This window comes from Xiphophorus couchianus, chromosome 22, assembly GCF_001444195.1.
Source record: "Xiphophorus couchianus chromosome 22, X_couchianus-1.0, whole genome shotgun sequence".
Classification (NCBI taxonomy): domain Eukaryota; kingdom Metazoa; phylum Chordata; class Actinopteri; order Cyprinodontiformes; family Poeciliidae; genus Xiphophorus; species Xiphophorus couchianus.
Genome location: NC_040249.1, coordinates 20,474,454 through 20,618,632, shown reverse-complemented (window position 1 = coordinate 20,618,632; position 144,179 = coordinate 20,474,454). Strand labels below are relative to the sequence as shown.

At 38.6% G+C, this 144,179-nt stretch overlaps 6 protein-coding genes, 1 long non-coding RNA gene and 1 other non-coding gene across 9 annotated transcripts; 4 read left to right on the top strand and 4 right to left on the bottom strand.

The window, feature by feature from the left end:
• Positions 1 to 29,975: 29,975 nt before the first annotated feature.
• On the bottom strand, positions 29,976 to 30,374 carry LOC114137396 (uncharacterized). Its single transcript, XR_003593969.1, has 2 exons — positions 30,243 to 30,374; positions 29,976 to 30,036 (listed from the first exon to the last, which is right to left on the bottom strand). It is a non-coding gene; the product is annotated as an uncharacterized LOC114137396 (long non-coding RNA).
• Positions 30,375 to 41,001: 10,627 nt separating this feature from the next.
• trnai-uau (transfer RNA isoleucine (anticodon UAU)) lies at positions 41,002 to 41,095 on the bottom strand. Its single transcript has 2 exons — positions 41,058 to 41,095; positions 41,002 to 41,037 (listed from the first exon to the last, which is right to left on the bottom strand). It is a non-coding gene; the product is annotated as a tRNA-Ile (tRNA).
• Positions 41,096 to 43,208: 2,113 nt separating this feature from the next.
• On the bottom strand, positions 43,209 to 52,825 carry hcar1-3 (hydroxycarboxylic acid receptor 1-3). Its single transcript, XM_028005934.1, has 3 exons — positions 52,723 to 52,825; positions 46,558 to 47,575; positions 43,209 to 45,097 (listed from the first exon to the last, which is right to left on the bottom strand). Exon 2 carries the CDS (start codon positions 47,510 to 47,512, stop codon positions 46,568 to 46,570), a length of 945 nt encoding a protein of 314 aa, XP_027861735.1. The 5' UTR covers positions 47,513 to 47,575; positions 52,723 to 52,825; the 3' UTR covers positions 43,209 to 45,097; positions 46,558 to 46,567.
• A 4,853-nt stretch (positions 52,826 to 57,678) lies between these two features.
• LOC114137394 (transmembrane protein 229b-like) lies at positions 57,679 to 81,726 on the top strand. The gene is made up of 2 exons (XM_028005942.1): positions 57,679 to 57,779; positions 79,668 to 81,726. Exons 1-2 carry the CDS (start codon positions 57,737 to 57,739, stop codon positions 80,153 to 80,155), a joined length of 531 nt encoding a protein of 176 aa, XP_027861743.1. The 5' UTR covers positions 57,679 to 57,736; the 3' UTR covers positions 80,156 to 81,726.
• Positions 81,131 to 88,898, bottom strand: haao (3-hydroxyanthranilate 3,4-dioxygenase). The gene is made up of 10 exons (XM_028005938.1): positions 88,677 to 88,898; positions 88,451 to 88,529; positions 87,098 to 87,181; positions 86,870 to 86,976; positions 86,247 to 86,336; positions 86,129 to 86,172; positions 85,888 to 86,033; positions 84,504 to 84,572; positions 84,327 to 84,409; positions 81,131 to 82,272 (listed from the first exon to the last, which is right to left on the bottom strand). Exons 1-10 carry the CDS (start codon positions 88,763 to 88,765, stop codon positions 82,200 to 82,202), a joined length of 864 nt encoding a protein of 287 aa, XP_027861739.1. The 5' UTR covers positions 88,766 to 88,898; the 3' UTR covers positions 81,131 to 82,199.
• Positions 88,899 to 90,097: 1,199 nt separating this feature from the next.
• LOC114137387 (poly(A) polymerase gamma-like) lies at positions 90,098 to 103,011 on the top strand. 2 transcript variants are annotated; one of them, XM_028005932.1, is made up of 11 exons: positions 90,099 to 90,448; positions 92,472 to 92,630; positions 95,541 to 95,607; positions 95,690 to 95,771; positions 98,383 to 98,492; positions 98,575 to 98,628; positions 98,730 to 98,841; positions 98,919 to 99,008; positions 99,900 to 100,038; positions 100,124 to 100,196; positions 101,635 to 103,011. In XM_028005932.1, the coding sequence occupies exons 1-11, from the start codon at positions 90,432 to 90,434 to the stop codon at positions 101,785 to 101,787; spliced, it is 1,056 nt and encodes a 351-aa protein (XP_027861733.1). In that variant the 5' UTR covers positions 90,099 to 90,431; the 3' UTR covers positions 101,788 to 103,011. The 2 variants fall into 2 exon arrangements, with proteins under 2 accessions (XP_027861734.1, XP_027861733.1); XM_028005933.1 differs by lacking the exons at positions 100,124 to 100,196; positions 101,635 to 103,011 and having other exon boundaries at positions 90,098 to 90,448; positions 99,900 to 100,042.
• Positions 103,000 to 110,830, top strand: LOC114137389 (poly(A) polymerase gamma-like). The gene is made up of 13 exons (XM_028005935.1): positions 103,000 to 103,087; positions 103,350 to 103,403; positions 104,681 to 104,800; positions 104,874 to 104,983; positions 105,539 to 105,660; positions 105,740 to 105,897; positions 106,856 to 107,010; positions 107,336 to 107,526; positions 107,601 to 107,684; positions 108,412 to 108,471; positions 108,543 to 108,646; positions 108,722 to 108,822; positions 109,645 to 110,830. Exons 4-13 carry the CDS (start codon positions 104,890 to 104,892, stop codon positions 109,818 to 109,820), a joined length of 1,245 nt encoding a protein of 414 aa, XP_027861736.1. The 5' UTR covers positions 103,000 to 103,087; positions 103,350 to 103,403; positions 104,681 to 104,800; positions 104,874 to 104,889; the 3' UTR covers positions 109,821 to 110,830.
• Positions 110,831 to 113,961: 3,131 nt separating this feature from the next.
• rel (v-rel avian reticuloendotheliosis viral oncogene homolog) lies at positions 113,962 to 134,592 on the top strand. The gene is made up of 11 exons (XM_028005917.1): positions 113,962 to 114,190; positions 114,512 to 114,550; positions 116,775 to 116,914; positions 117,001 to 117,149; positions 117,868 to 117,959; positions 128,990 to 129,130; positions 129,671 to 129,775; positions 131,095 to 131,313; positions 131,391 to 131,456; positions 131,557 to 131,631; positions 132,569 to 134,592. The coding sequence occupies exons 1-11, from the start codon at positions 114,184 to 114,186 to the stop codon at positions 133,450 to 133,452; spliced, it is 1,917 nt and encodes a 638-aa protein (XP_027861718.1). The 5' UTR covers positions 113,962 to 114,183; the 3' UTR covers positions 133,453 to 134,592.
• The last annotated feature ends 9,587 nt before the right edge of the window (positions 134,593 to 144,179 follow it).

The following is a 144,179-nucleotide window of genomic DNA, read 5'->3' as shown; positions in this document are numbered from 1 at the left end:
GACTAAGGCTGAGCTGTTTCCCACCCAAAGAAGAAAGAATCATCAAATATTTGTAGCTGCAGTAGTAGCAAAAGGTTCTTCTTCAAGAGACTGACTCAGGGGGAGTGAAATCAACTCAGCTAAACTTTCAAATCCAAGGATCCTTTTAGTTCAACTGGTAGCTGCAGTTGTAAAAAATGTGAAAAGGTTCAAAGGGTTCTTTTCCAGAGCTGGTTTCCCCATTCAAGACTGGGTCCAACGTTTACTGATGGTATCTGGTGCTGGGTTTGGAAACCTCTGACAGATCCTGTCACCACTGGCAAAGTAACTCCCCACATGCACATACACAACAAGTCCGTTGCGTTTTTCAACACAAATTCAGTCGCCAAAAGCTGTTTGTGAATACGACATGAAACATGAGCCACTAAGGAAGACCTGAAAGACTAACCCATTCCAGCATGAGCGAAGCCAGACGAGACCTGGCCTGCTCCAGGCATGAACAATCAATACATGACTGGATTTGTTCTTGTTTAATTAGGCAATCTGAGCAAGTTTATTTTAGATCATGTGGCTAGCATTTCTTTGTTATTTTTTTGGTGGGAAAGATTACTGCGAAGTAAAACAATAAATCAGTATAAATATCTTAGTTTTATCTGAGTAACCTTAACCAAAACCTCTCTGGAGCTTTAAGTGGTTACTTTCTGTGGGAACCCCGGACAATATGAATCCCCTCGTAAATTTGAAGCCTTCTGGACTTTTTTGAGCTCCGGTGATTGACTGCCACTCCAAGACTCATTATTTTCAGGGTGACTGGCTACGTCTTAGGGCAGACAGCAAGTAAGTCATGCCTGCAGGTCCAGGGCTATAAATTCGCGAGCGCCTTTTGTACGTGTGTGTGTGTGTGTGTGGGTGTGGGTGTGTGTGAGTCGGCATTCTGCCTCAGGGTTCACTTGAAGCTGATGCGGAGCTCACTCCTCCTGGCCCATCAATCATCAGTTCTCGGTTTATAACCGCTGGGACCCGTCGTGCGGAGAGAAACAGCAGGTCGACTGAGTTACTTCAGACCTTAAACGATTGGTTACTGCAAGAAGATAAACGTGTGAATCATTCCGACGTTTTTGGTTTTCAGTTGTTCCTATAAGACATTAATTAAAGCTTAAAAGTACAGAAGGAAGTTTGGATGTACTAACGTTTAGGCATTTATCTGAGCCGTTTAAACTCTCTGATCCTCTCAGAGTCAAAATGGTGCATACTGTCTGTAAATACATGCATTCACCTGAATCAGAAAGTGTCACTGAAGGGTTTAAAAGGTTCAGACCTGTTAACGTCTGGTTAGTGATCATGATTGACTGCAGCTGCTACGTCCCTCAACAGCAATTTAGGGAGGAATTTGTGTTTTTACTCAGAACAGTGGAGAAAACCCAAGCAACTAACGGGAGATTTACTGTAAGTAGGAAAATTGTAGATTTACGCGAGCAGGGAAAGTCATTTGGAGCCAGAAGTTTTTCAGGTGTTGCACAGATTTGTCAACTCCTGAAAGAAGAGTCAAGATTTTTCCACTCAGATGAACAGAAGATAAGTGAGGATGTTTAGGAATAGCCCAGGAAGCACCAAATTCAAGCCTGGAAACTGCTGGAAAAATACTAAAACACTTATTATACTCATCAGTTCCGCCAACATTAAGCAACATACCGACATGGTACTTAGCAGAAGCTAATGCTGAAGCTCTAACTTCCAATCAGAATATATCGTAATTAATTTCGACATAATTTACATGTTCTTTAATGTAATTCTGTAATTAGATCAGGGATGTCAATGTGTCAATGTAATTTTCCTTTTGGGTCAAATCAAGATCATGAATGTTCTTAAAGGGCCAGTTGTGCCAAAGTGTTTTGATGAAACCATTTAAACTGCTAAAATATAAGTAAATTCTTAAAATTAAATCATGTTAAACATCTTTTCAGTCCCTCCAGGACTTTGCGATTGTTTTTGTTGTGGTAGTAATTTAGAAATATTTGCACTTATGTATGATGGTAAATGCGACTTTTTGTTACTCGCCTTGTCATTATAGATATTTAGTAGAAGAAATACTGCCACCTACAGGTGGTAGCAAACCATCACTTAGATACAAAGTTTTTCACCTTTTTTGCAAAAAATCTGCAATAAACTCAAAATTATGCATTACTGTGAAAAAGTGCAGGGATGTTGATTTTTCCTTGAATTTAAACGATAATTCACAAGAAACTGGAGGGGCTAACTGATGTAATTTGACAGTAAAGAGATCAAAACTACATTGAATTAATTGATAAAAATAATATTTAAGCCCTCTGTTATCTTGATGGTTCTAATTATGTGTCCCTTTAGACCAGGGGTCCCCAAACTTTCTCCTGTGAGGGCCACATAACTTGTCCCTTCTCTGATGGGGGGCCGGGGTCAGTTTGTAACGGAAAAAGTGTGACGATTGTAAGAGTGCTAAACATAAAAATGTATTGTTTTTCAGAAAGCACAATCAAATAACCTTTTCTGGATTCTTCAGAGAACAAAAGTCAGGAAATAACACTATTTATGAAATAAATAATAACCAAATAACACTGGGTTCTCCACATAAAAAAAGGGTTATGGTCAATTATATGCATGTATAAAATAGTTACTAACTAATAGTTAATAATAAATAAAGTTCATTACTAAGGAACATTTTATTGCAAAAGTCCAACTTATCAAATAAAAATGCACATATATGAAAATACTCTGGTATTGTTCAGGGGGCCGGACCAAATGTGGAGGCGGGCCGCATCTGGCCCGCGGGCCGTAGTTTGGGGACCACTGCTTTAGAGTCTAGAGGGCCACATAAACAGCTATGGGGGGCCAGATTTGGCCCCTGGGCCTTGAGTTTGACACATGTGCATTAGATATTCCATGTGTGTTTATATCTTGTTCTCATTTACTACTTGAAGAATTTGATTAAAAAGAAACTTCAACCCAGATGTCAAATTTTATTCAACTGAAAGTTAAACAACCAAGTAAATTAGTTATTTAATTAGGGGAAGCTAAGTGCGCTAAATGTTTTCAGAGTTAGCAAAAGTGCTATTAGCGTATTAGCTGATTTTACATTGCTTCCTACAAGTTTGATGGTCAGATGTGGGTACAGTTAAGCACAAGACAATTATACAAAAACACACATTCAGAGGCAATAAAACAGGCTAACCTTAAGCTTCTGTAATGGCCTTCTCAAAGTCTTATTTTAACCTAAAGGAAAATGTATGAACTATGATTAAAAGTCAGGTCTGCGCCAGGAAAAACATCAATCCAAATAAACTACCAATTCCAGCAAGGGGAGTAGTCAAATATTTAGCCACAGTTACGGCAGAAGTTTGTGGAAATCTGCACAAAGTGTGTGGATGAGGTGAAACTTGCTAAAGGAAACCCAATTATTGTTTTGAATGTCATGTAAAAATAACTGAATCATCCCTCCTTGGAAAAAAAGAACTGTTCCAAGAATCCATTAAAAGCCCCAAATTAATCAGATTTATGCTTATGACGAGTGAATTTAATTTTCTACTTAACTTTAAAGTAAAAACTCTAAACAGACTAGACTCAGAGAGTTTCTTATTTTTTAACTTTTGAAGGCGATTCTACATTTTCTAGCTTTGAAGAGGTTAATTCACTCATTCTGTTGGGGTTTTTTCCCATACGGGATCTCCGTGTGGTTGTGCTTTTTTGCATGTTAAATGTTTTGCTCGGCTTGCTCTCGCTGTAAGTCAGCCCGCAAACATGTAAACAAGCAGCTCTGCAACGTCCAGTTCACCACATTTAAGACTTCAACGTCCACAGTCTGCTTCCAGCTTCGCTCTCACCTCTGGTTTACCCACACTGTTATTGTGTGTGTGTGTGTGTGTGTGTGTGTGTGTGTGTGTGTGTGTGTGAGTGTGCAGAACCGTCACATGATGGGAGCAAAACTGACTTTACTGGTTATGGTGGGAGACGTGAGCAGGCCTGCGGATGGAGGATGACTCAGCCATAATAACACCCTGTGCTCTTATTTGCCTTAAACAATCAAACCTCAAAAGCAGCCGTCAGCTTTCTACGACCTTTTAAAGCTCAGATTTGAACTTTGTCTTGCTCTTTTTTTTTTTTTTTTTGCAGAACCACCTTCCATCTTTTTATTTTATGCATCAGTACTGTTTGTTTTTCTGTCTAGTTCAGTTAAAACAATTAGAGTCAAAACCTTTGTCTGGCTTTCATTCATAAAAGGAGAAATACTCTACATATGAAATGTCTATCAATTGTCATGAACACATTTATTTTAGCATTTTGTACTCTTTATTGTCATGGAAAATTTCATTTAGAGCCTCATACCTCTGCAAAAACACAAAATCCTACCAAGTATTCTAGTGCAAATTTCTTAGTACATTTTAAAAAACAAAAAACTAACTTGCCAATGACTTTTCCGCACATGTAGGAACTTATTTTGAGTCAATAATTCCTTAATATTGATGGAAAAGTGCTAGTTATAAGTGAAATAATATGCCAATGGAGGAAGAAATTTTTATTTAGAAAAATTTCTTGTTCTACTGCCAGATTATTTCATTTAAAACTAGTTATTTTTCATCAATATTAAGGAATTATTTACTTAAAAAGCTCCTATTTCTTGAAAAAGTAAGTCAGTTTGTCTTATTTCATGTGTATAAAGAAATTTGCATTAGAAACTAGACCAAAAATACTTGGTGAGATTTTGTGTCCTTACAGTGCAGCTTCCAAAACAAACATTAATCACTTCCAGTTGACCTCTGACCCTAGAAATCTAATAAGACGGTTTCTGTAACTTGTTTTTAATGCTATTATTACAAGTTTGTGGCCTTAATTACGTTTCCTTTTGTGGTGTGGAGATATAGATTTCTATTGAAGAAGAAAAGTTTGCCAGTACAAATCATAAAAGTACAAATGCATAAAAATTTCATTGGGTCATTTATAGCTGTGGGATAAGAAAATATCCGTTCCGTCTTATTTACAAGCTTCCTCTCTTTGCTTCTCATTGATCCAGTCGGTATTCCAACAAATAGCCGGAAGAGCCCGAGTCATTGTGACGCAAGCAGAAAGCGAGGGCCCGCTGTGAATGGTTTGTTGAAAATCAGTGCCAACAAACTCTCTGTGAATATGACAGATCTGGAACGGAGAAAAACCATTGTGACAAACGCTTGTTGTTATTGTTGCAAAGCAGCAAAACAAAAGTAAACTATTTTTTGTCTCTGCGGTAGAAATCGACATTGCATGGTGTTCTCCAGCTGCTACGGTTTCCTCTTTTGTCCATTTCACACTGCAAGGCGTCTTTCATGCCATTGTGGAAGTGGCATGCTGGAAACACAATGAGCCTAAACTGCACTTCCCCTGGAACCTCCACTGTATCGTGGGACATTTCGGAGGAGATTAGAGGTCAAACTGGCTGTGGAGCAACATTTTACACACAGGTTTTAAAGGGGACGTATTACTCAAAATTCTTATTTTGCACATTTTTGTACTTCTATTTTGGTTTTCTAAAAACAGCCCAAGTGCTTAAAAAACACCCAGATGTTTATTGACAATAAATTAATGTTTCTTAGTGGCTGGAAAATTTGCCTTTTCAAAATTCTCCGGAATATCAGCCACATATCAGCAGGCACTGCCCGTTACCTAGCAACCCCCAGCAGAGTTCCGCCCGTTACCTAGCAACCGCACATTTGCAGCACATTTGCTCAGCTGTTTTTCAAATTCAAAAATACTTTATTGATCCCAAAGCTAATTTAATGTTGTTGTAGCTCATATTAATTCATATTCTTCAAATAGTTACTGTGGATGGTAGAGTTATTGTGGAAGGCTGTTGACAGAAATTATCTCTTGTAGCGGTCTGTATTACAGCGAACCTGAAAAAGCCTCTGACTGAAGACACTGTTTTCCCAAGACATTCTCAGGGAGAGACTCGTGGTAACAGTTGTCCATAACTTCCTTGATTTTACCACTGTACAATGGCTGCTGGAAGAAACACGTGTTTGTTGTTGACTTACCATCCCGAAACCACTTGCTGCATTCTTGTTGGTTGTGCTCAAGGCTCCACTTCTGCTTTTCAAAGAAGTTCAGTTGTATATTTGCAAATCTATTAGCAGCCATTTTCACCCTCTACTCAACAATAAACGATGAGTAGAGGGCGTGGCTAGCAGCAGCTTATTTGGACTTAAAGTAACAAGAGGCCCTAAAAGAGCTCAAAGGGAGAACCCAGCAGACTGAAATCTCATTATCCAGGAATGATTTTGTGAAAAAAATGTCCATACACCTATCCTAACCTGTTCAAGTCAGCCTAATAGGTCAGCTTTATACCAGAACACCAGTGTTTTGAATAGGCTTTATTGATGGCCCACATTTAAAACGATGAGAGATCGGGTCTAATTGGCGTGTGGATCAGACATCTTTGCGGGTTATGATACAATCTCAGTTGCATGATTGTGTGTGAATGTGTCTGAGGAATCTGACCCCCCATCTTCCAATCTGCCCGTCTGTCAGCCCTCCTGCAGAAAAAGATGTTGTACAAGAATCCCACCCGTCTGCAGCAGGAGATCACAGAACTGCTTCACTGTTTTATGGAAGCAGGCCTGTCACACCGGTATGTGGCTCATCTGTTAGCACTCAGCGTAAGAGTGACTAGGTATGCATCTTCCGTATGTAGGTAGTCACAGCTTCTGCTGGCTGCTCATTAATTCTCTTTAAAACAGAAAATACTATCAGATTTAATTTGTACTAAACTTTGAAATAAGGGGATACTTATAATTGATTTTGAAAGGACGATGATTATTTGAAACATTAGAAAGTTAGTAGCACTGTTAATACTACTTTGTCAAAGTGTCAGTTTCATCAAAATGAAAAGTCCTGACATAATAGTACACATAATAGTTTGACAATTTAATAAAATGGATTTGTCATGTTTTTAGCGCACTAAATCTTAATGTACGCCTGATATATAAAATAAAAAGGGACACGGTGCTTTAGTACTTCTTGTCAATGTTACAACTAAACAACAAGGTCAGGAAAAAATTTTAATTAAGAAAACCTTTTCTGTTTCTGTTTCTTTTATTAAACTTTTTCTCCCTCGTTAATGAACTACTTCCATTAGCGAGGGAAAGTAGCTCAGTTATGCTAGCTTGACTTTGACAACGGTAACATATACATGTGCTGTGGAATTTGGTGCGTTTAGGTTCAGTTCAAAGAATTAAAAAGAGATTACCTCCACACCAACTGTCGCAGATTATCAGTAGAGCAGGTGTTTAAATTAGCTAATCTACCACCGCCGTGTTAGATTAGCTAATAGCAGCAGCAATTAATCTACCATCACTTATGAATAATCACAAAATAAACAATAAGCCTAAAAACATAAAACTGTAACAGACAGAATGTTCAGTTTTTTGCTTGGGAAATGTTTGAATTTTTTTTTTTTGGTGTTGAATCCTGATACGTTAGTGCCGTTGTTCTCAGTTGCTATGGCAACGAGTCTGCATGTAGCGTAGCCGACACAAAGAGCGAGAAACAAAGAATGCGAGTGGTTTTGAGTTGTTCTGCAGAGATTTTTCTGCATTATTTTATCCTGTGCTGTGGCGCACTTCACTAAACTAATAATACTTACATCTCCATCCAGGTTTCATTTTGTTGACGGGATTGCTCCACCGCGAACAATTCTTTTACATGCTATCGGTGGCATGTAAAAGAATTGTCTTTTTGCCCTCCATTGTTGTGCACATACACACATTTTCCAGATCTGAACAATAATATCCAAGGGGTCTACAGGAAATGACAACTCAACATTCAGAAGTGTAGTTCGTTTTAGCTAACATGACATAAGCAAATAATAGGGTCATGAAATAGCAGATGACTATTGAAGCAATTGATGCATGTCTAAAAGCATTTGAAACTTGTTGCAAGGAATAAAATTGCTGCTATGATGTTGAGGTTGAATCAACAACTATGAGAATTATAACTCTGGTAAGAGAAATGCTAAAAAAATCTACTGCAGTTTTTAATATTTTTAGGCCAAAAATAAATGAACATCTTCAAAAAAATAGTGATTCTATTTTATTATCAGTGTTTATGGGTGAGTAGAAATCCCTTCCTTTGACGGTTTGTGGCTGTCACTGGAGCCAGCTATGCTTCTGGTTAAAAAACATAACTCCAACTTGCTTGTAAAAACAGACAGCTGTACATAACCACAGCAACACTTGAAGTGAAGCAAAAACCTGAAGAGACTCAGAGGAAAGTCTGATATGAATGACATCATCTTGAAATGTGAATCCCAGCCTCACTATTAAAGACTCAGAAGGTATAATTGTGAGTTTAGGTTTGTTTTGGAATAATAAAACCCCCATAATTGGCTGGCCGAATTGCCGGGATAGAATTGTGTGTATGTCACGGATGAACAGGCTGTGACCCAACAGATGATAGGGTTAAACAAACGGCTATAACTGCGTACACGACTGCAAATTGGCTTTGGCAGATGAGGAAAACAATACAGCCTGTAATCTAGACTAAAACACAAACAGGGAGATGAGTGTGTGGTGGTGTGTCACAGCCAGTAAAGCTGAATTGGAGTGTGTGTTGGGGTGGTGAACTTTCCAACCCACCACCTCACACCGACACACAAAGGTCTGCTCCAGAATCGATCCAAAGTGTTTCATGTTATCAGCCAGACCTGTAATCTTATCTGAGGGACTCTTGAGGAGCCTGAAGAGATACAGTGGATAGTGGGGTCAGGGTCAGGACAAAGGAGCTTAGATGTTGGTGTGTGTGTGTGGGGGGGGGGTGTGTGTGTGTGTGTGTGTGTGTGTGTGTGTGTGTCATTTACCTGGGTGGTGGCTGTAATTGTTACCTGTGAGCTCAGTGGACTTGAGGGCTTTTGGGTAAACGAACCAGTTCAGTGACCGCTAAACCTCTTGAGCTATAAAGAGGGGTATTATGTAAAGTTGACTTTTGTGAGTTTTATATCATGTTATTTTCTTGTGTTGTTTTGATTTGTTTATGCCTATTTGAGAAATCCTTTTCTACGTAGCTCCTCCGCCCCTCCAGACTAGCAGCAGCACTTAGCAAACAACTGGTGGAACTGCAGATCTGCTGAACTTATCATATGAGCAACTTCTCAGTGAAATGCTGGTAAAAACATTGGTGAAGGCTTAATGGAGGAACTAAGAGCAGGAGCTTCTTAAAGAGACAGAGACCCAGTTTCAAGTCAAATATCTGTTTTTCTTTTAAAGATCTGCTTAACTCTACTGGCCTTAATTTGAAAGTGAAATGACAGGAAAGTAAGTTTGAAGTCAAATCTCATACATCTTTGAACAGCAGAAGTGGAGCCTCCTGCACAATTAACAAGAATTCAGCAAGTGGTTTCTGAATGGTAAGTCAACAACAAAACACTTGTCTTTTCCAGCAGCCATTGTACAGAGCATTCAGCGGTAAAACCAACTCACTAAACACGCTGGGGCTCAGCTAGTTAACGAGCTGGTATTGTTGAGATTGCTAGGTAACAGGCAGTGCCTGCTGATTTGTGATGTTAGATTCTAGAGGTTTTTGAAATGGCTTGTTTTCCAGACACCAAGCAGCCTTAACGTATTGCCAGAAACCAACTGGGTGTTGTTTTTCTCTCATTTTTAAGCACTTTGGCTGTTTTTAGCAGCAATAGACAATAGACACCTGCTTTAACTTGGCTAAGTTGCTAAGTGTTATTTTTAGCTACAGAGGGAGATGGAAAAGAAGCGCCTATAAAATGACCTGGGCACCTTCCACTCATTGAGCTCAATTCGGTACCAACGTACTCTAGAATCAAACATGAGGCCATCTGAACAGCTGAAGTCCTGGTTCATCAGCAGCACAATGATCCCAAACAGAGCAGCTAATCTACAAAAGACAGTGCTGTAATTCAAATCTTGGCTACATAAAAAGAACACAAGACACCAGTCTATTGTATTTATTTTAAACTCAGAAGTACATTGATAATTTAATTACTTTTTAACAACATGTTATCTCAAATCACTTAAGTATTGAAAGCATTGATACTTGGATTTGAGAATCGATCTTATAGCATAAAGATCTGGTATCAGAAGAATAAAAATTTCAGTATCAATCCACACATTGCTCAAAAGAGGACTAGTCCAATACAACGATGTAGGAAAACAACTACGGCGAGTCAGTGCTGCTAAAGATGTTCAACAAGCTGCTAAATCATAACTGTTCTACATGCATGTTTTGTAGTTGGCTTCTTCTTTATTCAGTAAATAATATCAAACCTGTTCTTTGGTTTTGTAATTTGAGGTTAGATTAAGTTAATTTTAGAGCCTGATAATGATCCTATTATCTTTATTGCTTCCTGATACGTAAAACAATCTCCCTGCCATGGCTGTACGACTGAATGTTCCTGGGAGTCCTTCATTAGTAAATCTATTTTTAGGCCAGGTTCCGTCACATACTGCATACCTCCACGTTAACTAAAGGAGACGAGGTTCACAGAGTTCTTTTCAAGCCCTTCAAACTCCCATAAACACATCAGCACATGGAGTCTGGAGCAGGCATCCCCCTGTAGGCATTTTTGTGGGCAGCTGGGACTCTTAAGTGGTCAAGACAGACGCAGCACCAGTCAGAACGAAAGCTGGATGGAAATCTAAAGCCTTCATTAGCACAAATGATTCAGAGCCTTTCCACGGGGCCTTGCTGAGTTTGGAGGAATGACGGTAGACGGGAGTCGACACGGTACTGCCATCCACGCACGAGAAAGGTTGTGAACCCTGTTCAAAATAACAACGTACCGAGAGAAACCCATAAATTAACTTTATTCTGATGTTCTGTGTTTTTCTCTTCTGGGTATAAAAGTTGGAAGTAAACAAACTTGAACACAGGTTAAAACTTAAACTGTAAGGGCCAGATTCTGTGACAACAGAGTTGGGTTTTTACTGATTTCTGGTCGTTTTTTCTTATCATCATTTCATGTCTTTACATACTGGTAAAAAAACTCGGGTACAAAACGATTCTGTCTGTTGTGGGACATTTTGTTTTGACATGCTTGTGTATGGATCCCTTGCATGTTATTGTTTACATCCAGAAATTTAGCACATGCGCACAACGCTGGAGGGCAAAAAGACGATTCGTTTACATACTGTGGTAGAACAACTCTGTTAACTAAATGAAACTTGGATATGTAGCTGTTAATAATTTAGTGCAGTGCGCCACAGTATTAAACCATTAGAAAAACTCAAAACCGCTTTTTCCCCTCGCTTTCTGTGTCAGCTAAGCTACACGCAGACTCGTTGCCATAGAAACTGACAAAAACGCCACAAAATGTTTTAGGATTCAACACCAAAAACGCACTCTAACATTTCCCGCACAAAGAACAGAACATGCTTATTTTGCGATTATTAATAAATGATAGCTGTGGCAGATACTTACTGTTATAGTTTTGCTGTAACAGTAAGTAGTTTCTCCACCATTAGCACATTTAACAGCACATACACAAGCATAATTAACAGCACTAAATCCCTCCTCCAAGCTCTGATTGGTTGTTTTTGACCAGGAGCGGTGCATTTCTTCAGATGGCACTGGGAAGAAGTGGAGAAGTTAGATTTTTTTCACTTCATTATCTGTCTCATATTAAACTGTCACAACATGGAGACAGTGTAAACAAATATGTAAAAAACATTTTTTTTATGAAAGTTACATACTGCAGCTTTAAAATATACTTCTGAAAACTCTGATTATTGTTCCTTACATACTTTAACTTTATAAATACTGTAAAAAAAACATTTAAAGTAGTCTAAAGTGCTGGTGTCACTGGATAGGGCAGAAATACATAAGCTGGTATCAGTGGTTTCATCTTGCTTCAGTTCTGTCACTGGAATGAGTCTTAACTTTTTACACAAAAGCCTTTTAAATGATGCTGAGTGTAAAATAATTAAAAAGGACCTTGCCAGCTCAGGTAATCTGACTCTGCATCTCTTGTTCCCTTCCATCCAACCTTATTAAAAAGAGAAAAAAGAATCAGGCGGCTGGAGGAAACACCCACTTCCTTGACATTCCTGAAGGATTTTCCATACGGAGAATAGTAAACAACCTACGAACAAAGAGGGAGAGGTGGGCAGGGCGTGCGGACAAGTTAATGTTGTTTTCCTTGGAGTTGAAAATCAAAAAGCAGGTCAAAGAGAAGGAGAAGCCTTTTGGAGCTGTTTACCATCAGCAGCGACAGTGGCAGGAGTAAAATAAAGGAACAAAGGCCTGAATGAGACCCTTAACCTCCAGGTGCCTGATGGACACACACCGACACAAGCATTCGCTGCCTGGCACAGCATGGGGAGGAAACCGGAGCTGGTATGGGGGAGGAAGGCCTCCTTATCGGCCTGCAGTTTGGGAAACACTGCTTCATGCTCTGATTCATGTTAAAAGGCTGAACTTGAAGCAGGAGCTATGTTGCAGAAGATGTCAGACTAATTTTTATTTTGGGCCACATTAAGATCATGAATGTTTTTTAAGCTCAGTTTGGCCAAAATGTGTTGATTAAACTTACAGAAGTGAATTAAGTAAGCACGTTAGATAATTAAACAATATTGGCATATTAAGGCCATGGTAAGAAAATGAAAATAATGTAATTATGAGAATAAAGTCATAATATTACGAGAACAGTCGTTATCAGAATAGTCATATTATTGCGACTTTATTCTCTAATTATTATGACTTTTTTTATTTAAATATTGATTTTATTCTCATTTTGTTATTCTTTATTCTTGTATTATTTCAACTTTATTCTTGTTTGAGTTTGGTTTTGCAATATTATGACTTTATTCTTAAATTATTTTGACTTTATTCTCATAATATTACTACTTGTTTTGTTGTACAACTCCATTCAGAAAGTATTAGGACTCTTCTCATGATATAACTTTATTCTCATAATATATAGATTTCTTTACTTGTACGACTTAATTTTCAAAACATGACTTTATTTTCATATTATTAAGACTTTGTTCTTGTATTATTTTGACTTTATTCTCACAATTTTATGACTTTACTCTTGTAATTTCATTTATTTTATTTTTTTATTGTGTCTTGTTGCATCTTTTCTCATTGATTTTTTGTAATCTAAATCACAATTTTGTGCTAATTTTGAAATATTTGCAAGACATTTTGTAAATATTCCCACTAATGCATGGCAGTAACTGTGACTTCTTGTCACATCAATTAAGGACTACAAATGAATATCAAGTGAGGCAATTTTCGGATCATTTATTAGTTATTGTGAAAAATGTCTTATAAGAATTTTGACTTATTTTTGTCACAATAAATTTCAGTTAATGTAAAAAATATATAAATTTGTAACATTTTCCCCCCTGTTTATTCCACAACAGCATCAATAAATACCAGTAAATTTAAAAATAGCAATGTTTTGAATTGCAGTTACCTTAAAAAAAGAAGCAATAAATAGTTTTTAATTTCATTTTTATCATTATCACAATAGTACTAAATATTGTGATAAACTTCTAACTCCATACTGGCCACCCCAAGTCTAGAGGGCCACATAAAAAGTTGTGGTGGGCCGCATTTGGCCCTCGGGTCTAGAGTTTGACACATGTGCTTAACGCATGTAAAAGAAGGAGAGAGAAATCTGCAAATCTGGTGGGAAAGGAGGCAAACAATCTGACAAGTACAAACAACCAGTCAGACTTTTAACCCAAGAAACAGATGGCTCAAATGGAAAAAACCGATGTTTTCGACGCTTAAAGGTCTAATTTGTAAAGCAACTCCGAGCACCTGGTGGTGACATTTAGCATTTCCCCCAGAAGAGCAGGTGAGTCTGTGAATTTTCCAGAGCAGATGAGTCACACTGGCATACATCTGTTTGACTTTTGAAAGCGCTGATTTGTGAAGTTGTCTGACGTTTCCTGCTGGCACACTGGCACACACACACACGAGAACCCGTTCGCCTCTGAAAAAAATCAGCTTCCTTCTTTAGAGGTCACTCCGTTTAGTGTCGGCAGCTTCTGAGGGCATGTAAATCAGAGCAACAATAACGCCACCGCGCCAACCTTAGACCTCAGAGCTGCAGAAAATGACGGCTGCGCTCGTGTAACACAGGAGGCCCGTTAAAACCCTGCTTCGGTGTCACAGAGGCCAACGCAGGATGTGAGCGACTCATCTTCTGTCCTGCTATCTAGCAAGGGCCCAGTAAATCTGAGCTGCTAGTTCTGACGAGGCATTTTTCCTTTTGGTTTTTTTCTAACCCTCTGGCAGAAACCGGCCTGTAGTTGCAGATCCTGCCTCGGCTCGCACACAGGAATGTACTATTGAGAAAGCTGTGTACCACAAACCCTCCAGCCATTCCAACCCGTAATCAGATCCAGCCTGTCATCCCCCATCCCGTCTCCGATCTCTCTTTCTCTCCCTCTTTCTCTCTCGTCACTCCCATTTTCGACATGCACACACTGAACTGAAACACCCACACACACACAACGGGCCGTCAGACGCCCACACAGAATCACAGACACCAATTTGTAGACATGGTAGCTTGTGAAAATGCAACACTTAAGACACTGGAAGATGGAGATGTGTCGGCAAAATGTTTATCTGTTTTTTTATCTGCATTTTTGGGAAAAATACAGATTTCCATCTGGACTTGGTCCGACTGGGGACCAAAATTGCAACATTTGTTACATTTTCAGGTTCACTTTGCTTTCACACTGCACTTTGTCAAACTAATTGAACAATCTTTTCCCCTCCTCACATGTGGCGGCGCTGCACCAAGAACTATTGAAGGAAGCGACACAAAAACCTCAGAAGAAGACATGAGCGCAACTTCATTCTTCACGAAATATAAACAAAACGGAGTGGTGTCAGATTTTAGCAGCTGTAGTATTTCTTTGGTGAAAGACCACAAGGTATACAGAGCAATACAGCACTTGCATGAACAAATAACCAGACTTGGCAAATAAATGCAAAGATTCACATGTATGAATTGTTTTGCGTTTCCTTTTCCAGACAAATATCCTGAAGCTCCATGTGTTGCTTTGTTAAATATTTTAGCCAACAGATTCTATTTAAAGTAATTTGATTATACAGGACTGAGAGTAATCAGATCTGGTTGTTACTAATAAAAATTAACTGAACTTTACAAAAAATGTGGCTTAGGTGGGGTTTTTATTTCTTCTCTTAGACAAAATCATCATCTGAAAACTGAATTATGCGTTTACTGAGTTTATTTTTGTCTGATACTAACATCTGTTTGATGATCTGGAACATTTAGGTGCGACATAGAAAGTCAAAAACATAAAAAAGGGGCAAATACACTGCAAAAACACAAAATCTTACCAAGTACTTTGGTCTAGTTTCTAGTGGAAATATCTTAGTACACATGAAATAAGATCAAACTAACTCATCAATCAAATTTTATTTGTATAGCACATTTCAGCAGCAAGGCATTTCAAAGTGCTTTACATCATATCAAACACAGAAACACAATGCAACATAGAAACAACAATCAAAACACAACATTAAGTCAGGTTCCATCAATAAAATTGTAATTGATTACGTTTCAAATACAATTCCAAACAGGTGCGTTTTTAGTCTAGATTTAAAGGAAGTCAGTGTTGCAGCAGTTTTACAGTTTTCTGGAAGTTTGTTCCACATTTGTGGTGCATAGATGCTGAAAGCTGCTTCTCCTCGTTTGGTTCTGGTTAAGAGCAGGAAAAGTTACTCGTAAGTAACTTTTCAGCAAGATATAGCAGCTTGTTTTTAGTCAATAATTCCTTAATTTTGATGAAAAACTATTGGTTCCATTGGCAGATTATTTAACTTTTTACACAGGAAAAACATTTTGTTGTAAGTCAAATGCTCTGCCAATGAAAGAAGCACTTTCTCACCAATGTTAAGGAATTATTTACTCAAAACAAGCTCTTATAGGTGAAAAGTTACCTTTGAGCAAATTTTGCTTTATTTCAAGTATACTAAGATATTTGTAGAAATACTTGGTAAGTTTTTGTGATTTTGTAGTGTATTTTCTCACAGCTCAACGATGAGCAAATTCACCCTTCAAAATGGTTTGACAAGCTAATCTCTTCATTTCTTCCCATCTAATTGGATAAAATTGCTACTATCCCTTCCTTCCCTCTTTTCCCACTTTATGTCTTTTCACTGAGGTGGGATGGGGAATATTTTCTTTAAGCTCCCTTTTCTCTCTTCTTCTCTCAGGAAACTCTGACTGTGGGATCATTTTCTTGGCTTTCGATAAACTCTTGGATCCTGTGCCTCTTTGAGAAACCACAGCTTCGATTACACAAAACGAAGCAGCACACAAACCCCGGGCAACCGAAAGGTGTTTTCAATAATTACTTATTATGTGTGTTTGGCGAATCAGAAACATCTGCGGCAAAATCGACTGAAAGAGCCCCAAAACATTCCTAAAATAGGAGTGACGCACGCAGGCTCGGAGAGACACACAAACGCACTGGAGGGCTACACTGCACCATTGTCAGTATGGGTCTATTTGCGCGCTGTTTTTTTAGCTGGCCACAGCTACGGAAATGAATATCAAATGTGTTTCTGCTCCCATAAATCAAAACCGTTTGCCGTGTTCTGACTTTCTTTCCCCTGTTTAAAGTCGATTTGCAGGGGCAGTATGTGTTACACTTACACCCCCACGGTTTAACTCTTTCCTCTGAACTACTCACAGAAAAGAGCTCAGGAACTGGAGGTTAATGCGATGCAAGCAGCATGGGAGCATTTCAAGTTTTAAAAGAGCCAACAGAAAGTCTGAGAGATCTGAAACGCCAACAGGAACAGTTATAAACTCTGATATTTGAAACCTTTGCACCAAAAAGCACCATGATTAACAGATAATCTTGTAACCAGGTTGCTATGTATTGCAAAAGTTTTTTGCCCAAGTCCCTCTTGAAAATGAGATCTAGATCTCAACAGGGTTTACCTGGTTAAATAAAGGAAATATAAATATAAGATCACCAGGAAGACTATGTGAACACTTGCACAAACATTTTAAGTTGTTTTTGCCAAACTAGAGGCTTGCTGAAAGGTTCTGCAACCCTCAGCAGTTGCTATTATGTAAATCACTGATTTTATTGGGGGGGTTTCTTGTGGGCTCATGAGAATTAACATTAGCACATCACAGAGTGGGATACAAAAACGTACAAAGGGAGAATTTTTTTACCTTATGGCCCTTAAAAACCTCAACACTACCGGAATTGTTAATAACTGCTTCTGGGAACAGCAACAGCAGTCTTTAATTTACATCCATGGTTTTTAAACTGTGGTGGAGGTACCACTACTGATATTTGGGTTGCCATAGTGGGACTCAGGGAATGTTTTGGTGTTAATTATTTTCAAGGCAAAAACAAACAAATTAACTGCAATGAAGCACACCGTACATGTGAAAATTTTGACGGGATCTGATGCATGAGAAGAGCAAATAAAAAGTTTTTGCTCCAGCTATCACTCAGTTTTTTATGAAAAGCAGCCATATTGGATTTTGAGGCACACCGTACATGTGAAAATTTTGACGGGATCTGATGCATGAGAAGAGCAAATAAAAAGTTTTTGCTCCAGCTATCACTCAGTTTTTTATGAAAAGCAGCCATATTGGATTTTGAGGTTGGCTCCGTGACTCCTCTACTCCGGACTTTGCCAGCTTAAAGTAGTATACTGTCTCTCTAAACATTAATAACCAACAAATGGGTTTCAACAACCGCTTTCTTCTTCAGTGTCAAGGTTATCAAAAAAACTGTTTAAGAAGTTTGGTGAATGTTACTTTATCAAGTCTATGAGCAAAATTAATCTGCTTAGATTTGCTTTATACACATAAGAAGCTGAGATTGTGAATATCTGTAAATAAAGTGATTGGTGGGTAAGTTGGTCAGTTTGTTGGTTGTTTGGTCATTTTGTTGGTTGGTAGGTTGATGGGAAGTTGGTTGGTTGGTTTGTTGGTTGATTGGGAGGTTTGCTGGTTGGTTACTAGTAGGTTAGTTAGTTTATTGGCTGGTTGGTTAGTTGGTAGGTTGTTTGGCTCATTTAGAGGTTGGGTGGTTTGTTGGTTTGTTGGTTGGTTGGTTGGTTGCAAGGTTGGCTGGCTGGTTGGTTGGTTGGTTGGTTGGTTGGTTGGGTGGTTGGTTGGTTGGTTGGTTGGTTGCAAGGTTGGCTGGCTGGTTGGTTGGTTGGTTGGTTGGTTGGTTTGTTTGTTTGTTGGTCGGTATGTCGGTTGGCTGGTTGATTGGGAGGTTGGCTGGTTTGTTGGCTGGTTTGTTGACTGGTTGGTTGGTTGGTTGGTCGGTCAGTCGGTTGGCTGGTTGATTGGGAGGTTGGCTGGTTTGTTGGCTGGTGCCACATGGCTGTGCTACAGACAAGAAACTAGCTTGGCTCAATGTTCCCCCACTTCATCGCTTACTTTTATCTCTTGCAAGCTTGGAGGTGCATCTTGGGTAAACTGGTTTCAACCTTTCCAGTTTTCCTTGATCGTTTCAAACACTAAAGCAGAACAAAATCAAATGAAATCTTCTTTTATTCCTAGAGATTCAGATATTGGTATTTAATATCTTAAAATTTTGTGTTTTTCAGGAAATTGCTACTGCTTTTCCTGTCAGTTAGGTTGTAAGGAGGCTTGTCACTTTGGTAGGAAAAGACACTGCTGGCAATATCACGGAGCTCAAGTGCCAATCATAACAGTGTGCACAAAAGCAGGTGAAAGAGGGTGGACCGCTGAAGGTGCTCCTAGCATCGGCTTTACATCTGCTTTTCAGGGATTAGAGGGGATTTAGCAGCGCCAAAATCTTATCCCAACCTACCGTCCAGGCCAAACCAACATGCACACTCCAGCTCAAACTTCATGACAATAGACCTGGCTGTCTGTTGGTTTAGCATAACTGAATACTTGCTAGCAGGGATTGTGGAGGCCAGCTCTGATGTCCAAAGGCTCTGAGCAGAGAGAGAAGGATGAGAGAGGGAAGCAAAGCCAAATGGGAGAGTGCACAATTGCATATGCCTGTGTATTCAAGTTGGGTAGGATAGAGAAGGGTCAGATGAGGCTGCATATGTGAGTGTGTATGTTTGGGAGAGAGGAATGTGAAGAGGGACGAAGGGGGACAGTCAGCAAGTAGCATCCCATTAATACCAGCCCTAATCTCCACCCTAAGCAGAGTATGTACACACACATCCAGGGAGATGGCCAGACAGAAGGCGGAGGGGAGGGTGGGAAGTGTGAACTCTGTTTTCATTCCAGAGTGAAATGGAAAGGAAGAGGAAATGTTTTCATTCCACGTGAAACAACCAACACCTACACTAGACTCAACACTGACAGAAATAAATGGCACAAACAGCAATCAGCATACGTGGCGGCAGCTGCTAATGCAATGCAACACCATCAACCATCATTCTAGGAATATCTTTGCTTTCATGCCATGTAGCTTTCTGAGTGGCAGGGGATAGATTATTACCAAATATAATTTGAGACTCTTGACTTTCCAATCAAATGTGTAGAATGTTTCAGGTTGATTCTAGGGTGAAAGAAATCACGGCCCATTAAAAAAAACATTTGTCATCCATATTGTTTTCTGAAGTTTGGTAAAATCAACATTGACGATACATCACTGTGAGAGTAAGCATAAATTTTCAAGTTGGGTTATAAGTGGGTTAGCATCAGACCTTGATCTGAAAGATAACCTGATCTAAACAGTACCAGTGTTTACTCCTGATAGCAGAGAGTGACTGAAAGTTTTTAGTTCTTGGTACAGCAGAACATGCTGTATCAGCATCTTCCAGACAATTGTGTATTTCCCACAGTGAACAATATTACAGAAATGGGCCACCTCCATTTGTGGAAAAGTACAGCGGAAACCGCAGAGGAGTAAATTAAGATTGAGAGAGCGATGCAACGGCACCAAGTAATTAAACCAAAATGTTTTTTATTATTATTTCTCAGTTTATCAGTTCTCAGACACTTTTCTTTGTTTCTGCAAGTAACTTAAAAGTTACTTTAGAAAAGTACAGGTTTCTTTCTCAGAACTTACAAGTTGCTTACAAAGTATTTTGGGGAACATTGATGAATTATTAGGTGGAGAGGCTAGAAGAGAGCCACCCAATTACTTAGTTACTTTCTACAACTTTCATGCTACTCTCTAGAACTTACTTTCTAAAGGGTTACAGGTTATTTTCCAAAACCTTTGCAAACTATGTGAGTCCCAGACAGAACCCTGTAAATTTCAGGAAAGTAAGTTATTGGTTCGGAGAAGTAATCTGTAAGATCTAGGAAAGTAGACGCCATGCTCTGGAAAGTCACTTGTAGGTTCAGAGAGACGTGTCATGTTTGGTTCCAGTTTACGAACCCACATGCACGAACACAATCAGGAGACTCGTGTGCAAAACAATAATGAAGTTTATTTACAAGAGGGAATAGGGTTGGGGAGAAAACACGGAGAAGGAGTCTGGAAGGGGCAACCAGTTCAGCCACTGTCAACGAGGAGAAGCTGTTAGAATATACGAATTCAGGAAGGTGGATGAATATATATGTTGACGCAGGGAAAGGCTTACTAGGAGCGGATGGATGTTTCCTTTGGAGCAACAACGGACCCAGGGGCGGCGTGCAGAGGCAACGAACCGTTGGAGGGCGGACAGGTAAGTCAGACTGAGCGGAGGAGCGAACTGACGGCTGGTCGGAGTCCGGGACAAACGACCCACAGAACTCTCCTCTCGGAAAACTCCGGAGGAATCCAGGTAGACCTAACAGGGAAAAAACACAGGAGGCGATTATCTTAGGAAATGCTCAGAGGGCCAACTCAGGAACGATTTGTTACCAAGGTAAACAAACACTCAGGCAAGGAAGTGTCGCTCGCCGCTTCTTAAATACTCCCAGCCTCAGTCAGACAATGCGCCACAGGTGTGTCCCCGGGTTCGACCCCACGCCTCTCCAGGGGCTCTGCTCCTAGGCGGCATCTGGTGGAGGAAGTGGGAAGCAGCAGGCTTCCACAAAAAACAAAACAAAACAAAGATCCTGACAGTACCCCCCCCTCAACGGACGCCCCCTGGCGGCCGAGAAGAGGTGGACGGCAGAGAGGCGGCGTAGTCCCTTATCAAAGAGGGGTCAAGAATAAAAGAACGGGGAACCCAGGAACGGTCCTCCGGGCCGTAGCCCTCCCAGTCGATGAGGTACTGAAACCCACGACCTCGCCGACGGGAGTCCACAATCCGGCGGACGGAGTATGCCGGGTGACCGTCAACATCACGGGCGGGAGGAGGGGGTTCGGCCGGAGGGCAAAGGGGGCTCGACCGGACCGGTTTGACCTGGGAGACATGGAAGGTGGCGTGAATACGTAAGGAGGGGGGCAGACGAAGTCGTAGAGCCGTCGGACTGACAACCGACAAAATCTCAAACGGACCAATAAATTTAGGTGACAACTTCCTGGACAATGACTTTAGGGGAATATCCTTAGTGGACAGCCAAACCTTCTGACCAGCTGTATAGACTGGAGCCGGCGTCCTCCTGCGGTCGGCCAGACGTTTGTTTCGTGCGGCTGTGTGGTTGAGTGCGGTTACAGTCTCCCTCCATATCTTATTGCAACGGCGGATATGATGCTGAACTGAGGTTACCGAAATCTCGCCCTCGTCAACGGATAATAAAGGTGGTTGGTACCCCAGGGAGACCTCGAACGGAGACAACCCTGTAGCAGAAGAGATGTGGCTATTGTGGGCGTACTCGACCCAAGGGAGATGCTGAGCCCAGTCCTCGGGGTTGGAGGAGGAGATGCAGCGTAAGGTAGCCTCCATCTCCTGGTTCATCCTCTCGGTTTGCCCGTTGGTCTGGGGATGATAACCGGAAGAGAGAGCAGTTTTGGCACCTAATGCAGAACAGAACTGTTTCCAAACCTGTGATGTGAACTGGGGGCCCCGATCCGACAGGATCTCTTGAGGCATGCCATGCAGCTTGAAGACATGCTTAATCAATAACTGGGCGGTCTGAGCAGAGGTGGGAAGCTTGCGGAGAGGAATGAGATGGCAGGATTTCGAAAAGCGGTCAATGACAGTAAAAATGGTGGTCATACCTTTAGACGGGGGTAGTCCAGTAACGAAGTCTATGGCAATGTGCGACCAGGGTCTCTTGGGAATGGGAAGGGGCTGTAACAACCCTGCAGGAGGCTGGTGAGATGACTTGTTTCTCGAACAGACGGGGCAGGCGAGAACAAACTCCTTCACATCCTTGTGAACAGAGTCCCACCAAAACCTGCGATTAATTAACCCGACTGTGCGGCTCATACCTGGGTGTCCGGAGAATTTGGATGAATGTATCCACCGTAGGAAGCGGGGTCGGACGGAGGTGGGGACATAGATTCTCCCTTGGGGACAGGACTCGGGTGGGGGCTCCAGGCGTTGAGCCTGACGGATTATATCCTCTATTTCCCATGTCACCACCCCTACGGTGCAGCTAGGGGGCAACAAGGGTGCTGGACCCTCATCAGAATCATCAGGCGTATAGAGTCTGGAGAGGGCATCTGGCTTGACGTTTTTAGATCCTGGGCGGTAGGAAATGGACAGATTAAACCGGGAAAAGAATACTGACCAGCGGGACTGTCGGGGGTTGTTCTGTTTAGCGGATTGCAGGTATGAAAGATTCTTATGGTCAGTCCAGACAACTACAGGATGTTCAGCTCCCTCCAGCCAATGACGCCACTCCTCCAAGGCGAGCTTTATCGCCAACAACTCCCGATCTCCCACGTCATAGTTTCGTTCAGCCGGGGACAGTCTGCGGGAGAAAAAGGCACAAGGGTGAGTGTTGTGATCCTGCGAAGAAATTTGGGACAGGACGGCTCCTACTCCAGAGTCTGATGCATCGACCTCCAAAATAAACTGCTTGGTAGGGTCTGGCTGGATGAGGATGGGTGCATTAGCAAACAATGACTTCAAACGTGCAAAAGCATCCTCTGCCTCGGGCGTCCAGGTAAACGTTGTCTTGGTGGATGTAAGTGCCGTCAATGGAGCAGCCGTCCAGCTGTAGTCGCGTATAAAGCGGCGATAGAAATTGGCGAACCCTAGAAATCTTTGCAGTTGCTTCCGGGTTTCTGGTTTGGGCCACTCCAATACTGCTTTTATCTTATCCCCCGACGGTCTTACCTGTCCGCCCTCGAGCACATAGCCGAGGAAGGTGACTGAGGGTTGATGAAACTCACACTTTTCGGCTTTGACATATAGCCGGTTCTCAAGGAGGCGCTGGAGAACATGTCGGACGTGCCGTTTGTGTTCCTTCAGGGAGCTGGAATAAATCAGGATATCATCCAGATAGACAAATACAAAATCATTAATAAAGTCTCTTAACACGTCATTCACTAATGCTTGGAAGAAGGCGGGAGCATTTGACAGGCCAAAGGGCATGACTAAATACTCATAGTGACCCATAGGTGTTTTAAAAGCAGTCTTCCATTCATCCCCTTCGCGAATTCGAAGGAGGTGGTAGGCATTTCTTAGGTCTAGTTTGGTGAAAATGGTCGCTCCCTGAACAGGTTCGAAGGCAGAAGAGAGGAGTGGTAGCGGGTACTTGTTTTTAACTGTTATTTGGTTCAATCCTCTGTAATCAATGCATGGCCGTAGCGAGCCATCTTTTTTCCCCAACAAAGAAAAATCCAGCCCCTAGGGGTGAGGTGGATGTTCGAATGATACCTGCTGCTAGGGAATCATTAATGTACTTCTCCATGGTTTGGCGTTCGGGCCGGGAGATATTGTACAGACGACTGTTGGGTAGTGGGGCGCCAGGCAGAAGGTCGATGGCGCAGTCGTATGGACGATGAGGTGGAAGTGACAGGGCGTTATCTTTATTAAATACAGGCGCCAGATCATGGTATTCAACGGGTACAGAGGAAAGGTCGGGGGATTCACTCTCAGAAGGATCCTTAGTTGGGGAGCTCGAGGGAATAGCTGAACGGAGGCAAGTAGCATGACAGTTGGACGACCAGGACTCTATGTGAGCTTTAACCCAGTTAATGTGAGGGTTATGGGCAGATAACCAGTTAAATCCTAGAACAATGGGAGAACTGGCAGCACTGAACACAAAAAAGGATATTGATTCAGTATGGTTACCTGAAACGACAAGACAGACTGGCTTGGTTTTGTGTGTGATATGAGGTAATGCTTTACCGTTAAGGGCAGCAACATGGAGGGGAACCGGCAGTGGTTCTACCTCAATGGACATCTGCTTGGCCAGAGTCGAGTCGATTAGATTTTGTTCGCAGCCCGAGTCGATAAGTGCTGACAGGGGAAGAGACAAGTGATTATTTATGAGAGTTGCCGGTAGGATGAGACGAGATTGGGTTGTGGGTGTTGGCTCCAACAGTCTCCTCGTCGTTACTGTCGGATCTGGGGGTTTAAACGGACTTGACAGTTGGCAATGAAGTGGCCAGACTCACCACAGTACAGGCAAAGACGTGAATGTAACCTCCTACGTCTCTCCTCCGGGGTTAAGTGAGTTCGCCCCAGCTGCATGGGTTCAGGCTCGGGAAGAGGTGTCGATGCCGGGGATTCAGGACAAATAGCAGGTAGGTTCTGAAAATGGGATCTAAAAGGTGAGTCACGACGGTTTCGTTCTTTAGCACGTGATCTGATGCGGTTATCTATCTTTATGGTGAGTTTAATGAAATCTTCTAAAGTCTCTGGTTCATCTAAAGTGGCTAGTTCATCCTTTACCTGCTCACTCAGAGCGTGGAAATAAGCGCTCTTTAGCGCAGCTGCGTCCCAACCAGATGCTGCAGCTTTAATTCTAAAGTCAATAGCGAACTCAGAAACTGTTCTTTGACCCTGCTTGAGAGTCCACAGCTCTCGGGAAACTGAAGTCTTGTCGGTGTCACGACAAAAAACCTGCTTAAATTCCTTCACAAACTCAGAAAATGTGCACCCAAAATTGGTGGGGGAGGGAAACCTAGCCTCAGCCCACTCCAGAGCACGTCCAGTTAGCAAGGATAACATATAAGCTATTTTGGCATTATCATGGCAAAACCTCTGAGGTGAGTGGTTGAAAATGATTCCACATTGCAAAATAAAGCCTTTACACTTCCTCACCTCACCACAGAATTTCTCAGGTGCTGGCGGTCGTACCTCCGAAAACGTGGCGTGGCTAGATGGATCCGGAACTTGAGCTGCCGCTGGCGGTGCGCTCGGGTCCGGTTGGGCAGATCCCTGGAGGAAATTGGATATTTCGGCTAACCGGCGGTTAGTTTCTGCTTGCCGGCTACCTAGCTCTCGCAGGGCTGCGTCATGAGACTGAATAAGAGATTGTTGTTCAGCCAAGGCTCTCCTAATTGCGTCTGCAGGGGTAGACTGTTGGCCTGAGTGTTCTGTCATGTTTGGTTCCAGTTTACGAACCCACATGCACGAACACAATCAGGAGACTCGTGTGCAAAACAATAATGAAGTTTATTTACAAGAGGGAATAGGGTTGGGGAGAAAACACGGAGCAGTAGTCTGGAAGGGGCAACCAGTTCAGCCACTGTCAACGAGGAGAAGCTGTTAGAATATACGAATTCAGGAAGGTGGATGAATATATATGTTGACGCAGGGAAAGGCTTACTAGGAGCGGATGGATGTTTCCTTTGGAGCAACAACGGACCCAGGGGCGGCGTGGAGAGGCAACGAACCGTTGGAGGGCGGACAGGTAAGTCAGACTGAGCGGAGGAGCGAACTGACGGCTGGTCGGAGTCCGGGACAAACGACCCACAGAACTCTCCTCTCGGAAAACTCCGGAGGAATCCAGGTAGACCTGACAACAGGGAAAAAACACAGGAGGCGATTATCTTAGGAAATGCTCAGAGGGCCAACTCAGGAACGATTTGTTACCAAGGTAAACAAACACTCAGGCAAGGAAGTGTCGCTCGCCGCTTCTTAAATACTCCCAGCCTCAGTCAGACAATGCGCCACAGGTGTGTCCCCGGGTTCGACCCCACGCCTCTCCAGGGGCTCTGCTCCTAGGCGGCATCTGGTGGAGGAAGTGGGAAGCAGCAGGCTTCCACAAAAAACAAAACAAAACAAAGATCCTGACAAGACGAGCCTGAAAATTTTACAAAGTAGTCAGTCAGTCTCTAGTTTTAGTTTTTACTTTCAGTGAATTTATAGGATACTTTACCGAAACCTAATGGATATTTTCTGATTCTTCCTGAACTTATGATTTTTGGGAAGTACTAAGTAAATACTTTTACAGAGTAAAATTACTCTCTATGTTCAGGGAAAGTCACATGTAAGTTCTATAAGGTATCCAGTAAGTTTCGGAAAAGTATCCTGTAAGTTCACTGAAAGTAACCTGAAAGTACTGTTGGTTCCTCAAAGTGTGCGCCGAATTGTTGTTGCATTATTGTTCATAAATTTTACACTGATTCCACATGTAGAGGTTTATATTTCTGGATTTTATGCAACCAAAATTAATTCAAAAATAAGTTTGATTAATTGAAATTTTATATTTAAACCAATAAATATTCTCTTTTCTCATAGCATGAAGTTGTTTTGTATTGTTAAATTAAATGTATTTCCATAACCCCTTTGCTCCCTCCAATGAAAACTGTTCCAATGTCAGTAATTTAGTCAGGCCGAGTGTTTATATTAGGACCATGTAAGACTTTTTGGTTCTGTCTGTTCATCATTTCTGTTTGGTTTCATTCGTTGGATAAAGTCCTGAGGAATCCAAATTTCCCATCGGCTATTTTCCGAGCACCAAACGCTGAGACGCACATGTGAGTGCGGCCGTTCAAATAAATACCAGATTGCACCTCTCCAAACTTTGTTCGGTGAAAACCCTTCGCTCGCACGGCGCTGTCAGGCTCCATAAATTTCCCCTGAACGCATGTTCTTTTAGCATGCAGCCTGATGTGTTTAAAGCCCCGAACCTGGCATGCAATGCCTGCTTGTGCTGCACACACACACACACACACGCACACACACGCAATCATACCCCTCCAACTCACAGCATTATTTTATTAAGCTCGGCATATTTATAGCCGATGCATTGGTTGAAATCGGTGGCTTCGCAGTCCTTTGCTCAGTTATTAACCAGGAAAGGATCAGATGGTGCGTGTCGCGTTGATGTTCTTTCATAATTATGTACGTGTGAGAATCCTTCGCTGTGTCTGTACAGTAGGAAAGGAAAGAGCCTCTGTGAGTCAAAGCCCCTCGCCTGCCATAACCCTCGCTCCTTTAAGCTGAGAATGGCAACATTAACAACCCCCTCAGTGCTGGAAGAAGTGATGTCAGCCTTTCCTCTCGCTGAAACACCAGCACAAACAAATAACTGAAACCCCCTGGATCGCTAACATGAGACACTGGCGCGGAGTACCAGCCGAATCTAGCCAGCCCCTGCGAAACACACGCACACAGAGCCACCTTTGGCGTGCACTCCTACCCTTCCTTCGCTGAATGGCCACATTCATAGCCGCCTGCATCGAAACATAAACCGCTATTAATAAAACAGCAAGGGCCCGCTTAATGACACCTGCCTAGCCCTGCCAATGTATACCCCAACTCACTCCAGCAACAAGTGTTATCATAGTCTGCCCTATGAGCAGTGCAATAAAAAATATGATAGAAACATATGGGGAAAGTAAAAATCTTGGCGATTTACTGAGTGATGGGGGGCGGGTGGCTCTGTGCTGCAAGTAGAAGACTATTTACAGCCAGGTGTGAGCGCAGGAACACCAGGCTCTTTAAACACTCAGCTTTAAGAATCGGAGGTGATAGCCAGCCTGTTTATAAGGTAGAGAAAAGTGGTGCTACGTAAAGAGCCCTTGGTATAAAACCAGCCGGAGCACGTTGGAGAGCCAATGGAAAATGAAGCTGTGCCATGCTAAAGGATGTGCCAGAGTTTCAGGAAAGAAGGGGAAGAAGTTCATAAATGAAAAGATGATGACAAAAGTAGACTGTAGCTTGTAGAAAAGTGTGTGACATGTTATAAATGTTTCATAGTGAAGCAGATCAAAACCGTTCAAATGAGAATAGTAGAACCTAACTTAGCCCAGATGTTTGCAGAGGCTAGGCTTCAGAAAACAAACATTAGCCACTGAAAAAAATTCAAGATGGCTGCCACGGTCACCTAAAATTTGCAGGATTATCACAGATGGATACTTTTGGTGTCAAATCATAATTTTATTTACCCACTGAAGTCATATTTACTGATAAGTTTTGGATTTTCAAGTTGGCCACCATGGTTGTTGCTCTAAAATCAATGTGTTTAGTGTCAAATTATAACCTACATATTTTGAATTGTAAAAACCCTATATATTTTTATGATCCTGTATTTTTTATCCTTTATCTGGTGTAGATTTTTCAAAATGGCTGTCATGGTTGTAATGGAAAATATATGTGTGCACTAATATTGACAGTAGCTAAACAAAAGGTTAGGTCCTAGTTAGCTAAACTTGAATCTTAACTATACCAACGTTAAACTGCTAAACAAATTAAAACATTAGAATAAGCTTATGCTAAACCACTAAGCACATATAAAACTGAGAATCTAAAGCTAAATATTTAGACAACTATCTCAGTCAGCGTCACACATCATCAACTCTTTCCAATTGACAACTGGTGTGAGACTGGAAAACAGCAAGGTCCTCATTTTGCTGCATACTGTTACTTTAAAGTTGTATGAACTGGAAGACCAGAGTAGAAAACATATCATGTTACATGATTTTCATCCAAATCATGAAATTGGTTAACACTTTATGGCATTAATTGGTTTAAATGATACCAAACAGATTTATCTGATCGATTTTAGAGCAAAAGTTAATTTCCCACGACAACCATGGTGGCCATCTTGTAAAAATCAAAAACTTATCAGTAAATATGACTTCTATGGGTCAAAAAAATTTATGATTTGACACCAAAAGTATTCATTTGTAATAAATATTGGCGAATTTTAGATGACCATGGCGGCCATCTTGAATTCTTTCACTGATTGTTTTTGCTTCAGAAATCAAACCTCTGGGAACATCTGGGCCAAGTTAGGTTCTTCTATTCTCGTGTGAAAGGTTTTGCTGCATATTATTACTTTAAAAACATGATGTTTTTCATCTAAATCGTGAAATTATTTAACACTTTATGACATTAATTGGTTTAAATGGCTAAAAAACGGTGGCCATGTTGAAAAATGTCAGTTTTCCTAAAATTCAAGTGGCTAATGAGAAAAACTAAAACCATACAAGCTGAGGGGTAACCATGCATATTTTTATGCTTTTATCCACATTTGAAAGATTTTACAGTAACATACTGCACTGTAAACAGTAACTTGAGGAAGGAATTTGAGTGCAGAGATACATTAAGACACTTTATAACCTCCGTGGTTATGTCCAAATTTAATAAAATTAAAGTAGCACTTTGTTGGAAAAATTGTGACATGACAGCAGATTACTCAGACATCTTCTGGGAAGACCCTCTAATACAGAAATACTGGGAAAACATAAAAGTGGAAGCTCTACATTACGACGTCACCAGGTGACTCTGAACCCATCCAAGCATTGAACAGATGTGTGGCCTACGTGGATCTGGTGGCTTCTTGGTGCAGAAATGAACGACTAGGAGCTCAATCTGGCATTAGTTGTTTTCTTTATTTCATACCTGCATTTCACACATGGGCACCGAGGTAAAGTCAGTCTCTGGCATGAAAGAAACTCCTCGACAGTGATCCTCATGGCTCTGAGGATTACCCATAATACAGTAACCAAAATAAAATAATTGAAAATTACAGTGATCGTATAGTGGATTTGGTTTACATCAACGGAACAACCAGTGAGTGTCCTTTTTAAAGAAAGTAACACAATTAATTAAAATGCTCTGAAAAATAAAATAAAATGCTGACATTTAATTCACTAGATGCCATTTTTATATTTTAGCTTATACGAACTTGCATCTTGGAACAATGCAAAAACATTAACCATATCTACATAAAACTATTAATATAAAATTGCCTTATATAAGCCATCTGCTACAGAGATTTAGTAAAACATACCTGCATTTCACACATGGGCACCGAGGTAAAGTCAGTCTCTGGCATGAAAGAAACTCCTGCAAGGAGGAGCCATAATGTTAATGTGCGGGAAATTCCCGCCACACTTTCTCACGAACTAAACATTTCTATAACGCAACAAAAACAATATAATAGCAGAGCTAACATAACATGGATTAAACATATTTCAATAATATGCAAAAACGAAAACCATAAACATATTTTATAAATAATATTTCTTCATCACATCGCAGAGACACGTTACCTCGACAGTGATCCTCATGGCTCTGAGGATTACCCATAATACCCCGCTCTTTCTAGGGTGAATGCAATACCCCGTTTTACCAGCAGATGGTGCATTTTAGCAGGATTTAACCTGAACCATTTCAACTATGTTACAGATGCTTGGAACAAATCAATGCATGGAGGCGCCATAACTTTATCTGGCTGAACAAAAACAAAACTGAAGTTATTATCTTTGGGCCTAAGGAGGAATGATCCAGACTGAGCTACAGCTAGAAACCAAACACGGACTCAGACCTGAACCTTCAGAGCCACATAAAGACAGTTACAAAGTCGGCCTTCTGTCACCTGAAGAACATTTCCAGGATTAAAGGACTGATGTCCCATCAAGAAATAGAGAAACTCATCCATTTAGTCGCATTGATTATCACATCAAGTCTGGCTAAAATCAATCAGAAAGCTGTAACTAGTCCATAAATCAATGAACACATTAAAGATCTGCTGTTGTTGTACCAACTTTCCAGAAGTCTACTCTCTCCAGAACCAGAACCAAACATTCAGTTTTTATTCTCCACTAATCTGGAACAAACTTGCAAAACATCCAAAACACTGAGTTCCTTTAAATAAAATCCCACCTATTTAGAGTAATACCTGGAAAATTGATTTATATATTTGATGATTTAGATCATGGTATTTGATCATATTGCTTGTTTTATGACTGATTACTGTGTTTTGTTTTCCTCATGTAAAGCACTTTGCTGAATAAAGTCAAATAAACTTGACTTGACTTGTAAAGCTCTCTGGACTCCTCGTCAGAAAAAGGCCTTAATGTGGAAAAATAATCAAACCAGGCCTATTAAGTCTGAATAATACTTTCTTTGTGCTGCAGTAAGTTGCAATACTTTGCATTTTATTCACTGCATGAGTAAAGCCAAGAGGCTATATCTCCACATTATAACTTTTCTACTTGGGCACTAAAGGGAAAATCAGGATCACTTCTTAAAATATTTTTGTGGTTGGTTTGAGGTATTTTCACACACTACCCATCACTCTTTCCCATCTTTCAGCTCTTAGCGCTCATTGAATATTGTAAGTGGTTTTTTTCTCCACTTGTGGCAGACTGTGGCGTATCCAAAGCCTGAGGAGTGCTACGCAGCACCTGTAAGTCCACTTGCTTCCTTGTCTGTAACCACAGGCGAGGACAGGGGGGCGACGGGGCCGCAGAGTTTTCCCAGGCTCAGCCAAGGTGAGCATAATGGCTGCTGTGTTCCCCCTCTCACTGCATCTCCTGCGCGATCTCTTTGAACCGGGCGGCCATGTCAGCGACTCCCAGCCCCCAGCCGCCATGCCGACCTTCATGTGCCCACAGGGAGCGATAGGCTGGGCGCCGACAGATCCAAATAGCGTACAGCACGAACACACACACACAGGCGGGTGCGGGTTTTGGGCTTTTTGCCTGCAGAGGACGGGCGTATGAAATAAAGAGACGCTGCAGGAATATGAAGTTTTACAAGCTGCGAATGCAGCACTGCGCCATAAAAGATCTTTGCTGCCTTTTTGTTTTACAGGTGACTTATTATGCTTCCTTGAACAGGTTATTATAGCTCTATGGGCCATAAGAAACAAGTTCATTACATTTTTTTTACAAAATCATTCTGTGATAATGAGATTTTAGTCTGGTCAGTATTGTCTGCACTGCAAAAACACAAAATCTTAACAAGTATTTTTGGTTTAGTTTCCAGTGCAAATATCTTAGTATACTTGAAATAAGACAAATTAACTTAAAAGAAACTTTTCAGCAAGATATAAAGGCTTGTTTTAAGTAAATAATTCCTTAATATTGATGAAAAAGTTCTTGTTCCATTGGCAAATTATTTCACTCATAACATGGAAAAAATAGCTTTATCTGCCAATGGAGCAAGGATTTTTTTCATCAATATTAAGGAATTATTTACTGCTGCTGCTGACCACGCCCCCCAACTCAACGTTTACACTCAATGGCATGCGAAAATGGTGGCAAACAGATGCACCATTACTCAATCAAACATCTTTGAAAAGCAGAAGTAGAGCCTCCTGTACAACCTAAAAGAACACAGCAAGTGGCTTCTAGATGGTAAGTCAACAACAAAACACTTGTCTTTTCCAGCAGCCATTGTACAGCGCATAAAGCGGTAAAACCAGCTGAACAAAAGTGGTGGAGCTCAGCTTGGGTTGCTAGGTAACAGGCTGAGCCTGCTGATTTGTGACATTATATTCTGAAGGTTTTTGAAACCTTCAGATGACTGGGTCATTGTCCAGTCATCAAAAAACATTTAGGTTATTGCCAAAAATGGCTGAGTGTTTCTTTTAGAAGCAGTAGAAGCCCAAGTGGAAGTACAAAAACATGTGAAAAGTGAATTTTGCATAATACGTCCCTTTAATTAACATATTTCATGTCTGGATTTCTCAAATGTTGAATCGGGAGTTCTACTTTCACACTTTACTGTTTGAAGATAATCAAATGGGCACTAATATCTGAAACAATAGATAAAATCCTTGTCTAAACAGAACTGAGCCATTTTCAGGAATAATGAGGCTACTCAAAGTTGATGGGAAGATGTATTGAGATAAATTTAAGGAAATCCCAGAAGAAACTCTGTTACAAGTTGTATAAAACCAGAGACTCCACCAACAAATTACATAAACCCACAGCTACAATACAATGAGTTACAGTCAAAGTCCTGACCTGCGTCCAATTCAGAAAAATGAGTTTCACCAACCAGTATAACTAACCTTAAGCTACGTTGTAAAAAACAAAACAAAAAAACAGTTTCTAGATGCACAAAGCTGGTAGAAACATCCAGACCAGAAGTTTATTTTGAAAAGCATTGACCACTAATTAAATGAATTCTGCCTGGCTGGATTTTATTTACAAAAATGAGATGGAATATAAATGAATGTTACTAATTTCAGAACTGTTTTAGATCACTTTTCATTCAACAACATAGTTCTGGATTACTACATTAAAGTTTGTGGTAGTTAAGGAGGGTGAAAAGTTTTAAAAGATACTTCACGTTCAGTCAAACACCTTGCAGAGCAACGTGACTCTGGCTGCTCAGGTAAAGTACAGAGCTGTGGCGCTGGCGCACGATCAGACAACCTGCTTCCTCTATCAAAGGTCATCACGCTGCTATTTATAGTATTGCCATTTAAATCTGCGTTACAGTGACACACCAAAAGCAGACACAATGGATGGACATGAACCCCCGATGGGAGCTGATAAAACACTGGCGTCTCATGCCAAAATACAGAGAATGCCAAAAGTAATAACAATACTGTGGCTCTGTTTTTTTTTGTTTTTGTTTTTTCATTTTATTCACAGCAGGAAAAAACTTTATTCTACCAGGCACGACCACAGCGCAGTCTGGGCGCAGCTTGGAGGTGTGTGCGCAAATCTCAGTTGAAACTACTTCTCTACTGACCAGGAGAATATGATTTCTTTCCTTCATTTAATCTGCAGGAAAGAAATCATATTTCAGGAAACTGTATTTTGAAACTGCGTTTAAAAAACACAGTTTCCTTCATTGCCCCAGCAACCAGCACAGCTTAGTCTGGGCGCAGTTTGGAGTTGTGTGTGCGCCTCTCAGCTTGTACTCCTTCTCTCTTGACCAGAATAGATATATATAATATAATTAATTGTTTGGGGGGGTTTTTCATTTAAAATGCAACTCAAGAAACACTTTAGTCTCTCAGCAACCACTACAGCTGTGTCTGGGCGTAGTTTGGAGGTGTGTGCACACCTCTTAAATCAGACTCTATTCACCAGGAAATTGTGATTTTTTTTATTTTTATTTAAAAATATCAACTTAAAAGTACAGTTTTTTTCAGTCTCCCACCTTAGTTTATTCCCTGCATTTGGATGATAATAAATTAATTTTAAAAAGTGATTTAGGAGTGTGTATGTTCGTGTGTTCGCACATGGGAACTATTTCGAATTGAGACACCAAGAAAGAGTTGGAGGCGCGTATTTCTTTATGAATAAGTTCAGCCAGATCCATCTTGGCTCCTTCTCTCAGACAGCGTCTTTTATGGATCTTGGTCCTTCGTCTCTCCAGGAGCGTAAATTACTCTCCCAGGGCTCCGCGCGTTTTCCGTTATTCCTGACATTTATCTGGACGCAGCAGACGCACCGCGGCTCCCTAAGGGCCACGAGAAATGGAGGCTGTGATACAAACAAGATCACGAACCAGGATGATGATTCTCCTTGTGGATTTTTTATTTTTCCTGCTTGACAAATGAGAGCCTGAAGTCTCTGTGGAGAGACAAAAGAAGCTGCAGAACTTGAGGAGTTTCACGTTTCCTCAAAGTTATGGGACCCAGAATCACTTTTCTGGAAGCACTGATTCACAGGATACTCCACACATCCGACTGAGGAGTCATAAATGAAAAGCGGATGACTACAAATCCTCTGATTCTTCTGTAATTCTTCTGTGCGTTTGTGGTAAAATAGTCTGGCTGTTGAAGAGATTTTAAGTATATTTGGAAGGTAAAGCAAGCAAAATATCATGAGCAGTACTACTTCAACATTTTTACTGAAGTAAACGTAAAAAGTAGCCATCCAAGAAATTACCCAAGAGTAAAAAAGTAAAACGTCTACTCAAGCACTGAGTAAGTGATCAAGTTTTCAATCATTTAATATTTAAAAATTACATAACCACTGTGTCTGGTGAATCAATTTCCAACTCCCCAAAAAATCTGAAATCTCTGAGAAAGTTGTGTAAAAATGTAATTTCTCTTATGTTGCAGCTGAAAATTTAAAGAACTCCATCCTTTAATTTGAGTTTTTATTTATAAAATCACTTGTCAGTCCCACACTGGTTGGCATCTCTGCTTTTAAGTCTTTATTTAGAAATATTTTTAAAACAAAGAGTAAGGCAGAGATAGAGGACACTACAGCAAAGTGGTTTGTTTTGGTGGCTGATAGCCAGATAATTTTTTTCCATAACTGATTTGCAGTTGCATCTTTTTCTTCATAATAACTCTTAAAGACATGCCTCCAGCTCCATTTGTGCTGCTTGTGGTTGTATCTTTAATTGTATAAAGATTAAATTGTGGTTAAAACCAGCGTGTGTTGAACATGCACAAAAGTTTCCTTTAATTAAATATTTCCACTTATTTTAACAATGTTTTTGAAAGTGAACTCAGTGAAACTCTGCAATATTGATCAAGGGTGTCAAGTTTAAGTTGTGTTAAATGTTTAATTTAAAAACAACAGAAGATACAAACTGCAGATTAGTATAAACTGCAAATTATAAAAACAGTAGGAACTACAGAGCTCTTTCAAAAATCTCTGAATCAAGGTTGTTTTTTGGGAGGATTTCTCTCCGTTTTTGTCCGAGCAAGTCCAGAGAAAATAATCCATAAAAACTACCGTGGGTCCTTAAAAAGTCTCCAGAATAAAGAGGTTAAATAATATTTAAGTCAACTCCAGAAAACCCCAATAATTCAAACTGTTCCCTCTGAAAGAGGCACACAAGACATAAAACTACAAAATTTAAACTACCGGCGAGACACAAAGGTCATTAAATTAAAAATGCAAGAATTTGATATTTTTTAAACATTTTTTGTCTTTTTTAGCTTTACTTGCAAAACAAATGTGTTTTCTTAATTCAATATTTTTACACTGCAAAAACACAAAATTGTACCAAGTATTTTTGTAGTTTCTAATGCAAATATCTTCAATTCAAATTCAAAAATACTTTATTAATCCCAAAGGGAAATTAAATATTATTATGAAATAAGACAAAACTAACTCACAAATATTTTTTTATTTATAAAGGAGCCGTCCTGTGTTATTTCCATGGAACTGTAACCAAAGAATAGAATTTAGTTGTGTTCAGATAGCAGTTTACCATCAACCAGTTTTGTTTATTACAAATTTCTGGACTGAAATACGTCCAACTTCATCTCAACTCGATCATAGAGTCTACCTGAAAACAAAAAAACAAACAAGATTCACTCCAAACATGAGTGTAACAGGATCCTTGGTAGAGAGAAAAAAAAATAAAAGAAGCTGGCTAGCAAAAAAAAAAAAAAACAAGTTCATATAGAGCTCTATATTTGTACGTGTGTCTGGTGCGTACAAATGAAAAAGGCTGTGTTGACTGGGATAGGGACCCAGAATGATGATGGCAGCCGGTGTCCACAAACACGAAAAATCCAGCAGCCTCTCCTTCCTCCTCTGCAGGCACACGAAGGCCCAACGTTCCTCTCATCATATGGGCATAAAGGTCAGGCGATATGCAGAAGCCAGGCTGAGACTAGCATGTCTCTGCTCTGCAGCAGCTCTGAAACTCTACAGGCCGGGAATTCCCCTAGCAACTGCAGTCGGAACGCTGCCGTAAAGTAATTTCGTTCAGTTCTCTTAAAGGGACACTACCCATAAAGTAAAAGAATACAGAAAAGCAAATAACACAGAATATACAAATACAGCAGGGTTACAGAACCACTTCTGTATTCAGCCTGAAAGAGCGAGTGTATGGGAACGAGTAAGCAGAGCAGACCCAGACAGCCGAGCAACTGATCCGCCTGTACACACTGCTGTAAACACCGTCCTACTTGAGCTCTTCACAAGTTCTGTAATGCAAAAGTAAATAAAACTAAATAACACTGAGACCTTAAAGAACACGGCCATATTTTTTCTAAAAGCAACAACTTTGAACCTGGACAGTCAGCTGAACTAGAACTCCGACACCAGAGCTGCTCTACTGTTAAACTATGAGGCTTGTTGTGATTCCTCATGATTCGGAAGCAAAAAGCCTGAACCGTAAAATCCCCCGTTACTTGGTCTCTGTTTGGCACTAACGACAATAAACACATACAATATACTTGAGAACAAGTACAAAATAAGGTAAAAAACATCGTCCGTTAGAATGAATTAGCATGTTTAGGTACTTACCTAGCACATTTGTACAAGAAAAATGTCCTGGAAATATTGTCTACTAGCATAAGCTAAAGTTAATGTTAGCCACAAAGTTTAAAGAAAGTAAAACTCACCTTCGTATCCGTGAATGTGTAACAAGGCGTACATCTTTTCTCCAGCTTACTTGTTGGAGTAAGCTGGAGGATCGAGGAACTTCATTAATTGTTTCCTTGGGCTGAAAGCACGGAGTGTAAAATGCCATTTTCAACAGACCGGAAGCGAGCGAGCCGCTTTTCCCCGAACACGGAAGCTGACGTGCAAAGAGCCCATTTCATCCATTTTGAATATTAATTTTAAAAAAACTTTAAAAAACACACACACACAAACAAAAGACGACCTGAAAGAAAATTACGTCACTTCCTTTTGACGGCGAGTCGATCGACACTTAATCAGCGAAGTCGCTCTAGGCTTAAAAGGAGAAAAGAAAATACAAAAAAGAAAGAGATAAAAAACACTAATGATGATAATTATAGCCCACAGGCTGCCATACATAACAGCTGGGCCTGGAAGCCGTCACACAGCTAGATGGTGCATCTGCACTCAACACTAACCAAACACAGATGGGAGTTATTGGCACATAGCTCCATGGTTAGCAGCAGTAGGGGATCGGCCTTGGACCTAAAGATCCGAACTCACTGTTGCAAATCTCCTACAGCTTGAACACTTAAATAAACTGCTCCCATGACAAGTTTATTTTAATTAAATGGAAAATGAAAGGCTTGGTGGTAGATATGATGGCTCAATCTGAGAAGACCACACAGATCTGCATCACTGAATCAAGACAATTACTGCTGCAGGGGAGATCAGGGCAGAAACAAGTATGTTGAACAGGTCTTAGCATAACATCTACGCACTCCCAGACAAAGCTCCTTCAGCTTTGTTTACTTTCCTTTATCACACTCATCATCATCCTCTTCCATCTGATGGTGGTACCATCTGACTGCTACGTGTGGAAACCATAAGAGAGAACGCAAAAATGACGCCCAAACACGTGAAGAAGTTGACAACAAATGTACTTTAGATGGACAGAGTTGGTTGATGTGAACTCACAGTGGAACTAGTTGAACTCTATGACCTGTCATTTTCTTCCAGGAGTATGTTTTTTCAATGAGGAGTAATGATCTTATGACTTTAAGATGAAGAACTTTGCTTTTTGGGTCAGCAAGGATTTTGACAGAAAACCAGAGAAATTAGCAAACCGTTTCTGGATGGAGAACCTTCCACACAGCGGATGAAGCAAGTTTAAATGGCTTGTAACTTATTATTATTTCTTTATTATGTATATCTTATTAACAGACGCAGCTGAGTTTCCATTACAAATGTGCGCAAAACTTTGTCAATATCTTGCTAATGTTGAAAAAAACACAGTTTCACAGTTGCTGTGTTTCCATTAAAGAAAAAATGCTATTAAAATCACATTTGAAAGAGTTTGTTCATGCAATAAGTCATTAAAAAACAGGCTCCAACTACTTCCTGTTTTCTTCTTCATGGTTTCCGTCAGTAGTAACATCCTGTTGTTGATCGCGTGACTCCTGTAATGCTGAAAATAGTGTTTCCATTGCAATTTTGTGAAATAAACCAATTTTGATATGACCAAAAAACCACCGCATCCTAGCTCTAAATCTTTTTATCAAAACATTAGTGTCTTTTTGAAATTGCCATGTTTCCATTAAGCAATTTATTTTCAAAATATTAAACTGTGCAATTATATGATCAATAGAAACATGGCTATAAAAGGTAACATTTTCTGAAAATTGACAGACAAATCTTTTCTAACACAAGAAACAAGGATAAAAGTTGTAAACAAAAGAAAATCCCAAATGCATTAAAGTCACACAGTTTTAGGGAACAGGCATGTTAATTACCCAAAATTTACTACGTTTTCCTAATATTCCCTTTTTTGTCACCTATTTACAGTTATTTATAACTACAAAAATACGGGGTAAGAATAGTTTTAAAGGTGGATCTTGAGTATTTGCACAATTTAGATATTTGTGGATGGTTGTAGTCCTGCAATTACCAGAGATACGTAGTACAGACTAAAAGTGCGCCAAGAAAACTTCTCCTACACCATTAAACCACAACCACCAGCCTGAACCGGTTATGCAAGGAAGGGCGGATCCCTGCCTTCATTTTGTTTACGCCAAATCATAACATGTCTGTTTAAATGTGGCGGCTAAAACTGAGGCTCATCGGATGAGGCAGCTTTTTTCCAATCTGTTATTCTCCAATTTTGTCAAACCTACATGAACTCTTCATGTTTGTCCATTTCACAACTTCTAAATACCTAAAGGCATTGAGTTGCTCCCATGTTGATTCAACATTTGTGGTAATAAGAACAGAAATACCTAATAAATCTAATAAAGTATCGGGTTAGTGTTATACCTGGAATATAAAGGACAGATCTTGCATCCAAAATGTGATTTGGAAGAATGGAGAGGAAAATAAAACATGGACATGTTTAGACAAACAGGTACAGATTAGCAATCAAAGAGAAAGCAATGAAAGCATGAAAAACCTGTGTTTGTTCGACTGTTTTAAATGTCAAACTCATTTTTTTTGCATGAATGAATCTTGACGTTTTGAAAGTCATTTAAAAGATGCAATTCTTATGTTTTTATCCATTTTTATATTTGTTTTCTGCTTTGTGTATTAAGTAATTTATTGGATCATTTCATTTTTATACCCTGTGATATAACATTCACATAATACAAAACACTACATGTGAATGAGGGAACACATTTAACATACAGAGAACAGAAGATCAAAATTTTATCAGCATTTTTTTAAAACCATAAAACCATTGTTTGTGTGCTGCATCATAAAACTGGAATTCAGATGAGGATACAGAAAGCAGAAGTGGGTAAACCAAAAGAAGAAATCAACGTGACTGTTTTTATTCAAAAAGGACATCCAGCCAGTTAGATTCAAGAATGAGCGGGAAAAAATAAAAAGGAAGAAAAGAGGAATTTCCAAATGGTGGACAACAGTGGCTTCTGGCGGTGAAACGTGTAACTGCAAAGTCAATAATTATATTTGACAAATTAAACTATTTTCACTCTCACTTCTTACACGATTTTGATCACTTTCATAAAAAATGGTTATATTTTGCTTCCAGTTATTTTAAAACCAAACATTTTTTACAATATGTTTTAGTTGTAAGATCAAAAATAATGCCGGCCCAACAGGTTAAATCATATACAACAAAGGCCAATATTTAAATATCTGTTGCATGTCTTTATTGAAGTCATATTTCAAAACTAAAACTATTTTCCCCCTGGTTGTTGGTCTGCGCAGATGGAGCGCTACTGCCCCCTGCTGTTTGTGAAACTAAATCTACACTACTAGATAAAATACTGATTGAGAATACACACAGTAAACTGTGCGGGCATTTTTAAAATGCATCTATATTTAAATATTTCAAAATGAAACAGAAATTAAAGACTACCTACAAGTACAATAATTCTAAACTGAATGCTACTAAATGGCGTATATGCTAAAATAAATATAATAATAATAATAATAATAATAATAATAATAATAATAATAGTAGGATATAATTAAAATATTCAAACATTTGTAATAACTAAGGCAGAAAGACAATGCGAGGACATTGCTGTCCACACCTTGGGCAGATGGCCAGATCATCACAGGAAAACACTGAGACACGTTCAGCTTCCTTACAGTTTTTAGTTTCATTTTCAAAAGAGTATCTACAGACACAATCACAATATAGAAAAAGCGTGTAATAACTAGAGAAGATTACTGAACCGGACTAAGTTTTAGTGGCAGAACGTTCCAGAAGGAAGCACCAAAAGACTGCTCCAGGTGAGGCTCGAACTCACAACCTCGGCATTGCTCTGCAGTGTACTGACTTATAAGTACCGCGCGCTAACCGATTGCGCCACTGGAGCCTACAGTTAATGGTGGGCATTTGGGGATATAACCACGCTACCCCTGATGACGTGTAGCCGTGATGACACGTTTTTATGTAACACGTTTTCTTTTCTTATTATTCTACCAATTACATGTAGATAATACATTACACAAACGTTTAGAATCCGGAGGAATGCGTCAACGGAAGATTTTTTCCGTTTTATCTGCACATTATCTGTTCGGGGGACGACATAAACCCCCCCAAAATGGGTATTAATACAAGCAGAGCCGTGATTAAGCTTAATATAAAAGAAATAAAGATCGCAGTGGCTCTCGATGAACCTCTAGTGTGTCTTTTTAATGACGTGGAAGTTCCCTGCGTGTTCACCAGTGGTGTGTTTTCCAAAAAATGGACATCCACGCTATGAGAAGAATCCGTCGAGGGACGTAAACGTTGTACAACAAAACGTATTATTTCCTCACTAAACTCGTCTTTAAAGTGAGTGAAAGTTGGATTAAACTGTATTTTCAGTATGTTGTGGAACAAAAATATTTACGAATAATAATTACAAATGTACATTTTTACTAGATGTGCATATTCAGGCAAATCTCCCCAAACTATTAAAAAGTATATTTAATTCACCAAATCAGCTCAAAAAAGTTATATGAATTTCTTAAAAAAAAAATATATATGTATATATATTAGAATATAAATATTTACTTTAGAATCCATTTTATCTACTTAGATAATTTTATATTAGTTCACCTTTCATCCTGGAGTTAAATAATTAAGTGTATATTATTTTTGGAAGAATTCACAAGACTATTTGTTTCCATTTATTTAGACTCTGATCCCAGTTTTTACAAATTGTGAGCTGAGATCAAACCAAAATACCTCAATTTGATAACATAATTTGGAAAGACTTCTGTATTTTAATAAATTCTGACTTTTGGGAATAATATACTCACAGGCTGTCATTCACAGATTCAAATGGAAAGCTGGGAAACTTTCACTGTACTATTATTGGATAGCCGTATGTTTGACAGATAATATTTATATTTATTTATTTCCAAAGCAAGAATAGCAGGATTAATGGCTGTAATTATGTTCACCCTCTAGTGCAATACCAGTAGACCAGTAGAGGTCCTCATTTTCCAATGTTTTGATGTGATATTTCTCACCATGTACCAGTGAAACATCTCCAAATTCACAACAATTACCTAATCTAGTGTATGTACTGATGTAATAAACATAAATTTAGGAACTAGTTTTTGGTGTGTGCTGATAAAATAAAGCAGCCCTGGATGAGATTTCAGTGATCATGTTTATGTTGCAACATGTAACCATACAGAGGAATGGTGCATAAGAAAGAGATAAACATAATAATGCACAACAAGTCAGTTAAGAAACATTTATAGACTGTAGATGAATAAAAACATAAATGCACAGTTTTACTGCTAAAAAATATACAAAATTAGTCCTTAATATTCTTTCTCTTTTTCTAAAAACATTACATCCAAGAATAATTTCAGAGTTTCAGTGTTTATTTTCTTATTGCTCAGAGTTAGAACAAACAGCATATAAACAGTAAATAGACATGTACATTTTGATGCATTTATTCTTTAAAAACAATTTAAATCAAACACAACTGCAAGCAAATATTAAGTGCTGCAAGCCAAGTAAGTGCAAATTAAGGTTTTTTAAATTTATTTACCACTATTTTCTACGCTCTTGACCTCTTGTTTGACCTCTTCCCTGTTTAAAGGCACAGGCTGTTTTTGTGGAGTTTGCATGCTCTCCCTGTTCTTGCATACTTGTACTCTGGACGGAGATAAAACATTTCAACTCAACATGAGTTGTTTTGTTAGCGGTGGTGGATCAAACTATTTAACTGAGTGGTTTGTCAGGGATTTTCTGTAGAGAAAATGTATATATATTACAAGAATAAAGTCATAATGTCACAAGAATAAAGTTGCGTGGGAAGTAAGTCATAATATTATGAGAATAAAGTCGAAACATTAGAATAAAGTCATAATAATGCAACTTTATTTTCGTAATACTACAACTTTATTCTCACAACATTATGACTTTTTTCTTGTACAAGTTTATTTTAGTAATTTTATGACTTTATTCTTGTAATTATTATATTTTTTATTATTTGTATGGTCCTAATACTCTGTCATAGTTCTGTAATGTGATACTCTCTGAATATATATTTGTTTTATTTGAGATTAAAGACATTTTTAAAGAATTGTTCCACAAATTTCAGTCAACTAAAATAGTACAGTAAACTAACAAACAAAAGTAGAAAAACTAAAAGAAAAGAAAAGCAACTGGAAAAAAGTCTAGCTAGCATTAGCCAAGGAAAAGCTAGCATGTAGCTTTGCTATTCTGATCATCTTTGTAGGATCTTTGTTGTATTTTTTATTTTTAGACAGGCCATATAAAGAAGATTTATAGTTACTGATTAGTCAGAATATCACCTGTGCTAAACAACTCCTTTAACACACTTGGATACAGAGAAATAAGATCAGATTGTTCCGACAACCAGGATGGAGGCATCTTAAAAAGATTTTTTATTATCTTTATAAAGGTCTTAAAAAAACAAAAACTCCTCAATTTTCAGAAAAGTTTTCATAGTCAAGCTAGTTTGTCTCCCATAGCAATTCGCTCTTTACACAAACTAGAAATCTAGCAATAAAAAAATAGAGAATGCAGAAAAATTAATATACTTCTATTGTTATATATGTAATTACTATTGTATTAGCTGTCTGCTAAATATGGTTAGATGTTAACAAGTTGATTAGCACATGTAGCTTAGCATGTGTTTCAAATAAAAAAGACGTAAGGTGATTAAGATATTATGGCCTTCCTGTTTATAAGTATAGACATTTATTAAATACTGTAAATGTCATATAAAAATGTCCAATTCGGTCTTATCCAAATGTGTCAGCGGGTTAAAAGTTTATAAAAATAAAATTCTAGCTCAAAATTATAAAAGTAGTTTAATTTTAAAAGGTGTCTCGGAGTTGGCCTCACTTTGGCTAGCAGTTAGCAACATTCTCTTGAGTTGCATGTCTCATCAAATTGCTGTGGAAAACTTTCAAGGGAAAAGGAAATCATGTATTACAAAAAGTGCAGCATTTTGCAGTAATTGAGATCAACATCTTTTAATTTATTAACACAGTGTGACAAGCTGTGACACAAACCGTCTTAGTTCTGCAGTTTTTCAAACTTCAGCAAATGTACTTTTGTGGATCAGCCACCATTTTTATTGGTTAATTTCTTATTAAAATACGTTAGTCATTGACAGTAAGTCACTGGCTTCAAAATATGTAGAAACAGATAATTTGGTTATTTAGAAAAACATCAAGCATCAGACTAAAGTTTGAAGTCTTACAAATACAGAGTAAAAATAAAACAATATTGAATGGTTTACTGAGTATTTTTCCTTAGAATTACCAACAGAGATTCTCAGCATTAATAGTTTTTTTTTTGAGGAAATTGTCCAGCAAAAGGTGGGAAATACATAAATATATACTCTGCTAGATTAGCTCACCAGAACAATCAGAATTACTTTTAATTCATCCTGTCTTAGCAGGTTAAAGTAGTTACCTACTAATTATTCATCATTCCACCTTAAAAATACCAGCTATGCTTTTACTAAAATACCATTAATTACAAAAGTAAATGCAGATTTTATGCATTGTACTATTACAAGATCATCAGTTGAAAAACTGTCTGTACTGCTGATAACATCCTTTCCAAGAATTACAATAACTAACATGTTTTAGAGTGCATTAAGATGGTTGGAAGATGCTTCATTATACACCAATCAATGACGCACTGTAAAACATCAGCACTAAAGAAAAAGTTCTGGTCTGGCCTAGTAGAAATCTGTTGGATTTGTTTTGTTCTGTCATGTTAAATTAAGTATTTTTTATGGGTAAGTTGTGTGTAAAAGTGTCTCTTAGGTATCCGTGCTGCATGTAGTAATCCCACGAAGAAGAAGAAGAAGTGTTGTTTCCGTGGAATATGGCTGTGGAAAGAAATTAGGAAATCAGTAAATGAGTATTTTCTCTTTAGAAACACTTAACGTTAAAACCCATTGTCTGCACAAAGAAATATGCTTTTCCCTCTTTGTCTGGCATGAAATCAAGCAACTCATTTCCTGGTTTAGGCCAGTTTGGGCTTGTGAAAATAATGATAGAGAAACATTTTTTAAGGTCAGACGTTGGGCAACACTCCCTCTTAACAACTCTGGTGATGTAATTGTTGTGTAAGGCTCCAGATTTTTGTTAAGCTACAATATCTGAGTAACTGGGGTTATAATTGTGGGTATATTTTAAGACAACAACAGTTTGTTTCCTTGTATGACATCATGGGGAAAAACTGGTCAAGATCTCAGGAAGAGAACGGTGGACGACGGGTTCATCAGATGCATGAAAGTGCCAAGTTTCTCTTCTCACCATTCTGGAATGAAATTGTTCTGTGTCTTTGAGACATGCTATAGTCATGGGATATGCTTTGGTGAAACATGTGCGGATAAATCATAGAACAAAAAAGCAAAAGGCCCTTTGAAGGTTCTGGCTAAAGCTAGTCAGAGTGTACTAAATGACAGTGAAGCGAGACTAAAAATGAGTCTAAAAGCAGCATAAAAGTCAGATCGGAAACACGCTCAGGGACGAAACCTTAATTTTTAGACTTTCTGTTGTCTGGTGGCTCTGACATATAATTTTTTTTTTGTCCATAATGACCAACTTATTTAGCATTTAGCACTAAAAGAAGGAAGTCGGCAAGCCATGCTAATTGTGGTAATTGTGGCTATGCATGAATGCTAACTGCAGCATTCATGTGCAGGAAGAACTGGTCCACTTCACATGAAAGATATTGTCAAAAGGTGAGTTCCCATTACAAATGTACACAAAACATGTGTCAATATTCCACTAACGTCAAAAAAACTCAATTTCATAACAGTAATCTTTCCATTAAAAGAAACAACTAAAATCACATGTGAATAAGATTGTTCATTTAATAACTCAATTCAAACAGGCAGCACCATGATCCTCCAATTATTTCCTGTCTTCTTCTTCTTTGTCATTTCTGCCAGTAGTAAAATCCAGTTGTTGATCATGCGACTCGTGTGATGCAAAAAAAGTGTTTCCATTGCTGTTTTACAAAGTAAACCAATAAATCACCTCATCCCAGTATTAAAATCTTTTTTTTCAAAACCAAGGTTTTTCATAATTGGAAAATAAATAAGCTAATTTATAGTGAAAATGTCAAATTGAGCAATTATATCTTCAATAATATAAATGCAGCTTGTGACAGTAGTAGTCAGTATTATGTGGAAACACTGAAGCACTATCTCAAATATAAATACAATATATTTTTTAAACCTGTCTGAAAAACAGAAGACATTTTGTCTGATTTATTGCATGTAAAAATCTGTTTCCGCTCTTTTCAATCAAACAAAACCTCGATTGTTATCGTCTTTACCTGTCAGCGGTTATAGGGTGCTGTCTTCACTGATGCTTCTCTTGCATTTGAAGGAGTTCTTCAGAATGTCATGAAACACAGAGCTGGAGAAGAAATAGATGACGGGGTCCAAGGCGCTGTTGAGGTAGGTGAAGCCAATGCTCACCATGAAGAGATTGATCCATAACTTGTAGGTTTCACATGCTTCTGGGTAGAACATCCCTATGTAGAGCCCCACCAGGCCTGTGATGACGCCTGGCATGAAGCAGAGGATGAACACCATGTTGATGACCATTACAGCTCGGATGGCGCGCTGCACTCTCTCTTTCTCCATTTGAACCCTTTGTATTTGGCAGGCGATCTTGACGGAGCAGAAAATGAGCAAAAACAAAGGCAGGAAGAACTCTAGGACGTAGGCTACATAGTGCATTTTTATTGCCGGAGGGAGGACTTCATAGGAGTTGAAGCTGCGACACATTTTCTTCTTTCCCACCGGATGGAGGAGGTCGATCGTCAACAACGGAATACGATATAAAATCACGATGAGCCATATCATCGCTGACAGTTTGTACGCCTGAGTTGAGGTCAGTCGACTGATGGGGTGATGCGGATGGACCACCTTCAGGTAGCGGTCGATTGCCACGGCCGTCATGAACGAAATGCTGGCAGATCGATTGACGGACAGCATGTACAGGTTCATGCGGCACCAAATCGGCCCGAACTGCCAGTCGTCGCCTCGGAAGTGGGTGTCGATGCGGAAGGGCACGCTGAGGAAGAGCAGGAAGTCGGCCAGACAGAGGTTAAAGAGGAAGGTGACGTGGGATTTCCAGAACTTCATACGGCGACAGAAGATCCACAGCGCGAGGATGCTGCCTGGCAGCCCCACCAGAGTCTCGATAGTCAGGAAAATGATCACCAACACGTTCGCAACTTCACTGTTCCCAGGACGGCAGGTCATATTTCCCCCTGAATTCATTCTGGCAGAGTATCGTCGGATGTTTTCACTCGCTGAACAAGTATGTCAACAAGTTGGCTAACACTGCCAAGGAAAAGAATAAAAACTGATTACTGTTATATTGGAATGCGAAAGCAAATGATTTTGAGAATTGATGTTAAGGTTCAGATTATTTTAGGAATGACAAAAGACTTAAGAATAAACTTATATACAAACATGTAAGTGGGTAAATAATGTGGCAAAGAAACAACTTGACACAAAAACATAGAAAGGGTTGGCAAAGGCATTTAGAAGGTAAAAGAAATGCTTTTGTGTTTTCACACCAGATTGTCCAGTAGATTCGGTCCAATTGAGGAGATAAGTTGCAACATTTGTTGCATTTTCATCTGCTGCAGTTCGATTTCTCTCTGCACTGTGTCCAACCAACCAAATCATTTGAAAAACCAGTTCTCCTCCTCGCCTGTGGTGGCACTGCACCAAGAACCACTGAAGGAAACAACATGAAAACCTCTGAAGAAAACACTGAGCGCAACTTCCTTCTTTACAAAATGTAAACAAAAATGAAGTGGTGTCAGATTTTAGCGATTGAAGGATTTTTTGTTTGTCTTGGTAAAAAAAACGTTTTTTAAAAAAAAGAGCTAAATCTCTAGCAATAGACTTGTGCGCTTGCTTGTGTTTACCCAGAATGCCCTGGACTGTAGTCCACTTCCTGCTTTTGGAGCGGTTTCTGGTCCACTTGGTGTTCAAACTGCACCAAAGTTCACTTATACTGAACCAAGACTGAGGTTTTTAGACAAACCAGAGTCCGCATTAGAGTTTGATTACGCATTCACACCTCCCCAAACGAACCGGACTTTCTAGGCAAACAAACTGAAGTTTGATTAAAGCGCACCAAACATAGCTGATGTGAATGAAGGCCCATTACATGCTACAAACATTATGAATTTATTTGTATAAATCCTAATATTATCTGTTGCTCTATGAAAGAAACTCATAATTTATGACCTGAATCAGTTAATCTGTGATCGGCGTCATGGTCTGTCGAAGTGGGCAGAGGATGAACACTCACTGTGGCAGGATTACTTTAACCTGGCTTCACTTAGCTGCTCCTTCTAAACCTGGTATAATTAAACAACTGAAAGCTAGGTTAGATGATCCAACACGGCTTGGTTCAGATCAGGATTTCTCACCCATACCTGGATTTCTGATTTCTACTTTTATGCTTTAGTTCATGTTTTGTTTTACAGAACCAGAACCGGTTCCATTGTTTGCTTCAACCTGCTACCTTTTTCATAAATGTCACCTGATATTCAGTTCCCTTATTATGTGTTTTCTACCTGTTTTTCTTAGGTTTTTTTTGCTGATTCATTGAGTCAACAAAAACAAAATGAAGCATTTTTATTTACAATGGTTGGCGTTTTTGTTTTCTCCACCTGGTTTTAATTTTAAGGCACTAAGACGAGTGAAACAACCTTCTTTGGATCTAATCTTAACATTCAACCATCGAGAGCAGTGGTTCCCAAAGCGGAATCGATGAATGAAAAAAAACAGTTACACAAAAGTGTTTCACTGTAAAGATGGTTTGTAGTTTGTTTTGTTGCAACCTGAAGTGTGAAATAAACTTCAGTGGAGTTTGAAAACAAAATGTGTGTTTAGGTTTATGTCTGGTTGAATGATGTGTGTCCCCTGTTGATTTTTTTTTTCTTTTTTGGGGGCATTTTTTTGTAATCCATAGGGAGGCCCAGAAAATCTTTGGGAAAAACTGATCTAGACCATGTTAGAAAAAAGTTTAAGATGATAGAAAGCCAACCGGAGCTCTTATTACAGCCAAGGTATGAGACTATAATAGAAACATATTTTATTGTCCTTTATTGTGGGGAGATTTTAGCGCAACAGATTGTTGAGGAAAATGAGTTTTTTCTCAACAACCTGATAAAGAGAGCTCGTTCTGTTCTGGGGAATATTTTGGAGATGATGGTGCAAATAAGAATTCTTCATTAAATCAAAAATAATTACAACAGAGTGTCTTCAATCAGAGGCTTCTTCAGAATTGCTGTAATACTGACTGCTACAGGAGATCCTTCCTGCCCACAGCCATCCAAGAAACCTAATGGGTCTCGACGATATTTAATTTCATTTAAGGATTAATAAAGTTTTTTTTAACTGAATTTGAATTATTTGACCATCATGAAAGCAGAGTTTACTTCAATAACTTTTTTTAAATGTACCAAATGTCCACAAATTTTTATATCACTTGATGATGTAATTTTTAAATATTAAATGATTAACGTTTTAATTGGTTATTCGGTACTTGGGTAGACTTTTTTCCAGATTTTTTTTTACTCTTACTTGAATAGTTTCTTGTTTTATTTTTGGCATACACCTTTGCTTAAGTGTGACCAACTCTAAAAGCAAGCACAAATGCACATGTTGACACAATAACAAAAAACAAAGATGTCAGCACTAAACTTAGAAAGTTGAAAAGATTATTTATAAGTAGAAAACATTTTTAGGCAGTTGCCAATTTTCCCAAAAGTGCTCAGACTGACCGACGCTGAAAGAGATTGGATGAAAACCAAATGGCTTCTTCTCCGATTACACAGGATTCAGTTAAAATTTAAAGTTTGTGACATGAAAATTAGAAAAAAAAGAAAATATCTGGCTTGTTTAAGGGTCTTCACTAGAAAATAGTGAACACAAAAACAACATATCAGCTCAAAAACCTCATAAACTCTCAAAGCACTGTGGTGCGAGGTTAATTATTTGGGCTTGTTTTACAGCCAATGCGATCTAGAGTCAAATGTAAGATACTAGTTGGAGCAGCAGCTTATGCTAGTGTGTAATTATTTTCATAACAGTAACAGCCTGGAGCTGTTATTTCTATATTTATTGTTTCTCTTCGAAGGAGACAAACGTAATAAAGAAGATTAATGCAAAACAAAGGGGCTGCAGATGCCAAAAGTCTAAACAAAACACAAAAATATTTCCAGAAACCAGACATGCCCATAAACACGTACACAGAAAAGGAGGAAGATAGAGTGAAAGAAAGAGCTGCTAGCACAGATACTGAGGAAGATAATGACTCAGGGGGAAACAGGAGTCAGACAACCACATAAATAACTGAAAAAAAACAAAGCCAGAGCCAAGACGGTGGCAAATTCACAGCCGAACACAAAACCTGTCAAAGCAGGGGAGTTCAAGCTTTCTGTCATGGGGGACAAAATACAAGAAAATGTACAAAAAAAACTACAAATTTTTCTAGGAAAGGGAAATTAGTTATTGCAAATCCAAAACTTAAAACGGATTTTGCTGTGATAAAATAGAGGCATCTACTTTTTACGTTTTTGGGAGCTCAATTAATCAACTTTATTCTTGTTTATTAAACAGGATTTGGGTCCTTTTCTTTCAAAACAATTGCTATTTTTACCCAATTTCTCTTTTTCTGTTGTTGAATCATAAACTTTCACTGAGGAAAGTTGGACCTGCAGAACTCCGGCTGCTGCTTCCTGTGTTGATAATCCTGGGAAGGTTCACCACTTCCTCCAGCTTTCTCTGTTTATGGATATTGGCCTACTTTATGTTGTCAGTGAAATCAGTGAAACTGAATAAAAAACAATATGATTAATCACATTTAACTCATAATTGTGGCCATTTATGTTTTGTCCGGGCAGCTTAGATATCTTTCCTCTTTCAGGCAATAAAATTATAATTTAAAATCAGCTTTTCATATCTACTCAGATTCTTTCCAGAATACAGTAATCTATAAAGATGCCAATATTTTTTCACCCCGGTGGCTTTATGATGAATCTACACTGCAAAAACACAAAATCTTGCCAAGTGTTTGGTCTACTTTCTTGTGCAAATAACTTAGTTCACTTAAAATAAAACAAAACTACCTTACAAGTAACTTTACAGCAAGATATAGGAGCTTGTTTGAAGTCAATAATATCTTAATATTGATGAAAAAGCATTAGTTATAAGAGAAATAATCTGCTTTTAACAAGTTAAAAGTTAGTTTTCTTTTATTTCCAGTGTACTACAATATTTGCAATAAAAAAATAAATGCTAAGATTTTGTGGTTTTGCAGTGTATTTACAGAGAAGAGACAACATTTATCAGTTCAGAAATATATTATGCAAGTAAAGTAAAGTATGCATGTAAACTGCAGGTATTTGAGTGAATTTATGTTTTAGGAAGTGGGTTTAAACAAAACAGACAACTATGAGGAAATATTTGCACCGATTAAAAAGGGAAAACCCAAATCACAGAGGGCATGCCCAGAGCTGCAGCCTTTGTTTACATAAAACTCTGTTGCGCCAGATTTTTATTAGCAACTCCTTTATAAATAATATTTATGGTTCACTAACTTTAAATGCAATTAAGCACATTTAAAATTGAGTTGTTATATGGGTGAAGTTAGAAGATTATTGTGTTTGCAAGAGGAATTCCTGTAAGATCATGCAGAAAGGCTTTAACTGCACAGTAACGTTAAATTAAAACTATTTCAGTGCATACCAGTGCAAGTAAAAACCAAACTCAGCTTTAATAATCTGAATATTGCTAATTAGAATTCATGTTTTCTGAGAAATGTGCTTTTAAAAGTTGCACAACACATTATAAAACAAGTATCATGAGGGTAAAATTGCAATTTCCTGCATGTTCACTGCAAAAACACAAAATCTGACCAAGTAATTTTGGTTTAGTTTCTAGTGCAACATCTTAGTACTTTTGATATAAGTCAAAAACAACTTACAAGGAACTTTTCATCAATAAACAGTAGCTTATTTTAAGTCAACAATTCCTTAATATTGATGAAAATTGTTAGTTATAAGAGAAATAATTTGCCAGTATAACACAACATTTTTCCCTATTATAAGTTCAAATGTCTTTAATCATTACTTCACTTATAACTATAACCTTTTTATTCAAATTAAGGACGTATTGACTTAAAACAACCTCATATTTCTAGCTTAAAAGTTGTTTGTAACTTAGTTTAATCTTAATTCAAGTTTACTAAGATAGTAGATCAAAAATACTTGGTAAGATTTTGCAGTGTATCAACATCTTCATCTATTTTTCTGCCGAATATTTTAGAGTTCGCTTTAATTCAGCTTTTCCTCTTTTATTTATTTTTTTATATGAAATGAATGCAACACATCTAGTATACACTACAGAAAAAACCACATGCATCCATAAAAACTGGGTAAAAACGTAAAGTTTTTGGTACTCACTAGCAGTAATGCGTTCCGTTGGTGAAGACAATGAAGCGTGTGGCGAGAGTGAAAGTGCGCTACTGTGAGAAATGTGAGATCTCCTTCCAGAAGAAGCAGGTTGTGTGAGGGCTTGTCAAAACATGATGTTGGTAAAGATGTTTCCAGAGAAAACATTTGGCCACAAACTTGCATGTTAGCTCCAGAATTACTTATGACACACTGACTTTTCAGAATTTATACGGAAATAATGAAAAGAAAAAAAATACACCGTTTTGATGTTCTGAGGTACTTCACCAGGTGTCAAAATTATTTTTATCTATGATTAAGAACACAGAACATATTCTGCTTTGAGATTAGTTATTGTTGTAAAAGTGAAAATGGAAATTTGTGTTTTTGAAAAACTAAGTACACCCCATGACTGATTTTATGACCATCTGTCAAGTAGCATCAACTTTTTAAATGTTTTTTCCTCACTTTTACTCACAAGTCCTTATTTATTACGTTTGTTTAACTTAAATGATGCATCTCTTCTGATTTTAGTTGGACTAAAATCCAGCAGCAGTTTCCTTCACTTCTTGACTGCTGAACGCTTTCGTTGGTCTTTCCATTTTTTAAAATCTGTTCATTTCACACTTGCTATGCAGCTTCAGGAGCAAAGCAGCTTGATAAATTTAACGGGCAGCTAATCAGAAAGATGAGAATTTCAAATACTTTTTGAATTTTCAATAATATTTTATAGCAACGATTGAAAAACTTAAATTCTATAGTAAAAAAATATATTAAAAATTTGTGATTACAAAAATTAGATTAAATATTTTATTTTTCCTGCTTTCTTGGGCCCCTGATCCACTGCAATAACTTTTTTTCTTCTCTTTCAGGTGTTCTTTTTGTAGATTTGCCAGTTTTTGGTATCTGCCAAGCAGTTTGTCTTATTTGACTTCAGTAACTCGTGGTCATAACCTGCGTTACAAATACGCGCTAGTTGTGGTCGATATTCTGCTAATAGTTGAAAAAGCACCATTTCGCCATTTCCATTAAATAACAAATGAAATCAAAATCACACCTAAATAAGCTTGTCCACGCGGTAAGTCATTAAAAATTACGGCAGCAACAAATGTAAATAAGCAGTTACATGAAATATATTCGCTCATCGCTGACGTCAGAGGAGCCGTTAGCGTCTTATTCAGTCGTTGGACTGAAAAACGGCTACGTATGCGGCATTTATGGAAAATTATATTCGACGATTTTACAGAAGAGCGACTGATTCAACACGTTGGAATGATCCACAACCTTTTATGAACTGTGCGATTCTGTGAACCAGCTGTACATTGTACGAAAAAACACCAAAAAAACCCACCATCCTTCCTCTACTTTCTGATCTCTTCTTCGTTGGTTTCCACCAGTAGTAACGTTTGAGGGATCTGATTGGTGTTTTTGTACATTTAAGGGTATGTACATTTTTGTCTTTTGGTAAAAACCAGGATCTTTTTTTAAAAAAAACAAAACGTTGACATTTTGTGCCCTTTTTACCGTTATTCAAAGCAAACATTACTTCCCATTTTTCCTAATCACTGAGTCAGTTCCTCTCTGAATTATTTTATGTAATCACTTTTTACTTTTATGCACCAGCACCCCTCTAAGGGACAAGAGTGTACAGAAAATGGATGGATGGATGGATTTTTTACTTGTACTTTTATGGTATTAAAATGAAAAGGCTGCACTAAACAAACTCAAATCTCACCAATATTTATCACTTGTTGGTTCTTGCATGCAGCAGAACTAAACAACTCTACAAAGGTTATAAATCTTGAATTTCCCTAACTAATCTCTACAACAGGGTGTCTCACAACAGAACCTTGATAACTTTATGGTCACTGACTTCCTGACTGTGGGTTAAGCCCCGCCCACCGGCCTAGAGGTGTGTTTGCTAGAATCACTGGACTCTGATCCACAGGTCTACAACTCGACCGCCTGTTTTATGACTGTACTCGCAGAATAAACACACAAGACCCGACTCTGGCACCACCAGAAGTGACATCTGCTCTCAGGAAATTTATGGCCACTTGATGTGCAGCATGAGACCTGAACATACAGAACCACACAGTTGTTTTTATGGTGTATTTGTCTACATTCATCCATTGTCTATGCCAAGGTTATTATAGCTAACCAAAACAAACAACTGATATTGAGAAAACGGTAATTAATGGAGAAAAACTATAATTAACTGGAACTATATTGTAAGTTATAGAACTAAAACATACTGAAATCAGAGAAATGATACCCTCTGTTTTTGTGTTTATGGATCTGTTTATTACCCTTTCAAACACAAGCAGTTTACGTCATCTGTCGGCAAATTATGGCGCTCCATAATCCTCCTGGCTAGTCCGCAAAATGGCAACAGCAAAAATTTAAATTGGGATAAAACGCCAGAGTTATTTGGTTGTTTAACAATAATTGAACAATTGTTTTTTTAGACGGTATCTTCTGTTGAATATCCATCCATTTTCTAACACCCTTGTCCCTAGTGGGGTCGGGAGGGGTGCTGGTGCCTATTTCCAGCTAACTCCCGGAGACCCGGAATCTCCGGGTGAGACAGGTCGCCAGTTTGTCCAGGGCAACACAGAGAAAGGACAAACAACCAAGCACACACACACTCACACCTAGGGAGAATTTAGAGAGACCAATTAACCTAACAGTCATGTTTTTTGACTGTGGGAGGAAGCTGGAGTACCTGGAGATAACCCACGCATGCACAGGGAGAACATGTAAACTCCATGCAGAAAGACCCTGGGTCTTTCTGCACAGAGGAATCGAACCCAGGACCTTCTTGCTGCAAGGCAACAGTGCTACAACAACGCCACTGTGCAGCCCGTTTGAATATGCATTACCAAATAAATATATATTTAATCACTACATAACCTTTTTTGAATTCTACATGTAAAAATTAACCAATGTATGAAAAAAACTAAAGCTACTGTTATAAATAATAAAATACAAATAAACAATATTTAACTAATAAAAACCAGCAAGCACACTCTAAAAACTAACTAAAACTAACTGAATTAGACAAACAAAACATCACAGCAAAATAAAACTAAACTATAACAAAAAAATCTAAAACTATCTTTGTAGGGTTTGCTGTGACTCTCCAGGTCTTCACACGGAGACATAAAAAGAAAAACTGCTTGCATATTTACATTAACCAAATATTGCAACTAAAATTTAGTCTTTTCTCTTTCCCTGTTGGATGATGGGTGGGTGTACTTACTTATTTGCACACAGCTTCTATCTTTAAGCTTAATTTTTTTTAAATCTTGAGTTCTTGCGCTTTTAATTAGTTTTCAACCATTTAATGTATTTTGTACAATTTATAGTACAATAATTTTAATTTAATGCCATCAGGCAAATATGAGAGAAAAACGCATTGTTTCATTCTCTCAATAACAATAATTTAATAAAATTAAATTTAGCTATTTAATTTTAAATAAATAGTAAAATTATTATTAATTATTCATTAACTAAATAAATAAGAATTATTTAATTTTTATTTAAATAATTTAATTAACAATTAATATATTTAAAATGTTGTCAATATTAAATATATTAATTAAGTAACTAGCAATTATTTAATTATTGTTTAATAATTAATCATTAAATTAATTACTTAATTTTATAGTTAGTCAAACAATTTATTTAATTATAAATATACTAAATACATAAATGAATACAATTAACTTGAATAATAAAATGATCATGTTTAATCAATAAAAAATATTTTATTAATATGTGAATGATTTAATTTTATTAGATTATACAATATGGCAGAATATACATTTTTCAAAAGGATCTGTAAACGTTTTCAATATTTTTGATTAAAATAAAAATAAGGACGGATCCCACCCGCCCAAAAATCCAAGAAGAAGAAGAAGCTGACGTCATCGCATGCGACACTTCCACTCCGGTGAGTACAAACCTGAATCTGTCAAAATGCTTTTGTACTATAAAACAAGAAAATAAATAACTCCCAAGTGTTACGTTATAAGGTTGCTGACGGCAGTTTTAGGACTTAATGGTAGTAGGACTGTGCCGCAAATGGTTGAAGACATTTAGACATTTTTTTTGCTGGAAGAAATACGCGGGATGCTAGCTACATTAGCCTCTTGGAGCCAATAAGGTGCCATTGTATCTGTACTTAACACATTTAATTAGCCATGATAGAGTCACAGAAGTGTTACAAAAATAGAATAGACTCATCATAGAGCATTCAATGAGAAAACTCTTCTTGTGAATTATTGACGCGAAAGGGATACCTACCAACAGAGAACCTGTTCAAGCATCAACATATGACAAGTTGGGAGTGAGAAGTGAGAATATAAGAAATCAACAAGTTTAATCAGAACACATTCAGTAAAATAAGGAACGTTTTTTTTTATGTTATGTTTACAGAAACTCCGACCTTGCATTATGACTGCATGTTCTCTGAGTGACATACATCGGTAAGCATGTTTTCTATTGCTTCAGATAAGTGAATTTAATGTCAAGATGACCAGACAAACTAAAGAAAACTGGCACTTTATTCAACATCTAAAACATCAGCTAGTTCAAATTCAAACTGATCTATTTATTACGCCAGTTTCTCTGACACTCCCCTCCGCTTCAGCTCACTGATGACCCCTCTAGAGACGTTGAATTAAACAGAACTTTTTGTGATACAGACACTGCCAAGTTTGCCTTTGAGAAACCCATCAATAAACGTGTTTGCACTCTTCCTCTATAGCTAAAAGCGAGCATTCATTCAGCCGTCATCGGATCAATATTGACGTTAATGTGCCCTCCACGCAGCATTTTTCTCCTCAGGTTGGTCCGGGTTTCTCCTCCTCTCTTCACAACTGGACCTGGCCACAGAGACATCAGTGTCTGATAACATGGAGCGGCTTAATGTTTAGCCTAGAATCCACGCTCACACGCACGTGCACACACAAGGGGAAGCAGAGGGATTATAAAGGCACACAGATCTATACACCGGCCAGGGATGAAGGGCAGAAAAGTAGCAGTGGGAGGGAGAAGTGGTCGAGGTGAGAATTATTACTTTTAATTGCATTTAATTAGCTTCAAAAACTGAAAATTCAAGCCTCAAATAAAATTCCTCACCTTATTTTCACTTGAATTGATCTCAATAATGCGATTTTATTACTAATGTTTTAATTTATCAGAAATAATACACACTTGTACGTGCCGTCGTGTTGATAATTTAAAGAGTTTGTTCGCACAGAGTGAAAGCTTGTTGAAGATCAGCCGTGTCTTTAATTTGCTAAGCAGGACTATTAGCTTGTTAATCCACATTAGAGGTGTGTTTCCTGTAAGCGCAAAACGAAGGAGGAGCATTATGCATGGAACAAAGTGCAGCAAAAACGATATTATCAAAACCTTATCATGTTTCAGAGTGCAATTTGTTACACACCTTAATTTTTCTCACGATAACAGAGAAAGGTTTAAGTAAGGTAGTAATATTAGTCACCACATACCCTCAAAATGAGTCATTATTTTTCCAGGATGAAGTGAGTAGATGACAAACTACTTTATTAACAACAAACAAAAAATGGCGTACATACATTTAGTTAAATCTTTAAACAAGTTGCACCAATTTGTAAGCATTGCCAAGCGACTAGCATAAATCCTGTTGGATGTTTAGCATCTTTTCTGGGTAGAATTGGTGAAATTCAATTAGCTTGATGGCACAGACACAATTTTTAACCTTAACATAAACGTTTTCAACAGTTTTGTTGTCTGGGTTTCATGTTTTACTCCTTTATTTACTCCAGAATCAGTTTGGATATTTGTTTGGGATCATTGTCTAGCTAAAAAACGCAACTGTCTTGAAGTTTCAACCATTTAGCTGTTAATTTCAGCTCAAATTGAAGACATTTGAGGTTTTTATTCATTACTCCATCCACTGACAGCAAGTCAGACCCATGGAAAGATGCAGCCCCCACTTTGCGTGGCAGTTGGGATTATTCTTTGGCTTGACAGAATGACCATGACTTCTCCTCCAAATATCTATCTGGTAATCGTGAATAATTATTTAGTCCTTTTGACCAACTTGTCAACTTTTCTTAAGAAGGAATTGGCCTTACCCATGAAGGCAGCTTTTTTGGCATGTCACCTAGCAACACAAGCTGAGCTCCAGCATATTTGGTCAGCTGGTTTTACCGCTGTATTCACTGTACAATGGCTGCTGGAAAATCAAATGTTTTTTTTTTTTGTAGACTTACTGTTCTGAAACCACTTGCTGTATTCTTGTTGGTTGTGCAGGAGGCTCCACTTCTGCTTTTCAAAGATGTACAGTTGTATAATTGGGCATCTGTTTGCAGCCATTTTCATTTGCGAGTGTAAATGTTGAGTTTGGGGGCGTGGCTGGCAGCAGCTTATTCTGATTTAAAGTGACAAAAGGTCCCAAAACAGCTCATAGGCAGAACTGAGCAGACTGAAATCTCATCATCTAAGAATAATTTTGTGAAAATGTAATGAACCCGTTTTGTATAGGCCATAAACCTATTCTAACCTGATCAAGAAAGCATAATAGGCCACCTTGATGGAAATTTGCTAATTGGAGACAAATAATGAGCTATTTGTTCGCAATTATAAGCTGAATGTTTGGATTAGGAAATGAAATGGCTTTCAAGCCAAAAAAAAAAAGAAAAATTACAGTAACAGTCAGGTAAAGTGGTGGCTGCATCGTTCTGTGGGCCTGTCTTGCCAAAAAACAGGCAAGAACATGTTTTTTACAGCCATTGTAAAACCCTTTTGTGTCCAAGTTTTTACTTCCTTTAAGCATCTTTAGATGTTGCTTCAGTGTTTCCTCATAATGTTCTGTCCTCATGATGCTATCTATTGCCCCAAAACAACCCCAGAGCATAATGCTGCCATCTCCATGTTAAACAGTCAGAATGGTGTTCTATACATTTTTATTATTAATTAATTTCTTCGTCCCTGTGTGCATTTGCAAACATTAAACTGTTGTTTTTATGTTTCTTTTGATGTAACAGATTGGCCTTTCAGCTCATGCTGATATTTGTTTCACTGTAGATGATAACACAATTACCACGTTTTTGCTTTTGTTCCTGGGTTGATATTAACATTTTGAACCAGAACCCGTTTCCTGCCTGTGTGGAATGATGATCGTTGAACGTTCCCATCTTGTTTGTACTTGCGCATAATTATTTGTTTTGATTAGCGGCATCTGGAAATTGCGCCCAATTCGAACCAGACTTATGCAAGTCCACAATTCTCTTCCTGATATTTTGGCTGATTTATTTCCAATGATGTTGCACAAGGAAGCATTGTGTTTCAGGCGCGTCTCTGATTAACTCAGATGTTTTCAATAAACGTCCCAAATTGCTTAACGACATAATAATCTTAGTGTTTATTAACTTTAAGAGAGCCTTAAAAGATGATCTCTCATTATTCTGGCATTTAGCAAATGGGAAAATGTTGGAATTTTTTGTTTTAATTGGCATAAAATGGGAAATGTTTATTCTGATATCACGTCAGATAGTGTGAAAAAATGCTCTTTTCTTTTTGTTGTGTATGTAAACTTCTGGTTTCAACTACATAAAAAGCAGAAAAGTAATTTATAGGAATTTATAGACATCTGTTCAAGATATTTGGATGTGTTAAAGTCTAGATTAAGAAACAAAACGCTTAAAAATTGTTTAAAAACAGCAAAGGAGCCACCAAGACTGAAGTTTTCACCAGTGTCAATAGCTATAGTGCTAACCAAGAAAGATGCCCATACTTTCTTCTCGATTGGTTTATTATCAGCACATGAATACTGCTTTGCCTCTTGGATCCAAAGGTAACAGCAAAATGTCCTCCAGGGGTGTTCAAAGTGCGGTCCAGGGGCCATTTTTGGCTCTCAGGATGATTGATCGCAGTTCAAAAAGCCTAAATTTGGTTGTTCAGTTTAGGCAATTGGTGAAGATACAAATTTAAAAACAACATTGTGGTGAGATTTTATAAAAAATAGATACTCTTCAAATGTATTAAAATGGAAAATTTAAGGTGCAGCACAAAGTATCTATGAAGGTTTTTGCTTTTAATGTATTTTATTAGTAATAGGGACCAAAAGCATCCAGTTGCTTTTACTAAAACACACATTTGAGAACGCCTATTTAATTAACTTGGTAAAATAAAAAAATGTGATTAAAATCTTGTTCCTGTTGCTAAAAAAGATACAGAAAAATTCACAATTTTAAAATATGACTTGCTGTTTTTCTTTTTAAATCAGGTAAGCCTGATTCACGCAACGCTTGTCTACAAAAATCTGACTCCTTTGCTTATTTTACTAAAATATTGCGTGTTTAGTTTGTTGCTTATTTAATAGGTAAAAATAAAATATATATTAGTTTTTGTTATTATCATTAAGAATATTAACAATTTTGTGGCCTTTATGCCCAGATGTTTGGTCACCATTGGTTCACTTAGTTCCAATAAATTACGTCAATCTGTAAAATAAGAAAGTTTAGGTTGTTCCACTAGCTGAAAAAGTAGCGGTATTTTTCTTTTTACCATAACCTTATATTAAAATATGACTCAGCAGACTAGTCATATTGAGGGTTGGGAGTGAAACTGCAGCTTTTACCAGCACCCATCCGTCATCCCGGTTCAGACGTCATAGAAAAGCTGAATGTGTGTTTGCTTCATGCTACTCGCTCATTCAGAGTGCATGTTCACCTGATTGTTTTACCTGAAAATCTTCACATTGAGTCTGAAAAGCTTTGTCACTTCTCATAAGTTCAGTCAGTGGAAACTGGAGCTTCAGGCTAAAGTAAAAGTCTTTCAGATAAAATCCTCTTACGCTTCAGCTAATGTTGACTAATGTGATCTACAATTTACTCCTTACACTTATATATTTTTTAATGCTACATAGACGGATTTTTCTTTAATTAAGAAGTCAACTATTACCGTACTGCTATTAATAGCAGTACGGTAATACTTCTGCGATGTATTCAACCTGACTTTAACCAGATAAAATTAAAAGGCCATTTTATATCAATGTAATTCAAGAATTAAATCTTTTTTACATGAAATTACAAATAAAGAGTAAATCAACAGAGAAGATGCACATCAGTCTTTCATCTAGACAAACTTTTCAATAACTCTTTTGCCAAACTCTAATGAATGAACCCAAGAATTAATTCATTTGCTGTTTTACATTGTAAAATGTTTTGATCTTTCTCAGTGATGAAACATTCCTCTGTGACTCAGCTTATCGCTGATCCTTATCACTGATGTTGTGATAAGGATTTTGAGCAATTACAGTGTCCCGTAGCTCGTTGCCGTACATCTACAGTAGCAGAGGCCGGGTATTTCCTGCAGCTGTGAGAAACTGTACAGAGACATCAGTTCAGTTTCAAGATCAACCTTTAAATCAAATCAGGGTTTTTTTGTGTGGCACATTTCAGCAACAAGGCATTTCAAGGTGCTTTGTTTCATAAAAAACACAAAAATTAACATTTTTATTGGTGAAATAGTTATTTGCCAAACTGCATGCATGTTGGTTTCATCAAACGTAGCTTTTACAAACTAACACCCAGACTGGTGATCTAAATACCATTCACAAATGTTTTCCTTGGCAGAACACAGTCAACTGATTTAATCCCTTCAGGCGACTGCAAAACCCATCAGTCCTGTCTAGGTGCAGCTTTATTTTTAATAACTTTTACCTATTGCCTAATAGGAATGCATTTTAAGTATTTCATAACTTGTGATATTTACAAATAAATAATAAACAATTCTGTGTTCTTGACTTACATCCACTGACTGGCTCCATTTCTCAACTTGTAGCAGATATATTTATATCATTTGAGTAATTTCTTAGCAATTAACTTCATTCCTAAATCTGGTTATCCCCGCCTTCTCAATTTACCCCCAGCCAATCAAACTCCAGCCATCACTGCTCCCTCCATAAAAGAGCTGGGGTTTTTAGCAGGGTTCCAAGATGGCCACTACAAGGACACACCCAAAAGGTAGCAAGCATTTCACAAAGGATCATATACACCAGGGGTGCCCAAAGTCGGTCCTCGAGGGCCGGCATCCTGCAGGTTTTAGTTCGCTCCCTGGTAGTACCAACAACCTTTTCACCATGTCAATGTTCTTCTTAGGCCTTCTAACAACCCATCATTTAATCCAGGTGCGTTAAACCAGGGAGAGAACTTAAACATGCAGGATGCCGGCCCTTGAGGACCGACTTTGGGCACCCATGATATACACACATGCTAGAATTCAAACATTACAGAAAGCCTTACTGCTTCTTAACACACATTAAGCCACATTGAAATGACTATTGCTCTATTTTGATTTAAGAGAGCAGGTAGCTACCATTTACTTCTAATCACTTTCAGTTGATTAACTTATTATCATCAATTTGATAAATTTTATAACTGCAGGAGTTTTCTATTGGAGCGGAAAGGCATCAGCTTTTTGAAGAAGGAACTGTTCCTGCCTATCAGCCTTGGTTGAGTTAGAACACAATTTCCAAACAATTAGATATTTCTACAGTGATATCATTATTTATAAAATAATGTTTTAAGGTCAGATGTGACCTATTACGCTTTCTTGAACAGGTTAGGATAGGTCTAAATGTTCATTACATTTTTTGCACAAAATCATCCTTAGATAATGAGATTTTAGTCTGGTCTGTTCTGCCTATGAGCTCTTTTAGGACGTTTTGTCACTTTAAATCCAAATAAACTGCTGCTGGTCACTGTTTTGCGTATCGGTACATATAAATTACTGTATATGTATATACAATATGTGAATGGGTGTATGTATATATAAATGTATGAAGCCAGGTGGATTAACCGGCTCTTCTCCACTCAACCAGCTAAGGTGTACTCTCAATGGCAGATTAATAACAACAGAGTAGACCCACCAAGGCTGGACACTGAACAATACTGGAAAGGGAGGCGTCCCACAACAGCAATGCACAGTGGCTAATCTTTCTACGAGATGACCACAGCAACCTTCCTGAGCAAGCCCCGGTAACTATCACAATGGCAGATGTCCAAGAAAGAGTCTGTGGTATGAAAACCTGGGCAGCACCATGATCCATGCCTACTGGCTAAAGAAACTCGCAGCCCTCCATGAGCGACAGGCAGCTCAAATAAACCAGATGCTACAAAATGGGACTTACCCTGAATGGTTAACTGAAAGACGCACAATCCAGTTCCAGAAGGATCCCTCAAAGGGTTCAGTCCCATCCAACTATCAGCCAATAATCTGTCTCTCTACAACATGGAAGCTCATGTCAGGCATCATAGCGGCTAAGATAAGCGGGCACATGGATAAATACATGAGCACGCCACAGAAGGGCATTGGCATAAATAGCAGAGGAACCAAACACCAACTCTTTGTAGACCACACAGTCGCCCGAGACTGCAAAACCCGACACACCAACCTGTGCACGGCTTGGATTGATTACAAGAAAGCCTATGACTCAATGCCACTGTCGAGAAAACTGGTATGGGGTTTGAGATCTATCCAGGTACACGCAGAAAAAGGTGCATGAAGGCCTGAAAGAAATAAAGCAATCTTGTGTTTTGATCTATAATGATTAAGTTGGACATGTATGAGTACAATTGGTAAAATGACTGTGTATAAGTAGTCACTGAATGGTTCTGAAATGTATGAATAATGATCTGTAATGAGATAACAACAATGAAATGATTATGTTTGATGATTTATAATAAGTGAAAGAAATGATTAATGCTTAATGAAAATCTGCAAATAGTTTATAATATTTGACTGTGTTTAATAATTAATCAGAGAAAAGGGTGAGTGAAAAGAGAAGGGGAACTTGTGAGTTCCTGCTGTCGCAAGCAGTTCTGAACAGATGGCCAGACGCACAAGATGGGTGGGGCGGTATGGTTGGCTAAGATCAACACGCTAAGGGAAGGACGGGACTTTCCACCTCAGTCAGCAGACAGGAGGGGCCGACGGGGGTTTCTGCGAGGAAACCACGTAAACTAAACCTCCCCATACACATGCATGGCAGAGAAACGTATAAAAGCAGACGGAAAAGGAGAAGTTCTTGTTCTTTGTCCTCGGCGCTGAAGGAGTCGAAACGGAGAAGCAGAGGAAACAGCTACGGACCGCACCCTGGAACCACGGGAGACTTGATACTCAGCGCCGCCAAGGAGGGACAAGTTCCAGACGCCCAAGCCCGAGTTCCTGATTCGGCCATCGGTCTTGCCTCCACCCCGAATACATTGCAACAGACTTGGAGAAAAGACAAAGTTCCCGGAGGGATAAAGAGCTGGGTTTAAAGGATTTAAACCCGTTCTACTTTGCTACTATTCTAAGGAGGATTTTTCCGCACAAGGATAAAGACTCCGTCCAAGGAATCTGGACGTCTCTGCTGCCAAGATTCACCATCAACTGGGTGTGAGTTGCCTCTGCTCCATAAAATTCCATCTCAGAAACAGTGACATAGGTTAGGGAAAGGAGACAGCATGGTATAGTTATACATGTGGACCTTATTATACTGTTCTCAAATTTATATACAATTGATTATTGATTTGTATGTCACATATTCCTGCTTAAGCTTGCTTAATAAAATTCATACTCTAAAATTCTAATGAGGTTGGTGGACATTGGAATTAATCGAGTCAGGTAATCATTCTTCAGTCCTTCTAATAAAGGTAAAATTAATGTACAAGGTTCTAGTAAAGAGGAGGCTTCATAATTTCCTTTGGCGAGAGTAAAATAATGACCCAGGGACTTACATCCAAGTCACTAAATTTAGTCTAGCCGGTTCCAAGAGCGAGTTATATTTTAGAAAGCGAGCTACCGTTAACAGAAGTGGTTATTGGAATTATGCAGCTGTGAGGGCTACTCAGCTAATTGTTTCTTAACTGAAAAGGGTCGTAACTTCTGGATTGGAGGTAGTTAGAGCTAGACGAATCGCTTTCGACACCAGTTTGAATAGATTATCTCTTATAGATCTCATTTAGGGTAATACCCAGGTCTTAGAGATTTTCCGGACCTGTTAGACAGAGAACTGGTCAGTAGTCAGCCCCGGAGGGTTGTGATGAAGTGGGCGGGGCTAGCTATTGCAGGATAACGGACATGGCGCCCAACGTGGGGCGGAGCCAAGTAGGCGGGCCCTACACACCAAGTCAGTAAAAACAGATGTGTGACTCTGAATAGCTCACTTGGTTCGTTAACTCTTAGGGAGTAGAGTTAACAGTGACCGATAAGGCCGTCGGTCACAACCCTTGCAGTAACTGTATAGCATGCAGGTGAGGGAAAAGCTTCTACTGAGGATAAGTGATAGTATCCAGACAGTGAAGCCAGTAGCCAACACAGCCTGGACCCATCCCTACTCAAGAGCGCAAAGAGAGGCTTTGGGGGATAGGCAACTCGAAGACAAAGACAACTATGAATGAAGAAGAAAGAGGGGAACTGGATCCCCTGCCAAAGCCAATAATGGGACAAGAGGCGAGCAACATCAGCCGGGATGGGGAGAGTCATCAATCCCATCTTTCCCAATCCACATTAACACAATTGCCTATATCGTTGATATTACTCGGTGATGGATTGGATTCCTGGATTGAGGTAATTAGGAGGGCTTTCTTTGAATCTCACTACACCATCAAAGAGGACACGGCACGGGACTTAATGAAGTACCTGGTGCAGACTCGGATATACTTTTGCACCCAGCTTAAACATGGTCACCGACTGGGAGTCGTTAAATGCCCGGTAAAGATAACCAAGAAATCGGAGATCAAAGAATGGCTGGAATGGTTCGCTGAACTCCTTGAAGGATGGACGATTGGTGAGCTGCGGATGGTCTACAGCCCCTCCGAGAAATATGACAGCATAGTGAAGACAGCTACATTGGCAGCGGGCATCGAAGGGATCCTGGTGAACCCTCTCGTCAGCGGGGTGCGCAAATACAAAGAATATACCGAGGTCCTGCAGAGACTTTCGGCCTTCAAGGAGACCCGAGGAAAAGAGCAGGCCCCAGACAGGGCAGAATCGGAGGTGGCTGAAGCTCCATCCCGACTGCCCAGCAGGACCACAGGTCTCGGTGAGACCACAAGGGGTGTCGGCCCAACCACCAGCCACTACTACTGGACAAGATGCATACGCAGAACTAAAGAATCTAAGGCTGGTGATTCGGAGTAAAAACGCAGACGAGAATAATGAGGAGTATTTGAAAGATGTTTGGCCGACCGTGCTATCTACCACCAACCACGAAGGGGCCAAAAAGTTGTGGCTGACCAGCGTGACTGCGGACCCGATGGTTGGAACAGAGTCAGCACAGAGCAACTATGAGAGATTGGTGTTGGAGGACATGGACGACGAAGAGTCCCAGGTGAAGAGAGCTAGAGGACGGTTGGACAAAGGAAGCCGGTTGGAACCGCTTTGGCACACACTAAAGCAAACCGTTTCTCCCGCGAGGTATGTGAAGGTACTGCGTGAGGTGACAAAGGGACGAAGAGGAGAGATTGTGTTTGTGAAACTGCCAGTGAGAAGCACGACCGTGGCCCAGATGGATGTGGCAGTGCAGGGATTCGACCTGGAGCAGCAGTACTACGAGGACAAAAGGAAGAAGGAGGCTAGCCAACCAGCAAAGCCACCTGGAAGGGTCAACATCAGACAGCCATCCAACTTCCAGAGCAGGCCGTTCCCGCAAGGCACACAGCCATCCAATTTCCAGGGCCGGCCGTTTCAACAGGGAACACCACCACCCAATTTCCAGAACCGGCCGTTCCAGCAGAAACCACCAGGACCACAAGGGAGACCGACCAACCCGCCGGCTTCACAAAACCAGCCAGGGAAAGGTCAGTTCCTGACAGATGAGGAGTATAGGAAATTGAGCCCAGAACAGAGGACGGCCCTCCGTGAGTCCCGTAAAGCCGGGACCGGGGGGTCACCGAAGTAATGACGTCCAGGTCGCGGGTCATTTTAGAAAATGCCTACTGGGAGGGGAACGAAATCTACGCTAAAGTGGAGGGAGTACCCTACCTGGTGGACACCGGAGCGGAGGTGTCTATGACCCGCAAAGACCTAGAAACAGCAGGACACCTGAAGGTTCAGTTTGCTAATGGAAAAATAGAAGAAATGCCATATGGGACCTGGAAAGGAGTAGTGTGGGTGAAAGGTCCCTACAATCTCCTCACAGTAAAAGACTTAGACGAACTCAGCAAAAAGAAAGGCACACATCGCCGACTAGAGCGAAGGCTGACGAGTTTGAAAGCAAGGTTGGTGAAAGTCGGCCCGACCCAAACCGGATCCGGGCAGCAGGACTGGTACAAACCGATTGACATACCGACGGTGACAAAACAGAAGCTCGCAGAGAGTGACTTCTCCCCGGCTGGGAAAAAGAAGCTACGTGAGATCATCGTTACAGCGCAAGTGGCACGGTTCAAAAACGATTGTGGGGATTTGGGTCCAAAGTTTGTTCATCACATCGAAGGTGGGGTTCATCCACCTGTCCGGCAGTACTCGCTGAACCCGGGAGCAGTCGAGGAGATGGACAAGATAGTGAAGGAGCTGAGCGCCCTGGAAATCATCAGAGAGGAACTCAACCCGATCACCAACAGCCCCATCCAGGCGGTGAAGAAACCTGAATCGGCTGGAGGAGGTTGGAGACCAGTTATCAACTTCAAGGCCCTGAATCGGAGAACAATAGCAAACCGAGCCAGTTTAATCAATCCACAAGGAGCGCTGAAAACTCTTCGAGTCAAGAAGTTCAAGTCATGCATTGACCTAGCCAATGGATTTTTCTCTACGCCTCGCCAGACAATCGCAAGGTAAAACTGCATTCACCCACAAAGGCAAGAGCTACGTGTGGCAAAGGTTACCCCAGGGATACAAGAACTCCCCAAACGTGTTCCAGTCAGCAGTGATGGAAGTACTGGGGGACGTAGGTGCAACTGTGTACATCGATGATGTTTTTATTGCCGATGACACAGAAGAAGAACACCTAGAGAGGCTACAAAAAGTGGTTGAAAACCTCACCAAGGCAGGCTTGAAGCTAAACCTCAAGAAATGTCAATTTGGACAGTTCCAAGTGAATTATCTGGGCTTCCAAGTCACGTCGGACTTGGGACTCTCAGATGGGTACAGGGAAAAGCTGACGAACATTCAACCACCTCAGTTGGAGAATGACTTACAGAAAATATTAGGACTATGCAACTATGTCCGGGACCACGTACCCAATTATCAGAAGTATGCCAAACCTTTGTACAAATGCCTGAGAAAGAGTGAGGAGGACGAGAAGGACGGAAAAAGACCCTGGGTTTGGACAGCAGCGAATCAACAGAACCTGGAAGAATTGAGAAAAGCCATTCAAGCAGCTGTGAGACTGGAGCCAAGAAGTTTGTCAGAAAGACTGGTGGCAGAGATCAGCTGTGAGAATGACGATGCCATGATCAAAGTGAGTAACGAAAATGGAGGCTTGGTTACCCTGTGGAGTTACACCCTGACTTCTGTTGAGAAGAAATATCCGCAGGAGGAGAAAGAGCTAGCGGTGTTAGCTCGTTACTGGGGTGTGCTGAAGGATCTAGCACAGGGACAACCAGTTAAAGTCATCACACAGAGCCAAGTTCATAAGTATCTAAGAAAAGGTACCGTGGAAAGTACTAAAGCAACTAACACACGGTGGGGAAGATGGGAGGACATCCTACTAGACCCGGAGCTTGAAATTGGGCCAGCACAACCCACCAGTAAGAAGAAACCGCCAGAGACACCTGAGAAGCCAGGACATCCGGAATGGACAATCTACACCGACGGATCCAGAAAGGGGTCCAACCAGTCGGCGTACTGGGGATTTATTCTGAAGCAGGACGGCAAGGAAAAATGCCGTCAGAAAGGGAAAGCTCCCGGTAGCGCTCAAGCCGGAGAAGTGACGGCCGTACTGGAAGGATTGCTGGAGTTGGTGAAAAGGAAAATCAAGAGTGCCAGGTTAGTAACCGACAGTTACTACTGTGCTCAAGCCCTTAGAGAAGACTTGGCCATTTGGGAAGAAAATGGTTTCGAGACAGCAAAGGGCAAGCCAGTGGCACACAAAGACTTGTGGAAAAAGATTGCTGAGCTAATACTACAGTTGGAAATAGAAGTTGAGCATCAAAAAGCACACACGCATGAGGGAGCTCATTGGCGTGGGAATGATGAAGTGGACTGTTATGTCCAGCAAAGAAAGATCGTCTTTGTCGGTACCGAGAAGTGGGACAGCACTCCCAGAGGACGGGAGGTCCCAGAAGAGTACGTGGTCGAGGTCGTGCGGAGTGTGCATGAGGCCCTTGGACATGCAGGCGTACGACCTACCCGTAAGGAGCTGGAGGAGCAAGACCTTTGGATCCCAGTAAAACAAGTCCAACGCGTACTAAGGGACTGTGAAGTATGTGGACAATACAACGCAGGTCGCCGAGGGCAGCGGATGGAGGGGTTATCCATCAAAAGCACGGTCCCCTGGGGTTCAGTCTGCATGGATGTTGCAGGCCCCATGGGGATAACAGGAAGAAGAGGTGAGAAGTACCTCTTAGTGCTGGTGGATTCTATGTCGGGGTTTGTAACTACAAAAGCAGCCAGGAAAGCAAACGGCAATAGTGTTGTCGGCATGCTGGAACAAGTATGCAGTGCCCTGGGAATCCCGAAAGAGCTGCGCACGGATAATGGGACTCATTTCCGTAATTCACAGGTTGACCAATGGTGTCAGAAGTTTGGAGTAATGCGAGTTTACTCTCCACCCTATACCCCACAAGCTAACGGAGTGGTGGAACGAGCCATAGGGTTAGTGAAAAGCTGGATAGCTAAAAATGCTAACACCAACAGTTGGAGCACACAGGCGGTGGAAATAGGGCAGGCACTGAACGACAGAAGCAGAGCCGAGAGGCCCGCCCCTGCAATGGAGCTCAACCAACGGCCGTTCACCACGAAGGAAGTGGGGCGGAGCTCCAGCGACAAAAAGGAGAAGCTGACGCCCAGAGTGCCATTCCGAGAGGGACAGCGCGTGTGGGTCAAAGCAAGAGAGCAACCTGTAAGTGCAGCAGTAAAACCCAAGTTTGAGACAACTGACATCGTCAAGCAAGTACTGGATAGGAACACAGTATTGCTGAAAAGAAAAGGGATTCAAGGAGTTGAGCAGCTCAAGCCAGTTCCTGACTAAAGTGAAACAGAAGCCGGTGAAATGGCCAGTGAATCATGTACCATTCCACCCTATATCGGACTGGCCACCGTGAAAGGGGTGGTTGTAATTAGAAGAACACCTTCAGGGATTTGGGCAGGACGAGCCCTGAAGAAATTGGATTGGGCTAAAAAGGGAGTCCTGTCGGAGGAGCGAGAGATGCTGATGTGGGCAAAAGCTAAAAGTCGCTGTCCGGTTTGTTTAGTAAACAACCCACTCCCCATCACCTGGGAGGGACCGGGCTGTGAGAAACCCAGGCAACAAGGAGCCACCGCAGAGATGCTACAACATCTCCGCGTCTCTCCGGTTACGGTTTTGAACAACACCATCTGTGGGAACTGCCGGGTAGGTTACCTGCCCCGACTTCAGTTGGAGACCCAATGGAGCTGGCAGAATGAAGAACCAAAAAGCTGTTATTGCTTCTGGGATGGGGACGATCTCCATCATTGTTCTACTTGCGAAGACCAGCTGGGGAGAGGAGAAGTGACTTTGACAGGTCAGGCTGAGGGATGGCAGGTGACGAGGTTTTATAGCTCGCTGCGATATTACAGAACATATGGGCAAGTACAACCAAACCATGGGAGCCCCATACCGATAATATTACCGGGACCTTCAGCTCCCCCAAACACCCCAGAAGAAGCGGATCCATGGGTGTGGAGGAGGGAAGAAGGGCCCCATGATGTCCTGTGGGATTCTGTTCATGCTGCCTGGCCATATGAAGCTGCTGGAGCATCCCTGTCATTTCCACCATTGAATACCAACCACTCCCCTGTGATCTTCCGGGTGCATCGGCCTCACGCGTACCAACCATCAGCTGAAGGGCTAAGTGCACTCCCAGATGACGCCAGAGACCAAGCCGTTAATGGGGGTTGGACAGGCCCCTGGAAGCTGACCACATGGGCGCATCTGATTTTGGAAGTCATCAATGACTGCACAATTCCTGTGGTGGATTTACCGGACGTGCCAAGGGAAGATGGGGTATGCTGCTCAGATATGTATTACTACACCACTGAGGTGGACGGGTGGGGCAGCAATGCGGTAAGACCTAAGGAAAAGTCTTGCCTGTACTGGATAACAGCGGAGTCCCAGTTTCGGGATGGAGTTTTGCAACACCCGGGAGGCGTGGCCCACAGAGCGGGTACGCCCTCCGATCCTAGCACCTCCTGCCAGATTCAGCTGTCAGTGCGCATGATTACCGTCCCCTATAAAGGAATCTACTCCGTCGGAGCAGCCATCAAAGTGGTGCCAGACGAGCAGCATTACGCCACCGTGTCCTACACCGAACCGGAGCCTCCTAAGAAGAAACCCAAGACTCACGCCTGGCAGAAGCTCGCTTCAGCATTTCCATGGAGGAAGAAGAACTAAGACTAACGGATACACCGGAAGGGGGAAAGCGAGTCGCCAAGTCCCAACGTCAGTCGAAACCCACAAGACGGAAAGGTACAAGGGTTTTTGTGACTAAAATGTTCAAAGTAGGAGCTGGAGTCTCGTCGGGACTTTCAGATAAAGGCCCGTTTCTAAGACTCCCTACTACCTCTATACTACTTGATATGCCAAGAGAAGATTTCACTCCTTCCAATCCGCTCACCGAAGCATATTTTCTCAAGTACCTCATATATCTTCGACCCACTAATTTCCAGAACACAAAACAGGTGGGGGAAAGTGAAGAGTACACGCCACCCCCTCCAACGAAGCCACATTTATTCATCCCTACCGCACCGCCTGCTTGGCAAGGACGAGGGTCCAATAACACGGTCCATTATGCATCAATTTCACCTATGTGCCCAAGATCTCTACCATGGACTTTTAATGCAGTGTATCTCAGGGTACAGGGGATCGAACTACGGATAAGGTGGGGTCCCCATTACCTTGAACCACTGCAAGGACTGTATTGTGAAATTTCACTTAATGACATGATCATTTGGACCACATCACCAAGTATGGCGAAAACCATAGTAAAGAGGGAAATGAATCCAGAATGCTATATATTTAATAACACCAGGCTTCCATTGAAATTGGAAATAGACAGGGTCTACCCCAACCCACCACACCAGAGGATTTTCACCCCGTCAACCTGGGGGTACCGCACCAGACTAACTTTGCATGGGCAACCTTTGTACACCTACATCTCAGTGCCCGCCCCCATAGGGCACAATCACGAATCTTGGTATGACCAGGCGCTGAAAAACGGCACCGCCCAAGGCCCGTTTCCTCGGCCGGACTATTGGAGGGTGTTCCACTGGAAGTGGGTGTGGAGGGGGTTGGAGCCCGAATTACCCTACCCCTCTCCAATATTTACAGCCTTGCAGCAGAGAAGAGCCACCAGACGGGTTGCGAAGAACCCTGCTAACCAGGGCTGCTTCAAGGCTTTAAGAAAAATTTGTACAACGCCTGATGCACTGGATCCCAGAGAATCACTAATCTGGCCAGGATGGATGCTATCGGCATGAGGCGCAAGCCTACAGACCAGGGTTGGCTGGACGCATCATCGGATTCGGACAGCTCCACTGACACTGACGACGCTGAGGACGACTCGGACACCTCTAACGAACCTTTGCTACGGAAAACGACTACGATAACAGGAAAATCCCTTTGCCTGAAAGGGCTGCTGACGCTTCTTGCTCTGCTATTTGCTGCTGCTGTTCTCGCTACGATCTTCTACTTCATCGGAGTTGGACCATGGTACCTTACGCATACAAGAGTCACATATGGACATTCCAAGTATGCCACCTTCAACTGCTGGAATACAAGCACCACGGCTATTTTTGTGCCATGGGACAACGAAACTTCTGCCCAGAATCGAACCGGATTATTCGCCAAAGAAAACGGCAAAAAGTATGTGGAAAGCCGAGCCTACAAACTGAACGACTCCTCCCTAGACGGCCTTCTGAATCGGATCGGGGAGATCTACGCCTATGACTTCCTCGACACCGGAGCGCTCTGCTGGATACGGGTTCTACAGCGCAAAGAATGACGGACCGTCAGGTGCAACTGGATTCATCCGGATCGAGGATTTCCAGAATGGCATTGCAACATGGCTTGTCGATCGCTACTACTGTTGCCGAACCAGGGGTACTGGGATACCGAAGTAGTATACCCGGCCCCGCACAGGTCCTCAGGCTGTCGAGCCTGGCTCCCACGAGGGGAGTTTTGGGGTGACTTTCACCTGAATTGCAGAGAGGATGCCAACATCACAGAGCGACCGCGGGTTAACAGCACCTCCCGAAACGACTTTCTCGATTGGGCAACGAGGCCGCCTTCCAACGAAAGTTTGACTAACATTACGGCCCTCCTGATTCGACAAGGTCCCACACGGTTTATGTTCCAATCTGACCAACAACATTGTTATACGCACCACTTTAGGTGGTTAAATGCCTGCCTCTGGAATAAGTTCGTCAAATGCAGGGGCCAAAATTACATAGTCACAGCTATTGAAGAATACTTGTCGGATTTCTGGCACTCTGTACGCTCAATACGGACAGAAATTGAAACCTGGCTAAATAACACATTCCCATGGACGTACATAGCCAACGACCAAACGTTCTTCATGGGAGACTTCCCGGAGGGAACGGTTCGCTCTCATGCTGGGTTAGAGGAGCTACATATTGCCAATTTGCGCACACAACCCCTTCCAACTCCTGATGAACTTCTGAGTGCTCCTAAAGGCGATTTTGCAAAAATTGATAAGTGTGTCGCCCAAAGCATCTTTAACAGCCTCAATGACACATGCTGGGTGAAAACCCACTCTTCTCCACGATGTGACCTCGTACAAACCAGCAAGGCCTTCTATTCCACCTGGAAGTATCATTGCCCTAGTCCTGACGTCCTTCCAACCGCTAAATGGGCTTTACGAGCCTGGTACGAAGATTATTCACGAAATTGGGACTGGGAATGGTGGGGACTCCAACAAGAAGAACTTCAAGCCTGGGTTATACCCTGTCTCGGTGAGTCTACCAATTATTGGATCAAGTACCAATACCTCGCCACAGTTTATTCTAAGGACCGCATGATTTGGCCTGGAGTTTTTTGGAGACCTGAAAACTACGTCAACCCAAGACCTTGGCGCATGACTTGTAAAAATAACACACGACAAGTCCTTGAGTGTGTCATAAGTTTGGCCAGAAGACCCTGCCACGAGGTTCGCGGTTGGGAACGCTACTGCAAGGAGCAGTATGCAGACGAGTATGACACGCACTCTTCTGAAGTTACTTGGCGCAAAATCAATGGTACATGGCAAAGGGCAATAGTGAGCGGAAAGACCTGTACCGACGCAATTTTAGGTTACCACCTACAGAAGCGCAAGAGTATTCTGGGTCTTCCAGTTCCATTCATCCCAAATCCCCTTATAGCCATCGCCGAAGGACATGCTTTCCGAAAGAGTCTGTGCGATGGGAAAGTGGACTCAGGGTTTGACTGGGTCGGAACTAATCTTTTGTATTCCAATCTTACCTGCACAATCTCTAAGGAGATTTGGCAGAAATGTGGCGAAGGGGCGAACCAACACAACTGCTTCTGGTATGAAACTATGGGTGCAACCATCGTGACCGCAATCACCGAGGTTGTCGAAGAGGTTGCTAGTGTGGTGGAAGGAGGCCTCCACATTGTTGAGCAATGGCTGCTGAGTGCGCTGAGTATGCTGTGGCCGTACATCTTGGGCCTACTGGGCGTGGCCGTGGCTTTAATCGTTGGCAAAATTGTCCTGGAGGTGTGGCTGAAAGCACTATGTCATTGCAAAAAGAGGGAGTACCAACCCCTCCCCCCGAAGGAGGAGCCTGCTTCTGCATAAGAGGGGGCTCTCGTGTGCCTACGAGCCATTCAACCTTCGCCGCTGCTGCCGACAACACCGGAACCAAAAGAACCACCATCGGACATCATGGAATCTAACTCTTCAACCAACACATCGAACCCCAACTCACTTTTTGCACCAATTCAAGTGAGTACCCTTGAGCACTTAGGGGTTACCCTGGCCTGGGTACTCTACTGCCACACTGGTTCCTGGCCCAGGGGACATCCTATGAGGATCTTCGTTGCGCTACAAGGATATGTCAAGCTTATCCTACGACCCATCGTCCTCCAGAAATGGGGGTTAGCTTCATCCCTCTTCGCTTGTTACCTGATGGGCCGCACCCGCATCAACTGGCGTAGGGGCGTTGTGGTTTGCCTATGGCTTGTTACCGATACCACAGCCCTGACACTGGAGCTGGTTCTTGGGGGCCGTCAAGCTACTCGAACCGCACCACTTAAGATCCTCACAGCTATTCTAGAGGGGCTTTTCGCAGTATCTATCCTCGTCTACTTAGCGCGCCAGGCCTTGTCCATCAAAGGTCGGGGCAGGCGCATATGGCTGCAGAAGTGGGTAGTTCTGGCTCTCTGGGCAACGGTTTGGGGGATCTTGGTGGTCCTCTACTGGCTTCAGGAGACCTCAGACCTGGCCATCGTTGTATGGATGATGACCTATGCTGCAATATTCCATGATTCAGCTCATGTCTATGATCGGGGTGAACCAGCTCCTGATCATGACATTCCGGTTCCTGTGATTGATTCTCCCTGGCTGGCAGCCCAAGCAGGCACACGAGCTTAAACCACCTACTCTCTCCGCTTTCGCTTTTGCTTATTCATTGTGTTATTATTAATCCGTAACCACAATCGTGAAGTTACCTGGGTTGCTGTTTCTCCTCAGGCCCCAACCTGCTGTGTGGGATGTGGGATCGCCGCAGAATCCTATGGATTCATTTGGGTTGCATCGTCCTCCCGCTGGTGTCACAGTTGCGTGAGCAGCCCTGTCACAGATGTAACGGCAATTCTCTGCGCCACAGGGCAAAGAGATTTGCCTTACATAGCGGCTTCCACATCTCGATCCCTGGAACGGGTGCACAAAATCGTGTGGACCTCTGCCTTTGGCCAAGACGACGACGACCTTTCAACATCTCCAATGCACACGGGACTTCTGCTGCCCGTGATTCAGAAGTTATGGGAACACCAGCTTACTCGACAATGCCTGCCAACTCTACACCTTCTCGATGGACGAGTTGTGGCAGTAGGCGAGTACCTTCCACCCACATGTCCCATGTCTCCGGATATGTTTATCGATGTCGGATGCCAAACCAGCAGTGCGACTAACAGAAAGGGTACCCAAACTGAGATTCTCAGTTCATCTCACCAAGCGTGCCAGACAGAAGACACCCTCTTCGCATCATCTCCGTCACCAGATCCGCCTTCCACCAATATGGATTTTCAAGATCTACTGGCTGAGTTGGAGGGATACTGTAACAACCCACTGACGCTGCCAGACTCCGAGGTGGATCTGCCTTCGCTTCTGCAGTCTTCACTGGAGGACATCAGCCCACCTGGATCAGCCGGATCTCCACTTCCTCCCCAGTTGGACGCCGAGCGCTGGAGTTCTCCGCCGTCCAATTTGACGGAGTATGAGGTTGTGGATACCTGGACACCGTCATCATCTCCGGTTACCTGCTACGAACAAGACATCCTGACTGCAGATTGCGGTGATGGCCTTGACCTATTTTGACTTTGGACTTTGTGTTTTCTGCGAAGCACCGTCCGATCTCAAGGAGGGGGTGTCGAGAAAACTGGTATGGGGTTTGAGATCTATCCAGGTACACGCAGAAAAAGGTGCATGAAGGCCTGAAAGAAATAAAGCAATCTTGTGTTTTGATTTATAATGATTAAGTTGGACATGTATGAGTACAATTGGTAAAATGACTGTGTATAAGTAGTCACTGAATGGTTCTGAAATGTATGAATAATGATCTGTAATGAGATAACAACAATGAAATGATTATGTTTGATGATTTATAATAAGTGAAAGAAATGATTAATGCTTAATGAAAATCTGCAAATAGTTTATAATATTTGACTGTGTTTAATAATTAATCAGAGAAAAGGGTGAGTGAAAAGAGAAGGGGAACTTGTGAGTTCCTGCTGTCGCAAGCAGTTCTGAACAGATGGCCAGACGCACAGGATGGGTGGGGCGGTATGGTTGGCTAAGATCAACACGCTAAGGGAAGGACGGGACTTTCCACCTCAGTCAGCAGACAGGAGGGGCCGACGGGGGTTTCTGCGAGGAAACCACGTAAACTAAACCTCCCCATACACATGCATGGCAGAGAAACGTATAAAAGCAGACGGAAAAGGAGAAGTTCTTGTTCTTTGTCCTCGGCGCTGAAGGAGTCGAAACGGAGAAGCAGAGGAAACAGCTACGGGCCGCACCCTGGAACCACGGGAGACTTGATACTCAGCGCCGCCAAGGAGGGACAAGTTCCAGACGCCCAAGCCCGAGTTCCTGATTCGGCCATCGGTCTTGCCTCCACCCCGAATACATTGCAACAGACTTGGAGAAAAGACAAAGTTCCCGGAGGGATAAAGAGCTGGGTTTAAAGGATTTAAACCCGTTCTACTTTGCTACTATTCTAAGGAGGATTTTTCCGCACAAGGATAAAGACTCCGTCCAAGGAATCTGGACGTCTCTGCTGCCAAGATTCACCATCAACTGGGTGTGAGTTGCCTCTGCTCCATAAAATTCCATCTCAGAAACAGTGACATAGGTTAGGGAAAGGAGACAGCATGGTATAGTTATACATGTGGACCTTATTATACTGTTCTCAAATTTATATACAATTGATTATTGATTTGTATGTCACATATTCCTGCTTAAGCTTGCTTAATAAAATTCATACTCTAAAATTCTAATGAGGTTGGTGGACATTGGAATTAATCGAGTCAGGTAATCATTCTTCAGTTCTTCTAATAAAGGTAAAATTAATGTACATGGTTCTAGTAAAGAGGAGGCTTCATAATTTCCTTTGGCGAGAGTAAAATAATGACCCAGGGACTTACATCCAAGTCACTAAATTTAGTCTAGCCGGTTCCAAGAGCGAGTTATATTTTAGAAAGCGAGCTACCGTTAACAGAAGTGGTTATTGGAATTATGCAGCTGTGAGGGCTACTCAGCTGATTGTTTCTTAACTGAAAAGGGTCGTAACTTCTGGATTGGAGGTAGTTAGAGCTAGACGAATCGCTTTCGACACCAGTTTGAATAGATTATCTCTTATAGATCTCATTTAGGGTAATACCCAGGTCTTAGAGATTTTCCGGACCTGTTAGACAGAGAACTGGTCAGTAGTCAGCCCCGGAGGGTTGTGATGAAGTGGGCGGGGCTAGCTATTGCAGGATAACGGACACCACACACTTGGATCATTGAATGCTTAGAGGTGTACATCAACAGGACTCTAAGAGCCTTCATTGCAAACTTGATGGGGATGTGAAAAACCACAACATCAGACATCTCAGCCCAGAAATGTGCAGTATCTTGCCAAGATACTGCGCAGAACCCTCAAGCTCCCAGGCCTCTGGTAGAGGACCCGAGCTCAGAGGATGAGAGAGACCACCCGCGGAGGGTGAGAAGGAAATTTATATATATATATATACTATATATATAACTGATTAATATTGTAAATATTACCATATTTATGTTTATATTGTATATATTTCCTACATTGTTTGTACTGTTGGATCTGACTTTTAATCTAATTGTAAATGTGTACAGTGACAAACAATAAATTGAATTGAATTGAACCCTTAGGGATCAATAAAGTATATTCTCTTCTGTTTTGAGTTCAATCCATTTTCCAATTTACTATTTAAAAAGTGACTGAAAGTTCACAGTTGTCTTAAATTAAATCACAAAAAACTTTCCAAATAGACTTTCAAGACGAACTAGTTTCAGTTTATGTGTGTGTGTGTGTTGCAGGGACTGTTGTTGGAGATGAATCCCCAGCAGAGCCTGACAACCTCGGCCCCCTTCATCCTCTCTCAGCCTTGTTTCGTCTCTACGTTTACGCTCTGCACGGCTGCCTCTGCGAGGTGGCCTTCACCGCCGTGTACGACTGGTGCAGCGCCCGAGACCAGAGGCTGCCAGGACACAGCAGCATCTGGGCGCTGCCCATGTACGGCTCCGCCATCTTCTGCATGGAGGCCCTGAGGGCCCGGCTGCTGGCCCAGAGCCGCTCCCTCCCTGTGAGGCTGGCAGTTTACACTTTATTCATTTACATGTGGGAGTTCAGCTGGGGCGTGGGGCTGAGCCTGATGGGGGCCTGTCCGTGGGATTACTCAGCCCATCGCTACAATCTTCGAGGACTGGTGACTCTGGATTATGCCCCTGCCTGGGCTGTTGCTGGACTTATAGCAGAGCAGCATGTAATTAAGAATACGCTAAAGATAAGATTGAAAAACGGCTGATTTCATGGTTACCTTAGGTTATGTCCTTACAAAATCACCCAAGTGACATTTAATGTCATTTTTAGCTGGAACACAATGTTGGTGTATTTTTAACACTGTCATAATTAAAAATTTTAATATATATTTTTTTTTATCTCCAATCAAGTGCTAGGTAAGAATAACATTGAAAAAATGACAAATTTCATGATTATCTTAAACAATGTCCTTCCAAATTTACCCACATAACATTTCATGTAATTTTTTTGCAGAAACAATACAATGCTATTGTATTTTTAATGTTTAATAATTAAAAAGGTTCCGAATTTTAATCTCCAATTAACAATACGCTAAAAATAACATTGAAAAATGACTTATTTCATGATAATCTTAAACTATGTCCTTCCAAAATCACCCAACTTTTAGTAAACTTCAAGCAATCTCAGTTCCTGGTTGTGAACTTAAGTATAATAGAGTTAATTATGTATTTAGCCTAAAATTACATGTATTCTACCATGTTGTCTTCCATGTTGCTGTTTTATTTTGTTTTTATTTAATTTCTAAACTAAAGTAAACCTACACAACATTTGTTGTCTTTTTTCTTTTTTTTGAAGAAACAACATAATTAAAAATTTCTGTATTTTTCCTGCTTCTATCTGCCTTATCTGGTCCTACTGGAGTAAAAAAATGTTTGGATTTTGTCCTGGGTGGGAATGTGTCTCAGCACGCCGCTTTGAGGAAAATGGTTGCATTTGCATGCTTATTAATTTTCAATATTTTCTTTAAAAAATCAGGATAGTTTGCACAATTTTTGGAAAATGAGAACCTGGCAACTATCTCACACCAGGGTTTTGTTCCTGGTGTACTTCAAAACTTTTGTTTTTGGATCTTTCCCATTCATTTTTCTGTCACGCAAGTTTCTCCCTGAGGTTTGATGATGAAGATAGTTTTCAACACACTTCCAGTAGGTACCAAGAAAACAAGAACAGGTGGGAAAAATTATCTGATGTCATTTTATTCCTGTTAGCTTAAAAACTGACGGCAGTTTCAGAATCGAGTTCTTTCATTATCCTTAACTTCACTAAATAATAAAACTAAAATAAATTGGCATTATTTATTACCATTATTCAAAGCGCATTGAAGAAGTTATTGTTTTTCTTAGTAAACATATTTCTATAAGGATGTTTGTACAAAATTCACCCCAGAAGTCATTAACAACCCAAGTCCATGCATTCATTTAAGAATAATTAAGTAAAATAATACATAGAAAATGTGTTGGAGTACATAGAAAGTCAAGAAAAAAGCTCAAAAATCACTTTTTATCAGGTCTGACTAATATTAATTTAATAATTTACTCTGCAGTGATAGTCTATGAAAGATTTTCTCATTGCTCAACAAACATGATGGGTCAAAGCAAGAAGCTCTCAAGAACTTCACAACCTCATTATTTCACAACGTATTTCTCTGAAACTTAATTTCAAAGAAATATCCACTCAACTGTAATTGCATAACTTACTGTGCAAAACTCCACTATTAAAGAAAACCCATGATAAATATCTTTTAAAGTTTTCTACAGAGTATTTAGGGAAGCCAATGAAATATTAAAGAGAAGACAGGTTTGCAGGAGGATCTGGAGTGAATATCACTCCAAAAACACCAAAGAACAAGAAGATGTGAGGTTGTTTCTGAGCATAAAGTGCTAGGAAACGTCAGATAATTACAGGAAGTATGACGGGAGGTATGTAGCTGCGTGTTTTTCATCAAAGAGCTGAAGATGAAACCCACATGAAAACTCGTTTTTGGTTGCAGGGAAAGAAAAAAGCTGGAGGCTTTTCTACTAATCCTGATAAAATTCAGTAAGTATGTTACTACTTTCTCCCTGTATCATTATAGTAGAAATTGTGGAATGATTTGTTTTGGTCTCATTTTTGTGTGTGGGTTACTTGGTTTGCTACTGACCTCTGGTGTAAGTTTCATGTCAATGTCATTAAAAATACATGTTTTAATAAAAAAGTGAACACCTTTAATACTTCTATTTAAGTGAATTTTGAAGGTGTGTAGTTGACAATTAGGTTCTCTTCCGCTCTGGATTTTGCACGACAACCAAGGCCACAGTCCCTTCATTCCTCTGCCACATGTACCTACAAAGGAAACGTGAATTATATTATACAAAGGAAACGTGAATTATAAACGGTAATTATATGTTTGTACCAGAATTTCTACCAGAATCATGCTAATTTTCCAAGAAGACAACATAAAATGGCACATGCTCTCATTACTTATTTATCAGATATCAACCGTATATGCATTTTGCCTGCCTGGGGCATTCAGGTGTGTGCAACATAATGCCAAGGAAACATCACAAATGCTCATATTAGCACAGGTTCCTACTCATCAGTATCTGAGACGGTTCCAATAAATTTGTGGTTCGTCAGTGTGGTAAGAAATCATTTTAATTCTCAAGCACAAACAAATTGTGCTTGTTCTTGATTGTCTTCTTTTTAAAGGGTTGGCAGCAATGGGAACTGCTAATCTAATTCAATTTGGTGTTTATTATTTATTATAAAAACAGTGTACTTCAACAGGTCTTAGGTCGCAAACTAAATGTCAATGTATCTGAAAAAATAGAGGTGATCCAATTTTTTCCTTCTGGAAAATCATCACCCTAGCTTACATAAAATCTCAAACTCAACAATGGAAAATAATTTTTTTCACGTTTTTCATAATGGTTTAATGTAATGAAAGTCATTATCTTTGGAAAACGGCAAATTAGCACCAACAATTTTTGCCAACTGCCAAGCGTAGTGCTGGAGGGGTGATGACTTTGGGATGTTTTGCAGTCCAAGGATGTAAATTTGAGGATATATTTGTTTTAATTTGTAGTAGTACTACAGTCAAATTTAAAGGTTCTTTGATATTTCCAACATTCTCGTCTAAAACTGTGTTTTTCCATCTATTTGATGAGTTAAAAATCTCTTGCAGAGGTTCTTGTAGGGATCAGGTGAACAGCACTGCTTCAATTAATTCCAGTTTATCTATGGTAAATCCATAGTTAGAGGCGCAAACACACAGAAAACAGCGCAGAAAATAGAAGCAAAAACCTACAATCAACAAAACAAATACAAATGGAAAATGTTATAACAGCAGGAAAAAGAAGCAAAACGCACAAATGAGAGCAAGTATAAAAAGCTGGAAACTTGCGCCGCAAAAACAGAAGTGCTCCAGACCACTAGGGGGAGCTGTATGGTTTCAGGCCCCCAGGAGAGATTGGATGTCATAATTTCATAGGATTTATAGAAGAAAGTTGGAGGAAGAAAGAAAAGGTCTGTTATGCTTTATGACGTTCTCAAACACACAATCTTTTACAATAATACAGAATTTATTTATGTTGGTAATATTACTTACTCCAGACTCCCCCTAGTGGTCTGGAGGACTTCTGTTTTGTGGAGTGAGTTTTCAGCATTTTGTGCTTGTTGTTTTTGCTATTTATGACATTTTCTCATTTGCTTCCATCTCCTGTGGTTGCAGCATTTGTTTTGTTTATTGTAGGTTTTTGCTTCAGTTTTCTGTGATTCCAGCACATTTTTTGTAGTTTTTTTTTTTTGTTGTTGTTACATTTGTTTTTTGTGTTTGTGTGGTTTGCTGTTTGCATCATTCATGTTTGCAGAGTATTTTGCCATTTGCAGTGCTTTTGTACCTGTTGGCCACCATCTAATATAATACATAATCACAGATTAAACTGCTAATATAATACAGTTTAATCTGTGATTATGTACATATAACTTAGTAATATTTCTACAGTATCCAGAGAGTTCAAAGTACAGTTTCTCATTTTTCGACCAAAGACTATTGTGTCAAAATCCCAGATACATCATACATCAACCATCAGCAGATGGCTGCTCAGACTACCTGGTACTTCTGGAGGTCTATTCCTGTTAAAAAGTATGTGTAGTCGCCACATACTTGATTGGACTGATGGAAAGTCGGTGATGGATAAGTTTCATACAAACTGCCTGACTTGAAAATCTAACTTAAAATCAGTTTTTGTGTTTTGTCCTAATTTCCACCCAATTAGCTAACACATTCTGTCAAAATCAGCATCAATGTCCATTTAAAGTTGTATCTATGTAATTCTGAGACCTGGAAAGCACCAGGTAATTTGTATTTTTAATATTATTTATTGAAATTGACTCACTGGCTCTGTTCGGGGATGAGCAAACTAGCTCCTGAAGTCAAACTAAACGGCTGCTCCGCCATGGTCACTGTTGAAGATCCCTCCTGGGAGAGACAGAGAGAAGATGTGTTGGTAGGATTAGCTGTTAGGAGCTTATGGTGGTTATTAGAGGAGTTGGGACAGGAAGTGTGTACGTGCCATTTGCCAAATCCACAAATCAGTTTGCTGGACTGAGGTCTCTGTAAGTCCAGGTCCAAACACCATTACCTGTCAAAGACAAAGAAATAGAGAATCTTCTTTTATTCATTATTGTTATTATTCTGTTTGTACAGATGCACTAGTCCAGACATCTTAGTTTGATTACCAGGAAGTCTAATACTTTGTTATCATTGAGATCGGATTTGTTGTTATATAACCAACCAAACATAAAACAAAAACATGAGACTTTAATCTTAAATGAATAACATTTGTTTTGGTGAATCCAATATTCTGACCTGCAGAAACATGCCGCTTCTAGCACTCCCTCAAACATGCAGAGGAAGCACAAAAACTATAATTTGTCTGTAATTAGACACTTGCTTTCAATTTCTGAAAGTCAAGCTTTACAATGTAAAAGGCAGCTTTCAATTTGCAGGCTTTATAGATTTGATACGAGACAGAGAGAATAGATTTAGTTTATATTCACCCTATTTAGGCTTAGAGATAAAAACAATATATACAACCGAGTCCTAATTAGTGGTTTTAATTTATTACCGTTAGTAGTTTCTCGTTGCCACCGTAAAAATATAATTTTTTATTCATTGAACTAATACCAATACTGACATAAATATGAATATTTTTCATTGGAGTCTAATGTGAAAGACTAAAACAAAGGTATATACAATTGTGAAATAGAAATAAAATTCTATATGATTCAAAAAACTTTTGACAAATTTAGTTATTAGCAGTAATCAGGCAACTTTTGAAGGGAGCTGAATGCTTTTTTAACTTTTTGGTTTTTTATTTGTACAATTTTTTTTAAATCATGTATCGACTTCACAATTGTAAGCCACTTTGTGATGGTCTTTCACATTAAACTCCAATGAAATATATTTATGTTTGTGGTTGTAATGTGACAAATTATGGGAAAGTTCCAGGGGTGTGAATACTTTTGCGAGCTGTTTTATCCAAACTGTTATTAGAAAGGATAAGACAGGCTTACATTATGATTCTGGAATAGCCTTTTCAATGCGCCAACCTCAATATATTGAAAATGTGCGCTAATCTGTGATTAAAAACCAGGTCTGAACCCAACCAATTTTAATGAAATATTACCAATTACCTACAAAGGTGTGGTTGTATTTTAGGCCAGAAATATCTCAGAAGCTTGTTGAGGCTACAAAACCCAAGAAAGTGGAGTTCAGCTTGCTAAGAGACATTTAACCAAATAAGAGTAAGGTTATTTGGATTTATTTGAGCTTGTATTTGACAAAGATTCAAACTTTGTGAACTCAATTCTTGTTTGCGTATGTATGCATTTTAATAAAACAATCTGCCTTTACAGAAAGCTCAAATGTTTACGTTATAGAGTGACACCTCCTACCTCTGTCTCAAACTGAGCTCCAAAGATGTTGATGGGCCTGCCGTTAGCCAAAGATGGCCTCTGTTTGTTAAGCCAGTCCTTGAAGGAAAATGGTGTCATCACATTCATGGTGTTCATCTGGAATGGAGGCTCTCTGAAAACTTCATCTGTTCACCCGAAAACAAAAATGGCAGCAGTTTATTCTTTAGAAATTTAGCAGTGTTCATATTAGATATGTGGGAGTAGAAAGCAGAAAGCTCACTTGGATCCGGTTTTCCCGTCTTGGCCTGGTTTGATGCCATGAATCTGTGAGTGATAGATCAACCGACATCATAAGCTTCAATGAATCCTGATGAAATAAAAGTGGAAATGTGTCTCACTCTTTGATAATCGGAACCAGTTGTGTCCCCAGATTCTCGCAGTAGAACCATCTCTCGAACAGGATGTCAGTGGTGTTGTCCACGTAGTACCTACAAGAAGCAACAGGTACTGGTGACACTGACGCACCTAAAAACGACCAACACTGTGAAAAACTATAGCTACGACAGGATGTGTCAAGTTGAACAAGCACTGCAAAAACACAAAACCTTACTGAGTAATTTTTGTTTAGTTTCTAGTGCAAATATCTTATTGCTTTTGAAATAAGACAAACTTACAAGTAACTTTTTAGCAAGATATAGAGGCTTGTTTTAAGCCTCTATATCTTAATATTGATGATAATTCCTTAATACTCATGAAAATGTTCTATTGGCAGATAAATTAACTTATAACATGGGAAAATGTCTCGTTATTAGTTAAATATTCTATATCTTGCTAAAAAGTTACTTATGAGTTAGTCTTATTTCAAGTTTGCTAAAATCAGAAATTAGACCAAAATTACTTGGTAAGAGTTTGTGTTTTTTCAGTGTGCATACATATATTTGAGTGTGAATAATTTTGAGACTGTATTAGAAAAGCAGGAGTCGAAATGAGGGAAGAGGTGAGTGGAAGAAGAGAGGTGAACCTCAGGCAGTCAGTTTCAGTCAGTAGTCGCCTTCGCTCCACCACCAGTCCAATGGTGTTGGCTTTTCTCTGCGGCGAGTGGGGGATTCGAGCTGGGAGCAGAAACATCTAAAAGTGCAGAAAAAAATCACACAATGAGGCAAAGATTATAATTCAAGTGTGTTTTAATGCTCTACAAGGAGAAAAGACAGATTTCGGTTCCAGATGTTGGTGAAACGTCAGCGCTTACCTCTCCTTCTTTGATGTGTACGTCCTTGTGGAGGCCATTTTCAATAACCTTCAGACACATGTCTCCCTTCAGCTGGAAAAACAACTATTTCAAACAGGAAAAGACAAGAAATGGGTTAAATGTCGTTTTTTAAAGGCTGCAGTTGCCCAATCTGGAGATTGTGCGCTGAACATGAACACATCAGATTTGACCTTTCACATGCAAGAACTGCTTTCCTCCCCCTTCCCTCAGAATGTCCTTGCTAAACCTTTTAGCTTTAGCCACTTATTCTACATAACTGACAATCTGAACTCTCCAAGATATGAATGTTAATATACAAAAGAAATATTTGGTCTGACGGTTTATCCATGCATACTATAGAAATCTTTAAAATATCCTGAGTATTTATTGATTAAACTCTGTGAACCTCTGTTTATTTATTGGAATGATTGTACTCAATCATGAGGCCGGAGTAATAAATTAGTGACATTTTATTTATCTTTGAGAGTCAGAAGAATGTAAAGTAATACATTTTTATTATTTACTGTCTAATGGGACATTTTCAATAGGTTTGAGCGATATGGATTTTTTTCATACCACATCCAATTTTAAAAAAAAGAAATTACAAATGAAAGAAAATATTTTTGCAAAATGGTTTTATTTCAATTATCCATTAACTGCAAGAATATAGTTACAATATTATCAGAATAAAGATGCAATTTTACCAAAAGAAGATCTTAAAATTAAGAGAAAAATCAATGGAATAATTGGTTATTAAAATAACTGAGTTTCATCTTTGCTGCAAACTTATCCTTCCAGGGTCATTGAGTGAAAAGTAGGGTATACCTTGGTCAGGTCACAGTCCATTGCTAGACAACAACACAGAGACATAAGACAACCATTCACATTCTTAAGGACGATTTAGAGGGGTGGATTAATCTAACAGTCATGTTTTTAGACTGGAGGAAGCTGGAGTACCCAGAGAGAATCCACACATACACAGAGAGAACATGCAAACTCTATGCAGAAAGGCCCCAGATCGGGATTTACCAGCTGCACCACTGTGCTGAATACAGCCAACCAAGAGGGACTGTCGAAATTTTCCAGTCTTCTCTGAGTTGTTTTTGGAAAATGTTACGAATTACGAATGAGTAAGTTTGCAAGTCTAGACAGCAAAGGATGCCACCAACAAGAAGGACCCAGTTAAAGATTATTAGGGACACTGTGCCAAAATACACACTCACAGCATTTCAGCTGCAAAGTGGAGTTTGCCCAGGTTCATGGAAGATAAGGTAATGACACGGGGAAAGGAGACGCTGAATCAGGCTGTGTGAAAACAGCTAAGGTTGTATTTATGTACTTTTTATTTCCTACCTCCTCCCCTTCCTCTATATGGTAATCCTTCCTGGTGTTTGGACCCCCAACAAACATGACGAGCAACTGGGAAAAGTGCCTGAGAAAAACAGAAATTGAAAGGAGTCATGTGGTTGCTGCATGTTCACACACAACATCTAACATGTCTGGTGTTAACGTCCCAAACAAATCAATCACTGCAACAGATTTTACTGGCTAGAAACAATCAGCAAAGCATGTTACTCACATCAGCTTGTTGCACACTGGTGGTAGAAAAGCATCTTGGTTTTCCGCTATCCACTTTTCCACATTGACCAGAGGAACTTGGCTGCTCATTTTTTTATAAATGACAAGCTTTGGATTTTGCAGCAGGAAACTATTTGACTTCCTTTTCTTATAAATGTTTAAATGTGGCGATATGAACAGTGCAAAATGCAGAAGTGGGAGTTAGACAGTGAGGGAGGAGCTGTCCTGTTCTTTTTTTTTTTGTACACCGGTGAAAGTTCACCAGTACTTTCGTAATCAGTAACACAATACTGCCTGCAGTAACTAAAGAGACCTACAGGAAAACTTTCCAATTATTTTAATCAAATCTAGAGTTTTTTTCTGTCTTTATGTATAAAACGTGCTGTTTTTGATGTTTTTTTGGTTTTGAACTATTGGCTTACACAAATAAAAACAATATAACTTGGAATTTTTAAGAAATGTTAGATCATCTGAAAATGCAAATAAAACTTGTTGCTTTCTCACATTATCATAACCTATTGTGAGGATTATTTTTACACTTTGTCATAGGAAGAGATCAGATTTGAAGATGTCTAAATAGTCTTGCAGATCTCAAAAACGTTTGTCGTTAAGGACTAGAATCATCTTAGTGAGTTAAAAGTCTAGATAAATAGATATATTTTTATCTATTTATTTTTAAAAGTGTCTCCGGAAAACGTGTGAGCGCGTTTCACAATATTTTTGCACACATATTGTTCAATAGTGGTAAAACGGTTGGCTGAAATAATTTCTCCACTGTCTCCACTAGAGGAAGCTGTTTTATACGGCATGCATTACTTCAGAGGCTTTTGTGAAAAACGTATTAAATATAAGGATGGATGGAAATTACAGCTTTATTCATAGACAATGAATGATATTACAAGACAGCAAAATTGTAGACAAAGTTCTACAATGAGAATACTACAGACAATAGCTCACTTTCTTTTTTTAGAGTAAATTAACGGAACATGTGATACACGGATTGATTAAATCTAAAAAAGCAATGAATTTGACATATTATGCATTAGAAATAAAGCTTTTTCTCGTTCAATACGTTTTAGATTTATATTATTAATGTAGTTATTACTGTTCAATTGTTTACATCACGGTTTGTTTCACTTTAAAAATGTTAATCTTTTATGTGAAAGTGGAAACTTTGGAGCCATGGAACAAATCTGTTTATCCGTAAAAAAATATATAACAACTTAAATTTGTTTACACGAAAAACGACACTGTTATTCAATAAATGACCGTTACGAGGGTTAAAATAGAGCTTATTAAAAAGCGTTTTCGAGAAAACAAAACATGCTAGTTACGTAACGGCGTCAGTCTCGACGTGATCACGTGATCTGTGGCCCTCGGTGGGGCGGTGCCTCTTGACGGTGGTTGTTCAGCGTGGTGCACGCAGACGTCGGGCAACAAGCACCGTTACATTTGTAGTTTGGGATCTAAAAATAACCCACAACAGCACTTAAACGTGTGCTTGGCTCGCTACCATTTGTCAAAACGCCGCTTGGGGTTGGAGGATAAATTAGATATGAATGTTCCTGCGGGATTTCGAGCGGATTCGTTAGCTCCCAAGTAGTGATTCCGGTTCAGTGGGAAGGTTTGAACTGTTCTCTGGAAAGTGACCATTGTTGAAATCAGGTCGAAGCTGTTGTCATTCCCACTGGCTGACTTTCTTAGCTTCTTTTTTTTACGGATTCAAAACAAAAAACAGTGCAAGCTTTTTAGTGTCATGAAAGAAATGTCAAGGTAAGTCATGCACGCTGGGCGGTTTGTACTTTCTGAGCGGGTTTTCTGCTCGCGTTCATGAAGAATAGGCTAAAAGCTAATGTTAGCCAGCTGTCACAACAAGGCCTGCGGCCGCCGTTTGCTGCTTAGCTTCTTTGTTGTTTCTAAACTTTTGCAAAAAAATAATACATACACGTTAATGGCTTTTGTTTAGGTAAATGTAAAATATTAATGACTTTAACCGGAAAGAGGGTAATTAGTAAAAGCACCGCTTCCGTATCGGCCAGCAAAAACTTGCCAGCCTGCTAAATTAGCTAATTTGTTAGCTCTTCCAACCTGTTTGTAGCCTCTCAGCTAGCAGCCTGACCGAGGGTCAGATTTAAACTTTTTGTACCTTTGTACTTTTTGTTAAAGCCACTCTCAGACTTTTGAAATGTACAAAAATGTAATGGTTTAAGCTTGTTGGTGACGTATTGCTAATTACGCTCATTGCTGTCAGTGAAGAGTTTGGAGTTTTCCCGGCAATAAATCTCAAACTGATCAACTTAAAATGCTAGCAGCTTCCAAACGGGAGACATTCAATAAGTTCTAAATTGAAATAGTATGCCAAAACAAGCAATAGCTTTTCATTGTTACAATTTTTACATCAATTGTTATGTAAACTAAAGGAGTTTTGTATCAAAACAAACTATTTCATTACAAGGTGCGTTAAAGTGCTTTGTAAATGATGCCAAAATCATGCATGCAGGTTACAATTTAAACAGTTGTCTTTTAAAAATATAAAATTCTGAGTTTTTTAGTGCTTTTGAAATCTGAGCTGTTATGTCACAAAAGTGTTCATTAAAAAATGAGCAAAATGTTATTCTCAATGTTTTCAGCAAATTATCTTTAAATTTATTCACTTTTCACTGATTATGAGAAATATAAGCTAAAGGCAATTTGCAATATTATATTTTCACAATTGAAATTTGAAGCCAAAAACATCCTGCCATCAAATTAGAAAGTATTTGTCTTCAACCACAGACATGGCTGAAGAAAGCAAACTTTTACAAACGTTTATTGTATCATGACATTAAATGTTTAATGAATCATGATTGCTAAAACGTGGAAAATCCAAATATCGTGAATAGCTAATTCTTGTAGTTTTATGTCAAAACATCATTTTAAGTATCAAAATATCTTTCGTTATTTCCTATTGGGGTGATTTATGTAGGCTAAAAATAAATACATTTGCGTCATTTTCTAATTTTAACTTTAATTAATGTCACTCAGTTTACGCTGATATCAAAAGGTGGGAGAATTTGTTAATTCAGTTGAACTGTTTCTTTATTCACTGTGATTGTTCCTCTGTAGATCCAAAATTAATAAATTCAGTTAAAACTTTTAGCAAACCATTTAGTTCATTAAAACATTAAATTCAGCAGCAGGTTCACTGATGGTAAAAAAAAGAAAACTAAACACGGCTATGCTTACCACATTTCTCATGGACATGTCTTGATCAAAAACAATTCTTAGGAGTCAAAACTATTCTCCAAATAATGTGGAGAAGATCTCACATTTAGTAAGTTTTTCCCTATTGGGAAATATCAATACTACACTAAATGTCTCAAAACTCCTCTTTATATGTATAATAATAATAATAGTCACTATAATCACTTTTTATTTGAAAAAAAGCCTAAAACAACCATTTCTGAACACTAACTTTCCATCAATTATTGCTTTTCATTTACATCTCTAGGCTGGGAAAACAAACTAAAGCTAACTAAAATTCCTCATTGTTGCTGTTATCTCGTGTTCCTTTTCTACAGACAGGAAAAATCTGTTCGGCGCAAATTAAAGTTTTATAAACATCTCTTCTAAAAGCTGAAATTTGGTCGAATCGTTGCCATGGTGCAAGTGAAGCGTGTCAGAATCTCCCTCAAATGTTGATAACAAAATGTCTTAATTTACTCATAAGTTGCATCTTTATTGTTGTTTTGTTCAAGCTGTGGAAACCTGATTAAAGAGTAATTTACTGTGTTTTTTTATTTTTTCTCTCTCGCAGCGCCATGCCTGGTGGGCAGCAGCCTCAGAAACACTATGGCATCACCTCCGCCATCAGCCTGGCTCCCCCACGAGAAATAGACCATTTGTACACCAAGAAACTCTGTGACGCTATGAAACCTTTCGGTGTTTTTGAGGACGAAGAGGAGCTGAACCACAGGTTGTAACTTTAAACCACATTAATCCATTCTTCAGTCTAACCCTGTCACAATTAATCAATTAGAAGTTGATTGTTTTCATTCTGATAAATATCAGAATTGTAGGGTTATTTTGTTGTAGGGTTATTTTGTTAACAAAGATTTCACAATCCATTTTATTTATGGTTTCGGTTGTGTGTAGGTTTTTATTTTTATGTTATTAATTGTTTTTGGTTGTTATATTTAGGCCTGTCACCATTAAAACATTTGCTGGATGATAAATTGTCATAAAAACTATCGGGTTGACGATAATATTGTTATTTTTAGACAATTTTCAAGTAATATATTAAGAATTGCATAGTAATGCATGTTTACTCTCTCAAAAATCAGTAAACTTTAATTTTGTGAAGAATAAATCTTTTCATAACCAAACTTTTGTTTTGTACTGAAAAGCCGAGTTTGTTGCACACAAACCAGCTTTTAATTTATTAAATAAATTAATTGATATTTAATTTATTTATGTAATTTATTTCTTAATTTGTTCAACTTAGCCTATAACCATTAAAAAAAATAATTTGGATCTACAATTAAAAAAAAATCTCTCTTCAAAAAAAAAAAAAATTGGGATACTTTATTTGCTTGATTTAATTTATTATTTTTTTCTTGGCCCATGAGAATTTTTGACTTGACAAAACGTTTGAATGTCCCTGCGTTATGATGTCTCTGTAAACAAAATTTCCCTTAAAAATATTAATTAGAATGGAAATTATCAAGCTTATTTGTCAATTTTTATGTGATTAATTGCTTATTGCAACAGACTTAGTTGTGTTTTTTATACATGTTCAAAATATCTTCGACTTAAGTGTTCTTTACAAAATTATACTTTATTGATCCTTAAGAAAGTGAACTTGCATTATTATGTCATCAAATAATTACTTGAAAATGGTCTCAAAACAACAATATTATTATTTATTGCAATAATTACCAGGGCAATTTATCGTTTAGTGATATTTGTTTTTGTTAAAAAAAAAAAAAAACATTCAAAGAGCCAGCGAAAATAATTTCTCATGTTAATAAATGTTAAATGTTTTTGGTTGAATCCTCACTATTAATTGTCTTTAGCTGTAAGTGAGCACACTTAAAAATAGCAATTCTACAGATTTTTCATTTAACAATTTAAGTTTTTTTTTTATATATAGTATTAGAAATGCATTAAAAGATGGAAATAACTAATGTCAAATTACACTTAAAACAGCAGTTGACCAAAGTGCCTCACAATTTACACCGTCATAACATAAAACAAATATTAAAGCTATAAAAATAAAATGCAGAAATATTAAACATAAAATGGAAAACGAATTGAATAAGAACAGCAACTCAAGCTGACAAAATTTACAAAGGTTTTATTTTACCTTTAATGCAAAATGTATATTTTTTGTGTACAGTTTTGGCTTATTTATTGCTTTGAATGTTTATTTTTTTCCACCAAATGCCTCTTTTTCCAGAGTCTTCATACTCCATTTAACGATTAATCGTTTACCAAATTAGTTGACTACTATTCTAGTAATCGATTAATCGGATAAATCATTTCAGCAGTCGCTGCCTCACTGCTTATCAACACATCATTTGAGTTCTGCTTTGCCTAGAGTTGGGTTGTGAAGATAACCAATCCAGGAGGGAAACCCAGATATATCTCTTTCTGTCTGTCTCTCTAGCGACACTCTGCCGCTCATATCTGGGAGAACCACAGGTGATTTCAGGTCGGCAGAAATATAAAATCTGTCTGCTCTGGGGTTTCTTTCCTGTGTGACCTGCTTGGAAAAGCTCCAAAGGGAAACTCCCAGGAGGCTTTGCAGGAGCAGTGGCTCCACTCTGAGGAGGGCTGGAAATAATGATTATTTTAGGAATCGAATATTCTGACGATTAATTGATTGATCAGATTTAAAATATTCACATTCTGGAGAATTTTCACTAAACAATTTAGCCTTTTTTTATACAGTATTAGAAGTACATTAAAAATACAAATATTAGCTTTTTTATATGAGAAAATTTACATTTTATTGCAATAACAGCAATTTAGTGAATGCTTTAGTATTTGTAGCAAATGATGCAGGTAGAAAAGCTTCTAACATCAACAATAAAGCTCAGCTTACATTTTTCATTGTTGGTATTTTTCTACATTTTGAATGTCTTCCCTCTTGCCTCAACACGACACAAGAGGATAAATTGCCTCGTGTTTTATCGAGGCAATTTATATGAGAAAGGCTTAGGCTTATTTCTGAGACGGCTTGTCGCAATAAATCAATTAATTGCATGATAAATTGAAAACGACTCAATAATTTCAATTTGTATTGTTTATTGTTTTTCTCTTTTCTCTCTTTCTACCAAAAACTGGTTGGTAAAAGTCTTCAGTCTGGTGCTTTTGTCTTAACTAGCCCCCTTCTTTAAAGGATAATTTTATTTACAGAGGTTTTGTAATTAATTTTATGTACTTCTCTTGTTTTTTTAAAATTTACTTTAGATATTTAAAATGTCTTCCAGTTCCGGTGTTAAATGTTCATTAAAATTTATTATATTATTTGAAAATGGTTTCAAAACAACAATATTATCGTTTATTGCAATAACTTTTGGGAGGTTTATGTTTATGGTCTAGTGAGATTTGTTTTCGTGACGGGCCTCTTTCTGTGTAACATTTCTTTTCTAAACTACATTACTGCTCAGAGTTTAGGGTAAAACCCTATTTTTATTTATTTTTTTACATGAAGATGCTGTCTTACTATACAGTGATTTATCCCTGTGTTGCTGCTTGGAGTTGTAACAATTTGGACCCTGTGAAATTCACTTAAAAATGCAAATTTATTCCCATCTACATGTTTGATAAAATAGCTGATTTTGTAAAGATGCCCATGCTGAACTTCTGTTTCTCCTTTCAGACTCGCTGTGCTTGGGAAGTTGAATAACTTAGTTAAAGAATGGATCGCAGAGATCAGTGAATTAAAGGTACGTCTGTCTGTTTCTTGGATGCTGATACCTCAAGCTCTGCCATCGTTTTCTCTCCCTAATCACTATTTCTGTCCTGCAGAACCTTCCACCGTCTGCTATTAGTTGTGTTGGAGGAAAGATTTTTACATTTGGTTCATACAGACTTGGAGTTCACACAAAAGGTAGGTCGTTATTGCTGTAGCATAGTTAAAGCTAAAGCCCTGGGGGGCTGCGTTGCTTAGTTCACAGGTGCCAAACTCGAGGCCCGTGGGCCAAATCCGTCCCGCATAGCTTGTTATGTTTCCCTCTAGAGTCTAGACTAAACACTAAGTGTGCTTAAATATTATGTTATCAATCAAATTAATTCCGATTTTATCTGTTTACTGCCAAATTATATCAGTCAGTCCCTCCTGTTTCTTGAGAATTATCATGGAAATTCACACAAAAATCAACAAATCCCCACACTTTTGTGAGCGAATAGATAATTTTGAGTTTATTGCAGATTTTTCTCAAATTATTAAAAACGTTCTTACTTGTACTAAACAGCTGCCTCAGCCCTAATAGATGTCAGATTATAGGCCATTGTCTATACAGCAAGTAATAAAAAGGCGCGTTTTCTGTCATAAGTAAGCGCAAATATTTCCAAATTAATTCCACAAACACTTTGATTTTTATAGCAAAAAATCACTAAAATAATCACAAAATCCTGGATAGACTGAAAAGATGTTGAACATTATTTAATTTTTAGAATTTATTGATATTTTGACAGTTTAACAGGTTTTATCAATATATTCTGGCTCAACCGGTCCTTTAAGTGCCTTCATGACCAAAACGAAAATGAGTTTGACACCCTTGCACATTAATTTATATTCTACTTTATAATTTATATTATATTTTTATCCTGCAGAACCTTAGGAGGCGGTTAATTCTTTGAAATCAGAAAGTATTTAAAACACAAGAACTGAAGTTGAACACAATGCTGTAATGTTTTTATGCCAGCAGATATTTTAGCTTGAAAGTATGAGAACAAGATCAAAGTGCTCATCTGTTATCGGTTCTTTTTGACTTTGCGGTGAAAAGGGATGGAGCATTCAGCCAGAGTGATAAGCAGGCGTCTGACTCCATTGTGTTTTTAAAAGCTCAGTTTGTCGGCTCATTAGAAGCTCTGGCCTGCTTTGTTAGATTCTTTTGTTCTTGTGTTTCTGTGGTCAGTGAGGACTAAACCGATTGTGTCCATCAGACAAACAACACGAGCAACTGCAAAAGGTCAAATATATGCATGCAAAACTCACCTACAGCTCTGGAAAAAATAAAGAGCCCACTGCAGTGAACCCCATTGAAAACGTCCTGGTTATTCCACCAAATATTGATTTCTTAACTCTTCCTGAGTTAAAACATTAATATTGTTTCTAAATGGATATAAACTTGTTTGCTTTGCGTTATTGGAGGTCTGAAAGGACTGCATCTTTTTCGTTAACTTGACCATTTCTCATTTCCTGCTATTACTAAATTTTTGCTTGGTATTTTAGGAGACATATTGTCAGTAGTTCATAGAATAAAATAAAAATTTTCATTTTATTCAAACATAAATCTATAAAAAGTAAAATCAGAGAAAGTGATCATTTTAAGTGCTCTCAATTTTTCCAGAGCTATATAATGGAAGAAATACATTTATTTTATGCTATTCTTGGTAGAATTTTAAGAGCATTTTTTAATACTACTCAGGGATCTCAGTTATAAAACATTGCATAGGATCTATACTAAGACTGTATGTCCACCAAAATATCAAATATGTCAAATATTTTTTAAATGCTTCATAGTTGAGTTTTTGTGCCAGACATTTTTTGTCTTACAGTTGCAGTATGTGACTTCTATAAAATTAAATATATTTGTTTTACATATTTGCTGAATCTGTCTCCATGCCATGGTGAGAGATATGTACTAATTTATTAAATTAGTACTAATTTATTAAATTTATTAAATTAGTACTAATTTAATAAATTTATTAAATTAGTTTATAAAATGTATGAATTTTATAAATATTACTGTATTAAATTAGTCTTAATTTACTTCATAAACTAATTGATTTATTTAATATGGTATCAGCTAACCCGTTAAAAAATCAAGCTCCTCTGCCTTCTCCCAGTAGTAAGTAGAAACAACCAATCAGAACCAGGAGGCGGGTCTTAGCGCTGCTAATCACCCTGTCTCCCTTGCTCTCGCTTTCACTGCAGCTAGCATAGCTTGTTGTGAATGCTAAGGCTTGTTAGCATAGCCACAGATGACGGCGCTGTTTCTCTGACATTAGCACATTTAGCAGCAAGTAATGAGGATGATTGGCAGCGCTAAGCCCCGCCTCCTGGCTCTGATTGGTTGATTTTGCTCGGGACAGATGCATTTCTTCAGAGGAAATCGATCTTTTAACAGATTATGTCTCATAAAAAACTGTCACAACATGTTGAGCGTTTCAACAACTAAGTAAAGTGTTTTTTTAATTTTTATTATGAAATTATGTACTGCAGCTTTAAATCTTTGGATAAATTATTTTTCTGTATGTTTTTGTAGAATATTCATCTAATGTCTTGATGATAAAACCAATATTGAGAAATGTTTACACTGTTGAAGCAGCGTGTTGGCCAGTAGGTGTCCTCTGATAACATTTCTTATTTTTGATTTCACTTGTTGGAGATTATTATCTCTGCTCTTCAGTGTCAAAGGCTTTAAAAATGTTTTAACTATTGAACTTGATAACATTTAGATGACGTTTATCATTATTATTTGCGCCCGTTGTAGGAGCTGATATTGATGCCTTGTGTGTGGCACCGCGGCACGTAGAGAGAATCGACTTTTTCCAGTCTTTCTTTGAGAAATTGAAACAGCATGAAGAGATCAAGGACCTCAGGGTCAGTATTTAAACAACCTTTGCGTGTTTTTAAAAGTGAAAGTTTTTATATTATGTTTTTATCTGTTTCTCTTTTCCCCAAGGCTGTTGAAGACGCTTTTGTACCTGTGATAAAATTCAAATTTGATGGGATTGAGGTGAGCCATAAAATCACAGCCACACAGTTTTTATTTTTAAATGTTTGTATTGTTTTTACAGTAGTATCACAGTAAAACTCCATATTGGTTATTGTTTGCAGATTGACCTGCTTTTTGCCAGATTGGCCTTACAGTCCATTCCAGACAACCTGGACCTGAGGGGCGACTCCATCCTGAAGAACTTGGACATTCGATGCATCCGAAGCCTCAACGGTACGCAGCGCAGCTCGGATTGTGTTTAGATGGATTCCTGGTGCTTCGAGTTTATTAATTAGACTTTATTGTTGCAGGTTGTCGAGTAACGGATGAAATTTTATACCTTGTGCCAAACAAAGAGAACTTCAGGTTGACATTGAGAGCCATCAAACTCTGGGCGAAACGTAAGTAAATCCACACCTGATAGAATGTTTAAGGCGTATTCAGAGCTGGGTAATAACCCAGTTACATTTAGTTGAGTAATGATTTTTTAAATAAAATTACATTTAGGAGTATTTTTACTACAGCGTACTTTTTTACTGTAACTTGAGTAATTTTATTATCAAGTATTTCTACTCTTACTTGAGTAAAGGTTTTGGATTTTCTACTGGGATATTACACTGAATGAAAAACAAACATGTTTTAACCCGAAGTTCACCAAAGACTCAGACACACACCTGCAGTCTCTGTTAAAGTTTTATAAATGATTTTATTATTTTTTGTTACTCATATGAATTATTGTCATTTTGGTCCTAAAAATACCAAAATTTCCACTTTATTTTATATTTTGACCCACCTGATGATGTCATTTTTAAATATTAAATGATTATAATAATAAATAAATAATTTATAATTTATTTATATATAATAATAATAATAATAATAATAAATAATGACGGTCATAAGTGATTATCATAAATTAGTCATCAAATATCATTTGATTGATTTAATATCAAATGATCATTGCTTAATCATTTAATCAAATGATCATTTAATCATTCACATACTTGAGTAATCAAGTACGCAAAAGTAGTTTACTACTTAAGACTCAGGTACTTCAGTACTTGAGTTTAAGTACTCAAGATCTGAGTAGACTACTTTCAAATTGTCTACTCAAATGATCAAGTAATACTCAAGTACTGAAGTACTCGAACTCAAGTAATGAGTAGATTTTTTTACCAAATACTTTTTTACCTTTGCTTGAGTAAGAGTATGTTGAAGTAGTGATGCTCTTACTTGAATACAGTTTTTGGGATATTGCAACCAAACTATTCTTGCGATGTTTGTGGGTGCAGGTCGAGGGATCTACTCCAACATCCTGGGTTTTCTGGGTGGAGTTTCATGGGCCATGCTGGTGGCCCGGACCTGCCAGCTCTACCCCAACGCCGTAGCTGCCACACTCGTCCATAAGTTCTTCCTGGTTTTCTCAAAATGGTGAGTTCAGAGGTTCACCGTACCTCTGGTTAATTTCAGTTCTTCAGCATTTATTTACTGTTTTTGTAATTTCTCCCCTCTGCAGGGAATGGCCGAATCCTGTGCTACTGAAACAACCTGAGGACAGTAATCTCAATTTACCTGTTTGGGACCCCAGAGTGAGTATGAGCGGTGGTTTGTTTCTGGATGGGTTTTAAGCAGAAGCTTCTGCTGTGAGCATTTTATTCTGCTAGGAAAAACGCAACTTTAGCCATTCAGTAAAAATAAACAAGAACTCCAGAAAAGACTCTGAAATAACTGATTTATTTCAGTTCAAAAAGGGAAACTGGGTATAAATATTTATTACATACAGAGTGATTTATTACCAGCTTTTTTTCCTGTAGCGTTTTATAAATGGCCCTTACTGCCAAAGAAAACAATCACGTTCTCTGGAAAATATTATACGAACTTTTTTTTATCATTTTGAAAGAGTAATTTCCGTAGAAGCTGGCTGTTTCAGAGTGCTGTAGCCAAGACTTGTGATGGAAAGTTGAGTGGAAGGGAAAAGTGCACAATTAACAGATATAACTGCAAAAATCATGATGAAGAGTTTTTGCTATTCCCTGCAGCTTCAACATACAGATGTATCCAGAATGTATTTTTATTAGTGGTCTGTAATTATTATTTTTATTTATTAATTTTGATAGAAACTCAAGTTTAGGGGTTTATTAGCTGAAACATTTATCACTCTGTGTAACAAATCCATATTCATTTTTACTTTTTTAATTGAATTATTATGATTGAACAACCTGTAAAATTCAAATTCACAAAGTTGCATCTGTGCTTTTGTAAAGTAGATTTAATCTAGACATGCTAATGTAAAAAGTTCTTCTTTATTTGGCCAAGTTTGATTTTTACTGACCTGTATTCAATAGATTTCTACACCAGGGGGCGCTGCAGCATATTTTATCTCTCAACCAGGGTGTGAGCTGGTACTTCTGTTAAAAAGAAATAAATGTTTATATAAGTCATTCTGCTACCTAAAATAAACTCACTTCTTCAAACATTTGTGTACAGTTTTGTGTTCCTTCAGCAATAAATGCGTTTGAATAATTTGTCTGTCTTATTTTAATTTAGTCCAAATGAATGAAAAGTCATGGGAAAACATTTCTAAAATATGCAATAGCTTTTTGGGGAGAAGAAGACTTGGAGAAATTAATTAAAGAAGTAAACAAAATTGTAATACTTTGTTTTTTTGTTGTTATTGTAATGTTTGTACTGTTTAAATAAACAATAAATATCCAAATGTAGTTCTGACCTGTAAATGACGTTATTTTCATATGTAATGATTATTTACTCGCCCTTTGTTTGAACAATTGAAGTGACTATTAAGACATTTTATAGCATAACATAGTTTATTAGAAGAGCTCTAACTCGGTTCTGTTGTGGTGTTAAAGTTTATAAAGTTGTTCTCTAATTTCTGCACATGAAGGAGGACATGCAGTAAAAACATGGAAGTAGTCATAAGTTAGTTTGTCCGGCAGCGTGGGTGTGTTTGTGTTTAAGTTCTCGTCTGTAAAGAGAAACTAACTCTTGTTCCTTTTTTTTTTTTTTAAGGTGAACCCGTCTGACAGATACCACCTGATGCCCATCATCACGCCCGCGTACCCCCAGCAGAACTCCACCTACAACGTTTCCACGTCAACGCGCACCATTATGACGGAGGAGTTCAAACACGGTAACGCTGCTTTGTTTTCCCGGAGACATTGAATGTGTCGCAACTCCAATCCTCCAGAGCCAGACGTGAGTTTGTTGTCGTTTACGTAAACAATCCGAACGCGTTCGCTCTGGATGTATGGCAATAAAACGTCCTGTCTTATTAAACCTTAATGTTTTAAGGTTTCTCTAAACTGCTTATTTTACTGTTTTTTATTGCTTGATTTAGACAAAATTTCTGTATTTTCTCCAAGTATTTTGTAAAAAACCTGCTGCAACAATAAGTGGACAAAATTTATTAGAGTAAATTCAATTTCAATCATTGAGCTGTTGTTTTTTAAAAAAGTTTAGGCTTGCCAGTTGTGATAAATCCAATAAAACTGATGTTTAATCTTTACTAAAATGTGTCACTTTATTAAATAAAACTGAACAACCAAAAGCAGAATTCAGATAAACTGAGAGATCATTTCTCTGCCTACTCTTGTGTGTTGTGCTGCACTATTAATTTTGTTATACATGTTACTGTGCAATGACAATAAATCTAATCTAATATTCAAATAGTGATCTCGACTTTATTTTAACATTAAAGCTGGCAGCCAAAACTATTTAAATATTTCATAGTGTTAGAAAAACTGCAAACATCGTAAATTTAAGTGAAGATCGTGTTAAAAGATTATTTGTAAATAGAATTACATGTAATATTTAAATTTTAAATATTTATTTAAATTTAAATATTACTGAAAAGCCAATTTATTCCAGGAGCTTTATCATAAAGTGAAACACACATTATAGATTGATTACACACAGATGGATGTTTTCTAAAGTTTTATTTCTCTTAATTACAGTTCATGAAAACGTGACATTTAAAATGAGAAAATAACATAAAACCATTACATTATATATATTTTTAGAAACAAAAACATGGGATTAATGAAAAGTATGTTTAAAGGGGCATTGTTAGGTATTTCTAAGCCACATAATGACACATTACAGCAAAATCAAGTAACTGTTTCCTTCAGTTGACATGATTTAAAAGAAATATAAAGAAATTGGACGTCTGTCTCTTTAAGAAAGTCATCCCAATAATGCTCCTCCATGAAGCCGTTTAGTACCATTCTCAGGACTGATATGACGAGCTTTTCCAGGTATTTGCTAATTGCTGCTGCCGCTAGTCTGTAGGAGCTGAGTGAGTGTTTGGCTATCGAGGATCGGACTCGGAGACTCGTCCTTAATTTGACCTTGAGTCACTCGTCTGTTTGTCATGAACAGGTCTCAGCGTCACAGACGAGATTCTGCAAGGCAAAGCAGAATGGCCGAAGCTCTTTGAACCACCCAACTTTTTCCAAAAGTACAAGTATGTCTTCATTGTTTTTGTTCAGATGTATCTTACACAACCAGAACTGCCTCCAACGCTTGAGGAAGAGGTTTCCTTTACTCAAAAATATTCAAACGCAATGAAAAAAAGTTGTTACCACCACACAGAATTAAATGTAGACGGCCTACATAATGGATCAAATCTAGTTCATGAGGTTTAACTCTTTACATCCCAACATTTGAGAGATCACTGATAACTTAAAATGTTTTAAGGTTTCTCTAAACGTGTTTTGTCCCGACAGGCATTACATTGTTCTTACTGCCAGCGCATCCACAGAAGAAAACCACTTAGAATGGTAAGTGTTACTGGTGATCCTAATTTCTACTCTGAGCTCAACTTACCCAGAAACAAACATGTTTCACTCTGCCGTCTAATTTAATAGAAAATTAGCCAACTTTCAGTAAAAACCTGAATTAGTAGGAAATGGCAGCTGCTTCGCTCTCAGCTGTAAAATGCGCATAAAAAAATTGGAAGATTTTTGTTTCAAGTCTTGACGTACAGCTCTGGAAAAAATGGACGCCACTGCACTGAACCTCATTGAAAACCTCATGGTTATTCCACCAAATATTGATTTCTGAGTTAAAACATTAGTATAGTTGTTTCTAAATTAATATAAACGTGCTTTCTTTGCATTATTTGAGGTCTAAAAGCAATGCATCTTTTTTTGTTATTTTGACCATTTCTCATTTTCTGCTAATAAATCCAAAGTTTTTGCTTGGACCTTTGGAGACATGTTGTCAGTAGTTCATAGAATAAAAGAAAAATGTTCATTTAACTCAAACATAAACCTATAAAGAGTAAAATCAGATAAACTGATCATTTTAAATGGTCTCTTAATTTTTTCCAGAGCTCTATATGCATCCATCTGGGCTTTGATTAGGCCATTGCAACACCTATTTTTGCAGATGTTTTGTTTCCATTTTGCATACCTAGAATCAGCTGTTAGGGTTCATTGTTAACATAAAGTAGAGGTGGGAGAAAAATGTCTTTTATTGATTTAAACAAATTTTCAGTTTTGTTTCTTTTTAGATTTAGTTATCGGAAAATCTGTATTTTTTATTATTATGTTTCCCTATTTCACCGTAGAGCTACCATCTTGTTTGACAATATTTTCTTTTTATTTTGACTTTTAAATCAGGCCAGCTCTCAGAAGAGAAGGTTGAAACAAAACCAGTTTTTTAAAATGTTTTTCTGTCGGGCGTGCCGTGGTGGCGTAGCGGTTAGCGCGACCCATATTTGGAGGCCTTGAGTCCTCGACGCGGCCGTAGCGGGTTCGACTCCCGGACCCGACGACATTTGCCGCATGTCTTCCCCCCTCTCCTTCCCCATTTCCTGTCAGCCTACTATCATATAAGGGACACTAGAGCCCACAAAAAGACCCCCTGGAGGGGTAAAAAAAAAAAAATGTTTTCTGTCATTTGTAATTTCTTTTTAAAAAAAATAAAAATCAGATTTTATTTTTAAGCCACATTGTCCAGCTTTGGCATAAAGATTTCTGCAGATCAGAGTTCATCTGTTAAACTTACATTTTAAAGAAGATGAATCTCACGCTTCATCAACGCTTCTCCCCAGGATCGGCCTCGTAGAGTCAAAGATCCGCGTTCTGGTGGGGAACCTGGAGAGGAACGAGTACATCACGCTGGCTCACGTCAACCCGCAGTCTTTCCCCGGCTCCAAAGAGAACCTCAACGAGTGAGTCCCCGCGCTAACGAGAAGTCCAGGTTGGGTCCTGAAAACGATTAAAATTAGTGTTTTTCTGCTGCAGAAACGAATTTGTCTCCATGTGGTTTATTGGAATCATCTTCAAGAAGGTGGAGAACGCAGAGAGCGTGAACATCGACCTTACGTTTGACATCCAGTCCTTCACAGACACGGGTACGGCCTCCAGACGCTAGCGTAGATTAGCATAGATCAGTCGTTTACATGCACTGATCATGATTATCAATGTTTCACTGATTCTGGGTTTTTATTGATTTATTTAAAATATTGATAGTACATCGTAAAAAATTGGAATCACAAATCTAAATCAGCAAGAGATTGTTTTTGTAGGTGGGCAGAGTCCTGAAAAATTGTACTTAGGTAAAAGTAGCACTACTTCAAAATATTTTTACTCAAGTAAAAGTAACAAGAAGCCGTCCAAAAAGTAGTAAAACGAATAAAAAGGTATTTGGTAAAAAGTTTACTGAAGTACTGATCACCTGATCAAATTATCAATCATTTAATGTTTAAATATTACATAGTCAGATGAATCAAAATATAAAGTTTAAGTGGACATTTTGGCATTTTAAGCACCAAAATGACAGGAACTCGTGTAAGTAACAAAATCAAGCAAAATAATTTTAAAAAAATTGATTTATTTGATTAAAAAACTTATGAAACTTTATCAAAAACTGAGTTCCTCCATTGCTAATTACATGCGTTTCCCTGTAGTGTACAGACAAGCCAATAACATCAACATGCTGAAAGATGGGATGAAAATCGAGGCGACGCACGTGAAGAAGAAACAACTCCATCAGTATCTCCCCCCCGAACTGGTGCAGAAGAAGAAAAGGGTTTGTTGTTTTGCTTTATTTTGTCGCTTGACGCGTCTGTTCCTTGTTCCGTTTATTCTTTCGTTCTTCTCCTCCGCAGAGCATAGCGGAGCTGAACCGAAACTCGAACGGTGGGAGTTCGAAGCGGATCTCGCTGGACAGCAGCCACCTGGACAGCTCCAGAGACACCGACTCAGGGACGCCCTTCAGCTCCCCGAGCAGCAAACCCCTCAAACCAGCGTCAGACACAGACGAAGGGTGCGCTTACTTTTTATACGCTTCGTTCTGTTTTTGCGCTTCGTTCAGGAAGTCGAGATCGCAACTGTCGATGCAAATTCACTCATTATTCGCAAGTTCGACGCAAATCTGACCAATCTCCTTAACGTTTCATTTTCTTCTTCTGTGGAGTTTAACTGCAGCTTTTATCCACAAATCTGTTGCCACCAATACTTAAGAGTAGCTCTACCTCAACATATTTTTACTCAAGTAAAAGTGAAAAGTAGCCATCCAAGAAATTACTCAAGAGTAAAAAAGTATTTGATAAAAAGTTTACTAAAGTACTGAGTAATTTATCAAATTATCATTTAATATTTAAAAATTGCATAAAATGGACCAGAATATAAAGTTAAGTGGAAATTTTGGTATTGTAACGATGAAAATTGCAATTATTCATATGAGTAACAAAAAATTACGTTTTTTCCAAATCAGTTTCTTTGAATGAAAAACTGATGAAACTTTAACAGAAACTGCAGGTGTGTGTCTGGTGAATGATTGGTTAAAACATGTTTTCATTCAGTGGCTAGAAAATCCAGAAATTTTACTCAAGTAAGAGTAGAGATACTCCTAAAAGTACTTTTTTATTTATTTATTTATTTATTTCAAAAAAAGTTACTCAAGTAAATGTAACTAGTTACTATTAAGGGTTCTGTTTTAAGAAAATACTTGGAAATGTTATTTGCATTATATATATTCAAGTAAAAATCCTTTTTTTGCAGAAATGTCAATGTTTTTATCAATACATGTTATGGCAAAAATAAACTTTTAAAAAAAGTTCAACTTTGGCAACTTTTTGAAGGAGGTGCAGCGATTTTAAAAAACAAAAAAAAAAGTCAACATCCTGGAGGACTGACTGTTTTTGTTTTTACGTCTCATAAAAGATCCATCTTTCCTTCCTTCCAAAAATCTGGTGTTGACTTTGTTCCCTCCCTGTTCGCAGAGCAAGTCCGCCAAAGCAGCTTTTCCTGGAGACGTCTCCAGCACCGAGCGCAGCCGCCGCCACGCCTCAAACCGGCGCCACCGCCGTGGTGGCAGCCGTGTCATCGAGCGCAGCGGCGGCGGAGCCGGCTGCATCAGCTGCAGCTACAGAACAAGGTCAGTTCATCTGATTTTGGTTTGATCGACATCAGAGCATCAGCAGCTTATCTGAGAAACTGACATTTCCAGTTGTACCTGAATGCATCACAACTTCTCACAATCAATATATCCTTTCTTTCTTTCCTCCCAATAATCCATCTATATTTCCTCTTTTCCTTCCTTCCAAAAATCTGTCTATCCTTCCTTCTTTCCGTTCTTCCTTCCTCCCTGATGTCACAGGTTTCCTCACTACATCATTTCCTGTGTTCAGTTCCTCATCTTCTGTATAACTGATATTTCCCAGTGGACCCTGAACGCATCACTCCCTCTCCTCTCGATGCAGATGCCGGTCGCTGCTCGCCGCCCGCCGGATCGTCCATCAGCGGCGTCCTGAGTGACGCGGTGAAGCCCAGCGCCGCCAGCAGCCCCAAGGAGGAGCCCAACGGCCTGGAGGAGCCCCCCGCCACCGCCGCCGCCAAGAGGCCACACTCGCCCACGCAGGACGACCCCGCCAAGAGGCACAAGGACACGGATGTAAGTCTTCGGTTCTGAACCGGTGCAGGGGAAGCTAACTGGTGAAGCTAATCGGCTCCTGTGTTTGGCTGTAGGCGGCGCCCAGCGACGACTCGGCGTTCAAGGAACCGTACCCGCCGTCGTCGGACTGCAGCCCTCACGGCGAGGCGCCCAGCACCGTGAGTCGTCCTCCATTTTGTTTTCTGCTGCACACCGATGGTCTGGATTTTAATTTAGGGTTGGAAAAGTTTGGAAAGAAGGCCTGGAATTCAAGACTCAATTTTCATTTCTTACAGCCTTTTCCTCCAAACAAAAACACTTCTACACTTCCTTCCACCTTTCTTCTCTTCCTTTCAATCCTTCCTTTCTTACATCATTTTGCTACTGTTCTCCTTCCCTCCTTTCTTTCTTTCCTTATTGTCTTCTCTTTCCTCCTTTCTTTTCTACCTTCCCTCCATCCTTTCATGGTTCCTTCATTTCTTTCTTTCTTTCTTCCTTCCATCATGTCTTTCCTCCATCTTTCCTTCCTTTTCATCCTTTTTCTTTCTGTCATTCCTTTCTTTCCGTCCTACATTCATTTGATTCCTTCCTACTTTTCCATCCTCATTTCCTTTTTTTTTGTCTTTCTTTCTTTTCTATTTTTCTTTCTTTTCCTCCTCTCTTCCTTCATTCCTTCCTTCCAGAAACTCATCTGCTCGTCGTTTTTGTTGAATCTCTGATACTGATGAGATCAGAGATCTCATCACCCTAAATCTGAAGTAAATTTAGGGTGAATTTAACCTTTGAACTGATCGTCTTTCAGCCGTTTCCAGATAAAATCTCAATGTTTTGGTATCAAACCGCCGTCTGGTCTTTTAAAGTCATGTTGATGAACAGAATGTTTCTTCTTCTTCTTCTCTCCGCCAGCCGCCTCACTGTGGATCAAAGGCCAAAACCATTCCAACCATCGATACCTCGAGAACGCAGGTATTAAACTCGGTTTTATTAAACGTTTTGGTTCATTTTTATCTTTTAAATGTTCCTGCTGCCGTTTTCAGAGACTTCCCAGCATGGAGCTGCCTGACGCCTCGTCGCCGCTGCCGGCCAGCAACAGCTGCCGCATCGTGAAAAACTCCATCAAGCTTGCGCTCAACCGTCACAAGTAACAGATTTAACCGGTCTGAACGTTTGTGGTTTTCTGGGCGACGCTGCTGAGGTTCTGTTTGTGTCTGAGCAGCATCACGCCGCCAAAGCCGCCGCTGTTCGAGGAAACGCTCAGCCCAGATACTCCGGCCGCCGATGAAGAGAAGGGCATGTCCATTCCCGTCATCGGATCAAGTGAGTCCAACTCTCATCCTTACAGGAAAATGTAAAATAAGAGCTTCAAATATGAAAAACGCAAATTATTACCAAGTACTTTTGTCTAGTTCCTAGTGCAAATATCTTAGTAGACTTTAAATAAGACAAAAAGTAACTTAAAATTATTTTTTCTGTTAAATATAAGAGCTTGTTTTAAATATATAATTCCCTAATATTAGTAAAAAAAAATTACTTCTCCCTTTAAGTGACAGAATTTTATACACAAGTGTTTTTGTTTAAATATAAAAGGATGTAATTTGATGCAGTGTGGAATCTTATACAACTGTTTTAAATGTTTTAAATAGAAAAATTGGTTTCCAAATTGAAAATTGTTGGAATCAGAAACGATGTCTGAGTCAAATAGTTTCTGAATCCAAAATGTTTCTGAATTGAAAATTGTTTCTGAATGCAGAAATTTAATTAGAAAATTGTTTCAACATTTTTTGAGTCAGAATTTTTCCAAGTCAGAAATATTTCTAAATCCACAATTTTCTGGTTCAAAATGGTTTCAAAACCCAAAGTTTTACTGAATTGACAATTGTTTGATTTAGAATTCAATTCAAACACAAACTTCAAAAATGTTTCTGAATCTGAAACTTTCTGATTCAAAAAATGTTCAGAAATTATTTTTGAATTAGAAATTGTTTGATTCAATTTTTTTCCAAATCAAAAATTGTTTCTAAATCGAATCGTGACCCTATAAATTTGAATTGAACTGCTAGCTTTGCTAATATTTAATATATTTGTTGAATATCTATTTTAGTATTTTCTAGTATCTTTTAAATCTTCTTTCCTTGGTAGAACATGCAGCCCCTAAGCACACAGCGCCCCCTGTGGGCAGCTCCATCCCCACCCTGGTCAGCCGAGTCGCCGACCCCCTGAACGGCGCGACCTCTAAACGACCCCACTCTCCTTCGGTGGAGGAGCAGGCGAAGCGGCTGAAGGAAACAGAGAAGGCCCGGATTCACATAGCCTGAATGGACCGCATGTGAACCGCGCCGCCGCAGTGGGCGGAGCCTCCACGGTCGAGCCAAACGGCGACATTTTGGCTCATCTTCAGGTCAGTCTGTGTGAACCGTGACGCAGCAGGACGGAAACGTCGGTGCAGACGTTTTGGGTTTTCTTCCGGCGGTCGGCGCTAACCCGCTCAGAGACAAGAGAACTACAGCAGCAGTTTTTTACTCCGTCTCCTCTTCCTTTTCCATCTGTGTTTCACAAACATAGTCATGGGAGAGGAGCTGTTCTTTATGTCAGATTCCTTTTTTTTCTTCTTTCTTTCTTTTTCAGATGATGTTTTAATAATAATAATTATAATAATAATAAAAAAAATAGGCGCTTCTTATTCACTCTGCTGGAGAGAGAGAGAGCTCATGTTTGGTCATTCTCCCACATTTCCTTCACACCTGTACTGTAAATGTTGATGTACATAACTTTTTGTCTTTAAAAAAAAAAAACACAAAAACAAAAGATCATCAAGTCTTTTGATTATTCTATTGTAGTTTTATCTAAAAAGAAAAAGTTTAAAAAATTTATTTTTGTTTTTGTTTTTTCTTTATCGCTTGTACCAACAAATTGTCTCCATCCCTGGAATGTTTCCTTTTTCTTTTCTTTTTTTTTAGCGGCTGTATGAGTTCGGTAAGAACAAACAGAAGCAGCCTTTACGACAGAAATGGAGAAATGTTTTGTTGGTGGGTTTTTTTTGTTTTGTTGTTTTTATCCTTGTCACATCACAGAACGATCAGCCACAACGCTGCGTACCGTGTCTCTGTCCCGTGTTTCGGTGAGTCCTCCGCATAAAGATCAGCAGGTAAGCGCTACCAGAATGTGTTTAGTGCCAATTTGGCATTTTTCTACCTGATTGGCAGAATATCAGGAGAACTGGATCCACCACATCTGTACTGTTACGACGGAGTGTTAGGGCCACGCTAAGAAAACATAAGTAATAAAATTACAAGAATAAAGTCGCAAAATTGGGAGAGTGAAGTCGTGAAATTGAGAAAATTAACTGTTAGTCATTAGGGGAATAGTAATATACTAGTTATAAAGTAAAGCAGTTACTTTATAACTGAAGTAATATGAGAATAAAGTCCAAATAATCTGAGAATAAAGTTGCAGGACTATGATTGTATTCTTGTAAAATTACATCTTTATTCTGGTCATTTGACTTTATTCTGGTAATATTACAACTTTATTCTTACTATTCTCAAAATGTTTACTTTATTTTAATATTATTTCGGGTTTATTCTCGTATAATTTCAACTTTGTTCCCTCATTACTTTATTCTCATATAACCTTGACTTTATTCTCATATTATTATTGTGATATGACTTATTCTAGTATAATTTTGCCTTTATTCTCTTAATATGAGTTTATTCTGGTCATATTACAACTTTATTCTGACTTTTCTTGAAATGTTGACTTTATTTTCTGGTTATTTCGGTTTTATTCTTGTAATATTACGACTTTATTTTCTTATTACTTTATTCTTTGACTTTATTTTCTTGATACAACTTCATTCTCATAATATTACAACTTTATTTTTGTAATTTTATTCTTTTATTTTGTCATTTTTCATTGCGTGGCCCTAATACTCCGTCGTGATGCTGTTTCTCTCCAACCTCCGACTGTAAAGACTCTTTCGGATCAAACCGAACTTCGTCTTGGCGATTTGTTTTTGTAGTTTAAGAAAATCTTTATTTTTGTTTTGTTTTGGATGACTGGCTGGCTGTGTGCAAGAGTTTAACGATGGCTGTGTTGACGTGTAAGAATATTCCCTTTGTTTCGGGTGCTAACCCTCTGCGCCTCCTGTGGAGGTTCTTAGAAGGCATCTTGTGGGTCCACAGGTTGAGTGGGGTGTCAGTGGGAGTGGGTGGGGTGTCCTGAGCTGCGTCCACTCCCCCGCCCACCCTGACCTGCCCTGTAGACGCCGAGTGGCTTTGTGTTTGATGTACGTGTCGAGTGATGCTACTACTGACGCTCTTTCTTCATTAATGCTTCTTTTTTCTTTTTTTTAGAATCAGTTTCCCAAATTAAAATGTACAGAGGTCCGTTTTTTTTCTTCTTTTTTTCCAAAAAGGCATCTTCTGTCATTATTGGGGGTTTTCTTATCACATTATTTATATATGCATATTTGTACCATGTGATCTTTTCGTTTTAATAGCATTCATAGCAGCTAGGTCTTTTTTTTTTCTTTTTTTTTTGAATATCTGCACCACTCTGTTTCAGACGACTCATTTCTGCTGTTCAGAAACATTTAACACAAGTCATTTAGATGTTTGTTTCTAAAATGTATTGAAAGGGTATTTTTGTATGTGTTTACCACTTCCTTTAATTGAATCATACATCCATTAAACCCCTTAAAAAAACAAAACCGTCTGCCTTTATTCATTCATTCATTTATTGTCTTTTGACGTGTTATAGCTGTTAAATATTTACTTTATTAAAATATTTATCCTACAGGAAAATTATATGTTGAACTATCTTCAAAGAGTCGCCGTGGGAACGAAGGATCTCCAGTAGCAGTCTGTTTCACAGTGATTCTGAAGAGGACTCTGACTGAAGACTGTTGCTTTATGACGCTCATGACATGCTAACCGCTCAATAGCCATTAAACAGATGATTCGCGGTCATATTGTGTGTATTTTTATTTGAGCTTTTCTGACCCTAATCAGCTGTTCCCAGTTATAAAAATCAATACCTTGTTGCCATGGTTACCCGTCGTAACAATCCGACAGCAGAAAAATGAAAACAAAAATCCTTCCAGCTGCACTGCATCCAAAAACGTCTCAACCTAAAAAATAAATAAAAATATAAGTAAATCAGAGCTACAGTATAATCATTTGGGGGTTTTATGTCATATTGACTTTTTGTCTAATTCAGTTTTAGATTTTAGAATGTGTTTACTAGTTTTATTAGAAACATCAGTTCAAAAGACTGATAGGTTTGTAAACACAAAAAAATGAGAAAATCTGTCATTTCAAAATGTTTTGTTTTGATAAACACAATAGAGTTTATCAGTCAGTTTTCCCAATTAGTTAATGTTTTTATTTATTTCGGTTAACGAAAATGTTTTCTCAGTTTCACTTTTTATTTCATCTTATTTAACTATAGTCACCTTGATCAAAACATTCATTCTGGATCAATAAAGATGCATATAACTCATTTTTTCTGAACTTTGTTTTTTCTACTTTTTGGTTTTTGTGATTGAGGTTTTTCTTTAGTCTAATTTAACTAGCAAGCATGGTGGTGGTGTCATCATGCTACGGGATTGTTTTACTGTTAGTGGGTGACATGAAGTGGATGAAATAAAGAAATAACTTTAAATACTTAAACATGACTTCAAATATATCAACAATGATTGCTTTAATTTTACAAGAGGCATTAAAATTGCTTTGGTATTAAACGTAAATTAAAAAGAAAACATTCTCAGAATATTTGCTGGTCAAATACTAAGTCAAGACAGATTTCAATAAAAGAAGAAAAAAACCGTATCGGTAATCAATGACGTTACGTTTTCATAATTTTTCTACTTCACTAACGAATTAGCTAACTGGTTGCTCTCGATTTTAATTTGGGATATAAACTTTAAAGGGAGACTAAATACAAATATGTACATTATTTTTTCCACACTGCCCTCTTTACATAATTTATTTTTAAAACCATTTGCATAAAGGTACATATTTAATCATAATAAATTAGAATATGCGTTCAATGAAGACCATTTGTCTTGAAAATTTACATTTAAACAGGTATTTAATAAACTTTTGAGGCTAGATTTCTGTATTTTTTATTGTTAGCATGATGCAATATTTTAATTTTAAATATGTTTTTAAAATCATTTCCACCTGCATGTTGTTAATCACCTGCATGTTGTTCCATGTTGTTAATCATTTCCACCTGCAAGTTGTTAAGCTATACTTAGTACTATACTTATACTTGTTAAGCTTCACTTAGTGATACGGTTTCTGAAATAAATTTACTTTTTAATAATATTTTAACTTATTTAAAATTGTGAGTTTTATATACATATACGTACTCTTTTAATACACATTTAGGATCGGGGGTGTTTCAAAGCCTTTCGTCATCGCCGCTCAGTGATGCGGAAATGCTAGCTAGCCAGCTAGTAGCATCCTGCACTATGGCGAGGCCCCGCCTCTCCAGAGCCTTTCGAGGCTTCTGATTGGTCCATTGGGGAAAAACTGTGACGGAGGGGGGGAATTCCCCCCTACTGGACCTCTTGGTGAAAAACATAAACTGATTGATCTCACTCATTCAGTCCGCGTCTTTCCGACGGAACGCGACCCGGAGAACACGACTCAAAGCGGGGAACTAGTTCGCACCATGGACGGTGAGTAGCGCCAGTGTTTATTCACTATAATGAGAAGAACTTGTAGAATGGGCGGTTAGGATGTAGAAACATAGCGAAGTAAGCGCAACTAATTTATAACAAAAACTGAAATACATACTAACTGGAAAATTTGAATGTGTCTTACCTGAAGTAGTAAATACAGATAGTTACTTTCTTTGCAGTATTTCAGCTGCTGCTTTGCTGCAGTTTGTTTATTTTATTTAAGCTAACAAAATCTGCACTCTACTTCGGACCGAATCAAATTTTATTGCTGCCACTTTTTAAATATATGACCCTAAATCTCGCATTTTCCCTCCTCAGTTCTAATGCCCTCCATTCTAGAGGGTGATCCACATCTCAGTAAGTCTATTTTATTTAAATGTGTTGTTTTTTCATTCTTTTTATCTTTAAAAGCTGCTATTTTTCTCCCACCAACGAGTGTTAAAAAAGCAATCTATATTTATATGCTGTGTCATTTCACTTCCTCTTTTGTTTTACTGGTAGGGATTACTTTTTTCAGACTCTACTTGTTTTTTGTGATGGCCAGTGCTTTTGTTTCACTGCTTATCTTCACATTTCATGCATTTATGTTTGGTTTGGCGGGTTTAAGCTGCAGGATCAGCTGTGTACCTGAAGAACAAGCTGTTTTTTTCATGCCGTTGTTTTGTTTGAAATGCTAAAAATGTTTCTCTATTTGTTGATGTGCTTGTTTGAAAAGCATCTGTTTCCGTTTGGTGGAAAGAGTCGCTCAGCTGTCATCTCAAACTGGATTTTTAGAGTCTTAGTATGGTTGTAACAGTGTAATATGTGAAGAACAAAAAATGCTTCTCAGATCAGTTTTGGTTCCTCTCTCACACGGGTGTCATGTGCAGTCAGTTTTGTTTCAAGCAGAGGAGTCACAAAAAAAAAAGCCTTTTCTTTTCAACACGGATGAGGTTTGACTTGTTAGTGAGCTCCGGTTTCTTGATTTGCAGCCGCAAAGAAGCCTGTTTGTTCAGTTTAGTTGTGCAAAAATGGTGGTGAGCGTATCTAAATCCGTTAAACATTGTCTCAATCCTCTCAAAGTATCTTCAAAGAGTCGTTGTGGATGGTGATGATGCTCCAGTAGCAGTCAGTCCTGCAGTGATTCCGAAGAGGCCTCTGACTGAAGATTGTTGCTGTTTGAAATGCTAACAGCTCAGTATCTTTACAACAGAGACGATATTACACAGTACTAGGCCCGTCACAATAGCAAATTTTGCTGAATGATTAATTGTCTCAAAAATTATTGCGGTAAACGATAATATTGTTTGAAGACCTTTTTACACTGATTTAATGAAAATTACATAATAATGCATGCGATTTCCTGCCAAAGATGGATACACTTTATTTTCAAAAGAGCACTAAACACTGGAACTGATAAACAAAATAAACAAAACAACCAAAAACAAAAACCAGAGTTGAGCCTTTTTTCATTCAGTGTCATCAACAGAAAGAGAAAAAAGCCGGAAGAGACGATAGTGCCGATAATTAAAATGACGTCGATAGTTTTAATTTATCATACAATTAATTGATTTATCGTTTATCGCGACAGGCCTACACAGTACCATGTCCTGGAGGACGCCATCACTGCTAATCCACCTCACTTGCTTTTGCAGTTTCTTTTTAAGTCTCTGCCAGTTGCTATGGTTAGACAGAGAGAGGTTGGACTAGGGGATATGATCATTGTCCATCATGATTAATGGAAGAGATGGTTTAATCAGTTGTAGTTGGGGTTTTTGAGAAGAGTTTTATTTTAACAATATCAGTATTGATTGCCAAATCAACCAAGCAGTTGATTTGACAATCAACTGCTTGGTGATTGCCAAAAAATCCAATATTTTAGGGAAAGATGTTTCCCTAAAATACAAATACAAATCTTGTATTCTCATATTTGTACCATTGTCAATCTGTCTACCCATCTAATAATCAGCTATAAAAGTTTGGAAAATGTGTATAAATTAGATCAATTCCAACCTACATCTTCAGAATGAGGTGCAATCTTAGGGTACATTCACGCCAACTTTATTTAGTTCACTTTAAATCAAACTTTAGTCCATTTGTATAAAAAGTTTAGTTTGTTTGGGGAATTGGACTTTGGGCCAAACAATCTAACTCTGGTCTGCCTACAAAGCAAGGTTTCAGTTCGGTTTAAGTGGATTCTGGTGCGGTTCAAAACCATATGTAAACACCAAGCGAACCAGAGACTGCTCCAAAAGCAGGAAATGGACTGAAGCGCAGGGCATTCTGGGTAAATACAACCAGAACAAATGGTGAAATGGGTCAAAATCCTACAATTCGACGCTGCTCCGTTTTGTTTACATTTCGTGAAGAGGGAAGTTGCACTCAGTGTCTTCGTATCGTTTCCTTCTGTAGTTATTGGTGCAGCGCCACCACAGGCGAGAAACGGGTTTTTCAAACTGCTCAGTGTGAAAGCGAACCGCATCAGAAAATGGAACAAGTGTTGCAATTTTTGTCCCCAATCAAACTGAATGTAATGCAGAGTCAGTTCCTCCAACAGGAGAGAAAAAAGTCACTCAGATTTCTTCCTCTTGCCTCATTTCAGTGGCTGAGCCAACAGTCCAGATCTTTGAGCAACCCAAGCAGAGGGGGATGCGCTTCCGGTACAAATGTGAGGGTCGCTCTGCCGGGAGCATCCCCGGCGAAAAGAGCTCCGACAACAACAGGACTTACCCCAGCCTGCAGGTCAGCCACAAAATCCACTGCTCTGCACCAGAGTTTCTCTCAAAATCCCTCGCAGATCCCAGGAAACTTTGATTTTTTTTCTGCAGATCCTGAACTACTGCGGCAAGGGGAAGGTCCGCGTCTACCTGGTGACGAAGAACGAACCATACCGTCCGCATCCGCACGACCTGGTGGGGAAGGACTGCAAAGACGGGTTCTATGAGGCCGAGTTCGGCCCCGACCGCAGAGTGATAGCGTGAGTCCACCTCTGGCTTCAGTCTCCCTCTTCATCAGCACTCAGTCGCAGAAACAATCGCTTTCTCTTTGCCGCCGTGTCAACACATCGCCACATTCCAGATTTGCTCCCTTTCAGCAGCATTTGGTTTGTTAATCGGTTTCAAAACGGCTCGGTGTGCAAACCGAAGACCTCCTAGCTGCATCAAAACAAACCCGTACAGCACATTTACACGGCAAACTCGCATTTCGACACACACACAACGCATATTTATCAAACCCATGTCTGTGATGAAGATGGCAATATGGGAATTCCCCGAGTGACATCATCCTTATTTGCCGTGCTTCAGAGAGAGAAAACAAAGTTTGTGTGCGAGTACTGGAGCGTGTGTGAGAGTGTGAATGAGTCAGGATGTTTTAGTGCATGAAATTTGTATATCCCTCTCAGAGTTCATTTTATAAATAAATTCACAACTTCTGCCTGTCGTATCGTAATGACTCCAAATCCCTGATGAATATCTGAATGTGTGTGGAGTATTTCTTGGAAGATGACACACCGAGTCAACCGGACGGGTGAGACGATTTGCGTCATCGCTTTGACTTTTAAACACGACCGTATTGTTGTTTTCTTTTTTGTTTTTTGAAAATCTTGCATCACTCAGGTGTGGTCCAATCAGCCTAGTCTATTTTAAATTCAAGATGTTGCAGCAACTGTTTCTTAATCGTTGTGTTTTTGACAGTTTCCAGAATCTGGGCATCCAGTGTGTGAGGAGAAGGGAAGTAAAGGACGCCATCCTTCAGAGGATCACCAGAGGGATCAACCCCTTCAACGGTGAGTCGTGTTTCTACGCTGAACCTCTCTCTGTTCGCTTTTCTCTGCAGAAACTGACACAACTACACAAACGGAGTAATGCACACATTTTAAACAGTTAGTATTGATCAAAAATAGATTTATTTACAATAATTCCAACACATAATTGAGGGTTAAATACAGCTCTGAGGAAAAAAACATTAAGAGCCCCATTGAAAACCTCCTGGTTATTCCACCAAGTATGGATTTCTGAACACTTCCTGAGTTAAAACATTAGTAACAAGTTCATAAATGAATATGAACTTGTTTGCTTTGCATTGTTTGAGGTGTGAAAGCTCTGCATCTTTTTTGTTATTTTGACCATTACTCATTTTCTGCAAATAAACACTAAATTTTTGTTTAGAATTTCACAGACATGTTGTCAGTAGTTCATAGAATAAAAGAACAATGTTCATTTTACTCAAAAATAAACCTGTAAAAAGTAAAATCAGAGAAACTGATCATTTTGAAGTGGTTTCTGTTGTATATTAGTATTTTCCACTATCTAATTTTGTAATATTATTTAACAATGAAACAACAAACATGAAAACTAACACTAATTAAATAGACGTTTCTATTCCTAATAAATGCTCAGAATATTGAAAGTCTTTTATAAAGTGTTTATTAAAAATGTGAGTTTAAATCTTTGTAAGATCCGTAGATGTCTTTAAAAACAGTTTCTCTGTTTTAAATTGGTTCACCAGGAGAAGAAGAAAAGGAACGCCTTACTGTTGTCCGGATCTCTAGAGATCTTTGGATGTTTTCGTAGATTCTCACTCACAAATTGGAAAGAAAAACGATACAAAGTTAAATTGTTGCGCCTCTGCTCTATCTGTGCGCGTTGAGAAAATACGAATCAAAAACCTTTGCAGAAAATTCAGAATGTAATCAGTTGGGCGAAGCTTGTTTTTTCTGTTTTGTTTCCTGTTTGTTATTATTTTGGGAACATGTCACCAGGCCTGATCACAAATCTTTGAGTCTTTTTTTGGTCAGGCTCCAATAGCAGCCAAAGAAAATTAGCTAGAGGCTTGATAGAACTAATATAATGTGGGCCAAAGGTCAAATCTGAGGTGTTGCCTGTTTATCCAAACCATAATAGATCTTGTTATGTTGTGCTTAGAGATCCATTTTTGTCCTGAAAGCCTGAAAAAAAAAACCCTTCTGTCAGAACTCACTTCTGAGAATCAAACGTCTCGTAATCCTCTCCTGAAAATAACTCTATGAAAATCTCATTTGCACTTCTTAGTTTTTCAAGAACTTACAGTAATCAGTTCGTCCTTTGCTCTCCACATGTCTCGCCATTGACGAAACCTGGTGTTGAAGTAAAAGGAGTCGATGCGACTCTAGTTATAATCTTCACTGACCTGTTTTCAGCAGTAAACTTTTGTCACAAAAGAATCTGAAAACAGGATTTGGTTGTTAGCTTGTGGTCGGTCAGTGTGACCTTTTCTCAGGTGACCTGAAATAACTAAGAGATTTTTCTGGTGTAATCGCAGGAATTGTAAAACTACATACTCCATTTGTAGTTGGAAATAATTTGGATTTTCAAGTTTAAAAATTAACTGGAGGCAATCTAAAGGCATAATTCCATTGCTATTGCTATTGCTAGAGTTGCTAACAGTAGTTAGCTTGGTCATTTCGCTAAAAAAAAAACAGTTTTTCTAACCATTAGCTCAACAGTTTAGTTTGAGATCGTTTTTCAGATGCGGTTCCAACTTCAGAGCTCCCTCTTCACTCTTAGAGACCGAATCTATAAAGAACTAACGGCCAAGCTAGCTTAGCTAGCTTGTTGTTCTCTGTGTGACGTTTGTGACGTGATGCATTCTGAAATCTATCACATCTTAAGTGTTACAAGGGTGACTATTAAGTTTTCTTTGCACACTGCTTTGATTGTAAGCTTGTGGACTATGATATAACCCATCTTTCATGGGTCAGAAACAAAAGGCTAACTGCTTTAGCTGTTAGCTATTTAACTTTTAGCAACAAATCAAACATTTAGAAAAATGTACTTTCAACAATACAAAATAGAGAAACTGTTTTACAAAGTACTAAAAGAGCTTGAATGATACAAACTATAAATGTTTAATTAGTCTTAACACTAAAATCAAGATTCATGCTAAGCTATGCTATCCAAAACCTTCTAATTTTCTTCATCTTTTTTACATTAGAAAAAGAAAATAAATATTATATCACTTCTACCTATTAAGTCCTATTTTTAAGCATTCAAAACATGACTTTAGCCAAAACTGTTAGTGGTTTATCTGCTGTTGTTGGACTGGTGGCTAATGTTGGCTAACAGATGTAGCCATGGTTGAAAAGGTTGTAAAAGGTTTACATGCTAGAACATAATAAAACCGATCGCTTTTTTTATTATCAGACTCAGAATATTCAAATGTAACCAAAACGCTTACAAAAACAAGGAAAAAATGAGAATATTTATGTAATAAAAAAAGCTTTGTGTGGGAAGCTACTTTTGCATTTCCAAATAATATGAGGGAAGTTAGCAGCCAGCTGCTGCTGAACAATTTAAGATTTGCAAACCTGAACTGACTGAAGTGATGTTAAAAACCAGAGTAGACCAAAAGGTTATTGTTGGTAAAAGTAGTTCTACAAGGTTTGGATCATTCTCCAATCTGCTTACATCAGTGCCACAAAGCTGTTTTACACTGCAAAAACACAAAATCCTGCCAAGCATTTTATGTAGTTTCTAGAGCAAATATCTTAGTGTACATAAATAAGACAAAACTAACTCACAAGTAGCTTTTCAGAAAGTAATAGGAGTTTGTTTTAGTCAAGAAATCCTTGAGTTGATATTAATAAAAGATACTAAATCCACTTGCAGATTTTTTTCACCTATAATAAGACATTTTTCCATGTAATAAGTGAACAAAAATAGTATTTTTTCATCAATATTGAGGGCTTATTGACTTAAAGCAAACTCTTATAAATTGTTGAAAAGTTACTTGTAAGTTTTGTCTTATTTCAAGTGTATTAAGATATTTGCACTAGAAACAAGACAACAAACACAGTGTTTTTGCAGTGGTTTAATGGTTTAAGCTAGTTTAAAGTAATGTTTCCTCCCAATTGTAGAATCCACAGCCTTTTATCTACTAAATTAAAAGTGAATCTTTGAGCTCTTCTGGTTGTTGCTTCTGGTTTTCCTGCTTTTGCTACCGAGTAAGGTGTTCAAAACAATTCACAAGAAATGTTTTCAAACTTTGGTTGACCCAGTTCTCAGGCAACTGAGCAGATTTTCCTGCCATCGAGTCGAAAATCCGCCGCCTTGCCGCCGCCGCGCTATCTACACTGTAGCCATTTCCTTTATGTGCTTCTTTCATTCTGCGGTCCTCCCGAGCAGACACGCAGCAGTTCTCGTGTACAAACAGGCGTTGAGCTACTTCCCCATTCTTGGTCACAGTTGCTCAATTCAGATCAGTGCAGGAGGCCACGTGAGAGCTGGGAATGCAGGATTCGTTAAAAGAGGGAGGGCTGAAGCGAGGGGCTTCCCCAGCTCTCAGAGATGATGATAAATGTCGGGTAGGGAGCTTTACAGGTCTGTAAAACACGGCTGGTAAATAGGAGGTTTGTGTTCAGCTTTAATTTAGACATATACGCTTTAAACCTTTTGGTTTTTGTCATCAGAGTTGGGTAGTAACGCGTTACATTTACTCAGTTGCATTTACTTTTTTTAGCTTGTTTTGAAAAAATGCATTTTTACTTTACTGTACTTTTTACTTTTACTTGAGTAATTTTATTACGAAGTATTTTTACTCTTACTTGAGGAAAAATTCAGGATTTTTCTACCCTCTGAATGAAAAACAAACATATTTTAACCAAAAATTCACCAATTAAAGACACACACCTGCAGTTTTTGTTAAAGTTTCATAAGTTTTTTTTTTATTAAAAGAAACTGATTTGGAAAATATTTCTTTTGCCTCATTTTATTTCTTGTCACTTTTATAAATTATTGTCATTTGGTCCTTAAAATACAAAAATTTCCACTTAACTTTATATTTTGAGCCGTCTGATTTTGTAATTTTTTAAATATTAAATGATTAATAATTGATCATACTTGAGTAGACATTTTACAACATACTCTTTACGTTTCTTTGAGTAAAAACATGTTGAAGTATCACTACTCTTACTTGAGTACAAATTTTGGGTCCTCTTCCCAGCTCTATATGTGTAATACTTCTATATCTAGTTTCAACTAAAGTACACATTTAATACGTGCTTTTGTTTTGCTCTCTATCCAACTGTTTACTCGTGGAAACCGCTGTAGTTTATCTTTTTTCATACAATGCAACAGTAGCATTGGTAGAAAATCAGCCCTCAGCATAATTCTTCCCCCACTATGGTTAGATTTGAAAACCTTGCATTGACTCCTCCAAGCAATTCTTGCCATTGTGGCTAAAAGATCAGAATAATATGCATTAAAGTTTGTAAAATAGGGTTTAATTTTTTTGTTATGTTGTAAATTTACCAAAATAAAGCTAATCTGAACCTGAATCTGAATCTAAGATGCTGCTGTTGTCAGGAAATGGCTCCAAAAGAATTTCACAATTTATGCAAATACCTTCTTAGATCTTTGAGCACCACTGTTTTAAATTATTTACGTGAATTATTTTGGAGCCAATACTTCAAAACCGCCCCATAGCATAATCCTGCCTCCACCATGCTCAACAGTAGTTACAGTGTTGTTGGGATCATCAATTTATAATTTCTTGATTTTTAAAAGCTCATTGTAACTCTACGTTGTATAAAATCTTTCCTGGTGTTGATTGGGTCTTGATTTTCTTCAAAACTTGAAGCTTGTACTCGACACATGCGTAGCTGCAGCAGAGCGCAACGGGCAGCTGGAAGTCAAAGACCTGCTACTTAAATCAGTTCACTTCTGCTTTGAAACTCAGCTGCTTCCTGTGTCGAGGGAAGATATGACGGTACCCCTCCCTTATGCCCAACACGTTTGTTTTACCATCTTTACGCTCGTACACAAACCTGCTGACCTCTTCAGCCGCTTATTATCCATGGGGTTTTGCTTTATTACGCTTCTGTACGTTAAATCTAAACTTTCATAGCTCTCACATAGGAAAATTTATTCATTTAGTTCTTATTTTCATCCGTAAATCGTCTTTTGTGATGGGTTCTCCTGCAGTGTGACGAGTGTTCATATTTCAAAACACTCAAAAGAACGCCATTCTCAAAGATGGCGTTCTTTTTCCACCATCTTTGTTTATATATCTGGCTCCACTTTAGAGTGGTGCCCTCTGCTGGATGGAGGCCAAACTGCAATACTTAAAAAAAGGTCTAACCGAACATTATCAATCAATTGGGAATCAATTTTAATTTAATAAATAATTAATCACTAATTAATTGTTTGAATCCCTAGTTGTATTTTATAAACTTGGATCTCCACCTGCTCAGCAGATGACACATGACTTACAATGACACCTGTGTTGCTGTGACGCAGGAATTTGTTTCTGTATTGCTTTTTGAGCGTGTTTTCAGTTCATTGTGGTTGTGTGGCGGCACACCTGCCAATACTCACTCCTGTAGCACAAGACAGGAATGAGCCTTGAAGGAAAGTTCTTAGTTATTGAAACTATTGCATGTGGTTACAACCACGAAATGTTCAAGTGATTGAAAAAGCAAACATCAAATAGGGTTGATGAAGAGTGGTCTGCTGCTGTAGTCTGATGTTTTACCGAAGATGTTTATAGGTTTACGTACGCTAATCATGCTTTTCATATAAATTTTGAGATTTTAGTGATTTTATTTGAGTTATTTTTTTAGGGTGGAATAGTAGTACAACATACAACTTTTGGGATTTTTAAGGAACAAGACCCGAGTGCAAAAGTTATTGTAAACAAGGTCAGAATTACCCTAATAACACTGTCAACTGTCAAGCATGGTGAGGGCAGCATCATGATGTGGGGCTGTTTCGTGCTCTTAATTTTTGGATTAATCAGATAATCCAAAAATAATCACTAGATTAACCCTACTCTGTACTGATGTTAAGTCAAGCAGAAAGGTCTGAGCTTTTCACATGTTGATCTTAAAAGTATTCTAATAGCTGCAAATTCATCCTTTGCTACAAATAATCAAACATTTACTAAAGGAATGCTATGTTATTGAATTTCAGGCAATAAAATGTTATTGTGTAAAGAGGAATGGAAATATTAGTTTGTTTAATGTATTTTTATGCAATAACTGAAAGGCAAATCATCAGAATTCACCAGTTTATTTATTCAATTAGTCGTCAGAATAATCAATAGAATAAACGATTACTAAAATAATAATTAGCTGCAACCCTGTGTGAAATAATGAACATAGGGTTCTAAATTTTTTAACATCCTGATTGTTTGAAATCTGTCTGTGCCAGGAATCTAACCTACTGAAATTAAATATGCAATCAGAATTAGTCCATGGTGCATTTTGCTAAGGGAACCATGAAACAGACCCACAGCATGATCCTGCCACCATTATTCCTGACAGTTAATGCCATGTTCTTGAGGTAACTTTGACTCCGTATGGTAACAGAACAGTTAATCTAACTCCCACAGCGCTGTTTTTGCATATTAAGGCAATAACAACAGAAAACGAAATTATATACAGGTTGTTTAATAAACCTAGAAACTGCTTTGTGCCTGACGCTCGTAAAACCGCTAGAAATGTGCGCAGCATCGACTCTGCAGCTATGAGTACAAGGTGCGTTATCGTGGCTGAAAAATGTTCCACGGTGGCATTTGGGTAACGACGAGGAGGCCGAACATAAACCACGCTAAGGGAATCTCTGTGTTTTGCTGTCAGATATGGTAGAGGAAGCTACCCTACTTTGACTTAATGACGTCTGCCTGACATGTTTCTGAATTCATCTATCCTGTGCAGACATCAGGAGGATGGTGCAACATTGCAACACTGCCTGGAGTTATCATGTGAAACTAAGACATGGATGCTGGTGGACAGTGTTTCCCCTTTTTTATTACTCTCAATTATTAATCATCCCCACAATACTTTCCTCTATATATTTGTACTGTGACTATGTTCACACAGCAGGAAAATGCAACCCAGATTTTTCACTGCAAATTCCAATCTTTACACCAATAAAAATCCGACCTGTGCCACTCCCATATGTGGTACTCATTTGGATACATATCTGATAGTTTTCAAAGCCTCTATAGTCTAAACAATGGTGCATTTTATCCGCCTTTTACGTCGTTGATGTGACGTCTTCTGCGCCAGAAAAGGCCAGATTCGGTAAATTGGGACATAAATAATGGCTGAAAGTTATGATTATGAATTTATGAAAGAGATCTGAAGCGCATCACGTCACCACCCCTCCGAATAGTTCCGATTGTGGATCCAAATTTACTCATCTACAAAAATGTCTGTCAATTCTCCACCGTTGTAATTAGTTATGCTTTCTTTTTATTACTTCCCTTCGTCTTGCTGTGATTTAGTGTCCATTCTGTCAGCTCCATTGCTGATTAAACTTTAAAAATCGATCCATAAGCGGCTCCGTCCGTTGTCACTTCCGTAAACAGTGCGCTGCGGCGTTACGTCAGCGTTCTTCTTCTGCGCATGTTGCCTACGTAAACCGTTCGTTGACACACTATCCTCATTACGGTCGGGTTTTATTAGTTGTATGAAGCGACCTCGCAAAAATAAAATAAAAATAAATAATTTTAGCAACAAAAAAAGGGGGGAGAAATTGAGCATTATAAGACCTGTTGTGTGAACATTTGGTGATACAGCTATTGCACATATCCTAGTAACGGTTACTTCAGCGCCAGAGACACAGAAACACAATGTTGCAAATCCTAAAAGGTGGAGAAATTATGAGTCACGCAGTGGAGACACTTTGTGGTGAGACCTGGCACCTGCCTACACTTCTTTTTCGCTCTCACACTCGTCTCCCACAGTCACGCTAACCACTTGTGCCCCACAGCAAACTATCACCCGCCCCATCCACGTTGCCCCCCAATCCTCCCCCGGCAACATCATCTCCGTACAACCTAGCTGCAAATTTAATGCAACCCAGGACGCCGGCTAATCGCGGCCCCGCTTTCTTTTCCACCACACACACTCACACACACGCCAACACTCCCCACTGCAGCCACCTACGACCCACTTTCGTGCACCTGTCCAGCGGCTTCCTCGATCAGCGCACTACACCAACACTTTTGCGAGTAGCGATCAGCCCAGCTTGTTCCGTCTGTAGTTCCATCTCCGTTTAATTTCTCCCTCCTTCAGTTTCTCCACTGTGTGTTTGTGTTTGTCTGCCACCTACAAGCACACAAACCTGATGACCCGACATAAATCTGAGTAAGAGCAGAGCTGCTGCTGCACACCGCAGTGCACCTGTAAGTTAACGTTATAGGCATCCAGGAAATAAACGTGTGCAAATATGCATGTGCAGCTTTGCATTTGGAAAACCTTCCCTATCAGTAAAACTGATCGCTATTCTTTTACATATTTAGCAGATAAATTCCTGTTTTTGACTGCTGGAAGAAAACAGTTGCTTTTGAGGAGCATAATAATCTGAATCCAAAAGGGAATGTATGAAAGCTTGTAGTCAAGTTTTTTTTAATCGTCAAACTAAAACAGATGCGTTTGCTCTAAAAGAACACCTGTAAGATTTTTTCAAAATGTCCAATTTATTTGGGATTACAACCCAAACTGCTTTATTTGCTCAAATGCCACCTATATCCAACTTTTTCACAACAGTTTTCAAAGCGTACTGTCATGTTTTAAACACAAAATGGTTCCAAGTACTTTTGGTCCAGTTTCTAGTGCAAATATCTAAGTACATTTGAAATAAGACAAAACTAATTTACAGGTAAAGTTTCAGCATAATCTAGGAGCTTGTTTCAAGTCAATAATTTCTTAATGTTGACTAAAGAGTGCTAGTAACAAGTGAAATAATCTCCCAGTGGAATAAGACATTTTAACTTACAACATGGGAATACTGGACGTTTGCTCAAACTGGGTCAAATACAGCAGCAAATCTGCGACAAAATCCCTAAAAAAATAAAAGAATCATTGAGTTACAACTCAAATATCTTACATCTATTTTAAGTAGTTGCTGCCAAACAGGGTTCGATGAGCTTTTGGGTTTTGGGTTGGTCTGAAGGTTTGGGATAGCCTGAGAGTCTGTTAACCAAACAGCTTTAATCAAAAGGTTAAATCTTCACGTCAACCTCAAAAAGTATTGATGATCGATTGTAACCGAGGACGCCTGATTGCCAGGAGAGACATTTTCTCAGTTCTTCTTTTTCTCTCTGCAAACAGATCAACGTTGAGATGAGCAAAACACAACAGGCCTGAGAAAGACGGAGCTCAGCTTTTGTGCTAAAAATGTCCAGAGTGTCAGTGAAGTGTTTAACTGTTAGGTAGCCGCAGGAATCTTCAAAAACCTTGCAGCCAAAATGCACAAAAAAGGCGCTATGAAAGTCTTAGAAGACGTGTCCCACCACTTTCACACACGTCAACAGCCACCGTGGTCACTCGTGCAGGGAGCCTCATCTTTTGCTCACCGTCTCACGCAGACTCTTCTTTTCCACTCTGAGGTGACGTCGCGCGGCGTCACCGTGGTGACAGGTTGTAGGCGGGGATGGCCTCGCTGTGAGCGCAGGAGATAGAAATTGAGAGGTGGAGGAAGAGAAAGTGGGCAGATGTGAAAGCCTGATGTCGGTGTCGCTGCGTGGGCGTCTCTCAGAGAGAGCTCTCCCTTCAAGGTGTGTGTGTGTGTGTATGTGTTGACGGTGAAGGCGGGATGTGTGACGCTCGCATGTAGATGTGTGTGTCTGAGTGCAGACGATGTACGGCGAGCAAACTCCGATGTATGGCCTCAGCGTGAGATGTTTTTACAGTATTACCGCTCCGACATCATGCAGAATTATTATTATTATTGTTGTTGTTGTTGTTATTATTATTATTACAAGTGATAGTCTTAGATATAAAGATAATTAGTCCTTAGAATAATCAGTTTTCCTTGAACTTTAATGTTTCTTTCTCAGAACCTTTTTGAATTTTCAAGTTATTTTCCTGTATTTTAGTCATAATCTACAGATTATATTCCCAGAACATATTCTACAGGTTACTAATCGGATTAATCACAATTAATCGATTATTTAAATAACCGTCAACTAATTTAGTAATGAATTAATCATTAACTGGAGCTTGCACATTCAGAAAAAGAGCAGTAATTAAGCCAGAACTGTACAAACAATACTGTATATACATTTTGCATTTAAGATAAAAAATATGTTCTACTCAAAACCACTTACCTGTTTCAAATTCTGTAATAAGAAACTTCTATTAAACACCATCAACTATCCAGTTATTAATTGCGTAATGTAAAAAATAGTTTAGATTTAGATAAATCAAGCAGAAAGGGCTGAACTTTTCACATGTTGATGTTAGAAGCAGATGCATTTTTTGCTGAAAATGATCACTAAAGAAATGCTATGCTATTGCGTTTTAGGCAATAAAAGGAATTTCGTTATTTGTTTATTTGCATATTTTAATGTTCTTCTAATATTTAAAGAATTTGCAGAATGTACCAATTTTTAAAGATTAATCATCAAAACATACTTAATAAAATAGCAAATTTCTAAAATCATTGTTTGCTGCTACTTTACCAGAAATTTAAGTTTTGCTTTCCAAAACCTACAGATCCATTTTCAGGAAGTTACTTGCTGCTTTCCCGTCCAAACCCAGAACTTAAAATTTACTTTCATTGAAACTTAAAGGTTCAAATGCAGAGAATGTTTAGTGCAGGCCTAAAAGTCAAAAATTCAAAATAAATTAAACTATCACTGTTACTGAAATATTCAAAATGTATGTGTTTTGCCGTGGTTGTAAAGCAGGTCTGCACCAGTTACCACAGTTAATCTTTTTATTTAAATCTAAAATTCCTCTGTGAGGAAAAGGCCAAGACTGTTCAACCTGTACAGCCATTATTGTGCCACGAAATGTTTATATGTTTGTGTTTGTCTGTGTCGCCTCAGTGCCCAAAGAGCAGCTGATGCAGACGGAGGAGTACGACCTGAACGTCGTCCGCCTGTGCATCCAAGTTTTCCTGCAGGACGAAACCGGCCACTACACCCGAAGACTCAACCCCATCGTCACCAACCCAATCTATGACAACCGTGAGTGCGCTGAGCTCGAACTCCATCAAACACACCAAAAATCATGCAAGTTGGTCAGAAGCCATCAAAAACAGCGCTGAGTGGCCATGAAGTTGGTTTTAGGGAAATGCAAAATGGTGTACATGTCAGGTTTAACGTTAAAGCAATATATTATGTAAATTCATACACTTCACCCAATGTCTAAATTTACAACGCACAAACACCGAGACTGGGAAGAAGCTGCACATAAAGTGTGACAAAACCTCTGTGCATGCGTCCAGTCTATTTTTTCTCAACATGGTTTCACATACAGAAAGAGGAAGTTCTTTATACACACCAGCTCTCAAACAATACCGTTACCATGGAGCACTTCCTCTTCCCCAAGCACACATGTGACTTTACTTGCTTAGATCTCAGCTGTCAACCATCAGCGCTTTTACCTCAAAGCCGAGGTGCAAATTTCAGCAGCTTCAATAAAGTCGACAAGAAAAATCAACTAATAAATAGTTGCTAGAGCGTTCTGTATGGACATGGTATATTTTCTTTTTTCTGTGTGATTAGGGGCCCCAAACACAGCTGAGCTGAGGATTTGTCGGGTCAACAGGAACAGTGGAAGTGTTAAAGGAGGTGACGAGATCTTCCTCCTGTGTGACAAAGTACAAAAAGGTACAAACCGCCACAGTCTCAAACAGTTTATCTTAACCATTGGTTGCATTTCTAATGTTTCTGCTCTGTTTGCATCTTTTTCTCCACATCCAACTTTCAAATCCACTGATTCATTTTGCTCTTCATTGCCATTTGTGCCCATCTCTTTGCATTTGATTCTGGTTTTCAGTAGCAATACATAACAGCCTGAACTTCCTGGACCGATAGGTTGCTTTCTAGAAACTCGCAGGTTACATTATATTACACATGCTACACTATGGGAACTTTCTAGGTATTTAACTGAACTTACATGTTACTTTCTGGTAACTTAATAGTTATTTTCAGGAACTCATTGTCAAGGAGTTTACAAGTTCTTTAACTGAACTTATACATTACTTTCTAGAAACTTACTAGTTCTTTAACTGAACTTATGATACTTTATGGGAACCTACTAGCTGTTTTCACAAACTTATGTTACTTTTAAAGAACTTAGTAGTTCTTTCCTTGAACTTATATATTACTTTCTGGAAACTTACTAGTTATTTAACTAAACTTACATGTTACTTTCTGGGAACATGCCATTTTTTTTCAGTAGCTTACATGTTCCGTTGAACTTACATGTTTCTGAGAACTTACTAGTTCTTTAATTGAACTTACATGTTTCTGGTTCTAATTTGCATATTACTTTCTGGAAACTTGAGAACTCAACAGTTTTTTTCTGGAAATTTAAAATTAATTTGATCTTATATGTTCTTAAAAACTTACTAGTTCTTTCCCTGAACTGACTTTTCAGAACTTAGCTTGAACCTTACAAGTTATAATAACTTGTTACTTTTTCAAATGTGCCTTCAGTTTGCATGTTCTTCCTTCCAGAACTTCCTTCCAGTAAGTTCTGGAATTATTTAGATATTTAAATATTTAGATATATTTAACTTACCTAAATATACAGGCTACTTTCTCGTAACTCACAGAACGTACCATGAATCTAATGGTTATGTTTACAGAACTAGCGTGTTGCTTTCAATAAAGTATCTGAATGAATGCAAAATTAGAGGCTACATTAAAAATGCACAGGTTGTGTTTCAGAAACTTAATTGTTACTTTCCTGAACTTACCCAGAACCTTTCTGGATCTTACTCAGAATTTTCAGATTGGCATCAGGGAACTTACTTACTAACTAGTTTCAAAAACGTACCTAGAAATTAGATGTTGCTTTTGCAGAATTTCCTCATTACTTTTGGGAAAGTTTCAGAAAGTAACCCTTAGATTTTATGAAAGAACAGACTGGATTATGTATTGCTACTATCATCCCGTCATCCCATCAACTCTTTTCCCAACAGATGACATCGAGGTGAGATTTTTCTCCTCCAACGGATGGGAGGCCAGAGGTTCTTTTTCCCAAGCTGACGTTCATCGTCAAGTGGCGATCGTGTTCAAGACGCCGCCGTACTTCCACACCAACATAACCGAGTCGGTCACCGTGCACATGCAGCTGCGCCGGCCCTCCGACCAGGAAGTCAGCGAACCGATGGATTTCAGATATCTGCCCGAGAACAAAGGTGATAAGAAACTCTCGCCACGTTGTTTCTGTTAAACAAGACTCCATTATTCATGAAAACTTCTGTTTCCTCTTTAGACCCCTACGGCTACAATGAGAAAAAACGCAAAATAGAGGATTTGTTTAAGAGATCGGGACTCACAGGTATGAACTGTGATCCTGTGTATTCTGCTGCAGTGATTTCACTCCAGTTAAATAATAATTTAATAATTAATAATCATGTTTCTCACTTTTTTATCTTTAGGTAGTTCGTTGGCTGGTTTTCAAATGCCCAGGCCAAAGGCTGTTCCTCACAGCCAAATGGCTCACACGAGGAAAGGTGACTAGTTTTATATTCAGTGTTCATACAGAGGCTTGAATTTCATTTAGGTGGTTTCTAGGTTTGGAAAGTGTTTCATTTCTGTATAGAGTACCAGAAAGTGACTGATTCAAACTGCACTGTTTTTGCAGTAAACTACAATCTAACATTTCATTAAAAGCTTAAATTTGGAAAACATCACAGTTGAAACCAGATTTTTTCATACACATAATAAGAAGAGATACATTTTTTTCTCATTATACAGAAATTATTAGAAATCTTAGCCAGAATTATTTTAATTTATTTATTTGTGTTTAAGTGTTTAATTTGAAGAGGAAGGTCATTTACTTTAACATGATTTGCTTGGATTGTTTCATTGTAATGGATATTTATTATTCTTAATGACTCAATCACTTATTGATTGTCTTATTTTTTATGTTGAACTACATCGGAGTATTTGGGCCACATTAAGTAACCAAAAAAATAAAATTACAAGAATAAAGTCATAGTATTAGTAAATAGTATTTTATTCATAAGCAGTAAATAGTATTACTATTTATTACTAATTCATAATATTAGGACTTTATTCTGTTACATATTTATTCTCGTTATTTTATTTTATTCTCCATCATATTAAACAAAGTTACTAAAATTGCAAGATTCTTTTGTTAAATTAGCGTTTTGTTCTCAGACTGGAGAGGAATTTCAAAGCATGAAATTTTGCTTTATTTAGTTTACCTTGTCCCTGCTGTTGAGTGTACAATACTTCCACAAAAAAATATTAAAATGAAATTATATCATATAACAGTGAATTAAAACTCTTTTTTAGTTTATTTGTATTGTTTTCACTCCAAAGTTACCTTGAAAATGCTTGAAAAATGTTACTGTGGTAAAAGTCTCTTATTTAGGCGAATAAAAGACGAACATCCACTAAAATGTGTTTTTTCTTTTTGCCCAGACCACAGTGGCATGTACCTGAGGCAGACTGCGGCGTCCATGGCCCAGCAGACTCCAGTATTTAACCCGTCCTACCAACCGCCAGCCCAGGCCACCGGCGCCATGATGACATCACAGGCTCATAACGTACAGCTCAGTAATCAGTGGGTCAATCCGGCCTCCCCCATGATGGAAACGGTCACTATTAACCCATCGGTATCCATTGGCAACCACCCAAACAGCAGCAGGCCGCACCATCCGAGTCGTGGAACTGGTTACCAGCACAAACTGGACCCGGGCAGCTGTGAGAACAATGTCCTCCCTCAGCTCTCCATGAGGGATCTGCAGTGTTTGGACACGGTCGTTCCGGGGAATATGATGAACCCGTCCGAATCCCAGCTGCTGTTCCAGCAGCAGCATCAAAGAGACGATCTGAACTCTGATTCCCAGAACCAAATGGCCAACCAGAGTCAAGGTCTCCAGAACATATGGCAAGGCTTCGGTACCGTCCCACACGCCCACAACAACACCAGCAACTATAACGGATCGGTACCGGCAGACGGGTCCCAAGGCCTGGGCTCTTTCCCCTTCCTAGAGGGAATGGCGAGTGAGGATTTCCTGAAGGGTCTTGTTGGAGGGCCCGTCTTCCAGTGTAAGCAGGAGCCTCAGGTTTCTGTCGGACAAGATGGCGGCAGCCCTCTGATGCAATCCCAAAGAGAGAGCCAGGAAAATACGTACACCAACCTGCTGCCTCGCCCCTTGAGCAACTGCGCCAACGTGGATCCGAGGCGGCACGACGTCGGCGGCGTCACCCAGCCGCTCGCGAATCTCCCTTTTGGGATGGTGCCGGAGGTCCGCTACGCAAATCTGGCCGACTGGGCCAAATCTTCTCCGCAGGGTAAATAAGTAATGAGAAACGGTTGGTTTTTATCAGGAGAATCTGTTTAGCTTTGCAAAGCCAGTTTGCACTGGCCCCATGAGGCTCGCCTGGCGTCGGTCTGGGTTGGTACTCAACCGGCTTCGGCAGTCAGTTGGATCCAGAACCAGATATTGTTTGAAAACGGTACAATTTATCGTTTTAGAAGAGCTTTCCCACCAAAAAAAGGTATTCTTTCCTAAGTGAATCAAGTAAGACATCTTGATTCCTGATTTAACTTTTGATAATTTGTGACGCTGGAGGAGATGCAGAAAGTGTCCATGTAGCTTGCCGTAGGTGACTGGAACTGAAACTGGTCAGTTTAAGTTGGCTAACGTGGATTTAGCTGGCTTCTGTAGGGACAAACCATTCTTTAGACTGGTGCTGGTGAGTTGATAAAACAGCTGGATAACGTCTTCCAGGACAAAGTTAAAATATTTGAAGAAGTGAATGTACTGTGTTTCTTTTTGTTCATTATGCAAAGTTGAATTCACTGTCAACATATCGAGTACTGAATGTTATAAGATTTAGTCTGTTAAAAACACACAAATATGTATATATAAACAGCATAATTTCACTTTTAATTTCTTTGGATGTTACTGAAAGTACTTCACTGCTTCTTGTCTAGATTTTTTGTTGCAGAGCATTGCTGTTAGGTGTACTCTGTGCATGCATGTTAGCCATAGTTGAGAGTAAAAGCAGTAATCGTGCTTAAACACTCAAGAACTGGCAAGGTACTGAAATTTCCATTGAGGAAGTCGAGGAAGGCACATTGAGTGGTGTCTCTCCTTTGTAATGACTATGTCATGTCAGTGATTGCTTGTGTTATCCAGAGTTCTCAGAGCATTTCTAACATATGTTTTGTACTTTCACATCCCTTTTATATGATTTATTGTTTTGTTTATTTAGCTGAATGTTTGGGGATGTTTTCTTAATTGGATATGGTTATGGACCAACACTGGCACTGGTCAATGTTTATATTTTCTTACTTGTTGCCTTACAGGGTTTTGGGAGCTTAAATAGACGTGTCTGTTTTGATTAATATTGTACAAGGTTTGATAATTAACTGATTTGTATTTTCTCTTGTTTTTTGGTAAAATTTTTATTTCCTAATAAATAATAAATTGGTCTTTTCTATGTCGTTTTTTTATTATGTTTACACTATCAGTCTTGATAGAAAGAAAGTAAAAATGTTCTTTTTGATTTTTATTGAATTTATTAAAACAAAGATACAAAAACAAAACGTTTTAAGAGGGGAAATGTGAGACTATATCTATCTCTCTCAGTTAACATGGTCACTGATCAAATTCATTACTTTACAATAAGAAAAGAGCTAAACAAGTATATGTTTTTCTATGTAAAGAATAAAACTTAGCAGGACCTTAAATTTGAACAATCTAATTTTGACCGATGAGACCAACGTACCGACATTTGGTGACAATATTAGCATAATGTTTGGAGTAAATACAATATATACTGTATTTACAAAATATATATATATTCCCTCATGCTAACTGTCAAGTACCATCGACCATTCTTTATTGATGTTAATGGGTCATTGCCGATATCTGCTTGGTGTTCTGGTAGCAAATACTTCCACAGTGATGACAATTAAGTACAATTTTTCACATTTCAGCATTTGCAGATCTATTTGTGGAACTTGAATCCAGATTATGGGCCTAAAATTTGTGTTTTTGTGGATTTTTGGTAGAGCATATTTTAAATATGAGAGCTGGAATACGTAGCCACAGTGCTACTTGGCTGGCATTTGTAAACCAGCCAATCGAAGAGCGGCATTTATTTCCCTTGGTGCTAATGGTCTGAACCCCAAAGTGTTTCCCCTATGCTTATTAATGAATATCAAGGTATATTTGGTATTTGAACTATTTTAATAGGCAGTTATAAACGGCTCTAGAGAGGAATCTTGAGTAGTTTAGTTACAGTATTTGTGGGTGTTTGTGGTCCTGCTAATACCGTGAACATAGAGTAAAGATTATACTGAGTCCATGTAAACAGAAGAAATCGAAAGCAGAAACGCCACCAGATATTTGCAAGAAGATTCTAGATGTGTATGAGAAACATCTGAATGGTTCTGAACATAAACATAGAATTTTTGCTCTTCCCTTTTTGCTTTAGGACAGTTGCTATGACTCGTAAACGTAGAGGCAGAGTTTTACAGTAGAGCTGCTGGTTAGCATCTCAAAAGCTCAAAAATAGCTGAACTATTACCCCAAATCCCAGAGGAGGCTTCATCATTGCAGAACAGGACCAGAGAGAAAAGAGAGAGAAGAAGGAAGTTCAAACAGCAACAGTCTTCAGTCAGAGGCGTCTTCAGAGTCGTTGGAGGACTGACTGCTATTAGATAACCTTCACCATCCACAACAGCTCTTTGAAGATACTTGTATAAATTGCGTTTGGGATAAATAAAGTATTTTTGAATTGAATTAAATTGATAATATGTAGAAAACTCCAATTTTATAGTGTTATTTAAAGTATTAATTTGAATGCCTTCCCCTCAGTGACTAGACAACAGTGTATTTAGGTGATTCCTCTTGACTTTGCACTTTCATTTTAAGTTGTCTTCGACCCCAAACCAAAATGTTCATCACAAATTTGGTTGTAAGCTTGACATTCACTTCTCTGTTTAAGCACAGCAGAACTATATTAATGATCAAATCCTACCACTTAAAAAGTGAAACCAGACTTCAAGCTCAACAGAAACTATTGACTATCTATTGTGGTAATGTCTGGTCAGTTTAAAAATCACTAAGCAAAGAGAAAATAAAACGGATTGAAAGTTTCATTGTATTATCTGTGAGTTACAATAATGTATGCCTACACCTGGCATAGTGCTAATGCTATTAAAACCTCAGACGCATGATAATGTCATAAATTACCCTCACAAAACATCTGCACACGATTAGTTCTTCATGTAAACTTCAGTTATTTTTACCCAGTTTTCAAAGTATATACTGTGTATACCACAACTTCTTTCGAGGTTTTAGCTGTATGACTTTAGCTAGCCTACAAGCCCTAAACTACAAAACAAACATGGCTACAAAGCACACAAAATGTTTAGCCTATAGCTACAAAGTCAAAACATTTATTAGCAGTAGATGTTTCAAAATTCACACAATGTGGTAAAGAATTTCTGAAAGAGAATATGTTGATGAAAAACTTACATAAAACATAATATGGTAGAAAGAACCAGAAAGATTTACTAACAATCGCCCTCAGTTACCAGGCTAACCGCTATTGCTAGCTTACTAAGGCTAACGGTCTTTTTTTAATGCACTTTACTATTTTTATGTGATTGTTTACTTTTGAGTTGGCAGTTTTCTTTGTGTTGGTGTTTTAATACCAGGTGGTGTTTATCTAAATTTAATTCAATTCATTTATAAAACACTTTATTAATCCTAAATTGAATTTAAATATTGTACTACCTAAGTTTCTTCAGAGAATTCCCACTAGCAGTCGGTATTACAGTGGTTCTCAAGACGCCTCTGACTGAAGACTTGTATTACAGTCTACTGAAGAGGATATTTTTCATTTATTAAATAGAAGAGTAGGTAGTATAGCCTGTTGAGGTAAGAATGAAAGTGAGGTGCAGAAGTTAATTGGACTGTAAATAACTACTTTGCACATGGCCACCGCCCTGCTCCAACCCTATTACTCACACATGCTGGAAGATTTATACTTGACACACTCTGTTGTTACAATAAGTAACACAATGGAGCCGGAAGATAATAAACAGAAGATTAAAAACAGGAAAGATTACTCTGCAAGATTTGTAATGTTATGTTGAAAAAGGAGAAAGAGTCCTATACATTTAATTTAGATCCTTTTCTTCCACCATGTTTGAATACTGAAAGAAAAAAAATCTGAAATGTCATTAATTCCTTCTATTTTCCCAAGATCCCTGTAATGAACAAGTCAAAACACCAGATAAGAAAACACACCAGGACTTCTCTAAAGTGTGTATTTCCTTTTATTTCCTGCTTTCACACCAAATCAGTTCATAAAAAAAAAGTTCTTCTGGAATCTAGACATTTCACACAGTCGCTTTGTGTAAAATGATGCCGAAGAGGGAAAAACACTTGAGGAACACACAGCTCTTCTGAAATGTCAAGTTTTTCATGTGATATTATGGGATTGACAAGCCACCTGTTGCATAATAAAGGAAATGTTGCAGCTGTTGAGCAAGGTCGTTTAAACTTTTAGTTTCAACTCCAACTGAACAGCAAACAGAAAAAAATTGAATTTTTGATATTTTATTTCTCAGTGTAGCTTTGATTGATTTAATTATGAGTAACTTTTTAAATAAGGCTCTACACAAGAGCCTACAGACTTTTGTAAAAAAAAATGCAAATGAAAACCTCATAATCCTGTTTGTTTCACTTTGATATAAATGAAAAAGCTGATGAGATTAATGATAATGAAGCTGTCTATGTCATCGACTGAAATATATGTAGCCTTATGAGTCAGACGACGTGCTGTCCTATCACATTTGAAACTAGACATTACCTCAGTTATCCGGTTCCAAGCATAAGAATCTCCACAGTGTTTAATTTGCAGTGACGTTAGCACCGCAGCATCAACGTCTCAAACTGAGGGGTGTTCAGGATAGTTGGTTTTTAAATCATCACACAGGAACTTAATCTGCTCTAGCAGCTCCGACTTGTCAGGACAAGGTCAGAGAATATTCTGGGTTTTTCCAAGTGATTCCATTTCTGAGTTGATTTGGTTGTTTTGGACCATAATGAACACCAACGTTTTAATTATCTGAAAAAGGCCACCGCATTATGTCTAAAAAATGTCTTTCCAGCAATGTTCTTGGTTCATTTCGAAGCAAACAGGCCCACATCATGACACATCCTGCACCGTTTTTAACGGTGGGCAGAAAGCGATTTTCAGAAATATTAATCCTGTTTGATGCCAGATATTTTTTTGGAAAGTTTATAAGTCTTTGATTCATGAGAGGTTCATTTTAACTAATTCTACGTGCTTTTGTTTGTGATGGTAGGGCTGAAATTATTTTTTTCCTGGCTTGTAGATGGCGTCTGTTTTTGTAGAAGTTGGTAATCTCACAGATTAGGAAGAATTTATAGGCAAAGAGTTAGTAATTTATCTGATGCTGTATGTCCGGTTATTATTTACAGTTGTCATTATTACTTTGATTATTATTATTATGTATCTGTAGACTTTCTTGTCTTCTTATGAGAGTTAGTTTGTAACCATTTTGTCTGTCATATAATTAATTAGTTGCCTCTTTTGCACAGTATATTGAACAGGAACATGGTTTTAATTACAAATGTTTGATAATTATTGAGTCAGAAAGTACAGTATATATGTTTTATTAAATTGAGACAAAGGGTAGGATTAAATAAGTGTTCACTTCTTCCTTTTAAAACAGAAAAGTAATGGTAAACAAAAAAAGAACACCATATGTTCTCTTGTCTTTTCTATTTTGAAAAGTGGCTAAAAGAAGGAATGTAGAAGGTAAAGGTCATAAAGAACCTTGAAGGTAAAGCAGTAAAAAAAGGTCTGTTACATTTATTTTATAAAAACAATTTGACAAGTATTGTAAGTAAGTTGCATTTTGTCTTCACTGCAAAAAACACACAAAATCTTACAAAGTATTTTTGGTGTAGTTTCTAGTTCAAATATCTTACTATACTTGAAATAAAACAAAACCAGCTTACAAATAACTTTTCAGCAAAATATAGGAGCTTGTTTTAAGTAAATAAATCCTAAATATTAATAAAAAACAACGTTCTAGGTCAATTTCACTTATAACATGGGAAACATTTCTTGGTATAAGTGAAAAGATTTGCCAGTGAAGTAAGAATTTTTAAAAAATATTAAGAAATGATTGACGTAAAACAAGCTCATCTTGCTGAAAAGTTAATTGTAAACTAGTTTTATTTTATTTCAAGTATAGTAAGATATTTATACTAGAAACTACACCAAAACTTCTTTGTGTTTTTTCAGTGTTTGTATTTTCCTCATTTCTCAGTGAGACTTATTGATACTTATTTTGTAAATTGATATGAAATGGAGGTTATAGGAGTGGTGGTGGTTTAAAGTAGATATTTTGTTAGAAAATATAATACTCCACAGTCTTTTTGCATCAACCTTGACTTTGTACAGAAAACCTTGGAGATAGAAACAATGATAACACCTGATCTGAGTTTATTTCTACTCCTGAAAACTCAGTTATGATCTTGTGAAGTTGAGGTTACTCAACACATCAGCAAAATGAAATCCACCAGGTTTGACCACATCTGCTCACATTCAAACTTGAAACTCACAGGATTCCACATTGTTGAAATGCAACGTCTCGTCTGGTTCTGATGAACAGGATTTTAGAAAGTTTAAGACTTAATTTTCTGAGCACACTTATAAGAAAAAGTGCCGTTTTTCTTTTTCAGAACAACAATGTAATGAACATTGATAGGGAATAAATCGACACTCTGATTCCAATCTTGTTTCTTGAAATCTTCTGACAGTTACAATCAACGCAAAGCGTCATTACCAAGGAACCCAGGATGTGCTGCACTGGAGATGTTTGTTTCTCTTGTATTGGGAGACTGAAAAGAAATGCTGCATGTAGCTTCCTTCCTGTCTCGTTGTGTAGAACCACAGTGAACCCTGATTTAACCTCATCGCACAAGGTATCGGCAGCAGTCTGCCTTTTAGTTATTATCAGGGTTAGTTCACAAGTACCAAAGGATGTTTTTTGGCTGAACTGAACATTTACGGACAATTTAGCCTAAAAGCCACTCTTATGAGCTGGTAAGCTCTGCCAGTAGCTCATCTTTGGTCTGACTTTTGTGCAACTTTTTGCAGTTTTATATCTAAAAGGGCAAAGAGACCCAATTGAATCTCCAAATATGCATGCAATAAATCTAAATCCTTAAGCTGAAATGAATTCAACAAGCCAAATACTTGAGTTTCTCATTCTCAAATGTGGAGTGCGGAAAAGGAAATCTAAAAAATTGTGTTATCAATGCCAGTTTTCATTGACAGAGTGTGGCTAGATGTAATCTGAATTACTTACAAAACATTTCCAGCCAACCGACTGTGATTCAAAGCTGAATTTCCGCTGAGAAGTAATGGAACTAAACAGCCAATCGTGTGTTGTTGCTAGGGAAAAATAACAAGCATTTGACCAATTTAATGTATTTGTGACGCTGGAAATTTCGCCCATGCCACAGAAAATGAAGGAAAGTTTTGGATCTCAATGGTTATGTTACAGAAAGAAGAAATTTACTCTCTGGTAAAGTAATCTTAAATGCGCTGCAGTCACCACTGCAGTGACACTGCTTTGGAAAAGGTTTTTATACATTTACGATTTCTGTGTTCAAGTCACAATTAAATGTTTGTCACAGTTGATCATAACATGCTGATTGAAGGAATGGAAAAGTGGGTGGAAACAGTTCTTACTTGACAAACCAACACAATTATAAATTGATACAAACAAAAATCACTTGTGGCGTTCCTCAAGGCACCATTCTCGGGTCACTTTTAATCAACATTCGCGAACAACTTTACTTAACCAGACTCGATGGAAGTAAAAGGCAGAGTTTATTTTCTGTCTTAAAGTGAATTAATCTTCCTCTTTAAGTATGGTATCTTTATGAAAAAATGATAGTTGTACTTTATTTACGCAGAATAAAGTTTATTTTAGGCCTTCAGGACTGCAGAATTTAAATTTTTAGCACTAGAAAATCTGTGTTTATGTTGCACTTTTCAAAACATATAGTATTTTTTAAATTTTATTAGAATTTAATTTGATTTTGATTTTTAATATAAATTCCAGAGATGTGCAGAAACTCTCTTTTAAACATATTAGTGGTTTTTAAATGTCAATTTCTTCACCTCTGTTGTTTATTTTTTATACAAATAAACATAACACCATGACAAGGTGTAATAAAGCAGCCTCTTTCTAATAAAATGCAGTAACTTTGAGTTGTTTTTTGTTTAGTTGAACTTAAATAATATGTGTGTAGCTATTGCAAATTACCCTCAAACATGAACCAGGGGATGAAATAATGTATTATTGGTTAAATTATTGGTTAATAAGAAGAGGACAGACAGTCCTCAGGTCCTGCAGTGTTCAGTTTCATCATGACATTTCACTACTGAAGGAGGATGTATTTATCTGACGTCTATGCAGGGAGTTTTCACAATGCAACGCTTCACTTCTGGGGCACGTGCACGTTCAGGGTGTTGTTTACTTACTCTGCTTTCATAGTGACAGTTTGTTACAGTGGCTCATTGCAACGTATATCATTGAATATTTCCTACCCATATCCTGGAAAAGGCAAGCTAGACCAGTTTAGCCACTTATTGCCAGTAAGGCCCCTCCTCTGCTGCTCTGTCTCCTCCCTCCTTCCTTTTTGCAAACTGCAACCACTCGGTGACAACATCAGCTTTTTTCACCTGAATGAACGTTCTGTTATCTCAACAATTTAGAAAGGACCTACTACGTGACTGCAAACCTCGTCATCATTTGCGTGACATAGTAGTGCTATACTGACGTAGCATTTAAAAAGATACCTGCCTCTGTAGTATTTCTTTTTTAGATATAATTTCCTGAAAGAAGTTGAACAGATTTTATGTCTGAATACAAGTTATGACAGAGTTTCCCCCAAAACAGATGACTTGTGCTCAAAAAACGCTAGACTTCAAGTATCTTTGTTCGCTTTTCCAACCCAGACAGGACTTCCTACTGAAATATGAATAATGGTTATTGCTTGTATGCTCGGCTCCTCCAATTTTTTGCAAACTTCCTGCAGCACATTTTAATTATAGGTATCCTTCGCTATGCATAGCTAAAACAGCTCCCCATGCAAGACCTAACTCATATTCGAGTGCAGGGAAAATCCCACAAAGCTCTATGAAAAACTTGTCGGGGTGTATGTGTGTGGTGTTTGGCAGGGTGTTTTAGAGCTATATATTCTGCCTTAAGGTGGATAAATATTTTTCTCTTTTTAGTATACCGTCTGCATAAAGGAAATAGTGGTTGTTTAACTTTATTTAACTCAATTTCAAAGATGAGTATATTTTTTGGCTTTTAAGTATACAGAATTGACATTTTTGCCCCCAAAATATGTTTATTTTAGCCTATTGAAAATAGTATTCAAAACAAAGTGTATTTTATACAATTAGGATATAATTTAATGAATATAATAATGTTTTTCTTGACTCCTATGTAAACAAACTACTGGTGCTACTGTATTTTTGTGATTTGATTATTTATGATTTGCTAGCTAAGCTTCAGTTAAAACTAAAGCTAATTTTATAATATTTTCTTCTTTTACCAGATACATTTTTAATGAATATAATAAATATAGATGTTTTTTCTGGATGAATTATGCTGTACGCCGACGTACTACTTCTAATACTGTATTTTTACTATGTGATTAGTTATGCCTACCTAGCCAAGCTTCAGTCAGAACTATGCAAGTAATGGTTAATTTTCGGACTTCCCATACTTATAATATATATATATTTTTACATTTAAGTCAATTTAAGTCCCTAAGTTATAAGAGTACCAGATATATATTTGGTGAATATAATAAATAAAGACTTTTTTCTGGATGAATCATGTTGCACTCCCATGAAGACGAACTCCTGCCGCTACTGTATTTTTGCAGTTTGATTAGTTATGCCTAGCTAGCTATAATAAGCTTCAGTCAAAACCAAGTCTAACTTTCTCACTTCCCACACTTGTAATATCTCTTTTTTGACATTTATGTTACAATGTACTACATAAATATTTGATGAATATAATAAATAAAGTTGTTGTTAGTTTTTTTTTTTATGAAACCTCTATAAAGACAAACAACTCTCGCTACTTTAGTTTTGTTATTTGGTCTGTTATGGCTCGCTAGCTATCGCCTAAGTATCCATCCCAGCTAAAGCTAACTTATTGACTTCATGTCTTCTTTTTTAAGCATTTGTGTCACTAACTTATAATGTAAGTAAAATCTAATATAAATAGCCTACTTGATGAATATTTATTGTCATTATTGCCAGAAAATAAAGATAAAGCTGTGTTTGGAAAATATATAGAACGTAAGCTAGGCTAACTAGCTCAACTAAGCTAGCTTATTCTTTTGTTATCCAAACAAAAAAATAATGTAAAATAGAATACAAAGTTATTATGTTTTAAACCACGACTTTGGTTTAAAAAGAATCACCTCTTCAGGATTTTATGTTAAGGACATAAATCTTTAACATAATTTTGTTTTTACCAGCTTCTGGAATCAATTGCTTTAAAGTAAAAAAAAAAAACTGAAACGCACAAAGCTGACAATATTTATTAGAAATAAAATAGAGAAAGTTGCACTTGAAAAACTAAGTAGACCCCATTAACTTTTAGAAGAATGAACCTCTGTGTTTTTTCCACTTTGATGTTTAAAGTTTGCAGCAATCCTAATGTCTGCCCGGCGTTCGCTGCATTTCAAACAGGACAATGGCTGAACTTTGACTGAACCACTTCAGTTGATTCTTTTCCATTTCAGCCATTTTGTTGTAGTTTTTCTTCTTTGGATCATTTTTACTGTTGAAGACCAAGTTTTGACTCTGAAATACTTTGATTCACAGAGGTCTACTCAATGACTGCAATGTGCCAAACACAAACCCAAATCATCAACCCTCCACCGTGCTTAACACATAATATGAGCTTTCTAATTTTTTCTTATTTTTG

What these genes read in the sequence shown, in the direction of transcription:
- hcar1-3 (XM_028005934.1), bottom strand. Translation starts at nt 47,512, where the DNA reads ATGAATTCAGGGGGAAATATGACCTGCCGTCCTGGGAACAGTGAAGTT.
- LOC114137394 (XM_028005942.1), top strand. Translation starts at nt 57,737, where the DNA reads ATGAAGGGCAGAAAAGTAGCAGTGGGAGGGAGAAGTGGTCGAG. An exon ending in GGGAGGGAGAAGTGGTCGAG is followed by an intron (nt 57,780 to 79,667) that starts GTGAGAATTATT and finishes TGTGTGTTGCAG; the next exon opens with GGACTGTTGTTGGAGATGAA.
- haao (XM_028005938.1), bottom strand. Translation starts at nt 88,765, where the DNA reads ATGAGCAGCCAAGTTCCTCTGGTCAATGTGGAAAAGTGGATAGCGGAA. An exon ending in ACTGAAACTGACTGCCTGAG is followed by an intron (nt 86,337 to 86,869) that starts GTTCACCTCTCT and finishes TGCTTCTTGTAG; the next exon opens with GTACTACGTGGACAACACCA. An exon ending in ATTTGTGGATTTGGCAAATG is followed by an intron (nt 84,410 to 84,503) that starts GCACGTACACAC and finishes TGTCTCTCCCAG; the next exon opens with GAGGGATCTTCAACAGTGAC.
- LOC114137387 (XM_028005932.1), top strand. An exon ending in AAGAGATCAAGGACCTCAGG is followed by an intron (nt 98,493 to 98,574) that starts GTCAGTATTTAA and finishes CTTTTCCCCAAG; the next exon opens with GCTGTTGAAGACGCTTTTGT. An exon ending in TACCTGTTTGGGACCCCAGA is followed by an intron (nt 100,197 to 101,634) that starts GTGAGTATGAGC and finishes TTTTTTTTTAAG; the next exon opens with GTGAACCCGTCTGACAGATA.
- LOC114137389 (XM_028005935.1), top strand. Translation starts at nt 104,890, where the DNA reads ATGTGGTTTATTGGAATCATCTTCAAGAAGGTGGAGAACGCAGAGAGC. An exon ending in CCAGTCCTTCACAGACACGG is followed by an intron (nt 104,984 to 105,538) that starts GTACGGCCTCCA and finishes GTTTCCCTGTAG; the next exon opens with TGTACAGACAAGCCAATAAC. An exon ending in GCGTCAGACACAGACGAAGG is followed by an intron (nt 105,898 to 106,855) that starts GTGCGCTTACTT and finishes CCCTGTTCGCAG; the next exon opens with AGCAAGTCCGCCAAAGCAGC.
- rel (XM_028005917.1), top strand. An exon ending in AGAGGGTGATCCACATCTCA is followed by an intron (nt 114,551 to 116,774) that starts GTAAGTCTATTT and finishes GCCTCATTTCAG; the next exon opens with TGGCTGAGCCAACAGTCCAG. An exon ending in AATGGCTCACACGAGGAAAG is followed by an intron (nt 131,632 to 132,568) that starts GTGACTAGTTTT and finishes CTTTTTGCCCAG; the next exon opens with ACCACAGTGGCATGTACCTG.